The sequence below is a fragment of the Dermochelys coriacea genome, chromosome 6 (assembly GCF_009764565.3).
Source record: "Dermochelys coriacea isolate rDerCor1 chromosome 6, rDerCor1.pri.v4, whole genome shotgun sequence".
NCBI lineage: Eukaryota > Metazoa > Chordata > Testudines > Dermochelyidae > Dermochelys > Dermochelys coriacea.
The window spans coordinates 47722933-47827998 of NC_050073.1; the positions used below are offsets into that span (position 1 = coordinate 47722933).

The 105066-nt window shown below is 44.0% G+C and overlaps 1 protein-coding gene and 1 long non-coding RNA gene across 4 annotated transcripts; one reads left to right on the plus strand and one right to left on the minus strand.

Moving 5' to 3' along the window:
* The first annotated feature begins 24905 nt into the window (after window positions 1-24905).
* On the plus strand, window positions 24906-102535 carry PRR5L (proline rich 5 like). Of its 3 annotated transcripts, none has more exons than XM_038405194.2 (10): window positions 24906-24931; window positions 25206-25544; window positions 46966-47268; window positions 48388-48468; window positions 53760-53808; window positions 69603-69660; window positions 75989-76080; window positions 79826-79966; window positions 86356-86482; window positions 99685-102535. In XM_038405194.2, exons 3-10 carry the CDS (start codon window positions 47099-47101, stop codon window positions 100065-100067), a joined length of 1101 nt encoding a protein of 366 aa, XP_038261122.1. In that variant the 5' UTR covers window positions 24906-24931; window positions 25206-25544; window positions 46966-47098; the 3' UTR covers window positions 100068-102535. The 3 variants fall into 3 exon arrangements, 2 of the variants coding, with proteins under 2 accessions (XP_038261122.1, XP_038261123.1); XR_006282090.1 differs by lacking the exon at window positions 24906-24931 and adding an exon at window positions 89742-89881 and having other exon boundaries at window positions 24943-25544; window positions 99685-99820; XM_038405195.2 differs by lacking the exons at window positions 24906-24931; window positions 79826-79966 and having other exon boundaries at window positions 24945-25544.
* LOC122460647 lies at window positions 84684-85529 on the minus strand. The gene is made up of 2 exons (XR_006282091.1): window positions 85304-85529; window positions 84684-84730 (listed from the first exon to the last, which is right to left on the minus strand). It is a non-coding gene; the product is annotated as an uncharacterized LOC122460647 (long non-coding RNA).
* Window positions 102536-105066: the final 2531 nt, after the last annotated feature.

A 105066-nucleotide genomic window follows, 5' to 3' on the forward strand; every position in this document is an offset into this window, starting at 1 on the left:
GCGCAGTCGACGCAAGGCAGCTTACCTTGACTTAACCCTGTAGTGTACACCAGGTCTTTAGTAAACAAGGTCAGGTTAAACAGTGAGTGAGTGGCAAACCCAAGTTCTGACTCCCAGTTCCCTACTCTGATCAATTAAGATTACTGCCAGACTATAAGGAACTGGTTTATACTTAAAAATTAGATCTCTCTAGCTGCATAGTTCAGGGCTGTGAAAAATTTCACAATCTGAGCACTATAGTTAGGTCAACCTAACCTCTGGTGTAGATGCAGCTAGGTCAAAGGAAGAATTCCTCTGCCAACCCATCTATTAGATGGACTAACTATCGACAGAAAAACCCCTTCTGTCAAACTAGGACATCTACGCTATGGTGCAACAGCAATCCAGCTGCTGTATCACAGCTGTACCACTGTAGCGTAGACACGGCCTATGTTACAAATTAGAAAGTTCCATGGCTCAGAGACGTTGAACAAACTCAGCATTGGTCTGTCTCTCAGATGATGTTACTATATTTGGAGATTTTAAGGCCAGCAAAGATCATTGTGATCACTTAGTCAGATCTTGACATGCAGTAGTTTAGGTTATTGTACTAGGAAATGACTGAGTTGTTATGTTAACAATAACTGTCAGCCATAGGTCCTCTGTGACTGGTATTCAAAACAGTTTAACAGTAAGTCTCAATCATGCCTTCTGCAATGGTATTGGAAATGGTTCCTTTCCCCATCTATACTATCAGTTAATTTGTCATCAAGGCCAGTTCTGGAACCCATTGTTGGCAAGAGATCAGTTTTCCAGTGTAGATGGAGCCAAAGGGACATTCTACTCTCCCCAGAGCCATGGATTACAACCTTCAGTATAAGAACTGAGTGAAACAGCAAGAAGCTGTGAGAAGTATAGTGAATTCTATGACAACAAACTGGTTTTAGAGACATTGCACTAAGTACACCCAGCAATTAAATGTTCTGTTTTCATTACAAAGGCTTGCCATGCCACAGCCTTTTGCATTCACCTCCAGCCACTGGATATATGTGGCATTGCCTACAGGCATTTTGAAAGCCCACTATTAGTCTGCTGATTCTGTTGCCTACTTTCGTCTCTTCCAACACACCGACCGACCCCCATTATTTATTATCCTCTGCGCCTCCTTCTTTAACCACTAGGTGTCACTGGGCCTCACAACAAAAGTTCATTTACTTGCTGGTTCTTCCTAAGTAATGGGAAATGATCCATGCTGATAAACAGGAGCCAGAGAATGAATCTGCACGGTATTCCCTAAAGCAATCTTTGGAATAGTTGCATTTTAGTATCAATAGCTGGTAAATTCATCTGGAAGTGCAGAGCACATGTTGAATTGGGGGTGGTTCCTGGGCCAGTTTTCAATCACTTCACTTGTTTTTGTAATAAATGTAGCTCTGGTGAAAGGTGCTATCAAGGGCAATAGCAGTGCAAGCTTCCCCCACACTTAAACAAAGTGCTACAATCCTAACCTTTCAGGTTTCAGAGTAGCAGCCGTGTTAGTCTGTATTCGCAAAAAAGAAAAGGAGTACTTGTGGCACCTTAGAGACTAACAAATTTATTTGAGCATAAGCTTTCATGAGCTACAGCTCACTTCATTGGACCACTAGGGGAGAGTAGGTAATTCAGTGTCTGAGTTCATTTTATCCTTGACTTCCCCTCTCAGAGTGCCCCCAAGGCAGTAAGTTAACACAGGACATTGCAATGGTTTTGTGACTGGGGATCGGAACACAGGGTACAACCTGCTCACTTTGCATTGGTCCGCAAACAGCCAACATAAAATCTCTCCGTTGCCACTGACCTAACCTAGATTTAAACAGGTAATCTGAATTCTCAGGTGAAATGATCCATGTCCCATTAACAATCAACTCCTTGCGTCATCCAATCCCTTGTTGTTGCTGCTGTTTTTTAATGATTTAAAATGATTATTACTTAAGGCTTAATCTTGCACCTCTTTGAGGCAAGGACTGTCTTTTTGCTCTGAGTTTGTGTAGTGACTAGCACAATGAAGTTCTGAAGTTCTGTGACTGGGGCTCCTAGACTCTACAATAACACAAATAATAAACTAAATAGTAAAGCTTCCATTAATTTTTTAAAAAAAAACTTTTATTTTTATTGATTTTATATAAAATATAAACACATAAAACAAAATGTATGTAAATACACGCACAAGATGGAAACACCATATAAATTACAAAATTCATTGCTTATTATTTATAAAACCTGGAAAAACAAAAACAAAACATAACCAAACAAAAAATCCTGAACCCACAGAGGTGATGCAGGGCATTGATTATTTAAGTGACTAAATACCTAAATAAGTGAGAATATAACCTATGAGTATCGGGGAGTATTATATACTAAATTGCAAAAGTATGCAATAGTTTCGTGTGTGACCAAACATCCTCATTTTTTCCCCAAGCGTTTCTATTAGATGGAGTCATTTTTTCCACTAATGCAGTAGTAAGAGCTCACTATGCCAGTCTGTTTATGAGGGAGGAACGGCAGAGTTCCATTTTCTCAAAATAACTCTTCTGGGTACTAAAATAGTTACTGCAATCCATTTCTCAATGTTAACTGGTAATACCAGCTCATCCAGCACCCCTAAAATACACAAGTTTGGAGAAGGAAAGATAGCAACACTTAAAGTTTTTGAGAGAGCACTGAATATGGTGTTCCTGAACACATGCATTTTTAGGTATAGAGGATGTGTGACAGGTTGGCATGTGGCTGTTTGCATCTCCACCATTGTGTTGTCACTCTAGCCTTGAACAAATGTTGGGGAGTCCAGTAGTATCTGGAAGAACAAGTCTCTTTCACATTAAGCCAGGTATCCTCCCAGGTTTCTGTTGTAATAATAAGGCTAAGTTCTTTCCCCCATTTTTCTTTGAGACCTACACATAATTCCTACAAAGTGACTTTTGTTTCCATATTTCTTAACCTGTTCTTTTAGAGGAGAGAAAGTTGAAACAGACCAGTTGTCTCCATCCTTGCATGAATCCTTGAGCATAGCCTCTGAAAGAAGGAACTGTGAGACAGCGGTAGCTGATATTTCTTACACATGTAATTGAAGGAGACCAGTCTACCATCTTATAATGTGTCTTTAATTTTTGTTCATCCTTTTCCTATCCAAATTGTTTTAAGCATGGAGTTGGCCTTGACCCTGATGCATGGGTTACCCCACAGTGGTATGAGAAGAAAATTAGTAAGATTGGATGCTGTAACAGGCTTAACATGTTGCAGGGAGCCCCATGTAGATACAAAGATTAGATTGGATTTTCCCTTAAGAGTGTGAGTAACCTCTTAAGGTATATAAAAGAAGGGAGGGAACCAAATGGCATAGCTAAACTTTTTTCAATCTCATAACCAGGCTGGTGTATATACAGAGCAACTGGAGGAGCACCACCTTACAATGGATGCATTTGGAATTCTAGATAATATACATGCATATCTGGCAACCGCATACCTCTAGTTGCCAGGATTTTTTAAGGGTCTTGTGTGACAAGAGAGGATGTTTTTTATCCCATAAAAATTAAATGATAAACCTATTTATGTGAGCAAAGAGCAAGGGAGAGACTTTGGAAGGCAATAGGCTAATGATACAAGTCATTCTTGGGCAGATATTCATTTTGGCTATTTCTATTCTCCCCAATAAAGACAGAAGAAGGAGACACAACCGCTATACGTCTTTGGAAATTTCTTTTAATAGATAGTCCATATTTATAGAAACAATTTTGGAAAGATAGGCCAAATGTTGACACCTAAATAAGTTATTTCCTTGCCTATTTGAAATGGAAAATGCTGAAATTGAGAAGAATCCTGTCTTTGGGATATATTTATTGCTTGTGTTTTATTCCAGTTAATGTAAAAACTAGAGATCTTTCCAAAAATATCAACTGCATTCAGTAATGATGGATTCCATTAACTTCTGTGATGCTGGATTCTGGATTCTGCTGGATGCCAGGCATTTAATCACAGCAGAAACCAAACAAAAGTTATTTCTTTCCCCAATTGTTTTGGTTGAATTGAAACACACACAAAAAGATGTGAATAGATATGAAAAGCCAGGCACACCCTGTACACTTGGAAAGTTTCCACAACAGCTCCTTAAATCAGAAGGAGAACAGGGTTTTGAAAGGCTCAGAACCTAGAATATAAATGATCTCTGCTCTATCACGTTCTCCCGCTGAGCTTTACCCCATCACGACTACTGGCTTAAATTAGCATGCCATTGTAAAGGAAAATGTCAAGATAAAAACAAAGTATCTTAAAAATAAATTCCTTCCTTGTGTTACTAACAGTCTCATAGATTATTATCAGAGAGTTCTTTAAAATCTAATTAACTTTTCATTATTTATCTCATGTTTTCTCTTTGAACTTCATTGGTCATACATGATGAAACTCGATTGGCCATAGACCAACCCCTAAACAATGGGGATTAGAAAGAAATTTTCCTTGTGAGCAGGTTATTCCATAACTACCTTCTGTAGTTTCTTACACCTTCCTCTAAAGCAGTGGTTCTCAAAGCCGGTTCGCCGCTTGTTCAGGGAAAGCCCCTGGCGGGCTGGGCCAGTTTGTTTACCTGCCGGCTCTGCAGGTTCGGCCAATCATGGCTCCCACTGGCTGCGGTTTGCCGCCCAGGCCAATGGGGGCTGTGGGAAGCAGCATGGGCTGAGGGATATGCTGGCTGCCCTTCCCGCAGCCCCCATTGGCGTGGAGTGGCGAACCGCGGCCAGTGGGAGCCGCGATCGGCCGAACCTGTGGACGCAGCAGGTAAACAAACAGGCCCGGCCTGCCAGGGGCTTTCCCTGAAGAAGTGGCGGACCGGCTTTGAGAACCACTGCTCTAGCATTTGGTACTGACAGCATTTCACTGTCAGAGACAGAATGCTGAACTGCAGGGGCCACTAGTTTGATCCACTATGGTAATTCCTCTACTCAAGTTTTCCCGAGGCATCTTGGGAACTGCACCTCCCATGGCCAGGCCCACTATGTATATAATATATAACTAAGCAGGAGACAGGGGAGCTAAAGTGAAATCTTCTCCTCTAGCTGAGGCCTGGTTTACACTTAAAATTTAGATTGACCTAGCTATGTTGCTTAGGGTGTGAAAAATTCACATCCTAAACCACAGTAGTTAAGCCAACTTACCCCCACAATGTAGACATGACTAGGCTGATGGAGAATTCTTCCATTGACCTAGTTCCCATCACTCAGGAAGATGGATTACTTACATCAATGGAAAAAAACTTTCCATCAATAGAGGAAGACAGCTGTGCCCAAAGGGAGACATGACCTGAATCAACGTGAACCTAGCTGGTCTCAACTGGACTTCACTCTTGCATAGATCAGTGTATTCTGAACAGTTACAGCATGGAGATTCTACAGCTGGCACCAGCCCTGGATCAAGAGCCTGTTCTGTCCAGTGTGAAAGAGTAAAGAGATTTTTATTTGCACATTTCTCCTCACCTCAGAACATTGACAACTAATTAACTCTATTAAGACTTCAGTCCACGTTTCCTTGAAATATTAAGCAACAAACAGATTTAATCCATCTAAGTCTCTGCTGGCCATCTACCAACAGAACAAGTATGAAATATGATACTAGATGAAATAATTCTCTCTCTCTTAAAGGAATTGTTCAAGTGGACTACACAAGATGCATAGATGGACTCTTCATCCCCAACCTGCATAGTCCATTACATAGTAAAATGAATCCTATTTAACAAAAATTTTTTACCACACTGTTTTCTCCAGAAGGGGTACCCATAACCCCTGTGCATGAATTCATTATCCATCATGGTCCCCATTCCCTAAACAGTGATTTGGACGTAAATGTAATGAGTTTATTCTGAACACATTGTGGCCCCGATATTAGATTTTCTTTGGCAAAAGTTTTGCATGCATTAGCAGTACATTAAGCAGGCACATTAGATTAGGGTTTATAGTGAATGCTTCTCTGCAGGAAGTACTGGAACGGAATGTCCCATAAACAGCTAAAATAGCAGTGTTGGTGTCATGATGTGTCAGGCACTCAGTGCTCTTTGCTTTGGAAAGGTCAGAGTGCAGCATGACAAAATAAGGGCTTTAGAATGTGCATTAGCCCTCAGAAAACTCCCATGGTATGGGCATTATTAGACAGATGTGGAAACTGAGGCATAGTCTGAAATTATTTGACTCTCCCAAGGTCACACAGCAAGTTGGTGGCAGACCTGGGAATAATACTGAGGTCTTCTGTCGCTGAGGCCTTCACTTTAAACTCAAGACCATGCTTTCAGTAAACAGGTTTGTACCTGGCTTAGGCTGGGAATTAAATGTTTCATTACAGTAGTGTCTGGTAGCCTCAGTTGTCCATTCTACTACTCCCCCATGTTAAGCAGCACAACTAGAAATCTTGACTCAGGTGAAGAATAGAATGGGGATAGCCAGGGAGGCTGCAAGTCAAGACTGAGGTGCATTTTCTGAGTTGTGTGGAGTCCCAAACTGTAATAGCTGCACATATTGAGGCTCAAGAATGGGATGTGAAGGAATGGGCAGAGGGCTGGGGGGAAGAAGAACTCTAATAGAAGTGGATGCTCCTGCAGGTGAAGAGTGAAATACAGTGGTAGAGGAGCCTGGAGCCCAGGTCTGACATAACAGGGCACTGCCAGCAGCAGCGTTTGTGGCTCTGTTCAGTACCATCAGTATCTCACTTTCAAAGGCATAACACTCACCCTTAAATTATTAAGTAGCCATAGTTCTTAGATTAAATTAGCTGTGTCTTTGATCACATTGGGATTGGATGGGTTAAAATGATCACATGCCAGGTTGCCCTCAGAATAGCTTGTGGGCATTTGCTGTCAGGAGCACACTGAAAATTTCCTCATGGTACACACAACTGCACCACACTCACCCTGCAGTGGCAGTTTGGCTCTTGTCCTGAGGGGCTGGGCCTTGCTCCCTGCTCCGGAAATTGCACCCTGTTGCGTGGAGTCGCATGACAGAGGGGCCACCAGGCCAAATTTCAGTGAATGGCGTTGTGAACTGGTGAATTGGGTCACAATATCACTTGGTTTGGAGCCCTCTTGAACAGGGGACCCATGGCAAACTCCCTCTTTTGCCCCCCCATCTGGGTGGCCTGTCCCACAATTGGTGCCCCTGCCAATAATACACACCATACATCTGCAGGCACTATTGTTTACAGTCTTTTCCAGTCAGACTTGCTGTGCAGAAAGGAACACGTGACAAAAAATTCTTCTGGGAAATTCAATATTTAATGGAGGTGCCTCGGGAATGCATCCATATCTTGATCTTTAGTCTGATTCTTTGATATGCCAAGGAGAGCACCTAGGCACCGGTCTGTTTGTGTTTTTTTTCTCTGGCTGGCTGGTACATCAGTCAAATAAGTTGACATCATCCCTAGTTCTCACAATGGGAATATTGTACATTGACTGCAGGCACAAATCCTCATTCAGCAACAGGAATCAAGCCTCATGGTACCAGGGCTTGAATTGAAGGCATACTGAGGAGTGGCACAGCCTTAAAAATGGCATTGTTAGACCTAAAAATTGTCTCCACATCCCCAAAATTACAGTTGTTGTTTACCCTCCATACTCCCCCACATACATCTCCCATTCCCCTGATACATTTTATTACAACCATACTAGGATCTTCTAATTGAGTAGAGCCATCCCTCATCTTCATTCCAAAACATCCAAGACAATCCTTATTATCTTGTTTGTCTTAGAGGAGTCTCAAATTTATCCTGCATCTCTTGATGCAGTGCTGCGAAGCCTGCATCTTCATGTGGTGATGTTGAGTTAGTATGAGGTGATGTAATGCTGTGATGTAACTTCATCATACCATGATACAAACATCACAGTGTTGCAGCATGGGCTTTATTGTATTTCCCAAGTCCCAGCAACATAACATTCACCCTCCAATGAATAAGAACCTAGATTTGTTGTGTTAAATCAGTTCTGTGTCACTGACTACAGTGGGCAGAATTTATTCCGGTATCTTTGGACACAGCCTACATCAGATAGGTGTTTAAGTGCAAGTACTTTTGTCCTGCAGGAGAAATGCCTAACGACAGAAACCTTAAGGCTGAGTCGAAACTGCAGATCCAGGTTGTTGGGATCCCAGGTATACATGTTTTCGTCATGCCATCTACCTACACTTGATAGCTTTGTAGTTGTAATATATAGGGAAGTAGTATTGTCTAGCAGTGGATTGAGCCTGGAACTGACTGTCAGAAGCTCCAGAATTCTGATACTTGTATTGCCATAGTTTGATCTTGGACAAATCACTGAGTGCCTGATTTTAAGAGTAGTTGAGTACATCCAGCTCCTATCAAACTCTGAAAAGCAGGTCAGTACCCTTGTTGCTTCAGTTTTCCCCTCTATAAAATGGGGATAATACTTTACCTCAAAGGCAAGTTGTGATTTTTATTTAAATCATTTTAATACAGCACCCCAGATGTGTGACATATTACTGCTCTAAACACATGATTGATTTAAAGTGATATCAGTGAAGAAAACCTATTACTGAAATACATTTCATCATGTGGGATCCCCAAGCATTTAATAAAATATACTTATAGAGTAAACACTTCACCCATCACTGAAATGTAGCCACTTCTAAAGTGGAACATATCAGCTGATTAACAAGTGCACAGAGTTACTATATAATAGTTTAGGATAAGAAGCAAAGAAGAATCTCTTGTCTAAGGAGAATTTAGCATTTAATCCATACTTGTACCAAAGGTATCATAGGATCTTTAAGCAGTCAAGACCCTGTTTGTAACATTTCATTGAGAAACAGATGATTCAAAACCCCTACTTAAAATAATTTGAAAATAAAACAAAACCAAAAAACAGTCCCCTAGAGAGAAATAATGGCTGCAGTGAGAAAGATGCTGGTGAGATTGACCCAGATCTTCAAAGGTATTTAAGTGCCTACCTCCCATTGATTTAAATGGAACTTAGGAGCCTAAATATCTTTGAGAACCCTGACTTTAATATTTTCCCTGTATGGCACTTCAAAAGGAATAAATAAGCATTTGACATGCTGGTCAATGGAAGGTCTTTGTTTACATTAGCAGGTTACATTAACAGTGTATGGAGGAAGTGGTTTGTTAGTGAATCACAGAGAAATATGCTGCATTTTTACCAAGTGATGCAAGGACACTTTTCCCCCCCAAAGCAGACGTTCAGATAATTCTTTAAGGATCAGCAGAAATTCTGGTTTCATTCAACTTTGGAAGGCAAAGTCTGTAATTAAAAAAAATTCCTTCCTTCCTGGAACAAGAAATGTAAAAATAAGGATAGTGTATTTCCAACTTCTACTAAGGGAGGTGAGAATATAGCCACTTATTTTTGCCACAAGACTGTATGTACATCTTATTTCTTGAAAGAGACAGATTTCAAATGTGCATGTCCCCATATAATAATAAATATGGTGAACTAAACAGTTTCAAATATAAATATGCTTATATGTGTTTCTTTTTACAGCAGCATATGGGCAAGATATGAAGGCCTACAGAACTTCCATCCATCCTGATTTCCAAGGCAGCTGCAGCATGCACTACTGGACTAGACATGGGACTGAGAACAAGGGATTCCTGTGTTCTGACTAGGGTTGCCAACTGTCTAATCACACAAACCCAAACACCCTTGCCCTGCCCCTTCTCTGAGGCCTCACCCCCTGCTCACTCCATTCCCCCTCCCTCTGTTGCTTACTCTCCTCCACCCTCAATCACTTTCACCAGGCTAGGTCATGGGGTTGGGGTGCAGGAGGCAGGCCTGGATTAATGCAGGGGCTTTTGGAGCTGCAGCCCAGGGCTTCGGGCTAAGGGGGGGCCCAGAGGCCGAATATGGCCGGCTGCTTCTTTTCATCTGGCCCGCGGCAAGTCTCCACGCCGCAGGCCGGGCACTGTCCCTCGGGCCCCCGCACTGGTTGGAGCCTTGAGTGCCGACTTCACGATGTGCCCCTGCAGCCCCTAGGCCAGGGGCTTTCAGGGAATCTCTGTGCGCTGCCCTCGCCCCCAGTGCAGGCTCTGCAGCTCCTATTGGCTGGGTACTGCAGCCAATGGGAGCTGTGGGGGTGGCATCTGAGGGCACCACGCAGAGCGGCCTGGCCCCTCTGCCTAGGGGCCGGACATCTCAGCCACCTCGGGGAGCAGATCCTGCCTTAGCCCTGCTGCACCGCTGACCAGGAGCTGCCCGAGGTAAGCGTCTCTTGGCTGGAGCCTGCATCCCCTCCCGCACCCCAATACCCTATTCGAACACGGAGCCCCCTCCTGCACCCAACTCCCTCCCAGAACCTTCACCCCAAACCTCCTGCTGTACCCCAATCCCCTGTCCTATCCCTGGCCCCATCCCAGAGCACACTCCACCCAGCTGGAACTGCACCCCCTCCCACATCCCAATCCTCTGCCCCAGACCTGAGCCCACTCCCCCACTCCAAAACCCCGGGGCCCCAAAAAATCTAATTGTCCCAGGCCCACAGGAGAGTTAATCCAGCCCTAGTAAGAGGGGGTGTCGGGTGTGGGTTCTGGGAGGGAGTTTGGGTATGGGGTGCAGGCTCTGGGCTGAGGCAGTGGGTTGGGGTGCAGGTGGAGGGGTGCAAGTTCTGGCTGGGTGCCACTTACCTAGGGAGGCTCCCAAACTCGACTGGCACATCCCTTTGGCAGCAGCTCCTAGGTGGGAGGGACAAGGGGCCTTTTCATGCTGCTCCTGCCCACAGGCACCTCCCCCGCTGATCCCATTGGCCACAGTTCCTGGCCAATGGGAGCTGCGGAGTCAGCATTCAGGGTGGGGCAGCGTGCAGAGACCCTCTACCCCCACCCAGAGGCCATAGGGACATGCCAGCCGCTTCCGGGAGCGGCGTGGAGCCAGGGTAAGCAAGGGGCCTGCCTTAACCCCACTGTGCTGCCAGACATTTAACGCTTAAAATCTCCCCGTTTTGCTTCAGTAGCCTCTGGGAGATAGAGCCTGATTCTGGGAGACTCTCAGCAAAACTGAGAGTTCTGACCTTGGCTTGGACATTGACTTTCCCTGTCTTCTTGGTCAACGCACTTAAAGCTACACTTTTAAAAAGTGGGTGCCTCCGTTTTTGGGTGTCCATGTGCCTCATTTTCAGAAGCATTGCACACCCAGAAATCTAGTTTGCAGTCAGCAGGAGCTGCAAGCATTCTGACAATCAGAACTCAAGTATCTCAGATTGAGCATCCAAAATCTAAGGCCATTGAAAATCAGAGGACACCTTGTAAAACATAGACCTTAACCTTTCTGCCTTTGTTTGCCCACCAGAACAATAGTGACAATAATCCCTATCTCACAGAGAGGTTATGAAAGTTAATGGAAAGCATTATAAGTCCTAAATTTAGCAATATATGTATATAAACTCTCCTGCAGATGAGGCTGTAGAATTCCACCTATTTGGGCAACAGTCCCTTGCAAAAAACTTCTCAAATCTTGGCTAATAGGAATATACTCCAATACAAGCAGCCCCTGCTCTGCGTCTCCTTCCACAGGAGCCAGAGGAGCAAATTCTTCAGGCTGGACTTTGGGGGTAGTCAGAGGATAAAAAAAAAAAGGAGTCAGTTATGTTTGAGGGGAATGGAGGTGGAGAAAAATTGTTTCACAGGTTCTCCCAAAACTACTAAGGCCAGCTCCTGCCAGTGCTGGATAGTTCTCTCCTGAACATTTGCTAGGGCTTTCTTCGGCCTGTATTCAGCTACTTCTGGAAATATGATCTGTACGATAAGCTGGAACTGAGTCAGTGCCCCTAGACTAGGGACAGGATACAGAAGGACTTTATTACGATTTGGTTTCCTGGAGGGAAGTCCAGTCAAAGAGGTGGCTTAAATTCTCCCCGGAGCTATTGTTCATTCAAACTTGGACCCTGGCCTTTTCTGTTTATTTATCCAGACTGAGCATCTCCTTGCCTGCCAGTCCTTCTGTATACAGTAAACAATGGCGGCTCATTGTAATGGTAATAAATGCAGCAACAGCTATGACATTCCTCCTCTTCCTAGGATCATCTGATAATCTGAGTTCCCTCTTCCTGCTTGTTGCCAGGCTCGGGGAAGAACAAAATAATATGTATATTATAGAATTTCATTCCTTGTCTGAACAACTATATATAGGCACTTTCACCAGTAGAAAAAGCTGTGGTTAACTTGAAATTTTGTTTGTTTTTATTCAAAGTCCCATTTTCACTTGCTCCTGCCTTTCTCAAAGATTCTCCTTTTGGGTTGGAATTTGCCATGCTTGCCTCTGTGATTTGTGTTTGTGTTTCTGAAAGAAGAGTTTGAGGAAGATCTTTTCATTTGTTTTTGAGATACAAGTGTGAGTATGAGGTAACAGTAACTCCTTGCTTAACATTGTAGTTATGTTCCTGAAAAATGTGACTTTAAGTGAAACGGTGTTAAGCAAATCCAATTTCCCCATAAGAATTAATGTAAATAGGGAGGGTTAGGTTCCAGGGAAATTTTTTTTATCAGACAAAAGACTATAATATATATACACACAGTATAAGTTTTAAACAAACAATTTAATACTGTACTCAGCAATGATGATTGTGAAGCTTGGTTGAGGTGGTGAAGTCAGAGGGTGGGATATTTCCCAGGGAATGCCTTACTGCTAAATGATGTACTAGCACTCAGCTGAGCCCTCAAGGGTTAACATATTGTTGCTAATGTAGTCTCACACTCTATCAGGCAGCACGAATGGAGGGAGGGAAGACAGCATGGCAGACAGAGACATACACCGTGTATGAGAGAGATGGACGCACATTGCCCCTTTAAGTATGCTGTAGTACTTTGCCTTTTTTAAGTAGATCAGCAAGGGGAGACAGCAGCTGCTGCCAGCAAGCTCCCTCCATCCTGAGCCCTGTCGTGTCCCATCCCCCGGCTCTATGGAGATGGGGTAAGCAGGGGGCAGGAGCAGGGGGACACCCTGACATTAATCCCCTTCTTCCCCCCTCTCTTTGCACAGCAAGCAGGAGGCTCCCAGGAGCAGCTCCAAGGCAGAGAGCAGGAGCAGCACATGACAGTGGCGGGAGGGACAGCTGAACTGCCCTGCAATTGATAAGCCTGCAGGGTTGCAAAGGGAATTTAGGGGAGCTGATAGGGGTGCTGCCGGCCAATCCTGATTCCAAGCCCCCACCAGCTAGCTCCAACTGGCTGCTCTTCCTGCAAGCAGTGGATAAAGCAGGCGGCTGGCAATCAACGTTATAAGGGAACACTGAGCAACTTTAAACGAGCATGTTCTCTAATTGATCAGTAACGTAACAACGAAACACCATTAATCGGGATGACTTTAAGTGAGGAATTACTGTACAGAGAAGAGACACGGTGGGCCAGATCCTGAGCTGGTGTAAATCAGTGTAGCTCCATTGGCTTTTGTGCTCAGTGATGTAAATGGAGTTGCAATGATTTACACCAGCTTGGGACCAGGCCCTTTCCCTTTCTCTCCCACTTAAAAAAGGAAAAGAAAAAAAAATCTGACTCTCTTTTTGACACCATGCTGATAACTCCAAATTGGCTGAGCTTTGCAGTGCCAACCTGTGAATGACAGTTTCCCTCAGCAAGGTGTCTGCACTTTGCAAAGTTTTAAAGAACAAGGATAACACAGTAACACAGGGATAACAGGGACAGACATCTGAAAATATTTCACCTGGCCTGCACAGTAAGTAGAAAGTGCATATGTGGCCAGCCCTTGTACATACACAGCTCAGAAACCACATATAATTAAATAGCAATTAATCCCTCCTTAAGAGTCCATTTTGCCATGATGCCTACAGAACCCAACCTGCTGATAACAGGTAGGGAAGTGACAAGTGGTGCCTGTTCCTCTTTCCCTTTTTCCTACTATCCATCCTCCCTACCTCTTTCCCTTTATAAATAATCCAATACAGGTAGCTAACTAAAGCTGTATTAATTCCTCACCATATTCGTTTGTTTATATGTCGTAGCCTCATCTTCTACCCTTGGTCTGGTTGCATCTTTAGACTGAAAGCCCTTCAGGTTTTCTCTTTCCTATGTTTGCACTATGATCTCAGTCCCGCTGTGACCACTCCCCTACTATACATATTTAATGATAAGAAGCATAGTGGCTGAGATGGAAGTGCTGGGCATTCCCCTATTTTCAGTTGCTTGTAAAGATTTTTAAATAAAGGGGATATGGTGTGCAAGGGTGCCTCACACATATGTACATTAAAATGCTGCATGCCCTCCCAATCCCCATATATATGTACACACACTGTAACTCCTTCCCCAACCCACTTTAATCTTGTGGTTTCTTTGAGTATTATTTCCCTCCCTCCTTCTCCATTTTGCTCCAAACCAAAGAAATTCCATAAAACAAACATAAAATCCAATCCAAAATCCCCTATGCTAATGCAACAATTATCAGGAAACACTTAGCTGAGAATGAACTCTCACCTTACCTTAACTTTGTCCCCTTTGTGCTTATGTATCATTATATGGTCTTTAATTTGCAACATGTTGTGTATTATACTGAATGTCTTTGGCTTCAAGCTCCTAGGATCTGTTCCTTCAGAATGCGGTGGATTATTTTCTCAAAGTTTCTGCAAGAAAAGGATTTGTGTACATGGGGAAATTGCCCAGCAGAACTGTACCAGTGTAATTATACCACTATAGCGGTACAACGGTAACTCCCTGTGTGGACACACTATTCTGGAATAAAAGTTACTTTTTTGGTATAGTTTAAATTGTTTCCAGTGTGACATGAGCTATGCTGAAAAAAACCTCTCATGTGTGCACGTGGGGGGAGTTGTACTGGTGTAGCTATAGTGATATAATATTATTGCTATAGTTCCTCTGGTCAGTTTCCCCATTTAAACAAGCCTTAAGCTGCTGAGGTTTTCCTCTCTCTCATCCTAGTCACTCCCTGATGAGGAAGAGCTGAGAGTTCTGAAAACCACTGAAGAGCAGACTAGGGAAAGTACAACCATAATTCCTTTTTAGTTTCAAAAAGTACAGTGGCTATGGAAGTCTGTAGCAATCACAGAGCCCCTTTGGGCCTGATTTACAGATGTGAGTGCATGAGCCACAGTGCTCAGTTCTGTATGTGCATGTTAGGCTGTAAGTGACTACAGAAAGGAGTAATGGCACTGCTAGCTAATCTGCAGGAATTTCTATGATGCTAAATCTGGTGCAATTGACCTGGTGTTAGCAACCATAATTTAGGCAGGGCCTAAACTAAGGAGCAGGAGCTGTGCTTCTGATTTACCTAGTGGATGTTTTATCCCAGTGTTGGGGTGGTAATTTCAGATAGCTGGTTACATTTTATTGTGCTTCCTCCCGATAAAGAAGACCTAATTATTTCTGCGAGGCGAGGCAAATTTGTCAAGGTGGGATGCCAGCTGTGTTGCTTGTGCAAGGAGAAAACACAATGGGAAACTTGCTTAGAGTGGGAAATGAGCGTCTGCTAGTCATCCTGCTGGTGGTGTGAAGCCCAGATAGGCTCATGGCTGTCTCCCATTCCTCACTGAACAGAAATCCGTCAGAGGCACGGTGATCATTTCCAGTATGACACACGATTTGTTATTGTCTCAGACTAAACCAAAGTTTTCATGCTGCTCAGTTCGGGAGGCGACCATGCCTGTGCACTGCATCCTCACCACCTTGCCAGCCTCAACGGGCCCTGAAAATAGCATTAAACAAAGACCAGTGGTTTTTTCTTCTAATTTTAATGAATACGCCTTGGGTTCCAGATGATGGCAATCTACCCCCAATGGCAAAATAACCATGTTCAATATGCTTGCATTTCAGGAACATAGAGATCCAATTCACACACAAAAGTATAGCAGCCGTTGCATGGTCTGTGCAGACCTGTGAAGGGAAATGCAAATGACCACTGTGAGGCATGGAGTGAGTAAGGGAAGGTATCTTAGGGGCTGTTCCTAAATGATGGGGCTGCTCTAAAAAACTCTGTATAACACCCAGTGTGCTTTGACATTCATTCATTAATCAGAGTCATCCCGCTCCCAGTGAGTCACTTGTTCCGCTCCCCTGGAGACATGTCTCATACTGTATCCAAAACCACTTGATTGGTTCATATCATTTTAAAAGGAATGGACAAAACGTAGTGACCAAAGGTTGTTGCCATCTGAGAACTCATTTCATGGATCAGCTAACAGGCCTCAGTTCAGTTGCTAGTTGACTGGTGTCTACATCACAAAAAACCACCCCACTGCAGTATGCACTTGGCAGTTTCTGTGGAGCAGCATCGCCTTGGCTGGATCCTAAACAACCCTCTTGCTCATAGAGGTGATCCCTCTGTGTCTGGGTTGAGGCACATTGGCAGGCACACAGTGGGGAAGGCTGCACAGCTGTTGACTGTGCCTTTTCTTGAGCCTCCTTTAATCAGCCCTGAATTAATTAAAAAGATAAATTAAGAAAAAAAAAATTAAAAAGAAAAAGATCAAGTACAAAAGGCCAAGAACTCCACAGTACCATTTCCAAATATGCAAGATACAAGAAAAGAGGATGGGATGGCACTTTTTCAGTGGTTCTCAAACTTATTTGATCACACCCCTTTCTTTGTGTCTGTAGTTTATGCCCCCCTGCCATACAAGTTCATATTCCAGTTAAAAAAAATTCAAACTGCAACTCTCACTAAATATTAAAAACAGTAAGGCATTAGTTCAAACAGAGCCAATGATCCATTGTAATAAGAGCAAAAGCAAAACTGCGATTGTGGTCAATGCTTCCAAATTAAATGTGCACACTGCATCGTAGCAAACGGATTAATGTACAGATGGCAATGACTTTTGTGTAATGCTCTGCAAGCTTAACAGAAATCTGTCAAAATGCACAGCGCCATCTGAGGACTTGATATGTCTGGATGAATCAGTGTTGCTAGTTATTCATTGCTATGGGTAAAATGTGCACTGTACTTTTTTTTTTTCTCTCCTAAAGCTTCTCATGCCTTCCCAGAATACATTCTGTGTCTCTTCCCCCACCCCAGTTTGAGAACCTCTGCTTTACATCATTGTGTTAGGACCTGGCCTGGGTAAAAATGCTTTATGAGCCACTGTAAACAATTATCAGCCACGGATGAAGAGGCACTGGGAAGAGTTTGGATGCTACATGCCAGCTTTAAAGGACTGTGGGGGTAAGAGACAGTGTGTTATGGGGGTGGGCCACTCATAGAGTGAGGACAGAAGGCCTGTGTAGGTGCAGTCACACTTAGAACAAGGTACAGGTCTCTGTGTTCTTGCTCTACAGTCTGGTGTGGAGTGCAGCTATGGCAACCCATCCTTGAAAGAAGCATGTCTACATGAAGCAGCTCCTGTCCAAGGTTGGATTTAGGGACAGGTGACCCAGATGACCGCCTGGGGTGCTGGGCTTGGAGGGTGCTGGGATTGGGGTGCTCTTTTTATTGTTAGCAACAAAGGGGAACATAGAATATTTGAAGTAAAATGTTTCAGGTATTTTGTATGTGGTTCCATTATTCACTAATCTCCTAGAGTGTTCTGGGCCTTTGTAGATACTCATGAAAACTTCCAGACTTTCTGAGAACTACATTTTCCTTGTACCTCCTAGAATGTTTTCAGCCATGCCCTTGTGGGTATTTAAGTGGCAGTGCATCACCAGTCAGTCACAGGTTTCAGAGTAGCAGCCGTGTTAGTCTGTATTCGCAAAAAGAAAAGGAGTACTTGTGGCACCTTAGAGACTAACAAATTTATTAGAGCATAAGCTTTCGTGAGCTACAGCTCACTTCATCGGATGCATTTCGAAATGCATCCGATGAAGTGAGCTGTAGCTCACGAAAGCTTATGCTCTAATAAATTTGTTAGTCTCTAAGGTGCCACAAGTACTCCTTTTCTTTTTACCAGTCAGTCAGTGAGATATAAGGATGAACTGATATGAAGTGAGAGCCCAACTGTGATACTGTGACAACGGCACAAACATGAAAAGAAGAAACAGTGGGATCTTTGCACTGAATCCAAGAGCTTTCTTCGTGCCTAGTGGCTGCCATTCCTTCAATCGGATGTGTCAGATGCAGCATCGTCTTCTTTAGATTCAGCATCCTCTTCGGAGTACTGCAAAGGACATGCTTCCTGTTTTCACCATCAGATGCAAGATCCTTATAGGTTTCAGAGTAGCACCCGTGTTAGTCTGTATATGCAAAAAGAACAGAAGTACTTATGGCACCTTAGAGACTAACAAATTTATTTGAGCATAAGCTTTTGTGAGCTACATCGGAGCTACATCACTTCATCGGATCCTTATAGACAATGGTACAAATCTGCCTGTGAGACTGGTAAGTGATACTCACTATTTTATCACTTGAAAATGCCATTGGCCAGTCTTTGGATCTCTCTGATGCTGTGCTTCAGTTCGCAAGGGCAAAGGCAACATAAACAACCTTTTTAACTAAAGGACTAGGGTTAACATTCTAAGGCTGTCATCTACTCTAACACTATTTAATACTGATCCACCCAATGTTGGTGCACAGTTCAATTTCTTGATGTTAGTACATTTCAGTTATTCTTAAAATTAAAAAGTTTCTATAAGCTTAGAGGAAGCAAAAATTTTAATTTGCTTATATATGGCATGAATAATTACAGATTTACAGATCCTAGCATGCATTTCATGCATTGAAGTTGTGAAATGGGTTACAAATGCAATACAAATTAAGGTAATTAAAAGTTTTAACAAATGGTGTGTGTGTGTGTGAGAGACAGAGAGATCATTTGGTCTAGGGCCAGCCCTGCTCCTATCAATTTGGTATCAGAGTGCCATGAACTTGTCCTTAATTCACAAATGGCCCAATCATCTTTTCCACTTCTGAGAGAAAGGTGGACCCAGGTCAGGCTTCTCTTGCACTGGGGAAACAGAAGGGGAAATGCTCTCCTCTATGCAAAAAGAAAAGGAGTACTTGTGGCACCTTAGAGACTAACAAATTTATTTGAGCATAAGCTTTTGTGAGCTACAGCTCACTTCATCGGATGCATGAAGCTGTAGCTCACGAAAGCTTATGCTCAAATAAATTTGTTAGTCTCTAATGTGCCACAAGTAATCCTTTTCTTTTTGCGAATACAGACTAACACGGCTGCTACTCTGAAAGCTCTCCTTTATGTTGCCCCACAATCTAGATATCCCACTACAGGAACACCTTGGGAATAGAAACGGGAATAGCCAGACTGGACCAGACCCAAGTGTCTTCTCTTCTTTCGTGGTCAGCACCAGATGCCTCAGAGGAAGATGTAAGAACCCCACAGTAGATTGATGTGGCTTAATCTGCCTCCTACATTAGATCTCATCCTGATCTCTATTAGTTAAAGAAGCTCTGAAGCATGAGGTTTAATATCCCTTCCAAAATTGTTAGTATTAACTATTGTAACTGTGAATATTCTTCTTATACATATAGATGTCCAGTCCTTTTCTGAATCTTGTTAACTTCCCAACAACTTTCTGTGGCAATGAGTTTCATTTTATAGTCTAATTTAATATTGTAGGTCCCTTCCCCATGCTATCTCATGGGAATTCCCAGTTTACTGTGATTTGATATTACGTGGTGTCTTTTGCTGCTGAATGGAAAGAATGAACAATTTGTGGCTGTGAATGTTTGTCCATGTTCTTAGCTTTACAGGTTTCAGAGTAGCAGCCGTGTTAGTCTGCATTCGCAAAAAGAAAAGGAGTACTTGTGGCACCTTAATCCGATGAAGTGAGCTGTAGCTCATGAAAGCTTATGCTCAAATAAATGTTACACTCTAAGGTGCCACAAGTACTCCTTTTCTCTTAGCTTTACAGTATCATTTCCAGCAAAGGTCTGCATGAGGACAGTGCGTTGCATTGGCTTTTTTCTTTTTACTATGATTTCTGGTGTAACTGTAGAATATTGTACACAAACACTTCTTTAGTCCTTTTCTCGCTTTAGATTTTCCCTCCTGGAGGGCTAGTCTATTTGCCTTCTCTCTTACAGGTTTGCTTCAGACATAGCTCAGTGGTTTGAGCATTGGCCTGATAAACCCAGGGTTGTGAGTTCAATCCTTGAGGGGGCCATTTAGGGATCTGGGGCAAAAATTGGGGATTGGTCCTACTTTGAGCAGTGGGTTGGACTAGATGACCTCCTGAGGTCCCTTCCAACCATGGTATTCTATTCTATTCTATTCTATTCTATGTCAAACAGTGTCCTAAAGTGAAGAAAGACTTAGAACCACAGGAGTTAGAGATGGAAAATCCCTCAATGTAAGATCGGTTAGCCCACATACACCATCAACCAATGCAGAATTGTGCCTAGACACAGATACACTAGCATTATGCTCAATCTCATTTTAATTGTCCCAAGCAATAGGGCTTCCAGAGTGACTATTCAACAGTGTAACAGATTTCATAGCCAAAACACTTTTAATGGTACTCATCCTACATTTTAGTTTGCTTAATTTCAGTCCCTTATAACATTAGTCCTAATTATACCCCTTGTGCCTCCCTAAATAGTCTTCCTTTCTCCTTGGTGTTTTTGTGTCACAAAGTAAAATTATTTCCCCTTGTTTATTTCCCGTCCTGCTGTTCTTGTAAACTGCTGGAAATGGCCCACCTTGATTATCACTACAAAAGGTTCACCCCCACCCTGACCCCTGCTCTCCTGCTGGTAATAGCTCACCTTTCCTGATCACTCTTGTTACAGTCTGTATGGTTTCAGAGTAGCAGCCATGTTAGTCTGTATTCGCAAAAAAGAAAAGGAGTACTTGTGGCACCCTAGAGACTAACAAATTTATTAGAGCATAAGCTTTCGTGTTAGTCTCTAAGGTGCCACAAGTACTCCTAGTCTGTATGGTAACACCCATTGTTTCATGTTCTCTGGGTATATAAAATCTCCCCACTATATTTTCCACTGTATGCATCCGATGAAATGAGCTGTAGCTCACGAAAGCTTATACTCTAATAAATTTGTTAGTCTCTAAGGTGCCACAAGTACAATTATCTCTGTCTCTGTGACTTATGCAGCTCAAAATTGCATAGGTCTTTTTGCTGTCATCTCACATCAGAATCATGTCTATGCCCTGTCTACTCGCCAGCTACTTTAAGAGCTGTGTTTAGCATTACCACTTCTCAGAATCCTCCCTCCCGCTGAATATCTGTGTTTCAGAGAATCTCTCACCAGATGCAATACAGCCACACTTTTCCATGTGGAATCACATTTTGTTTCCTGAATCACATTTTGTACTAGAGTTTTGACTTGCCAAGCTAACAGGATAATGTTCTTTGCATGCACAAACACAGGGCTCTTTCAGAGGGCTCTTAGGAGTTGAACACCACTGCTCCCTTTTGCCAGAAATCACCTTTAAGCAGCAGTAAGTATTGTTACATATATCTAAGAGGTGAGTAACTGAGGCATAAAGTGGTGATATGATTGCACAAGGTCACACAGCAAATCAGCGTCTGAGCCAGGAACAATATTCAGAATTCCTGACTCCTTATTCATGCTCTCTAGCTATTAGCTCTGTAGGCAGAGCAACAGTGTGGTCTAACTTCTGGGAAGCGTGTGATACAAAAGACAGGTAGGATCAAATATCCATGATAAAGTAACACAATGTGCTGCATCCACATGGATTCACTCTTTCACCCAACTGAAAATATAAAATATATTATAAGCCAAACCAATAAAAGGTCATGTTTTTTAGTGACACCTCTTGTGGTTTTGCCCTCTTTAGAACAGCGTGTGTGAGAGCAGGACATCTGAGTGGGAGAGGGCTGCAATCCTATATCAATCTCACTGTGGGGAGGATGTGTGGTAAAAAAAACCCCAAGGTATTTCTGCAGCAATTTCACGCATAGCTGTTCAATATGTAAATGGCTGTGATAACATCTTTGGTGATGCTGATTTGTAGTGTTCTTCAATTCTTTTAATGATGCTTTAATCGGACCCTATAGGGAGTAAACTCCTCTGTCCCATAGTCTGTTTGTACTATGCTGTTTGATCAGGTGCAAAGTATTGTCATTTTTTAGATAGGTTTCAGAGTAGCTGCCCTGTTAGTCTGTATTCGCAAAAAGAAAAGGAGTATGTGTGGCACCTTAGAGACTAACAAATTAAATTTGTTAGTCTCTAAGGTGCCACACGTACTCCTTTTCCATTTTTTAGATGATTGCTTTTCTGAGTGGTGTAAGGAGTTTCCATCGGGATCAATCTTCCTGTACTTTTTCATGACTGAAAGGCAAAATGAAGCTGCTAAAATCCTCTTCCTTGCCCGTTAATCTGACCACAGCACCTGGCTCTTTGAATCCTTCCACTAGCTCTTCCTGACACCCTATTAAGTGTACATTTCCTGTCCTCCCCTTCAAGGTCCTTCACATCTCTAACCCTCCCTTGTTGTCTCATATCAAATGGCCATCTCACTGCCTGTACTCCACTAACAAAGTCAGGCCCCCAGGACTGGATTAAGTCAATTGTGGGTCCCAAGCACACCATGACAAAGGAGTCCCTTTTGGCCCCACCCCAACTTGGAATGGAAGTCATTGGGTACCCTCCTGGAGAGGCCTGGACAGCAGTAATGGGGCCCTTTTCCTCCCCAGGAGTGGCAGCAGGGACTCTCTTTGATCCCCTCTCTTCCAGAGAGGCAGAGCTGGCAGCAGAGGGTGTCCTCAGTCCTTAACACAGTGTATCTGCTTTGGTGGGTGGAGTAGGCTCACCTCACTTTTCTCCTCCTGACACACACAGTGTCCCCTGCTGGGATGGGGTTGGCAGGAACTCCCCTGAGAAGTGGATCTTGGAGTTAGCACCCCATTGAAATTTACTAAACTCCCCTCCTTCAAATCCCTCAGAACTCATTTCTGCCATGATAACTGATAGGAAATTCATTAATTTTGGCTTGGTTAAAGGGCAGATGAGGAATAAGTGACACTTTATCTACTTGGAATAATTAACAAATATACAGATATATAAAAACTGTATCTTTGTAGGTCACATATTTTCTTCGGGGCAGGAACACGGGAACATGTCCTTTGTTCAGCCTGATTGGAGCTTTTAGGCACTTATTCAGTAGTAGTACATCCTGTTTATATAGCCTATAGCAGCATTTCTCAAACTGGGGTCCAGGAAGGTACTCCAGGGAGTCCATAGGCCCCACTGATCAACTCCACCCCCTCCTTGGCATGCAGGAGGCACTGGGAGGGTGAGGGAGGAGGGGGCGGAAAAAGGTGGGGAAGAGGAGGGGCAGGAATGGAGCTGGGTCAGGAAGAGGTGGGTTAGGGCCTTGGAGGAAGGGGTGGAGCCAAGGTGGGGCCTGGGGCTGAGTGGGGAACTTGGGGGTCCACACATTTTTTACAAATCAAAATGGAGGTCCTTGGGTTGCTAAAGTTTGAGAACTGCTAGCCTATAGAATAACAGTGAGGCTCCTCAGAGGGAAAACTACAGCTACATGATTTTAGCTGTACACTCAGATTTGTCTCTAAGGTACAGAAATGTGGGTTACATTAATTTGTTACACATATTTAGCACCACTTATTTAAAGATCTCGATGGGCATTAAGTTAGACTCACAACACTCCTGTGAGAGAGGCATTAATTATACCTTTTTATAGGTAAACCGAGGCATAGAGCTATTATGACAAGTTTCAGAGTAGCAGCCCTGTTAGTCTGTATTTGCAAAAAGAAAAGGAGGACTTGTGGCACCTTCGAGACTAAGGCATCCGATGAAGTGAGCTGTAGCTCAGGAAAGCTTATGCTCAGATAAATTTGTTAGTCATTAAGGTGCCACAAATCCTCCTTTTCCTAGAGCTATTAGAAAACCATTCCTGGAGTCATTGAAGTCACTGGCCCCAAGGATGCAGGTGGCATGGACATTTGTGCACTGGGCCCCTGCTAGCTTAGCCCATTGCACGCTCAGAGCTCAGGTCAGCTGTCTAGTTGTGAACAGAAGGCACTAAAGGCAGTAGTCCCAACATCCAGCCCTGTGTGTTGGTCACCAGCATGCCGCTCAGGTACACAGGTTACTTAACAGAAGCAGAACTCTCCTAATGAGTTAGCAAGAAAGGAAGGCGTTGTGCATGTGGTGTACTTTGACAACCTTTGGGCTTGGTCCTGCAACCACGTCAGCACCCGAGCAACTTGAAGCACCTGGGTAGCTCCACCGAACCCAGGGGGACTGTTTCTGTGCCGAAAAGCGACTCGTGCATGTGTCTGCAGGGCCGAGGGTCTGGGGCTTTTCGGAGGCGCTGCAGGACGCTGGCTGCCGCCCGGGAGTAGCACGTGTCAGCGGCGTCCTGCCCAATGCCGGCCGCTAAACAGAACAAACGGCAGGGAAACCGGCCGCCACCAGCAGCCCAGCCCACCCATGGCGCGCTGGCTTTCCATTTCCAAGGCTGTCCAGCCGCCTAACGTCCTAGAGGCGCCTCAGTTGCTTCCTCTCTCACGCCCGTAATTAGTGCCCAGGGCAAATTCCTGCTCCCCTTTCCCCGGGGTGCGCGCGCCATTTGGGCTCAGACCCTGCCAGTCTCTCCGCTGCGGACGCCGCGGAAAGCGGGGAGGGCAGCTCTGTTTTTTCCACCAAATGCATCCGGTGAAGTGAGCTGTAGCTCCCGAAAGCTTCTGCTCTAATAAATGTGTTAGCCCCTAAGGTGCCACAAGCCCTCCTTTTCTTTTTGCGACTACAGACTAACACGGCGGCTCCTCTGAAACCTGTTTGTGGAGTGAAATTCGTTGTTCTGTTGAAAGCATCCAAGATCTGATCGTAGTAAGGAACCGCCTCCTGCCCCCCTCTTAAAGTCACAAAGCCATAATATTTTGCCTTTCAGTTTCCCCCTCGTGGCGGGCTCTGCTTAATCTAAACTCCCCCCGGAGGCTGGATGCGATTTCAGCACATTGCTGCCAAGTAAACGCAGCCTTTCAAAATTGCTTGTATTTAGCAACACGAAGTCAGTGCCCAGCTCCTTGGCAGTCCAGGCAGGCGCTGTTTAGGGTGAGCTTTAACTGTGCAGACTCGCACATCCCGTGCACGGTGCCCCTCATTCAAATCTTTGGTCCCCTCCCTCCCCTCCAAGTTTCCTCTGATCGGCTTTGTTACACTTGAATGTCTAGCATTAGCTGTGCCGGAGGCAGAGGTGCTCCACCAGGAAGAGGCATGTGAAACTGTGGCATCTTTTTCTCTCTCTTCTTTTTCTTTGAAGGCCAAAGAACTTAAACTTCCTGAAATAGTTGAATAGAAGCTGAGCGGACTTTTCTTCTTTCCCCAGAAGCTGGAAACTGACTAACCGTTCAAGCAAGGCTCCAAAGCAGAGAGAGAGCAGCAGTACACTTCCTGCAGGGGACTCCCTGGACTTTCCCCTCTCCCCCCATTTGTCTCTCCCGGGAGGAGCCAGCAAAAGGCACATTGTAAAAATAAAAACTGGACCGGAGCCAGCAAGTGTAAAATTCTAAGTGGTATTGACCAGATCGCGGCGGATAAAATAGAAACTTCTTCACTCCCTGATGGGAAAAGTCTCAGGAGAGAGCTGAAACATTTCCAGCAGCGGTCATCTCTTATTTCCTTCTCCAAAAGCCGCGATGCAGCCCTAACTTAAAATAAAAAGGGGGTGAGTGTGAAATACACTTTCATTTTTGTCTTTACACGGGCAATCTAAAGTGGTGGGGGAATGCACTGGCATTTAGCGTAATGCAAAGAGCGGAGGGGGCGATCTCTGAGGAGCTACAGCAGCAAATGGAATCATGTAGATTTCGGATCACAGTGTCAGCGTTTGTCTTGTTTGAACAGGAGATAATCGCAAGGTTGTTGCCGTTAAAACGGTCTCTGGTGGGTTAACAAGATGTTTATCTTGGGAGAGTTTGCAGAAAAGAAGTTTGGGTTGTGTCTGACCTTCTATAAGAGCCATGTGCTTTATATTTTAGGCTGACACTTTCAGCTCGTTGGGTTGTTTTTGTCCATTTGTTAATGATTATTGAGGCATGGGATGCACTGACAGCGAGAGCCTGCTTGATTCAAAACAAAACAAAAAATGAGCAAGGTTCCCATATGGTAACATAAACAAATAAAAATAGAATCTCTGGGCTTTTGATGTCTTTGAAGAGTGAGTCATCTTGAAAACAAAATGCCTCATTTTATCCCTTCCCCTTAGGAGATACAGTAATTCTGAAATTGGGGGTGGGAAAAATAAATTTTTCTCTGGCTTTTTCGGTTTGCTAAATGAATTTAATTATAATGTAGCCTGTTTCAAAGAGACTGAAGCCATGTAACTGCAGAAAGCCTGATTATCACCACAAAAATTGTTTGTTTTTTTTCTGCTGCTGCTAATGGCTCACCTTACCTGATTACTCTTGTTATAGTTGGTATGGCAACATCCATTTTATCATGTTCTCTCTCTGTCTGTGTGTGTATATAAAATCTTCCTACTGTATCTTCCATTGCAAGCATCCGATGAAGTGGGTTTTAGTCCACAAAAGCTTATGCTCAAATACGTTTGTTAGTCTCTAAAGTGCCACAAGTACTCTTCATTCTTTTTGTCCTAAAAGGCAGAGAAGAGAGATCCATCTTCTTTAACACCCCCTCCCTCCCATCTTTTCTCAGTACTTGTTGAAAGTTCATTTGTCTGGCTGTTTTGTGAATGAAAGAATGAAATTTCTTCTTCCCTAATAATTGCTCAGGGTCTCTGTGCACTGGGAGATTTTTGTAACTGGCTGTTTTTAATAGACAAAATGTTAATATTTTCACCAGAATTCCTATTAGTGGAAAGAATCCCAACACCCTTCTTTCCCCAGTTCTCTAAAATGTCCCAGCACTTGCAACTCTTGTCACTTGCCTGGGCTGGGCAGAAATGTAAATGTACATAATGCAGGTTTTGGGGTGATGCAGTTTATAACTGCCTATACTTTTTTTTTTTTTTTTTTTGCTGGCCTTCTAATCATATGAGCCCTGTCCCTCGATTTTGTGTATTTTTGTTTGTCAGCAACAAATTCTGAGCATATTTGTAGACAACACTATAATTCTGTGGTATGAAAGGTTTCAGTTATGCTGAACTCACCAGTGTCTGTGGTTCAACACATAATATCTGTTTACAGTGTGTGTATGTATGTTTAGAGTATATAGACAGTTATGACTTCAGCTAGGTTGCATAAATTCAGCACAGAAATTGATCCACAATCTCTTTCTTTTCCTATCATAGAAGCCACAGAGAAACTGTATCAAAGACCACAGTGGCATAAATTACTTCTTGGTTAGTTTCATGTCTTCATTGTTCTAATATTTATTCAAGATTTTTCCCTAAAAATCCCCAGACATTCTAATAGCTTTACAAATATAAGTCAAATTCTGCTCTCTTTACCCTGTGAGTAACTTCATTAGCCTTGTCGATGTACAAAAATGACCTGTGACTGACAATATGTGTGAGCAATCGGTGCAGTGCTGAACATAATCTGTCCTGGTCTGCAGGACCAGTTAAACCATTTCAACACCAATTCAGTCGTACCTGTCATCAGTAGTGGGAAACTTCTCATAATACAGACAGTGTTACTGACTTCTATGTGAGCAGAATTTGTTCCACAACATGTCAGTGCAGCCATCTCTGGGGTGGAACTCACCAATCATTTAAAGGAGTACACAAGAACAATAGGCCATTGATATTGTTTGGGACTGTCAAGAAGAAATACTTTTATCCAAGTGTTTTGACAGGGGGAATTTAGTTAAGCAGAATGCATTTACCTGTGCTGGAATTTCCCCAGGACAAGGTGGTTAAACCTTCCTTAAACCTTCGATGTCACCTGAAAAGTGACATGGGCTCAGTTTTGAAAACCTCATTAATTTATTTCTCTCTTCCCCAAACCATTTAGTTTTTCTAGTGCCTTGATTTTGTGTATTAAAGCCCTCTTTTGGGGTAGTGTTGGCTGCAGGTTTTAGGGGCTGGATCTCTTTCTCATCTCTTCTTCCACCCCAGACTTTACTTTTGTCCTACCTCTTTCGGATGAGCTATGTGCTTGTCTTTACATATTGCATCTGCCATTTAAAATCAGAAGGAATAGCTTGGCCTTATTAAAATTAGTGTGCTGGGGCTAGGGATATCTTACCTATCCTGACTACTGTAAATGAGGATTCCAGGTGAAGTGTTTATAGGCACCTTTGTATGAGACTATTAAAATGCTTGTGTGGTGAAACATATTTTTCAGATGTTAATATAGTTTTACTGATCCTTTTTATTAGGAGGGAACTATGTCAAATGTCAAATGTTTGGGTTTTCCCCATCACAAACAACGTATATATTTTTCCTGTTTTATTACTCTCACCACAATGTTATCCTGGATGTCTGGAGCAAAGTATATCTTCGACAATAACTGTAAGGATCCCGGTAATAAATATTTAACAAATCCCTGGTCACTTACAATTTCATGGTTGTCGCTATGTTGCTCCCCCTGGCTGCTTGGAACCTCAATAACAGCAGGGATAAAACTTTGATCTTCTGCTTTGTGAGCACAGGACCCTATCATGTGAACTAAAGGAGAATCTCCATTAGCTGTCGCGGTGTAGGGCAACAGGGCACACAGTTCACAATTTTAATTCATTTCCATTAGAGTCCAGTGGTAGATGCAGCCACACGTCAGCTCTTCCATTATACATCGTATGGTATGTACATTTGAGGATCTAAAATATGGCAGTAGATTTTGAGATGGAAACAGAGATTTAATTAGATCTTTATTTCTTTTAATCCAGTAAGGTAGAATATATAAAAGCACTTTTATTCATAGTGTTTGGGCTCAGTTTCCCTGATTAACACCATGCATAAATTCTAAGACCATTATTATCTAGTCTGACCTCTTGCATAATGCAAGCCATAGAACCTCACCCAATAATTCCTGCATCAAACCCATAGCTTCTGATTGAGCTGTAGCACGACTCTTAGAAAGGTATTCATAATTTCTTCTTTCAGTGAATGTGTCTAAGAACATAGGAATGTCCATACTGGGTCAGACCAAAGGTTCATCCAGCCCAGTATCCTGTCTGCCGACAGTGGCCAATGTCAAGTGCCCCAGAAGGAGTGAACCTAATAGCTAACGATCAAGTGATCTCTCTCTCCTGTCATCCATCTACACCCCCTGACAAACAGAGGCTAGGGACACCATTCCTTACCCATCCTGGCCAATAACCATTAATGGACTTAACCTCCATGAATTTATCTAGTTCTCTTTTAAACCCTGTTATAGTCCAAGCCTTCACAACCTCTTCAGGCAAGGAGTTCCACAGGTTGACTGTGCGCTGTGTGAAGAAGTCTAGGGTACTACATTTTATATGAAGAAGGTAAATCACGTTCTCCCATTTACTTTATCATAATACAAGAAAAAGGGGACTTCAGATGTAATGCTTTTTGGTTACACAACCCATAATTAACGCGTCACTCACTGCCACAGGATGTCATTGCAGCCAAGATTTTAGTAGGATTGAAAAAGGGACTAGATGTGTATATAGCTAGGCAATAATGCCTTACGGTATGTTCAGGTTACAAGCCAATCACTAATTGATGGAGTTAGGAAGAAACCTCCCCAGAGGCAGATTATTCCATAATCATACAGTGTGGGAGTTTCTGGCACCTTTGTTTGAAGTGGCTGGCCAGTTTTCTGGCCACTGTCAGAGACAGGACACTTGGCTGGATGGATTTGATCCAGTATGGCAATCCCTGTATTCCTAGTCTTCTGCCCATCAATTATGAAAACTTTCAGTTCAAAATGGTTTAACTTGGGATACAGAGGTGGAATTCTTAAACGAACTGTTGATATATCAATAGTAAACAAAGCCCATTAGAAAACCTTCTATCACTCTGTAAAAGCAAATTGAACTGAAATATGGATATTTACAGTGTAGTTGACAGCTAGCATGGATATCATAATTTCACCCACCCTTCAAGATAAAGGATCCTCTAAACAGTTTTGTGTAACCAATTCATGGATTATACAATGTCAGTTCAGATGAGTTCAAAGATTCACAAGGTTTATTTTCAAAACTGAAGGACCTAGTAATAAAAAGCTGTGTTGCCATCACTCACAATATTTGGTGTTTTTCTCAAAGTCCCAGCTCCCAGGGAACCTCAGCTGCCATTTAAAAAAAAAAAAAGTTTCTAGCTCCTATAGTTGTAAGGAACAACAATTTGAAAACAAGAACCAAGTCTATCTCAAAGGCTCAGAAACCAGACGGCAAGTAAAAGAACTCAAAATCTATTAATTTTTTAAAAACTTTTGGTTTTTAAGTCAGTCACATGATTCTTGGGGGGCTTGACTCATGATTTTTGAACATTTAGGGTTGACAGTACTGATAACCACAAAAATATGGTGGTGTTGTCTACACTAGATTTATTGTCTTAACATTTACCACTGGTGAGAATGCAAGTGTAGATTTTACACACTAAGAAGACATGTTCTGTGATCCTGTTCTAGTGTTTGTCTAATGGAGGATAACAGTCTACTATTGATGCAAGCTGAGAGGTTATCTTTAGTTCAGATGGTTGAAAGTCTTCACTTCAAACAACCCCTGCTGAAAAGCCATAGGGAGGGTTGTTCTGTAAACAGGGCTTGTACAGCCACTGGTGTTCTCAATGGCCACATTTTCTAACCCAGGGGTAAACAGATGGTGAAAACACCGATGTCTGGTCTGTTCGGGTTCTCCCACTGTCGTTACTATCGGTGGAGCTGCAAAGGTGGGAAATGTTAAGGAAGTGTCCAGTGCAGAAAAGGTTTAATTTTGCTAGATCACTTCTACTTATTGTATGGATGGACCTAAAAGATTTGTGGTTATTTAAATTGGACTAAGTCATGTCTAAAGAGATATTGCATCTTCTCTAATTAGCATCTCATAGGCAATAAAATGTCATTAAATTTAAACTGACATGGCTTGCTTGCTTTAACCTGTGATGTGGGATTTGTTTTAATTGAATTTAAGCAGTTGATATGTTGAGCAGCTACATTTTTCTTTTTCTTTTTTAAAAAAATCATTGCCAGATTTCTCTATATGCAGAGCAAATCTCTTCTAATCTTCACAAACTGTTCTGTGTGGCTAGGACAGTACACTTTGTCTGAATTAACACATTTACATGCTTCCTGGAGTTTTGCTGCAGATGTTACTAGTATCATTGAAGAGAGACTGAAAACAGGATACAGCAGTTGAAAGTTCATGTTGGTTTTTGAGTTTGAATACATAAATGTGCTAGTTATTCCTCAGGCCTGCCAAGACCCCAGTCATGCAAAACATGTAGGTCCTGTCTACACTAGAAAGTGTTGTTGCTTACTCATGGTGCATGAAAAATCCACACTCTGGAGAGACATAGCTATGCTGACCTAACCCCTGGTATAGACAGAGCTAGATTGATAGCAAAATTCTTCCGTTGATCTAGCTACCACCTCTCAGGGAGGAGGATTCCTACGCCGACAGGAGAACACCTCCCATCAGTGTGGAGAGTATCTACACTGATGTGCTACAGTGGCACAACTGCAGTGCTGCAGCTGTGCCAATCTGAAGTGTAGACAAGCCCTATGTCTTCACTGCCAAAAAAAAAGTGTGATTTTGCAGGGGAATAGCTGGAGTTAGCTATCTCACGGTAAAATTCAAGTGGAGACAAGGTATAAAACAGTTCCCTCTATGGGTTTTCAGCAAGGTTTGAAGTGAAGACCTTCAGCACAGCTCTACGTTTGAGTTAAAGTTCCATGTAAAGTTAAACCCCTTAGCGGTAGGCCATTATCCTTTACTGTACAAGCTCTAGAGAGGGACCATGGCACAGTTTTTGTCAGTGTGTTAAATCTACACTAGTACTCCTACCAGTGGTAAATTTTAAGAAAATAAACCTACTGTAGAGAAGGCCTTACTTGAATGGGTAGTAGTATTGCCAACCCCAAGCATTCAAAAATCATAAATCAGGCCCTCAAAAAGCATGAGATTAACTTGCTGAAATTAGTAACAGTCAACACCACCAGGGGTTTATCTTGACTAGCTACACTGTGATGGGAGAACCTCAGATGATTGGATGCTGCTAAGCTTGCTGCTTGGCAAAGCTATGAGCAGCGGAGGCACTAAAGCTCTCTGTCTGCAGACTCAGACAGCATCGGATTGGGTCATGTTTGAAAGGTTACATTAGCCAGAATAGCTAGAACAGGGGTTCTGAAACTGGAGGTCAGGACCTCACAGGGGGTCGCGAGCTGTAAGCCTCCACTCTAAACCCCGCTTTGCCTCCAGCATTTATAATGGTGTTAAATATATTTTAAAGTGTTTTAATTTATGAGGGAGGTCATAAAGAAACTCAGCCTTTTATTTTCTTAGACTTTTCATAATGAATTTTAGTGCTCATAGTACATGTGTGACATACATCTATTTAACACCATAGGTTCCAAAGAGGCCTCTGTGGTGTCAGAAATAGAGTGGGCCTTTTCAAACCATGGTGGGCTGCATGCAAAGGTTTTCTTATGCTTCAGTTCTCAGACTGTTTCCCCCACCCCCACCAAGTGTCTTGCTTGGAGTTTCAGGTATGATTCAGCCTCAACAGCTCAAAGCAAAAGTCACTGGAAACCACTGAGTTTTTTGGTAAACGTTGCATGGTTTTGCTGTCAAATCATAACTGGGCCCAGGTTTGAGAGAACTTTCACTGAACCTGTTTAGAGGCTATAATGAAATCTATCACCGTGGAAGTTTCCTGGCAAACACTGGAGAGATGGTTGTATCCAGTGGATAGGGCCCTGGGTTGGGAGACTTGGCTCCATTGCTACCTCTGCTGCTCACTCATCTGAGGGAGTCACTCTAGGGCTCTGTAATTGCATTCCCTCATCTGTAAAATGATATCATGATTCTTGCCCTCCTTTGTAAAACATTTTGGGATCCTTGTGGAGTGCTAAGGATGAACATGTCACAAAACTGTCTGGATCCCTCTTGAGAGATGATTTACCGAAATGAGAGGGGCTGCAAAGCACGACATAGAATCATAGAATATCAGGGTTGGAAGGGACCTCAGGAGGGTCATCTAGTCCAACCCCTGGCTCAAAGCAGGACCAAGCCCCTGTTTTGGCCCCAGATCCCTAAATGGCCCCCTCAAGGATTGACCTCACAACCCTGGGTTTAGCATGCTAATGCTCAAACCACGCTATCCCAGGACTCATGTGGGGGGTTCAAGTACATTCCAAGACTGTGTTTTGAACTTTGTTACAACTCCCATCCACAATCGCATCACTGCTTTTAGATCGGGGTGAGATGGTGGGGGAGATAAGCCGAGGTACATGTTTTCCTCTGTGTTATAATTTGGAGATGTCATCAGCCTTGAGTTAGTTGAGCTTCTGGGCTTTAGTCCAGCCAAACCTGGCCTTCTTTCACATTCTTTAATAATTAATTTTTGGTATTTAATTATAGTACATGTGTCTTGTCTGGGTCATGAAGCATGTGCTTTGTGTTTCTTGGCTGGCTATTTCTGCATTCTTCTCTGTCTTTTGCTCTGAAGTCCAGCCGGCCTAGTGTGGCACATAGTGTTTTAGTCTTCTGTATTCCCCTAGCTGGGAGCCTGAGATTTTTGGATCTGAGGAATGGTGAAGCAGCAAGTTCAGCCTTCTTGTTGGGGGCAGCAGAAGGGAGGAGCTGGAGGCAGGGAATCCTGGTTGTATCACCCCTCCTACTTGCAGCTGTGAAATTGCATGCAGCAGCAGTTGCTCTGGCACTTTGGAAAGGAGTTGCCTTTGTACATGATCTTGATCAAAGGTAGGGACCTACAACAACATGAATTAAAAGGGGATCTGATATTGTCATTTTGTAGGTCTTGAACTTGGATATTTTCTTATATAATTGTTTTACTACTGCTGTACCACTGGCAAGACACTAACTTCACAAGCACCTAAACCAGTTCTTGTATACAATCCAATTCTCTCTCCCCTCCCCCAGTAATTTTATTTTTCAGCATACAGATAATTTTATGAGCATGTTTGTTTTAAGCAAATGATGACTAGAAGCTTCAGTCCTTCCAATTTGCTTGTGTTACTTTTTTGGGGCTTTTATTGCTGTCAAATAACTTTCTAGGTGAAATCAGAACTAACCCGGAGGATGAGATGTCAGTTATGTGGGTGGGGTGGTGGTAGTATAGTACAAGTATTTTCAAAGAAAACATAGTGGCAAGTGTGGCTTGTGAATAGGGCTATCATCTGGCTATCCTTTTTTTTTTTTTTAATTTGAGAGGGAAATGACAGCATTTTTTTGAGGAGCAGGTTTTAAATTTTATTTTGTTTATATTCGAGTAAAAATGTTTGTTAGCTTAGGTTTGGTATCAAAGCCCACACTTAAAAAGCTGATTTTGACAAACTGAAAACAGTGAATCTCTTTCTAACAATAATGATTTGTTATAGCAGCAGTTGCCTGTTTTCAATATGTTGTTTCATTCAGAGTCTACACTAGCAAAATATCTTCTTGTAACTTGGGTTAGCTGAGGTGCAGTGGAGTGGTGGCATTAGCTCCAACACATCAATGGGGGAGGTGATGTTCCTACTCGTCCAGCTGAAGTTTTCTGCTTTGCAAATTGGCTTTCCACCAGCATTGCGAATGTGAGCCATTGACATATGACTTTGCAGTGGTTCAGCAACATCGACAAATAGTGCTGGTAAGATGGCAACTGGACATGAGAAATGTTTTCTTCTCCCTCATGTTTAATCCTATTCTGATTTTGTGGAATAGAAACAGGATGAACCCTAACATAGTCCTTTACTTACAGTGTAATGTCGCTAACTAAATTAATTAATTCCTTGAACTAGAGTTTCTGCTCACAGAATTTACACGCTTTACTGGTTTTACCAGCAAAGTTGGTGACTAAGGGTATGCCTACACTGCCAGAGTTACATTGCTGGCAGTTACATTGCCACTCAGAGAGCGCTGAAGGGAAACCACTGTTGTGTGTTCACACTGTCAGCTGTCTGTGCAATAGCGTATTCACCACTTGCAGCACTTGCATCAGGGTATTTGGAGCGGTGCATTCTGGGCAGCTATCCCACAGAGCATCTCTTCCTCTTCTGCTGCTAAGAGTTGTGGGAAGGCAGAAGGGGGTCATGGGGCATCCTGGGTCCTGTCCCAATGCCCCGTGATGCATTGCTTTGCATCCCCGCAATCTCTGTGCTTCCGTCTGCATCTGGCGCCATCTTTCAATGGTTTGTATACTGCGTGCTCTGCCTCTTCGGTCTGCAGGAATGAATCCCTCACTGTTGACCAATATGCTGCTCACTCTCACTAACACGTCACGTGTGGCAGCAAAGTTTTTCTTAAACTAGAAAAGCAAGAGGAGTTCCACATTGATCTCGCCATGCGTAGTAGCTACGACACGAGATTGCTTGTGGCATTCACAGAGGTGCTGACCACAGTGGAATGCTGCTTTAGGGCTTGGGAAACAAGCACCGAATGGTGGGATCACATCGTGATGCACGTCTGGGATGACGAGCAGTGGCTTCAGAACTAACGGATGAGGAAAGCCACATTCCTGGGAATGTGTGATGAGCTCGCCCTAGCCCTGCGGTGCAAGGACACGAGAATGAGAGCTGCCCTACCATTGGAGAAGTGCATGGCAATTGTACTGTGGAAGCTCGCTACTCCAGACTGGTATCAATTGGTCACTAACCAGATTGGAGTGGGAAAGTCGACCGTTGGACTCATGTTGACGGAAATGTTCAGGGCCATTAATCGTATCCTGCTCTGAAAGACAGTAACTCTGGGCAATGTACCTGACATTGTGGATGGCTTTGCACAAATGGGCTTCCCTAACTGAGGAGGGGCAATAGATGGCACGCTTATTCCAATTCTGGCACCAGACCACCTAGCACATTAATCAGAAGGGGTATTTCTCAATGGTTCTCCAGGTGCATGTGGATCACTGTGGGCATTTCATGGACATTAACGCTGGCTGGTCCAGAAAGGTGCATGGCACCTTGGAACAGTGGCCTGTTCAGGAAGCTGCAAGCAGGGACTTTCTTTCCAGACCAGAAGATCACTGTAGGGAAAGTCGAAATGCCCATTGTGTACCTGGGAGTCCCCGCCTACGATTTAATGCTGTGGCTTATGAAGCCATACACAGGGTACCTTGACAGCAGCAAGGAGCTGTTCAACAACAGGCTGAAGAAGTGCAGAATGACCGTTGAGTGTGCTTTTGGACATTTAAAGGTCCGCTGGCGCTGCCTCTATGGGAAGCTGGACCTGGCTGATGACAATATTCCTATGCTTATAGCTGCGTACTGTACACTCCATAATATTTGTGAAGGGAAGGGTGAAAGCTTCATTCAGGGCTGGACCGTTGAGGCTCAGCACTGGGGGGCTGAATTTGAGCCTCAGCAGTCCAGGCTTGAGTGAAGCTTTCACCCTTCCCTTCCCAAATATTATGGAGTGTACAGCTGAATTAACCAGAGACCAGGGCTATTAGAGGGGACCAGCATGGGGCCATAAGGATCAGGGATACCTTGAGGCAGCAATTTGAAGCTGAAAGCCACTAATATTTGTTGCTATGCTCAGGAGTGCAGTGCTTATAATGCTAGGAGGTGACTGTGATTGGTGCAAATGATGCACTGGGAAGGTTTAAGAAAATTGCCTGTTGCTTTGCAGGTCTCTGTTTGCTTTCAATTAATGGAATAAAGATTGCTTTCAAACCAAAACAATTATTTCATTAAAAACAACAACTGGAGAGGAGAGACACACAAAAAAATACATCAGCTCTGTAGGGGATGGGGGAAAGGAAGGTCCCAGGAGGAGGTGGGGTCCCAGGACGGTTAAAGATTTGTGTATGTTCAGGTATCATATGCAACCTTGTGCTTTTGGAGTATAGTGCCGTGGGTATTGTACTTCAGCAGGGCTAAACTGCAGAGGGACAGGTATTAAGTGCAGTGGGTACTGGGAGTCTGCAGGGCTGAACTGTGACTGGGCAGGCGTGGAAGGCAGCTGGTACAGACTGGAGCCAGAAGGTTGATAAGAGTGTGTTGGCGGATAGTAGGGGGCTTCAGTTCTTGTTTTTTGGCTGCGGAGTGCATCATGACATCATGCAGAAAATCCTCTTTAGTTCTTGGTGCCGCTTTCTAATTCTGCGCAGCCGTTCAGCCAGTGATAACAAAGAGGGAGGCTGGGCTCCCAAGGTTATATCTGTGAAGCCAAAATGCCACATTTTACAGAAGCAGTATTGTTTGCAACACACAGACCACTGAATCAAAACACAGCTACTATTCACATACCTGTCACTAACTGGCTGACCCCAGGCAAGCACACATGAGCCACAAGACCCCAAAATGGTGAGTAACCGCAGGGGAAGGGGAAATCAGTGTTCTAGGACCGTACTGTACGCAGAGCATGTTGCTCTTGGAGAGAGCCAGCACTGTGGGGGGGAGGGAGGGGCGGGCTTATAATCATTATTGTCCCCACATTTTCCACAGGCTGTGTTCTTTATGGAAGATATCTCGCTGCTGAGGGTGAGCAAGGAGTCAAGGGAGGGTCTTCTCCAATACTGCGGCTTCTGCCCTGGCCCTTATGCGGCTCACTTGTGTGCAGCAATGGTGTCCGTGTTTCTTCCCCCCAAGTGATGGTAGAATGGCACGGGAAAGTTATCCTTAATGGAACAAGAAACAAAGCAGCTCTGCCAAAGAATCTGCCCAGTATCTCCGTGAGAGTTTCCTGGAGATCTCTGAGGCAGATTCCTGTGAAGTGAGGGAGTCAATCAATACCCTGTTCCGCCGCTCAGACTAGGCATGTGGTGGTATGCACATCATACAGACACAAGCCTGCTTTCTGCAACCCTCCTGCCCCCAACAACTCGCTTCAGCAATTTCCAAAATCAAAGCCACTTATCGGGGCCTCCTCTCTTGTTCGTGCTTTGTCAAGCTCTGAACCCTGTGACTGGTTAGACTTCTCCAGGGTTGAGTAGAGCTCCTGGCTGCATGCATCTCTGACCTCTGAGTCGTCCTCTGTCTCTGGGTCACCCTCCCCCTCCACATTCCTTCTCCAGGCTCGGTCCACTCTGGACTGGCATGCGAGCCACCGAAGTGTCCACAGTGGCTTTCGCAGTGGAGGTGGGGTCGTCACAGAGTATTGTGTCCAGCTCTTTGTAGAACCAGCAGCTCGTGGGCGCAGCATCGGAGCTGCGGTTTGCCTCCCATGCCTTGTGGTAGGCGTTCCGCAGCTCCTTCACTTTGATCCTGCACTGCAGTGTGTCCCGGTCGTGGCCCCTTTCTGTCATGCATCATGAAATCTGTCCGTAGGTATCATAATTCCTGCGGCTGGAGCGCAGCTGGGACTGGACAGCCTCCTCTCTCCAAATGCTCTAGCAGCTCAGCATTTCTCCAAGTGGGGGATCACCTGGTGCATGAAGCAGGCTTGGTCACCTGGAAAGATGCACGGAGACAACTGCATGCATCACCGAGCAAACAGGAAGGGGACTTTTAAAATTCCCAAGGAATTTAAGGAGTGGGAATCACGGTTGGTCACCTGAGGGCAGGGCAGTAGAGTTCAAACCGATGACCAGAGAGGCAAGAAGAGGCATTGTGGGACACCTCCTGGAGGCCAATCAGAGCTCTGTAATCAACCAGGGTGTCTATAGTGGCCCTGCGGAGCTGTAGCCCTGGCACAGAAAGCTGTACACCTCTCGTCTAGGTGATTTTTTACAGTGCTGCAACTGTGCACTTTCTGCGCACTAAGTGGCTTGGCAGTGTGTACACCTCGGGAGTTACAATGCAGAAAGCTGCTTTGCTGCGCAGAAACTTGCCAGTGTAGACAAGGCCTAACTGGAACTTTAGGAATAAAGAGATAAAGTTCTAATATGTATGCATAAGCTGTTGTCTCTTAATGCTGAGAATTTGACAATCTTATCAGAGGAGTGTATTCAAACTTGTAGTGTGACCCTGCAAACCCTACTCTCGTCCTTGGACTGTGAGCTCTTAGGATCATGGGCTGTGTTTGTTCAGTGTTTGGAAATACCTAGTCTATACTGAGCACTAGAGTAAATAAATAATGAGTAATCCTTATTCCCAGGAGACGTCCTATTGAAGTCAATAGGACTGCTTACATGAATAAAGGTTTGCAGGATTAGATCCTTGCCTTTCTTTCTATGAGGCTGATCCAAAGCCCTTTGAAGTCAATGGTTAGATTCCCATTACTTTCAATGGGCTTTGGATCAGGTCTTGAAGTCGCTATGGACCAGATTTTAAAAGGTATTTGGGTGCCAAAAGAAAAAGATAGGCACATGGTGGGGTTTTCAAAAGCACCCAGGTGCCTAACTCCCATAGGCACTTATGTGCTGTTGAAAATCCCTGTCTGTGTCTTTAGGCACCTAAATACCTTGGCTCAATGGGCCTAATTCAAAGCCCATGGAAGTCAGTGGAAAGACTCCTATTGACTTTGATCAGGCCCTATGGGACATACAAAACAAGCTAGTTTTGAAGTTTCTAGTTTCACTTATCCTTGAATTAGCTAAAATAATTTCTGATCAGAACCTGTTGTTTCAGAATGGGTTTTGTTAACTGTGTGAATTTTTTGGGGAAGGGTGGGCCTGGGGATTAAAAGCTTAATTGACTTGGTTTAAATTCATTTTTTTCTTTCTCTCACTTTACCCCTCCAAAAATCAAACTCACATGACGTTTTCTTGAGGAAACTGAGCAACTGGAAAAACAAATGGAAATTGGATTGCAGCCTTAAGGGTAGCAGGCACTATCTGCGCTCACTTTAAAAAAAACCACAACTGAGCCCTGGTCAACACTGCAGACTAATGTCGGTATAACTACATTGCTCAGGGGCATGGAAAATCCTGCAATTATTCCAATCTAACTTCCTGTGTAGATAATGCTGTGTTGATGGGAGGGCTTCTCCTGTCGACATAGCTGCCGCCTCTCAGGGAGGTGAAGTACCTTATGGGAGCTAAGCTAAGCAACGCAGCTGCACCGAAGCAGCACTGTAAGTGTAGACAAGCCCTTATGTTCATGCGCATGCCAGCATAGTTTTGATAAACTGAAGTGCACTGAGATAGAATTTTGTGGAATATCTGCATTTGTCAGTGTGGCCCTGGAGTAAATAATTTAAAGAAATGTGTTTCAGAAAGAATTGTGATTGGATCGTATCAGCTGAACACACATCATTTCATTGATCACATGTTTTGTTAAATATTTACTGGGCTTGAAAAAGAAGCAGCTAACAAAATTTTAGCCTGGTTCTTTCTGCACCTTTTTGTATCTGTTTAGGTTGGCTGAGTGGGATGGAGCTGTGTTTTTACTAAGGGAAGCCATTCATGGAATTGTAAAACTGGCACAGTGGGAAATCCCTTTTGAAATTATTATTTTTTCCTAGATTTTTATGCAAGAGACCTAAAAGTTTCTGGTATATGGTGTTTTTTCCAGTTGCATTAATTTTAAATTCCATTTTAAGTGTGTTTTACAATAATATCTGGATTGCTTTGGTGCTAACTCTTGAGTCTAACTGTGAACCCCCCTTCACCCCCATTCTCTGCGGCTAGATTTGAGGAGGGCTGTGAAGGTTTTGTTGGGTGAAGAATGCTCATTTGATTTTCCTTCTGCATCTGGTTTAAAGTTGCTTTTTGGCTAGTGGCAGCTTGGTGCGAATTTACTTTTGGTCTTGACAAATACAAGTGGTGCCAGTTATCCTATTGCAAGCCTTTCAGTCCCTTGTGCTACTGCATTGCCTGCTTCCACTGTCAGCCATCTGACACCCACGCTGCCTTTCCAAAGGAACTTGTTTCCAGTGCATATTGACCCCTGCTGCCCTGGATCTGCAGGAAAAAATATCAGGGAAAAGTAAAAAATAATCCAAGACACAAATGGTCTGTTCTCTTGTTATTTAAATATTTGTTGCTGTGTTTTTTTTAAATCAACCCTGTATCATCTAGAAGATGCAAGTTCTTGAAGAAGCACTGCCAACTTTTTCCCTTTGTCACCCCTTCTTCGGTATTCCTGAAGTTGCAATAAGGAGCAAGTCTTTTTGCTAATCTTTCTTCTCTTCCAGGCAGCTAGATGTATTTTGCCTGTTGCAGGAACACCTTTGGCTAAAATCTTTTTATAATTAATTCTTTGGTGGTTTTCATAACAAACGGGAGATGAACAATTATAAACTAGCATTGGTCCCTTAATTTGACTGGGGATGAGGCTATTTCTTACCTAATTTCTGGAAATAGTTTCCAACAGATCTGTGTGTCTGTATATGTGTTTCCTCTTGCCCTGTTTGGAATCTCTAAAGAAAATGTTTTCTGAAATGTAACATAGGACAGATGGATAACATTGCTTCATTGTCAGGTTATGCATATTCCCCAGTTTAGAAGGCTGGTGCCCAACCATCATGCATTGTTTGTGCACTTAACTCAGAGTTTTGTGGTCCTTATCTTCAGTGTATCTTATCAACTACAGATGTGCTTTGTCTTGGTTTCAAAGGCTTTTTGTCAGACAGATATTAAGCTTATAATTAGGGACTAGTGAATCAGTTTGGGTGGTGGGCCTGTGGGATTGGGATGGGGAGAAGACAACAATCAAACATCTCCTTGAACTTTGATAAGCTTCATATCTGAAAAACATCCAACATAATTAAGTAGATTGGGTGGAGTATCGTGTTGCCAAAGAAGACAATAACTGAATTGGCGTGAAGAGGGAGCTACTCTGTTGCATCTAGAGGTGTTTCACAGCACTTAACCATGTGCTTGTACTGGGATAGTTTGCACTGCTGCTGCCTGGTGCTATATGTGGCCTACAGTTCCTGAACTTGTGTCTCCAGAGCTTGACACCTTTCATGAGCACTAATAAAAGGCAGTATTGCCTAGCAACTAGAGCACTAGACTGGAACTTGGGAGGCTCTATTTCCAGCTCTGCCATTGGCCTGCTGGATGACCTTGGGCAAGTTGCTTTACTTCTCTATGCCTCAGTTTCCCACCTGCAAAATGGGGAAATTATACTTTTGTATACCTCCTTTTGTAAACCACTTTGAGATCTACAGATGAAAAGTGCTATATACGAGCTCGGTGGCATTATTAAAGTCACATGAAACATTTTACAGGTATGGAGAGGAAAAAGCTTGGACAGGACTCGGTGAAGAGCAGTAGGAGGGGGGCATATGTTTTGCTGAAATATTTTTTATCTAATTGGTTCTTTAATCGTTTTTATAGCAAACAGAGGAAAAAGAGTTATAAACTTGTCATACTCAGCATTTTGTTATGCACTATGGCATTCCTGGTAGCCAAAATAGCTGGAATATCATGAAGACTCCTTACAAGACTATAACTATATTAATGCCTCTCTAACCACAAAGAGAGTCTCTCTCAGTACAAGCTGTAAATTGCACATTACGGAACTCTCAAAATGGACACGGCCAACAACTAACAAGATTTGCCTGTATAGAAGAGAAAGAGTTTATAAGGAAGCCTTGTTCTGTGGACCTTTTGTTGGGGAGTGGGGTGCAGGTCTCCTTACTGTAGAAGGAAAATTTGGTCTTCATCAAGTCTAGGAAATGCATCTGTTTGGCAGATACTGCAGAATAGTGATGGGAAGTTCAGGATCTGGTTTGGATGCTTAGCAAAATGTTGTTAAAATGAATTGGGTCTGCAAAATTTAAACTTGCTCTGTCAACAGAATTTTGTCTTGTGAGCATTCTCTTTTCTCCTGCTTTTTGGTGGTCTGAAAATAATAAGAGTAGGCTGTAGGATTGGGAAAATGGGCTTCCACACTTGAGTTTTTGACACTTCAATTTGGAGCCAGGCAACACACTGGTTAATTGTGTTTTGATGCCCTCTAGTGACTGGTGCACATATAGGATAATAGCCTACTATTCTTACTAGCTAACACTTGCTGCTTTAACTTAAATGGAAGAGGCTTGTGTCTTTGGTTTTTGAAGCAAAGGAAAGACTCCCAATGACTTCATTGGTTTTGGATCAGGCCCTTAGTGCTGACAGTCTCAGGTTCAGTTCCTGGTGATGACCTGTAGTTAGGATTGTTGCACAGGAATTGAATATGTGCATGAAAATATGATCGGGGATGTGTATTCATCTTTTATACACAGACCAGAACATGCAGTATCTGTCTGGGTGACTTACAGAAGCATAAGGAAAACAACATGTAAATTTCAATGAGCAAGAGTGAGTAAGAGCCATTCAACAAATCTGTTGCAGGGCTCTGCAAGGTTCTTCAGCTGTAGCTGTGGAATTTGCTGCAGAGCCCATTTCATCCTACAGATTTATGCTCCAGAATCTAAGCTTTCATTTTAAGAAAAGTTTTAGCCCTCTTAATTGCAATTAAGAATATGAACCTAATGCAATGCAGTCATCGTATTTAGGAAAGCCTGTATGCGTTTTTTTAAAGACTGGCACAGGTGTCTTAACTATGGTTATAAGAAAAGGAGTACCGGTGGCACCTTAGAGACTAACAAATTTATTAGAGCATAAGCTTTCGTGAGCTACAGCTCACTTCATCGGATGCATTTGGTGGAAAAAACAGAGGAGAGATTTATATACACACACACAGAGAACATGAAACAATGGGTTTATCATACACACTGTAAGGAGAGTGATCACTTAAGATAAGCCATCACCAACAGCAGGGGGGGGAAGGAGGAAAACCTTTCATGGTGACAAGCAGGTAGGCTAATTCCAGCAGTTAACAAGAATATCAGAGGAACAGTGGGGGGTGGGGTGGGAGGGAGAAATACCATGGGGAAATAGTTTTACTTTGTGTAATGACTCATCCATTCCCAGTCTCTATTCAAGCCTAAGTTAATTGTATCCAGTTTGCAAATTAATTCCAATTCAGCAGTCTCTCGTTGGAGTCTGTTTTTGAAGCTTTTTTGTTGAAGTATAGCCACTCTTAGGTCTGTGATCGAGTGACCAGAGAGATTGAAGTGTTCTCTAATTGGTTTTTGAATGTTATAATTCTTGACGTCTGATTTGTGTCCATTCATTCTTTTACGTAGAGACTGTCCAGTTTGGCCAATGTACATGGCAGAGGGGCATTGCTGGCACATGATGGCATATATCACATTGGTAGATGCGCAGGTGAACGAGCCTCTGATAGTGTGGCTGATGTGATTAGGCCCTATGATGGTATCCCCTGAATAGATATGTGGACAGAGTTGGCAACGGGCTTTGTTGCAATCATAGGTTCCTGGGTTAGTGGTTCTGTTGTGTGGTGTGTGGTTGCTGGTGAGTATTTGCTTCAGATTGGGGGGCTGTCTGTAAGCAAGGACTGGTCTGTCTCCCAAGATCTGAGAGAGCGATGGCTCGTCCTTCAGGATAGGTTGTAGATCCTTGATGATGCGTTGGAGAGGTTTTAGTTGGGGGCTGAAGGTGATGGCTAGTGGCGTTCTGTTGTTTTCTTTGTTGGGCCTGTCCTGTAGTAGGTGACTTCTGGGTGCTCTTCTGGCTCTGTCAATCTGTTTCTTCACTTCAGCAGGTGGGTATTGTAGTTGTAGGAATGCATGATAGAGTGACCAGAGAGATTCGATCACAGATCTTAGAGTGGCTATACTTCAACAAAAAAGCTTCAAAAACAGACTCCAACGAGAGACTGCTGAATTGGAATTAATTTGCAAACTGGATACAATTAACTTAGGCTTGAATAGAGACTGGGAATGGATGAGTCATTACACAAAGTAAAACTATTTCCCCATGTTTCAGAGTAGCAGCCGTGTTAGTCTGTATTCGCAAAAAGAAAAGGAGTACCGGTGGCACCAGAGTGTCTAAGGTGCCACCAGTACTCCTTTTCTATTTCCCCATGGTATTTCTCCCTCCCACTCCACCCCCCACTGTTCCTCTGATATTCTTGTTAACTGCTGGAATTAGCCTACCTTGCTTGTCACCATGAAAGGTTTTCCTCCTTTCCCCCCCCTGCTGCTGGTGATGGCTTAACTTAAGTGATCACTCTCCTTACAGTGTGTATGATAAACCCATTGTTTCATGTTCTCTGTGTGTGTGTATATAAATCTTTCCTCTGTTTTTTCCACCAAATGCATCCGATGAAGTGAGCTGTAGCTCACGAAAGCTTATGCTCTAATAAATTTGTTAGTCTCTAAGGTGCCACCGGTACTCCTTTTCTTTTTGCGAATACAGACTAACACGGCTGCTACTGCTAACATTTTCATACTTAACTTATAAAACCTCCATATTTTTAATTGAAATGAAGTGGATGCAGAATCTCCAGTCTACCACCCCAAAGGGCCATTGAGCATCTGTGTAGAATTTAGGCTCATTTTGCAACAGATTACCTGGGGTTTTGCATCATTTAAAGGTGCAGTGCCGAGAAAAAAATGAATTGGAACATCACTGCTGCATGTGCCACAGAGCTCTTATCCAAACTGTATTGAACCTGTACAAAGGATCTGGGTGAAGCTTTGGACAGAGGCATATAGACTTTAAGTTCTTTCGGGTGATGACTATTTATTAGGTTTCAGAGTAGCAGCTATGTTAGTCTGTATCTGTTTAAAAAAAAAAAGAGTACTTGTGGCACCTTAGAGACTAACAAATTTAATAGAAGTGCCACAAGTACTCCTTTTTTTTACGACTATTTATTAGTGTCTCGTATAGCGTTGAGAACATTCTTGGTGCTTAACAAGAATGAGGTTCAAGTCTTGTTATTTTCTTTAAGCTGATTCACCAATCTGTAGTCATAACACAGTGTCCTGATACCTTGTAATGAACTGCAAAATAAATAAATAAATAAATAAAAAATGTAATAGTGAGTGCAGCAGCCATGCCTAAGTTAGTCCAGTTCTTTGGCTGTCATAGAGTCTGGGGCTTCCTTGAAGTCTGAGACAAGCTCCTGAGGACAAACAAGTCTTAGAACAGTAAGTCAGAACCTGGCAGATGGATATGAAGGGTGGAGGTGGGAAGGTGAGGTCAGCCTAAAACAGAAGTAGTTTGGTAGGGAAAAATGTGCCTGTCATCTATGAAAGGGTTAATTTGAAAACTGCTAGAAATGGGTTCGGGGAATGATCAGTCAATGGGAATTTGTTGTGTTGGTGCAGTGTTTCTAAATTGGATTTTCGCTGGCTGATTCTATTGTCTTTTGCAATCCTGTTGGAGGCATAGTGGAAAAGAGAAGTTCCTGCCTTCCATCTGTGCAGCTTAGCTAAGCATAGCTGTTTGTTTCCCCTCTAAACTGCTTGAAAATTTCTAAAGTACCATCTCTCAAAATACTACAGAAGGAGACGGGGAGGAGGTGCAGTAGAGAGGCTTCAAAAGTTTTGGCTAAGTGTCCGAGTTTTGGAGAGTTTATCCAAATTCCACTAACCTCTGACCCTTCTGCAGTTTACCCAGGGCTACTTAATTATCTCTTGGAAGATGACAATTGGGAGGGAAGTGCTTCTACATTTTATACTTGGTCTAGCAGTTGCACCTGGCTGTGTGGAGTAAAAACTCCAAGGCTCCTTTTGATACATCATTGGTTCCCAAACCACTTTTGCAGGGATCCCCTTGTTTTGCCCCATGCAATGGATGGATGTTTGAGTAACCTTCACTTCCTCCCCACCATGTCCTCATGCCCCAGAAAAGTTACAGATGGCATTATATCTTCATCTTGATTCTTTCTTCTGTTCTCTGTGTGTCTTCCCCTCCATGCTGTCTGGGATGGGCATAGGGATGCACTAGTGGCTCCAGATTGAAGTGACTCTCACAGAAGTATTTAGGCACTTGTGCTCTCGCAGCAGAGCTAAATTAAATGGGAGGAGAGAAGAGATGCTTGGGCCATTGGGCTGCTACTAAATTCACATGGCTTGTTCCCATGGCTGGCTGCCGTTAGGTACTGCTGCAGGGGCAGGATGGGAAGGTGGGCTGCTTTTAAAGAGCTACCCGCCACTTGTCCTAAGTGTAAACTTGTGGGAGGGGTGGATTAGGGGTTATGTAGGTTTCCTTGTTCCCTTCCTGTGCCCTACACCCTTCCTTCACCAGTCTTCAGAACTATTTTGTTTCCTGAATGCTATCTTGGAAAACACCTATTTTAAGGCATTTCATACTGTGCATGTTTGTTTAGGCCCAGCAATTACGAATCAACTCTTTGCTTTTGTTACAGGCTGAACCCTTGGATTTGAAGGAAGGAGACCCAGTGTATGCCAGTGAGATCACAACATTGATACCCTCCTTAGTTTGACCTTCAAGAGGAGAAGACTTCTGACCCCTTGACACCTTTCAGTCCATCTGAATCTATGACTGGGGGTTCCACCCTAGCCCCACCCTTTGCTGTCCCATTGCAGAAAATGGGTTCATTTAGAAGGCCCAGGCCTCGCTTCATGAGCTCCCCAGTGCTCAGTGACTTGCCACGTTTTCAAGCAGCACGACAGGCTTTGCAGCTTAGCTCCAACTCTGCGTGGAACAGGTGAGGCCCTGCCAGTAACAGGCCTGAGGTAGCTCTGTTTGTAAGGATCTCTAGGTATTGACCTCCAGGGACTGATCCAAGGTATTTCAGATTTTTTTTTCAGCTTAATCAGCCTGCTAGTGAGGATAAATGAATTTTGGGTGCTCCTCAGATTTTGTCTGCATTGGGAAAATGACTCATTGTTGATACAGGTTGGTTCTAGCAATCTTCAATTGTCCTTTCTTTAATGGTGTTGAGAGACTGTTCATCACCACTAACAATTAAACCATTGTACACACTAGCTCAGGGGAACCCACTTATGACAGTGTCAGTAGAATGTCTATTTCCTCACACAGAAAGGACTTTTTTTTGCATATTATGATGTCTTTCCCTTAATGTTGCCTGATCAGGCTCCTGTGACCAGCTGATAAAGTTGCCTACTGATGGCATGAATCTGTGGTGACGTCTACTAGCATTCCTGATTTAACAATCAAGTCCTGCCCACAATGTATAGAAAGTCGATGTTGTCAAACCCTGAACAGTATAAAGACCTCTTTTTAAGATTTTTGTCTACACTAGTCAAGAAGTTGTTGGTTAGAACACCCGGCAGCATCTTTTGGGGACACAGCAGCTTTTTCTGAGTATTTTACAAGCATTGACTATGATGCATTGAACCAGGACTCTAGCTTGGTCTGGATGAACTGATACTGTCTACAGAACTCACTCCAATGTGGACAAGAACCCACAAATATTTCAGATGCACTGGTTTAGCTAGTCATCTACCCCAGGAGCAATGCTGGGTGCTGTGGGTTAGGTGCTGCAGGAATCCAGAAGCATTTGTACAGCCGTGATTGTAAGACGTATAGTATGTGGATGTGCCACAGCCCAGAACTTTTGTTCATTTTGTGTAATGGTTTTCCCTTTAATCACTGTAGATACATTTGTCTCCCCTGAAGTATACAGACAAACAAGAGCAGTGATTTTTAGGGGAGCAAAAGTGGAATTATGTAAGTGCAGTTAACCTCCCTGCCCCATTATGTCCACTCAGCTGTTGGCAGCTAGCTCACATTGCTCGGTGTGTTAAATCATCCTGACGTGTGTTATTTATGGATGGTGTACTGTCTTATTTTTCTTTGGCAGTGTTCAAACAGCAGTGATAAATGTGTTCAAAGGGGGAGGCTTGCAAAACAATGAACTTTACACCCTCAATGAAAACATCAGGTATGTTGCCAAGTTGTGTGCAAAGAGCCCTTTTGGTGTCAACCAGGTGGTGAGGTGGGGTGGAATTTTGTGGGGGAAGGGGAAAGGCTGTGTTCAACTTCCTCTTCTTTTGCCCCTGGGGGGTGGGAGATGTGTATCTAAAGTTTGGAATCGGCTATTCTGGCCTGCATGGATGCACGTAGCTTTGATCAGAGCAGGTTTTGCGTTGATTTGGGTAAAGGGAATTTTTTTCCCTTCTTCAGGAATTTATCTTTTTTGTTGGATGCTAATGCAGTGTTGCCAACTGTTTTTCCTAAAGCTCCAGATCCCTGAGTCATGTGATTATTGAAGACTCTCTGCTTTCATGAAATAACTAAATAAATAAGCTACTAGCCCTAATCGTGGTGAAGAAAAGCTGGAAAATATGAACCCGTTATGTTTCAAAATTAGAAGGTTCTTTTTATTTGCCTAACATTTGTTATTTTTAAAAGCTCATGATTTTTAGGCAAATCTCATGGATATTTGAATGCTTACGGTTGTCAGGGCTGATTCAACTAAGACCTCCCAGTCAAGGGTGACTTAAAAACCCACTCTACATTAGGCTACTCGAATCTTGGCTGAAAACGGATTTCAGCAACAAGTCTGCAAAATGGTTTACTTTCTTATGGAGACCAAACTATTTTCAATATTGTTGAGACAGTGAGATTGAATCTTGGTTCTGCTTTGATTCTGTGGTAGAATCCATTCACCCTTTTAGTTTCTGGCCTTTCTTGCATTGAGAAATTTTCTTATTTCAAAACTTGCTGAATGCAACTTCAAAACCAGTTCAGTGAAAAAGGCCCTGGCTGCTTGAATCCAGGCCTACAATACAACTCCCAACTGTATTTACTATCAGTTTCGCTAAACTGGTTTGGAAGTGGGTTCAGATTGTTAGGAAAACTTCCCCAGTGTAGCTAGGCTTGGAAAACTTCCCCAGTGTGTTTCAGTCTGGTCTACGTGAGAACTTTAAACTGACTTCAGTACTGGTTCAGAGGGATCTGCCCCTTGAAAACTGTTTTCAGCAACAGGTGAATTTCCTAGTGTAGATAGGACCGTAGGGTAGATGAGTCTCTGTCCCAGCCTCAGAAAGACTGATTTCCTGTTGGCTTTTTACCAAATGACACATGTTAAAGATATTTTTCTGGGGCTGACACCCCCAGATATTGCTAGTATGTGGTGTTTTTCCTTCCATCATCTATCTCATTACATACACATGAACTCAGTTTGAATGTTGTCACAGAAGGGGAAATTGACACCTTTTATATAAAAGATTAACCATGTGGCATTATTGCAGTACTCTTGTACACTAAGTTCAGACGGCTGTTCCAACTGAAGCCCTTATTTTCAGCAGCCTAACCCAACCCTTTCCCTACTTTCAAAATAAAACCTAAAGGCCATGACACTCTTCCCATTTTATCTCAGCCCAAAGGTCAAAGCTTCGTAAAATTCCATTCAGCCACTTTTAAGATCCTCTGAGTAGCAAACAGTACCTTCCATGCCTTTAATTACCTCTTTAGGTGCTGCCACTGGAGTCAGAAGTCCCCAGATTTAGTGCCCCATAAGGGGAGCTGCATTTGATCTACAAGAAGAACTATAGTTTAGAAATAAATGTCTTAATGATTTCAGAATAGTGTAGTCTGTGGTGCATTTGGTTTCTCTTGCTGAAATTAACACAGACTGTAAAGAGTTTGTTAAAGAACAGGATTTTTTTTGGTGAAATTTAGAAATATTCCCACTACCTTTAAATGCAGAGTGTGTTCCTCCAAATGAGAGACACTTCTAGAGCTGGGAGCACAATCATGAAATAAACACACGTTCCTTTATTTAATGTTCTGAGAGCTCCCAGTGTTGGTTACATTTCAAAGTGTCAGTTCTTAAAGAAATAGCCTCCCAAATTCATTAGGTAGTGTAGTAATTTCAACCTACGCAGCAAAGGATATGGATTTGCACACACACAGATCTGTACTCAGCATCTGTGATTCTAAATCTTTCTTCTGGCAAACTGTCAATAGATATGCACACTAGCCTGGCACCTGGCTAGTTCTTACGTGCCATGAAATTGAGTCAGTGTGTTTTCCTGGTTTGTATTACTTGGTTCATGTTACCCACTGAACTCACCCAATGCAAGATGTTTTTTAAAAGAAAAAACAAAAACACTAACAGCATCCCACTGATTCTCCACGGAGCTTATTTATGTGATATGGGGGGAGGAACGAGAGGGTGCTAAATTGGGTAGTAAAGATGGGACTGGGGACAAGAGAGTGGTAACATTCTGCTATGAATCGCTGCCACAGAGCTTCCCATCTCCCTGTCATTTGAGATTGCTTCACTAGCTCCTTTTTTGTTTTTCTGTACTGAAGAGGTGAGGAGCTCAGCAAGAGGAAAACTTGGTTTAAATTTAGGTTAACATAGTTACACCAAGCTTAGTCCCAGTACAGATGCAGCTATGTTGATGCTTCCCATGATTTAAGTATCTTTGTTTGGGGAGGCAATGTTCCTGTGCCAATGGAAAAAAACCTTCTATTGGTATAGACCGCATCTATGCTGCGTTGCTATGCTGGCATAGCTAGGCCAATATAGCCTCCATATCACAGGCACATCCAAGGTGTCAGAATGCTGCAGAGAGGTGGAATTTCAGGAAGCAGGAAATGAGCTGGCCATAGTTAGGCCATGTCTACACTACAGTCCTTATAGCAAAGGAGCTAAGGTCCCACAGGTGTGCAGCTATAGTGCCATAGTATAGATGGAAGGAGTTTTCCCATTGCTGTAAGTAATCTACTTCTCCGAGAGGTGGTAGTTAGGTCAACAGAAGAATTCTTGAGCCTCATCTACTCTGGGGGTGAGGTTAGCTTAACTATGGTGCTCAGGGTGTGAGTTTTTCACACTGCTGAGGTATGTAGCTAGGTCCATCTAAGTATAGCTCACGTGTTAGTGTGAGGCAGTTACAATTCTCCCAGCGCAGCAGGTGCCAAAATGTATTGGTTCATGTCTCACCTTCTTAAAATGTTGTGAAGTGAATGGCTGGAACACCAGCCTCACGTACCACCAGTGCTACATGTACCACAATTTGGAACCCCCTGCCTACAGCCTTCAGTTGCAAGGGAAAGGAATTTTCACCAGTTCTTCACTCTCTGAGTCCTCAGATTCACTCAGCGTCCACTGACTAAATATCCTGGTTTTTTTCACATTGGTGGAAGCCAGTTTCAGAGCACTTCTGAAAATCAGGCCCCAAAAGACTAACCTTCTTATAGTTGCTGTCCCCTAGAGAAGGAACTTAACAGTGAGTCTGAGTCTCCTATTCCAGCTCTGTCCACCCTCTAAGGAAAGTTTCTGCTGGTAAAAAGGGATGTTTAATTTTAGTGATGTGCGATGCAATTACTCCTGCAAAATGCCTGAACTTGCCAATTTAAACAGACTGACAAAATACAGTCCTGTTCCAGTTGCTCCTGATGCAGCATTATGGTGGTGGTTTCTCCCCGTCATTGAGCCCATATAGCATATCCCCCCGTACTCCCCACATCCCTTTTGCATTAGTGAGAAATAGGTACATATGCTGAAAACTGTATAGACTTTTGTTATAGTCCAAAAGGCTCCCGTGTGTGTACATATATGCAGAGATCTAAGGGGAAATATCTATGCATAATATGTGTGTTCCTATGTAGAGACCTTTATACGCCCTCAGAGGACCATAGCACCAAAAGATAATTTTATGTAAGAAATATTTTATCATGAAAATCAACTTTTTCTGAAGACTGCAAATATAGTGGTAATATTGTCTCATGCTTTCAACATGAACCTGGGAGTCAAACATCTCCCTAACTCAAATATTAGTTCCACTGGAGACTTTCTATATTACCTCTCATGAATGGAGAAAGTGAATCAGGAAGTGTTATTTATCCTTCCCATAACACACAAACCAAGAGGTCATCCAGTGAAATTAATAGTTAGCAGGTTTAAAACTAGCATAAGGAAGTATTTCTTCACACAATGCACAGTCAGCCTATGGAACTCATTACTAGGGGATGCTGTAAAGGCCAAAAGTATAACTGAGTTCAAAAAAGGATAAGTGTATGGACGATAAGTTCATCAATGGCTATTAGCTAAGATGGTCAGGGACACAGCCCATACTGTGGGTGTCTCTAAACCTCTGACTGCCAGACGCTGGGACTGGATGACATGGGCTGGATCACTCGGTAATTGTCCTGTTCTGTTCATTCCCTCGGAAGCACCTGGCATTGGCTACTATCAGAAGACAGGATACTGGGCTCAATGGGCCATTGGTCTAACCCAATAGGACCATTCTTATGTTCTTACATTGTGCACAGTCTTCTCTCGGTGCCTCAGTATCCCCATCTGTAAAATAGGCATTACAGTACTAATTTTCTGGGCATGCTGCAACCCCTCCCCCATGTTTGGTTTGAAAATCTATTTAGTCAAAAAATGTAGCACTTAAAAAAACCCCAACAACATTCTCTCAATTTTAATAACTTCCCCCCCAAACTGGAAATATTGTGGGGTTTTTTTTATTTAAAGGGAGGATAACAACTTTCCCTCACTTTACTTCCCCTGTACCCTCCATTCTCCAAATGAAGACTGTGGGCGGGGGAAATCCCCTAAATTTGAATTGAAACAAATTTTTGCGTAGAAATTTTGTCAAGTGGTTTAAAACAAAACACGTAAAATGTTGACTACAATGAAAACGGCTCATTGTTTAAAAAAAAAAATCTTTCGTGGGGTAGGGAGCCATGTTTTTTCAGCTACCTCTAGTTGTAAGGCCCTGGTGTATAGAACTTTAGGGATGAGGATGGATTCCTCCCTAGTCTGTACATAACCTCCATTGGCATTATAGGAGGCATGCAGAAACATGAAGGGAATCTAGCTTTGACCAGAATCACACTCTCCTTTCTTCATGGTGTTCCACTTACACATATCAGGATGTCTTTGGTATGACTATGGAGGTGATAACAGTGTAAATTTATGTACAAGCGGAGGAGTTATTTCAGAAAAATTCTGTGGGAGGCAAATTTGTGTGAGCATATAGAACATTATATATGATTATATTATATCCTGCAAGGTCTGGGGAAAGGGGGGAGGGGGAGGACAAATAGTGGAAGACATAATGGTGTGCCATAGACCTATGTAAAGTCTGGGGGTGGGATGGATGAATCCATATCGAGGGGGCAACTGCCTCCTTTGCCCCGTAGCGAATGACACCCCTTCTTGTGAGAAATGACCTGCAACCAGTTTATAATGCATGTTCCATTTCTTTTCAGACGTTTGCTGAAAAGTGAACTTGGATCCTTCATCACAGATTATTTCCAGGTAAGACGTGTTCCTGTTTGTTTCTTTGTTTTAGTTTGCTCTTGAAAACTTTTTCATATATAGAAAAATAAATAGAATCGCTTCTTACAAGTATGTAGCCTGCATTCAGTGTTTTCTGCCACACCGGTTCATGGAATCAAATACAGTATTTGGATTTTTTTTTACTAAGGGCTGCATTGTCTGATGTTCAATAATATTTGTCGTTATGCATGGTAAAATAAAGATGGCCAACTCCCATGCCTCAGTGTGTGATGTGATCATCTGCTTGGATCAAGAAGGAAATGCCTCTCCTGAGCAATCTAATAGAGAACTGGGTGCACTGATGTTTCTTTTTGCCTTGGGTTGGCAGGGGTCTTTAGTGGTTAGAGCACAGGACTGTGGGGCAGGGGTGGAGCTGGGTCCAGGAAAAAAAGTGATCTACTCCTGGTTCTGTCAATAACTTGATGTATGGCCTTGAGTAAATCACTTCCCCTCTGTAAACTAGGGCAGATACCCACCTTTTATAAAGTGCTTTGAGAACCCTTTGAGATAAGTGCAAAGCATGGACTGGATAAACTAATATGGTATGGTAATTCCTATGTTTCCAATACAAATCCTCAGTTTCTCAGAGCGTAACTTTAAAACCCCCCCAAATATTTAGAAATAGTGGATGAAGTTTCCCTCTCAGGGTAAGGTTCCCTCCCCAGCCCAATCAGCAAGAATTTAGTCTGATCACTATCTTGGGATCCCAGAAATGTAATTCCAGTTTGTGGAGGAGCAAAAATCTAAAGCCTGGAGAAGAGGTAATTAGTCACAAATCTGCATAAATGTAACAGCCTTTAACTAATAATGTCATCGTCTGTGGTCAGACATAACCACATGAAAGTGTGTTTGAGATGAGTGCAGGGGCATGCTGATGTTTTCAGTACTGCAATCATTCAGTGGTGCTATTTACAAAGAGCAGGACTGCTGAGAACAACAGGGATTTCAGTGTTGGTTTTATTCTCTACCAGTAAAAGAGAAGAAAAAATTGCACCACTTCCTGAGGTGGCTGAAGTTGCTTGTGTACTGTGTCAGTAGTAAAAAAAAAAAAAAAAACCTGACTGGTGGTGTTTCCTTTCAGTATTAGACTGTATGACTTAAAAAACGTGCTGTTGAGTGAAAAATAAACTCCTGTGTTGCAGGCAGCTATGTTTCACCTCTTCAGACCCTGTCTTCAAAACTCATTTATTGGAAGGAGAAAACTTTTGCTTCACTTAATGGTAGGACATTTCCTAGAATGTGATCCAAGAGTCTAGCAGCAGTGAGACAGTAATGTAGTGAGTCCCTATTACAAAGAGTTTGGTCTGAGTTGAAGTCCACCATTACTGTAACTGGCTTTGAGGTTGTTTTTTTTTGTTTTTTGTTTTTAAACATTTCAAACCATTATATTTGTTTAGATTTGTGAAGGACTCCAGAAGGGCCTACACCGGTGGTTAGATATTACAGACGGGGCTGATAAACAAAGTTCAACACAAGACAAAATGTATACTTAGGGTACGTCTACACTGCGATAAAAGACCTGTGTCATGGCCATGGCTGGCCCAGGTGAGCTGACTTGGGCTCAGAGGGCTATAAAATTGCACGGTTGGCGTTTGGGTTTGGGCTGAAGCCCAGGCTGTGAGAACCTGTGGTCCCACCCAAACCTGTACACTGCAATTTTATAGGCCCACAGCCTAAGCCCCCTGAATCAGCTAACCCGGGCTCTGAGACTCAGTGCTGCAGGTTTTTGATCACAGTGTGGACATACCCTATGGGGCATGAGACTGAACAAAGACAAGTGTGAAGCAATGCATGCTAGAAGGAGCAATATAAAGTGCGAGTATATAAGCACTAATTGGCTCTGAATGTTCCATGTTCTGGACTATACTGAAAGAGGCAAGTTTTGCTTTTTAACTCTGAATAAGATGTGCTTACATTAGAAAAGTCCTGGAGGACTTGATGGCTAGAATCATTGGTCATAGATTCAAATGCTGTCTAGGCCAAATGGATACCTGTGACACAAACTGATGCTTGCTCGACCTCTCTACAGTACAGCCAATGATAGAACAGGCCATATAGACTAAAATTCTCTCTCATCCATATTGGCTGGGCCTCCAGTTCAGGGTCAAGTCATATTAGTAAGTGAAACCTTGCCTTGTTTTGTGGATAATATGGGGATTCTTTCACCAAAGTTGTCAATCAGTAACACTGGGACTCGGTAGAATTGTAAAATATATCACTTTGATAGAATAGTAGAATAATGATATTATTATATTATTGGCTCCAAAGACCACAATCAGGATTGGGATCCATATATGCTCAGCATCGTACAAATACAGAAGACGTGATGGTCCATGCTCCAAAGAGCTGGCAGTGCAAGGGCGAGTCTACACTTGAGTTAATTTTAGCTTGTTGGGAGGTCGGTGGGGGTTGCACTGGTGTAACTACATTCATGCAGCGGCACCAGTCCAAACATGATGAATGTTTTGTCATTGAAGTTAACAGGACCAGAGTTTTACCTCTAGTATAGTCAAGTGCTAAAAATGTGATTTGCCCCAGTCTGGCTCTCGCTGATGCAAAAAAGCCTGAGTGCAGGCATTCCATAAGAGGACAAACAATATGAGATGTAGACTAAAGAAGGAAGCAATTTATCTTTCCCTGGTGTGTTTGTGAAATTAGACTTACAGTGCACATCATTGACTATAAAAAGTTGACCCACCTTTCCATTGATCTCTGTTCAGGATAGCAAGGCAGTGGAATGGGGCAGTCTGTGTGTGTTATCAACAAGATAGTTTGGTTAGTATTTCTCTATCAGAGAAGAACTCTTTTTTCTTATTAGGTTCTCTAAAGTTCTCTTTTTTTGTTTTCCACCTTGCTTTGCATGGGTCACTTACTGGTTTAAACAAGAGTAAATGGTGAATTCTCTGTAACTTAAAGCCTTTATATTAAGATTTGAGGACCTCAGTAACTCAGCCAGAGGTTATGGGCCTGTTATAGGTGTGGGTGGGAGATTCTGTGGCCTGTGATTTGCAGGCGGTCAGACTAGATGATCATGATGGTCCTTCTGCTCTTAACGTCTATGAGGTTAAAATGTACAATCTGCCCTCCTCTATCCCAAGGGTAGATCTGTTTTCCCCTCAAGATGATGTGCGCAATTTTAAATACTCTAGTGGCAAGCAGGACAATTACAATAACTCCTCGCTTAACGTTGTAGTTATATTCCTGAAAAATGTGACTTTAAGCTAAATGATTTTAAGCAAATCCAATTTCCCCATAAGAATTAATGTAAATGGGGGAGGGAGGGTAGGTTCCAGGGAAAATTTTTTCACCAGACTAAAAACTATATTATTTATACACACACACACACACACACACACACACAGTACAAGTTTTAAACAATTTAATACTGTACACAGCAATGATGATTGTGAAGCTTGGTTGAGGTGGTGAAGTTAGAGGGTGGAAGAGGGTGGGATATTTTCCAGGGAATGCCTTACTGATAAATGATGAACTAGCATTCGGCTGAGCACTCAGGGATTAACAAATTGTTGTTAATGTAGCCCTACACTCTATAAGACAGCACAAATGGAGAGAGGGGAGACAGCTTGGCAGACAGAGACACACATCCTGTGTATGTGAGAGAGAGAGATGTGCATTGCCCCTTTAAGTATGCAGACCGTACTCTAAGTACATTGCCTTTTTAAGTAGATCAGGAAGTTGAGACCGCACCTGTGGCCAGCAAGCTCCCACAGTCCTGAGCCCTGTTGTGTCCTGTTCCTCCCGCTCTATGGAGAAATGGTAAGTGGGGGGCAGGAGCAGGAGGGAGGGGACACCCTGACATTAACTCCCCTCTTCTCCCCCGCCCCACCCGCATAGCAAGCAGGAGGCTCTGGGGAGCAGCTCCAAGGCAGAGGGCAGGAGCAGCACATGGCAGTGGGGGGGAGGGACAGCTGAACTGCTGGCAATTGACAGCCTGCTGGGTGGCTGCCGCACAGGGAACTTAGGGGAGCGGGGAGCTGATAGGGGTGCTGCCGGTGCAACCTGGTTCCAAGCCCCCATGAGCTAGCTCCAACGGGCTGCTCTTTTTGCAAGCAGTGGACAAAGCAGGCGGCTGCCAAACGACGTTATAAGGGAGCATTGCGCAACTTTAAATGAGCATGTTCCCTAATTGGTCAGCAACGTAGCAACGAAACAACGTTAACCGGGACGACATTAGGTGAGGAGTTACTGTACTTGAATCTTCCAAAGTTTGAAAATTATAAAGTTCCTTTAATATTTTTGTCCTGTTACATTACAGAGTACACTATACTATTAGTAAGTGCTAAGAATTTTCAAATCACATTTTCCATAGATTGAGTGCTGGCTCTTACATTATTTTTTAAAGAATTGTTTCAACCACTGAAGGTTAAGAATTTTTCCATGGAACATAGTTCAGATGCTAAGACAAAGCTAACTTTGTGAGTCACTTGAATTGGTTGCTCAGAAGTAATTTTCACCAGCACTCATGGAAGTTTCCAGTTCTTACACTGCATGGAATCATCAAGAATGGAATGAGCTAGAAGGTATCTTCATATTTCTTAGATTGTCCTAATGAAGTCTAGGGAGATTTTATCTTCAAAATCCCCATGGCCCCAGTGTTATCAAGTCTATCTTGTAGTTAAACAAAACCATAGTATAACAGACTAATGCACCCACTCATATAAAGATCTCCATGGAAATTCAAATGTTTGATTCTGTTGGTGTTACTAATCTGCTACTAATCTTAGAAACTTTAGAGGAAATATAAGCCATGTTACTAAAAGTGACTTTTGAGCTTTTAAAGACCAAATAACCAGCACTCAGTATATTATACTGCTTCTGATTTTCTGCAGGATCTACCCTGTGCTGAATGTTTCTGAATCCACATTTTCAGTTATAATCTAGCCCTCATGGACATGATGAAAGCCTTTAAAAATGTAAACCTATTGCAGATTGACATATTGATACGTTATGTACCTGAGTCTGCAGGCAGCCTGAAATGATAGCTTTGGCTGGGGTGAACTGCTCCTTCTCACATTCCAGTGGGTTGTTAACACTCAAATCCAGAGATGGAAAATGTAAATGTTAAGTATTTATCTGCTGACTGCTTTTGCCAAAATACCCAGCTAATGTGCTTACCCCAAACTGACTCCTGAGGTGTGGAAACCCAAGCTGTTCCTTGCCCAGCTGCCAAAACCTCCAGCTTCCTCCAACATCTACATGCAGTACAAAATTGTGGTATACTGAAAACATAGAGACAACATAAAATATATTGACTTTGATATCAAAATCAGTAATAGGGTTCTGTACTGATTGTATTCTCATATTTAATTTAATCAAAACCTCAATTTCTTAAAATTGAAATGAAGCTGCTGCTGAATTTTCAAGTCTGTGGCACCAGAGAGTTGCAGAATCCAGAGACCTTGACCCAGAGTTTAGGTCCAGTTTGCTGAGACATATACAGAGCTTTGCAAATAATAAATATATGGGATAGCTAAATCCCACTAGGGTGTCCAGATTTTCAAAGAAAATAAACAAATTCATGCTAGAGTTGTGCTTAAAAAAAACATATTTCCTCTTCTATCCCCACCCAGTTCTTGAAAGAAGAAGAAGAAGAAGACTTTAGCCCAAATGTTCTGTAGCTCAAATCTGCCTTTTCACCTGCTGATGGCCACGGCCACTCTACCCCATGTCCAGCCTATTGGGTTAAAACTGAATAAGGCTAAAGCCTTGAGGAGCTGAGCCAGAGGACTAATAAAATTTCCCCTGTTCCTGGCACTTTCCCTGCTGGACTCTTAGGGGGACAGCTCCACCAGAGACTCCTTAGGATTGGTCCAGTCCTCTGAACTTGGAGGGGCTTAATAGGCAGAGCAGCCCCAATGGGCTGTGTGTAGGATATGATTCTACTATAGGGCCCAGTTCTGCATGGTACAGGTGACTATGGAAGGTGTTCACTACCTTGCAGGGCTGGCCCAAAGCTCCTTTGTGGAGCTGAGTGATTCACCAGCAGGGACTCTGAATTTTAATTGTTACCATTACAATTTACATGAAACTGTGGGCCCTGCTTAGTCACTTTACTCTGAATTGCAACCGCATGTGGGCAGGAGTGTTGTCTGTTTTCCCTGTAGTTGCTGTAACACTGAAACATTGTGGGCTGGATGCTTACAGTAACACCCTCTTTGTGAATGGCTGTAACTCTGCCTGGCACGCACTCTGTCCTATTCACTCACACTCAGGCCTGGTTCACATGTCAAAATGTTAGGTCAACATAGCTACAGCACTCAGGGATCTGAAAAATTCACACCTCTGAGCACCATAGCTATGCCAATCTAATCCCTGATGTAGATGCAGCTATGCTGACCAAAAAATGCTTCTGTTAACTTAGCTACTGTCACTTGGGGAAGTGGAGTTCCTACAGCGACGGAACAACCCACTGTAGGAAACGTCCATACTAGGGTGCTGCAATGGCATGGTTATGGCGCCGTAGCTGTGCTTGTAGTGCAGACATGGCCTCAGTCACTTTCTCGCTTTGTGTGCCCGTAAAGCTTTCCTCTGATTTCTTTGCGTTAAAAGTAGTTTAAGGCTTGACCAAACCCTCGAGATCGGAACTGCTTTGTATTTTTGAGGCATTGTGACATACAAAGGTGAAAAGTGTGACAGAATACATCGCTGTATTCACATCCTACACACTATTGTAATAATCTTTGTACAAGATTTGCCTTGTAAGGTATCATTTGAAAACTCATAATTTGCTGGTCGGTATTGTCCTGGTAAAATATGTGTGGCGACATTGTATGTGAAGTTACAAGATTTCCCTGTATGGTGTTGTTAACACATGTTCCAAACCCCACTGCCCTACCCAAGCAGAAGTCAGATCTGTCCTAAACAAAGGAAGGAATGTGAGCTTGCCTTAATTTGCATTTAAGCAGTAAACAGAGTCATGAGGCAGGAAGTGAAAACAAAGGAAGTTCAAATGGGTGAGAAAACCTGCAGGGAACATCCTTCCACATAGAGTCTTTGTCTCCTGGATCTCAGCTGGAAATGTTTTTTTAAGAGGGGGACTGAAACAGTAAAAAGAAGGGACAAACACCCCAAGGCACCCCACTCCCTCTCCCTGCCCAAATCATTCTGTGCATCTAAGACCAAAGGAAACAGCTGTTGGACTTTGGTCCCCTAAAGAGTTTGATCAGTAACCTTGCTGGAAGCAAGTGGTGAGAAAATTTACTTTGCAGCTAAGATAGTTTTTTACGTAGATACTAGTAAGCATTATACCTTTATTTTTCTTGCACCCATTTCTGACTTTTATACCTCATTATTTGCACTCACTTAAAATCTCTCTCTTTGTATTAATAAACTTGTTTAACTTTTTATCTAATCCAGTGTGTTGAAGCTGAAGGTCTGGGTACACAGTTTAAAATAATAAGATGGTGTATTATTTCCTTATAGGAATAACAGACTTAATATATTTGTACTGTTCAGGAGAGAGCTGGGCAGTACAGGATATACATTTCTGGGGGAAGGTCTAGGACTAGGGGTGTGTTAGGGTCACCCTGCAGTATAACCCAGGCTGGTGAGAGCCAAGGTGCAGCTGCTGGTGAGAGCCAGGGTGTAGCTACACACAGACACTCTGGTGTGGCTTACATGCTGGAAGGTTATTTGTGAGTGGCCCAGGTGGGAGTATCTACTACTGCAAGGCACCCAGGGTTGCATGGCAGGGGTGATATAGCTCCCAAATAGTCTGGATTGTGCCCTGCTATGTCACAGGTCTCTCTTCTGCTTCTGAATATTGTGGCTTATTCTGTCTGTTGGGCCAAAATAAACTCCCATATCCATCCACTAGCTAAATTTTGGGTAGTTTCAGGGATGAACTCTGCAGCTAAGGCCCAATTGTGGTTTTAAAGCAACTCCTGCAAGTTGGAAGATGTGCATCTATAATCTGGAGCTGTACTGAACTGGCAATGTCTTTCTGAAAAATTCTGGGCACATAATTTTAGGTGACATTTGTGTCCCTCAAATGTCAGTTTCATTACAAAATTTGATGCAAGAGCTATGCGTTCAAAGCAAGACCTGTGCAAGTTGATCAGAGATGGAGCTTGTATTGAGCTAAAGAAATTATGAAATACGATGTAAAAAAATTCAGTGAAACACGCCCAATTTTTTGAGTTTGATATGGAAATGAGACTTTCATTTTGAACAGTTGTTTGCCCTTGGTAAGTGTATTTTTTAGAAATATAAGATATCTCTAGTGCTGAAATGTGAAGGGAAAAGAATCCTGAAGTTGTTTCTGATTTTGTGTTTGTGTGTGTGTGTGTATGTATGTATGTATGCATGTATTTTCTTTTGTAAAGAAGAAGAAGAGAGGCATGTTGAAGAATGTTAATTGCTTTCTTCCATTAGTTAGAGAATTTCTCCACCTCCTTTTGAACTTCAGGAACGTGGCCAGAGGCATATCCATCTTCCAGACCCTCCAGATACAATTGGAGAAGTTTGCTTCATTTTCCCCTAGAAGAAAAAATTTCCATGCTTTGTCACTAGGTCAAAGAAGGTATCACCCACCAAGTGACTGCATTTTACTGATGGGCATCTGACTCCCTTTGGGAGCTTTCTAGTCCAACAACGTCCATACAGAGCAGACAGAACTCAGTGTTTGAGGCTTTTTCCAAAAGAGCCCCCCTGCCACATGCCTGCCCCCTCCACACACATGCGCGCGCGTTCTCTCGCGCTCTCTCTCTCTCTCTCTCTCTCTCTCTCAGCCAGTGGAAAATATATTGTGCTCATCTTCCTCAAGGAGAAAGACCTGAGTTGACTCGGCTGGGATTCTTGGCCCTCTCCGATGTTCCTTCCAGCCATAGACCTGTAACAAAGATACTGTGATTTTATATGAATTATAAAAACATAGGAATTCTCATCCTATCAGACTTCATAAACCCATTTGTTTGTATCTGCTATCAAACACACATCTTCCCTAACTTACTTGGGCCATGTTTGCTAACTGTTTGGGGGTTAATCCAGGGCCTTGTTCCTTTCCAGTGCATCTCCTCTTCCCACAGTGAAGTAGTAATACAATGTTTGTGGCACCCATCACTAGACCTACAGCAACTTGTGATGCCCTGACTGTAAGGTTAAGATTTCACTATGGGATCCAGGAGAAAGTTGACTCAGAAGGGGAATAATCTCTTACACAAGCATACAATTCTCCTGTAATAGCAAAGGGAAGAAGGTGGGCAACCTAACTCCCTTTCATATAGATGTGTGTACTTCAAGCTTGCTTGGTGTGTGAGGCTTTATCTGTTCCTGCTTGTAACTGTATCAGTTTATTTTCCCCTAGGCTATATCCCTCTATGTTGCCTATAGCAACCAGGGATAAAGCAGTAATGAGACATGTAATCTAGATAAGGTCTGGTGCAAATCTGCTTCATTCTGTGTTTGTTAGAGTGTATTCATTCCTCAGCAAACTATACTGTTGGATTTTTTTAAAATGCAAATGTATCTGGCTGAGTGCTTGATCTTGCAAGGAGGAAGCTTAAATTTAATCTGTTTCCAATCTTGGTGTCTTTTGGCAGTAAAGCAAAGCAGCTTCTGGACTAATGAACAGAAAAACCTGTTCTGCTAAATGAATCCAAAATCTGTAGATAGATGAGGTGGATGAGGTAATATCTTTATTGGACCAACTTCTGTGTCACTTCATCTTGAGTTGTCCCTTAGAATATGTGCTAACTACCTATGCTTAACTATTTGTTCAATCTTGTATTTAGCTGTGATACTCTCAGTACCTTTCCCAGACATATAGAATAGCTCTGTGCAGGGGCAATGGAAGCTCCCTTCCCCCTGAAGCCCTGCTGCGGTGCCCCCCACCCTCCAGTGCCCAAACTGTGGCCCTGTCTCACCCTTGACACCCCTTCCCCTGGAAGCTCCGCCTTCATGCCTCCACTTCCCCCCAAAACCTTGCCTCCACTCGCTCCTCACTGCCCCTCCCCCCCCGTTGCTCGCCCTTATGGTTGGTAAAAAAGTGATGGGTCCATGGCCCTGTGCTTCCCCTGCCCATTCCAGCGCCCCGGCTCTGTGTGACTCGAAAGCTTGTGTCTTTGTCACCAACAGAAGTTGGTACAATAAAAGATATTACCTCACCCACCTTGTCTCTCTCAGATCCTGGGCCCAACATGGCTACAACTGCATCCAAAATCTGTAGTGATGTACCCAAACAAGTGAATGTGTCTCTCAAAGGACCTGTCTTCACCCTCGGGAAACTTTGAGACAATTAAAGCTTCACCAGCATTTGCAATATAGGAAGCCTGAAGCTTTGTAGACACAAGGTTCGTCTCCACTATAGAGCAGGTTGGAAAATAGGGGGTGAGATTTTCTGCAGAAATGTTTGACTTTTGTCAAAAAAACAAAATCAGAAAGTTGAAATTTTTCACAGAAAGCAGACCCTGTTTGCAAAAACCTTAGTTTAGTAGGGCCAGATCTACAGTACAAATGTACATTGACGTAACTACATTTCTCAGGGATTTGAAAAATCCACACCTCTGAGCAACGCACTTATACTGACCTAGCCCTCGGTGTAGATATTGCTATGTCGACAGGCGGGCTTCTCTCATCGACATAGCTGCTGCCTCTCATGGAGGTGAATTACCTATGCTGATGGGAGAGGCTTTCCTGTTGGTGTAATAATATCTTCACTGAAGTGGTTTAAGTGTAGACCTGTCCTCACAAACCCAAAGTTTTCCACTGGAAAAAGGTTTTAGTGGAAAATGCTTGACTAACTCTAGTTAGCAACCTTTAGAGCTGCAGCATAGATGGGGTGACATCTGCAGCTGGCATTCGAAGCACTGTGTTATCTGACCCCGCTAAAAAGATTTCAGAGTAGCAGCCGTGTTAGTCTGTATTCGCAAAAAGAAAAGGAGTACTTGTGGCACCTTAGAGACTAACAAATTTATTAGAGCATAAGCTTTCGTGAGCTATAGCTCACTTCATCGGATGCATTCGGTGGAAAATACAGTGGAGAGATTTATATACACACACAGAGAACATGAAACAATGGGTTTTATCATACACACTGTAAGGAGAGTGATCACTTAAGATGAGCTATTACCAGCAGGAAGGAGAGGGGGAAGGAGGAAAACCTTTTGTGGTGATAATCAAGGTGGGCCATTTCCTGCAGTTAACAAGAACATCTGAGGAACAGTGGGGGGTGGGATGGGGGGAGAAATAACATGGGGAAATAGTTTTACTTTCTGTAATGACCCATCCACTCCTAGTCTCTATTCAAGCCTAAGTTAATTGTATCCAGTTTGCAAATGAATTCCAATTCAGCAGTCTCTCTTTGGAGTCTGTTTTTGAAGTTTTTTTGTTGAAGGATAGTCACTCTCACGTCTGTAATCCTGTGACCGGAGAGATTGAAGTGTTCTCCGACTGGTTTTTGAATGTTATAATTCTTGACATCTGATTTGTGTCCATTTATTATTTATGTAGAGACTGTCCAGTTTGACCAATGTACATGGCAGAGGGGCATTGCTGGCACATAATGGCATATATCACATTGGTAGATACGCAGGTGAACGAGTGTGGCTGATGTGATTAGGCCCTATGATGGTGTCCCCTGAATAAATATGTGGACAGAGTTGGCAACGGGCTTTGTTGCAAGGATAGGTTCCTGGCTTAGTGGTTCTGTTGTGTGGTGTGTGGTTGCTGGTGAGTATTTGCTTCAGGTTGGGGGGCTGTCTGTAAGCAAGGACTGGCCTGTCTCCCAAGATCTGTGAGAGTGATGGGTCGTCCTTCAGGATAGGTTGTAGATCCTTAATGATGCGTTGGAGAGGTTTTAGTTGGGGGCTGAAGGTGATGGCTAGTGGCGTTCTGTTATTTTCTTAGTTGGGCCTGTCCTGTAGTAGGTGACTTCTGGGTACTCTTCTGGCTCTGTCAATCTGTTTCTTCACTTCAGCAGGTGGGTATTATAGTTGTAAGAATGCATGATAGATTGTACATTGGTCAAACTGGACAGTCTCTACGTAAAAGAATAAATGGAACTAATCAGACGTCAAGAATTATAACATTCAAAAACCAGTCGGAGAACACTTCAATCTCTCCGGTCACTTGATTACAGACGTGAAAGTGGCTATCCTTCAACAAAAAAACTTCAGAAACAGACTCCAAAGAGAGACTGCTGAATTGGAATTAATTTGCAAACTGGATACAATTAACTTAGGCTTGAATAGAGACTGGGAGTGGATGGGTCATTACAGAAAGTAAAAGTATTTCCCCATGTTATTTCTCACCCCCATCCCACCCCCCACTGTTCCTCAGATGTTCTTGGTAACTGCTGGAAATGGCCCACCTTGATTATCACCATAAAAGATTTTCCTCTTCCTCCCCCCCTCCTGCTGGTAATGGCTCATCTTAAGTGATCACTCTCCTTACAGTGTGTATGATAAAACCCATTGTTTCATGTTCTCTCTGTGTGTATATAAATCTCCCCACTGTATTTTCCACTGAATGCATCCGATGAAGTGAGCTGTAGCTCACAAAAGCTTATGCTCAAATAAATTTGTTAGTCTCTAAGGTGCCACAAGTACTCCCTTTCTTCCTGCTAAAAAGCATATTGTAACTGCAGTTCCAAATCATGCAAAAACCTTTGACCTTTGCAGGGCTATAGTGTGATGCAGAAACACAGTGCCATCTATGATGTATGCCCAAACCATAAATTGTTTCTGTGGACTAAAGTGCTGTTATTTAGTCCCCTAACACCATAGGATCCACACTGATCTGAGTAGCTCTGCTTGTTTGTTCCAGGGATGTGAAATTTCCTATGTGCAGGGGCTAGTGTGTGGGGAATGGAGCCCTAAGGGCCTATGCATTTGAGTTCCTTAATTTGCTTGCAAATGAGGCACAAATGAGTTAATCTTAAAAAGTTTGTGGATGCCAACAGGAAAAAGCTATGTGCTGGCAAATCTATGATTGCAGAATAGCTGCTCTTGGAATTGTGAGAATGGTTTCCAGTTTAACAGCTTGAATTTCTGAGCTCTGATGGCATTGTTGGCCCTTTCTGTGCCACCTATTCCCCCAGTGTTGGAAACTTTGGTAAAGTACTGGAATAATTAAACCTGTTTTGAACAGGGTCAGATAACATATGGTTATATATATCTAAAATAACAGGTTTTAGAAAGCAAGCAATAGCCAGCACTCCATTCACATTACAGCTCCCATATATGCTATTCAGTCCAAATGTCTTAACCATCTCTGGCTCCATCATATGTATATTCCTTGAGACAAATTCTGTCTTGACTTGCCTTCCATGCAACATCATTGACTTGAAGGCAGATTTTGGCCCTTTATGTATATTTGGGGAACCCTTCTAGTAGGTGAATTGTGTATTGGACGGCCCCAAATCAAATTACAAGAGCTGTTCTCTTTCTTAAAGGCTCTTTGCCAAGATTTCAGACTAAAGTAAAGATGCCAAGGGAAGAAGGTCACTTTTTAATCTCGGGTATTTCTAGGGCACCTATCAGTGTAGCATGTAAGTGCTAAGCTTTAATTGCTAAAGATTCCAGGGCAGAAGGAGCCTCTTGCTGTTTTGAATTCAATGACTGATTTGCCTAACTGAGAACTTGGTGGTCTTGCTGACCTTGGCAACATTGAGGGGTCAGATTTTACTGACACACACACTCACCTACATGGATAAATTCTTAAGTCTAGTGCGTGCAGATAGGTTTCAGAGTAGCAGCCGTGTTAGTCTGCATTCGCAAAAAGAAAAGGAGTACTTGTGGCACCTTAGAGACTAACAAATTTATTTGAGCATAAACTTATGAAGTGAGCTGTAGCTCACGAAAGCTTATGCTCAAATAAATTTGTTAGTCTCTAAGGTGCCACAAGTACTCCTTTTCTTTTTGCGTGCAGACAGAATGGCTCTTACACCAACAATCACACTAATATTCAGGTTACTCCCAGTCCCAAAGGACCTGTCACCTACCCCAGGTCAATCGCACTTTAGATCGTCTACCAAAGACAACACTTGTAGCCAATCCTATAATAAACTAACTAACGATTTGTTAGCTAAGAAAAATAAATTAGTTATTTACAAGGTTAAAGAAGATAAACATATATACACACACATGCAAGTTATAGTCTTGGATTTCAAAAGATGGTAGAAGCTTCTATAATGGGCAAGCTCTGTATGTCCTTTAGGGCTACCCAGGCCAAGAACTGGGGATCCTTTGCTTATGTTTAGTAATCCTTGCTCCTCAGAGTCCAAGCAGCAGAGTTCAAGCTAATGGGATGAGTCGTCATGCACTTTTCCTCTTCATGGGTGTATGTGTGTGGGGACAATCAACAAAGCCTTTTGTCCTCCCATTTCCAGGATGCTTTGTCTGCTGACTGTGGGCCTTCCTTTGTTGGGCAGGAGATAACACCTAGTGTTTCACACTTGGTAATGCTTCTTTTCTGAAAGTTCATTTACAGTGCAAACACTTACATATTATCTTATAACATGGGATACAGATATTATAGTGAGATAAATGCATAACGCAAGCTACATGCATTTCATGAAGTCTAAATGCTAAACACAGTTTTATAAATCTAATACCAGTTTTAACAATACTAGCACACAGGTGAGTCAGACTGGCTTCCAGCTATGTATTGTTCAGTGTTCAGTTGAGGCCTTGGGACCTTGGCATGAGCTGGCAACTGGTCTGCCAGTATCATGGATGCAACAGTTTTTCAGGCATTCAAAGTGGCAGCATAGGCATGGCTATGTGCTATGGAGGCCTGTGACTCCTGCTGGTCTAAAGGCTGCTTCTGTGTTACAGAATATTGTGTGGACAGTGTACATTGGGCATTAAGACTGGCACTGCTTCCCCATTGGTTAAAGGAAAAATAGGGGACGAAGATTGTGACTCCTACACAATTACCTGTTCAGAGTAGCCAAGTCTCGGGGATATGGCAATGAAAAGAAACAACAACCTGGTAGATACCACACTTTGCACTGTGGGAGAGAGAGTTACCCCCTGAATATCCATTTTGCTCTGATGGTACAGCATTTCCCATGAGGAGGCACATTCCCTATTGATGCAATGCCTATGGTGGGGTCCAACCTTTCTGAGATGGGAATATGTACATTACCCGTCTCTAGCTCTTCCATCCAAAAATCTCAAATCATTTCACAATAACTGATTTTCTTCCCACAACAGTGGTAGCAGGTCGGTAAGTGTTATTAAGCCTTTTTACAGATGGGGAAACTGAGCCACAGACAGTCTAAGGGTGGATTTAGAAAGGCATTTAGGCACTTAAAGATGCAACTAGGTGCTTACTGGGATTTACAGAAGTGCCTGAGCAGATTAGGCGCCTTTGTGAATTCTATCAGGTGCCTAACTGCATCTTTACGTGTCTAAATACTTGGATAAATCTGCCCTAAATGGCTTTTTCGAAGGGCACATGGGAAGGCTGTGGCAGTCTCAGGAAGAGACCTACCTGATTCTCCTGACTCCCCGTCTTGTGGCCTACAACAAGCTCATCCTTTAGTTCACCTGGAAGTCTAGTTGTTTTGTGAAATGGTCCATGTATCTGCTGCACCCTGTTGTGCTGGAAAAAATAGTTGTAGGCTAGGTAGGGGTTAATACCCTGTGTGAGATTCTTAACATGACAAAGTCCAGTGTTAGGGCTGAGAGTGCTCTGACTGAACTTTAGACACCTGCATGTCAAGCAAATAACAGCAATAAAACTCTGTCTTCAGTTCATTTTAATTCTTGGGAAAAGCAAATGCATGTCTCTCTCTTCTCTCTTGGCAGAACCAGCTCCTTGCGAAGGGCTTGCTGTTTATAGAGGAGAAGGTTAAGCTGTGCGAAGGCAAGTATAGAGAGACCATTTTGGAATGGGGTCCTGGAGGGCCCTTGTGAGTCAGCTTTTGATGTTTGGACAGCTGAGATGCATCTGTCATAAGCCCATCATCTCCGAATGATTCATATGACGGGAAATTCTAAGGCCCCTTATATGCAACTGAGATCACATGCACTGACTAAGCCCAGTTCAGGCTAGCATACAGCTGTACGGGTTTAACACATCCATGCTACTCCTCTGGGAACTACATTGTACTCTAGCCTGTATATTACTTGAGGGATGTTGGATCTTGTTGAGTCAGAAGCATGACTGAGGCTTTTCCATCAGCCTCTCTCTTCACCATGAAGACTCACACATGGTTCTGCAGTGTAATTTAAATCCAGTTTCCAAATGGTGCCAATCCTTGACATGAATCCTGCTTCCTTGTTTTAAAACAGTGTTAAGCCCCTACAGGCTTTTGCCTTATTTCTTAAGATGCTTTGAAACTGTGCAGAAAGGCCTGGACTCATGATCTTGTGACCATAACCTTGGTACCACTAGTATCATAGCTTTGTTCTGTTGAAAGCCCTCAACAAATGTACTAGAATGAGTGTGTGTTTCACTGGGATGGGGATGAAACCCCATCAGGACTCAAACTCTCCATATGTGAAGAGTTAGTGGTCATTCAGACTATGGCCCCACAGTGTCATGCTCCAGTTGCACCTGAAGGTCTGGTCGGGGAGAACAGTGGGACAGCGGCTGTTATAGTTGATCTTTGATGATAAGTCATTTTTATTAGGTTTGCCTAATTGACTTGTGCAGCTCTGTCTCATGAAAACTAGATTGCCATTTGACCCAGTTTTGTAGTCTCTGATCATCAGCAAGCCAGCTTCCCCATTGTCTCGCTTTTTCTGGGTCATTAAATGCCAATTAAGGCACATACTCTTGCACCGCTGGATTCCATAGCACTGCTTTCTTTGAAGCTGATATCTCAACCCATGTGTTGCCAGTAAGCAGCTCGGTAATCCCAGTGTGCAGGAGCCACAAGATTTGCTAACCTCCTCCTTACAGGGGCCACCTTCCATTTGACTTACTGACCACTTGTTTGGTGCAGTCCTGTACAGGAGAATATGGGAGAAATGGCATCTGCACACTATATCTAAGGGCTTGTACACACGACCACTTATATTAGTATAACTCACGCCGCTAAGGGATGTGAATAAACCACTTCCCGAATGATTTAAGTTACACCAACCTAGACGCTGGTCTAGACAGCACTATGTTGGCGGGAGAGCTTCTCCTGATGACATTGCTGCTCGCGGAGGTGGTTTTATTATATCGAGGGGAGAATTCTCTCCCATTGGCATAGGGTGTCTTTAACAGACAAGCTTCAGCTGCATTGGTGCAGCTGCGCGGCTGTAGCACTGCTAGCGTAGACTAGCCCTAAGGGTGCACTCCACTCAGTATCCTAAATAGGGGTCTCTATCTTGCTGTTATCAACCCCTCAGCTTTCTAAAGAACAAACACTGACCAGTTAACAAAACTCTAAACAAACAAACAAACAGATAAAAAAAACCCTTGTAAAACTGTCCCAATTTGTGATTCAGATTAAAACATACAGGTCTTGTTGGCAGCGGGTTTGTGAGTCATCCATCATCATGTTAAAAATGAAACAAAGGTGTCAGCATGTGGCTGCTCATAGCTTGGGAAAGATGTTCCAGCTAGACAGACAAGGGCCTTCTTCCTGCCCTTTCATTTGTCTGAAGTGGCATTGTAAACACGGTGCTTATAGGATCACAGTGATGCAGTTAGGAGCCAGATGATTCATGGAATTTCCAAGTATTGATTTTTTTTTTCTTCCTCATTCTTTCATGAACTTATTGCTTTGTTCCAGAGAATCTGGCTTGCGGTCACTTTAACAAGAGCCACGTGTGCCCACTTCCCAATTAGCTTTGACTTCCAAAAAGGGAGCTCCTTTCCCAGCTCTGGGTCGAAGTAATGCCCGTGCTGCAGAGAGCAGCAATGTTTTTAGCGCATGTTTTTCTTAATCAAAACTTTTGCTCTTAATGCAGCACTTCAAATTTCTGTAGGATTTATGACCTCTTGCACAAATACACCACTTCCCCATCCTAAAGATTACCTTTCCTTTTATATCCATCCCCACACACTGCAACAGCTCAGACCTGAGACAGGTAGGAGCAGGATCCTAAAACCTATCCACACACTAAGGCCAGAAAGGACCATTATGATCATCAAGTCTGATCTCCTGCACATCGCAGGCTACAGACCCTCACCCACCCACTCCTATATTAGGCCCAAAACTTTTGGCTGAGTTACTGAAGTCCCCAAATCCTAATTTAAAGACTTCAAGTTATAGAGAATCTACTGTTTACTCTAGTTCAAACCTGCAAGTGACCTGTGCCCCATGCTGACAGGGAGGCAAACATCCCCTCACCCCTACCTCCGGTATCTGCCAATCTGACCTGGGAGGAAATTCCTTCCTGACCCCAAACATGGCTGTTAGACCCTGAGCATGTGGGCAAGACCCACCAGAGAGACACCTGGGACAGAATTCTCTGTAATAACTTAGAGCCCTCACCGTCTAGCATCCCATCTCTGGCCGTTGCAGATATTTGCAAATAGCAGGTTTCAGAGTAGCAGCCGTGTTAGTCCGTATTTGCAAAAAGAAAAGGAGTACTTGTGGCACCTTAGAGACTAACAAATTTGTTAGGCTCTAAGGTGCCACAAGTACTCCTTTTCTTTTTGCTAATAGCAGTCACATATGGCCCGCATGCCATTGTAGGCAATTCATCATACTATCCCTTTTATCAAACTTGAAAAAAGTTAGGTTTTTTGCCCTCACTACTCCTCTTGGAAAGCTAATTCAAAACTTCACTCTTCTGATAGTTAGAACCCTTTGGTCATGTCTACACTGCCACTTATGTCAACAAAACTTATGTTGCCCTGAGCGACATAAATTTTGCCGCATAAGAGCTTATGTGCACAGTGCTATGCTGGCAGGAGAGCTTCTCCCGCTGACACAGCTACCGCTGCTCGTTTAGGTGGTTTAATTATGTCGACAGGAGAGCTCTCTCCCATTGGCATAGGGCGGCTACATGAGCGATCTTACAGTAGTGCAGCTGCATCGGTACAGCTGTGCCGCTGTAAGTTTGGTAGTGTAGACATGGCCTATGTCTAGTTTCAAGCTAAAACTTATTGATGGCCAGTTTATATACCTTTGTTCTTATGCCAACATTGGCCCTTAACTTAAGTAACTGCTCTCCCTCCCTGGTGTTTTCCTCTGATCTATTTATAGAGAGCAATCATATCTTCCCTCAGCCTCCTTTTTGTTAGGCTAAACAAGCCTAACTCCTTAAGTCTCCTCTCATTAAGCAAGTTCTCCATTCCTCAGATCATCCTAGTAGCCCTTCTCTACATCTGTTCCAGTTTGAATTAATCTTTCTTAAACATGGGAGATCAGAACTGCATACAGTATTCCAGGTGAGGTCTCACCACTACCTTATATAATGGTAATAACACTTCTCTATCTCTACTGGAAATATCTTACCTAATGCATCCTAGGATTACATTGGTCTTTTTCATGGTTGCATCACATTGGTGGCTTATACACCCAGGTCTTTCTCCTCCTCTTTCGCTTTCAACTGATACATCCTCATCTTATAGCAAAAATTCTTGTGGTAGTCCCTAAATTCACTATTGCAGTATTAAATTTCATCCCATTCCTATTAGTTCAGTTTTCAAGGTTGTCCACATCTTCTTGTATGATAGTCCTGTCCTCCTCTGTACTGGCAATACCTCTCAACTTTGTGTCATCCACAGATTTTATGAGCACATTTCTACTTTTTGTGCCAAAGTCATTTAATGTGAATGTTAAGTAAGATTGGTCCCAAGACTGATCATTGAGTAACTCTACTAGTAACCTCCCTCCAGCCTGATAGTTCACCTTTCATCAGGACCTTGTAGTCTCTGCTTAAACCAGTTTCCTCCTACTTTTTGATTGTTATTTTAATCCCCATTTTCTTCAGTTTAACTAACAATTCCCCATGTGGAACTGTACTGAAATCTTTACTGCATTTCCTATATCTAGAAAATCCATTATCTTCTCAAAGAAGGAGATCAAGGTGGTATGGCATGATTTATTTTTTGTAAAAACATTTAGTATTTTATCCCAATTACTGTTTACCTCATGTCCTTAACTACTCTGTCTTTCAAAATTTGTTCTAAGACCTTGCAAACAATTGAGGTAAAAATAACGGGCCTGTAGTTTGCCAGCTCACTTTTTTTTTCCCCATTCTTAAATAAAGATACTATGTTTGTAATTCTCCAGGCATAGGGTTCGACCCGCATGTTTACAGATTCATTAAAAATTCTTGCTATTGGGTTTGCAGTTTCATGTGCCAGTTCTTTTAATATTCTTGGGTGGAGATTATCTGGGTCCCCCGATTTGGTCCTATTAAACTGTTTGAGAATGGCTTCCACCTTGGTATGGTAATTTCTACTTTCATATCCTTGTTCACATTAGCCACCCTGACATAGCCCCCACGCTCCTCATACCCGTATTGAAAACTAAAGCAAAGTATTCGGTTAGGTTGGGCCATACCTAGATTATCTTTAATCTCCATCCATTTCAGTGCTTAGCGGGGTCCCACTTCTCTCTCCCCTGTCATTACAGACAGTGTGAATAAAGCATGGCTCTGTCAGTGGATGATGGATGACTTTTTTGGTGTATTCTTGCAGTTGGGGTTAAAAAGCAGACATAGGACCTGATCCTGTAACCCGTTGAAGTCAATGGGGCCTTTACTCTGGGGAGGTAAAGCTTGCAGAATCAGGCCCTACGGTTGCACATTCTCTTTCTGATGGTTTATATCACAAGTAAGGTGTGCTACAGTCATGCTAGGGGAAACAGTTAGTAGTAAACATGAAAACTCAAAGTCTTTGGAATTTTCCTGCATTTTGAAAACATTTCAGTACAGATAAATAATGTTCTTGTGAGTCGCAACTTAAATACAAGTCCCTCTGTGAGGAACTGATACAGCTGCTACACACAAGTTTAATGCTGAGATTTCAAAGCTGCCTAGCGCAGGGATTTTCAACTTTTTTCTTTCTGAGGCCTCCCCAACATGCTAGAAAAACTTCACGGCCCACCTGAGCCACAACAACTGTTTTTCTGCATATAAAAGCCAGGGCCAGCATTAGGGGGTAGCAAACAAGGCAATTGCCCGGTGCTCCATGGCACAGGGGGCCCTGCAAAGCTAAGTTGCTCAGGTGGTGGGGCTTTGGCTTTCTGCCCTTGGCCCCAGCAGGTCTAATGCCAGCCCTGCTTGGCGGACCCCCTGAAACCTGCTCGTTGCCCCCCCAGTGGGCCTGGACCCCTGGTTGAGAACCACTGGCGTCGGGGATGGGAAACTGGGTGTCCAAATCCACTAGGCAACTTGGAAATCTCAGCCTAACTTTTTTTTTAGAAACACAAGAAGCTTTGTGAATTGAGTTTATTCATGAATTAGAAAAAAATATTCCATCTAAATGATCAAATGTACCCATTGCATGACCATTTATACATCAGCTTGTGATGAAAGCTACGTGCGTGCCATGTGAGTTATGGGTTCCATGACTTTCAGTCTACATTTATTTTAAATTTCCAAACTTGTGACAGTTGGGGCTTTTGTTGGGGCTGGCTGGATACAATGGGAACAGTTGAACCTTGTGAGCTGCCAAGTTTAAAACTTCTCTCAGTAGAAGAGGCACTCTCATTATTATGGCTTTGTGGCTTGTCACACGGGTGGGTGGGTGGCTGAGTTCTGTGCCTTCTAGATCTATGTTTGGGGAGGGAGAATCTCAGAGGTAATGTAGCTGGTTAAAGAGGTATCTGTACAACATTGACTCCCTGACTTCAGCCTCTGGGCTCTCTCCTGTCTGCTTCATTCACAGCTGCTCAGTGGGACCATACTGGAATATCAGCTTAATGTTTATTAGGTGCTTTTTAATTGCAACATACATGGCCAGTGGAAATAGACCCTATTGCCTAAGGAGCAGCATCAGCCCAATTAAAGTAAAAGGGTGTTTTACATTTCATGGGGAACTGTGTTCTTAGAGTTGGGAGGGACTCAGCAGTTTCTGATCATAGATTTATGCCCCCTCACTTTTTTGCTGTGAACAAATACAAAGCAAAATTCAGCTAAAGCTGCCAAGACTTTTCTGCTTTGGGGTAGGAGACCCTAAATGAGGCAGGTTTGTGATGCTCACCTAGAAATGTACAGAACACTGGGACATTTGAAAACTGACTGTAGTGTCCTAATTGCTAATGGGTTTTTCTCCCTCCAAATTCCTGTGCTTTTAGGTGAGGATCGCATTGATATCCTGTCTGAAATCTGGGATCACTTCTTCACAGACACCCTTCCCACGCTCCAGGCAATATTCTACCCTGTCCAGGTAAACCTGATTAAAATATAGTCTAGGAGATGGGGAGGGAATGCAACTACAGTACCTGCTTAATGGACCCTTGTGCTTCCCTTCTCTTTCTGCAGCAATTAAGTCTCCATCTCTGCTGGCTAAAAAACTTCAAACCATGGTTTGGGCCAAATGGGCTCTTCGTGAAGTTTGTCCTAGTGAACTATGTAAATCGAACTAGTATGATAAACTAGCTAACCTAAGGGAGAGCAAAATGTTTTGAATCCTGTTTAGTCCTGTCCTCTCTAGCTGTTAGGAGCCTGTCTATGGTGGAGTTTAAACAGTGCTTAAGCACTGATACAAAAGGACTGTACTTGTTTAGACTGAGGATTTGTCCCAATCATTGTCATTAGTTCTTTAGTCATTGCAGTAGCTTTAGCTCCATCACTGCAAGTAGTGGCTTTGCCTGTCTGCATCGGGGATAGCACTGGCCCAGCTATTCCAATGACTGGCTGTCACCAGGGCAAATCCTGAGTCTAGACCAGGGGAGAAATTTGTAAAGGCGCAAATATGAAAGATTTCTAATTCCCACTGATTTTAATCGGAAGATTTTAACTGTCATTTGTGCATTTGAAACTGTCTCCCTGGGTCTCAGATGCTTATGTGATGAGTGGCCATATATGTACAGTACCTGCGTAGATAAGTGACATCACTCTGGTTTCTCTCCAAGTCCCGTTTACAAGGCTAAGCAGCCAAGTGTAACATTCCTGAAGGAGGTTTGATTTTAAATCTGTATTATACATCTTTAATTTGCTTCGACTGTAAATCTTTTGGGGGCAGGGACTGTCTTTTTGTTCTCTTTGTACAGTGCCTAGTGCTATAGGGTCCTGGCTCATGACTTAGGGCTCCTAGGTGCTACGATAATACAAATAATAATAGTTTTGGTCAGGATTTCCAGCACCAGCAGTCTTAATTGTTGATGAGCTATTGATAAATGAGAATGTTTATAATGTCTCGCCAGTCATGAGGAAGGCGGGGGAAGGAGGGGTCTGAAAAGGCACCAAAAACACATCTTTTCTATAGAATGAAATTCTTAGAAATGTTAGGTCTTCCCTTTTGGCCTGTCTCTGCTCCTGAAGAACCAGACTCTAGATACATTTGGTTTTTCCTTTTATCGCTTGAAAGTCAGCAGGTGAAATTTGAAAGTTGCCCTTTCCTAATTATTAAAGTTGGCATTTCCTAAAAGCGGCCAAGAGAACTTATCTAAAGATGATTGCTAACTGTTCCAATATATTTGTTTTTACTCTCTCCTGGCTGTACTTGCTGCAGATGCTAGAAGGTATGTGTGTTTGGGGGGTGGGGTACAGATTAAATTGTGCAACTGAGAAGTCTTTTTACTCTTTGTTCTGTGTGTATGCGCGCTTGTTTATGTGTGCGCATACTCTGGAGACATGGAGTGACGTAATCTAGCAGGGTGAGATGCTGAAACCTGGTTTTTAATGTACTAAACTCCTCGAGGAGAATAATCTTTCTGTCTATTTTATTGGGAGTTGTTTCTGCTCTCCTTGTATTTTAATAGCTGTCCTGGCTATAGAAAAAGTGATACCGTGTTATTTAGTGGTGACACCCTTTTCCACTAATGGCTCCAGAGAAAATCTCTTTGCTGCTATATGGTGTCTCAATAATGAGAAACTGAACAAAAGTTACTGCAGAACTTTGTGACTTTTTAAAGTAAAAATTATGAAGGAAATCGAGATTCTTTGTATTTTATTTATGTTTACACTTTCCTAAGGCATACATTCAGTAGTATCACAGTACCTCATAAAGATATCTTTGCAACTTCCTTTTGAGTTAGGGAAGTACTATTCTCATTTTACAGATGAAGAGCTGAGGCACAGAGTGTCTAAGTGACTTGCCACAATCACACAGGGAATTGGTGGTAGATCTGCGGACTGAATCCAGATCACTGGACTCTGAGTCCAGTGCCTTAATAACAAGAACAGCTTCCTCTCCCTGCAGTTTTCTTGCAAAGACCAGCTAAGCCTTTCTCCTTTTAGTGATGGCATAAATTCCTCACTCTGGCAATTGCCCCTCCACACTCCCAACCTATATAAATTGTATTTATCTACACATGTGGCACTGCAAATTTCCCTCACCAAAGATAATTCTGTTCTGGAGGAATCATGTCTTTGGGTGAGAGGGTTCTGTCAGTCTTCGGACCCATTCAGCCTGTGACTTTTTTACTGCAAATGCCATTAAGGGTGTCATTGTGGCTTTTGTGATGGGCACAAGTGTCCACTTGGAATGTAACTGAGCCCTTCAACCATAAGCTACTGAACCTCCATCAAATGGAAGTGACTTCTGGTTACTAACAACTTCAGCTACGTTTGAACTGTGACCTAGGTATGACTCTAAGACATCCAGTCCCCTAAATTGCCAACTACATGCAAACAGTTTATACAAGTCACACTGCTCTCACTGAGTTATTGAGTGACTGCTCTGCTGGGCTTGGGAAGAAAAATTAGATCAAATCTTTCTGTTTTCTATGGGATGTTGTTTTTAACTGAGATAGTAAATTAGTTGGATTAAATTGGACGATAGGAGTAAATGGAAAAAAAGTGTCATGTTATTGCTGAGATACATTTCACAGCTTTGTGCAGCTCCTTTTTACACCTGGCATTCTCAAACAAACATTGTGATGTCTTAAGAGAGCAAAACACTCATATAATGGCCAGGCCAATAGGTCTTAAGTTATTTGCATATTGATTTAGCAGTTAATTGCAACATTAACCCCATTCTAAATTTATGGTTAACTGGTGTTCATTCCCTCCAATCAGAGATTTGCTTGTGTGTGTGTCTGTGTGTGTGTTATGGATCCTGAAGCAGAATATAGGGCAGAGTTTAATTCCCTCAAGAGAGAGGGGGAGAGACTCCACACTGGAAAGCATTGGAGAGGGATGGGAAGATAGTTAGAGCAGTGAAATCTTAGCTGCAGTTAGTTTAATGGTATAGTAGACTGTGTTGAGTGTGTTAGGCATAGCACTAGGTTACTGTGATGCTGGAATGTTGGACTGAGTTCAGTTGTGTTTAAATATGCTGTGAAATATTTCAACATTTTCATCCGTTAAACCTTTACAGGTGCCTTATCATTAATGTTGAAAATGAAAACAAAATCCTCCTTTAACCCGGTCACATTGGAAAGCCAAAGCTGTTGCTTTCCTCACTGTCAGTGGAAAGAATTGGACAGGGCCTGGCTCTGGCCCAAAGTGAATAGTAAATTAATAATAATAATTAATTAAATTGTATTTTCGTTTGCAATTTCCAACGCTAAATGTTGGTGTTCAATGTCGGGTCTGACACAGACTAGAAGCAGGTATAGTTTAGGTGCATGCTATACAAATTCATTGCCTCCCAGCATAGCCAATGTGCCTCAAGTCTGACCAGCAACACAACAGGGGCTGTACCAGTTCTGGGCTTCAGACTGCTAATCCTAATGACAACCAAGATAGTGGTTTGGGTTTTGTCATTTTCTGCTGAGATCATGGCTCATTCTTTGCATGACTGTCGCCAGTCATGGGCTTCAGGAGGTCTGTCACTCATAGATTAGAAATGAGGCAGGAAAGGTGCTTTCTAGATAGGCCACTCAACAGTACAAGGAATCATGAGGCTGAGCAGCTGATGGGTGCTCTACCATAACAGCACACAACAATAATTTGCAAGAGTGGCTTTGTGTGCGTGTGCGCGCACGCGATATGCACACACACATTTCCAAACTGTATTTTTTCAGGGTCAGGAATTGACTATCCGCCAGATTGCCCTGCTCGGCTTCAGAGACTTGGTCTTATTAAAGGTGAAGTTGGAAGAGATTCTTCCTCTCGTCCAAACAAAGCTCCCAGCTTCCATTGTTCAGATGCTGCTGGTTCTACAGGTAGGGAGTTTCCTTTCTTTTTTCTCCTTCTATCTGTCTCTCACACACGCATGCACATCTCCCAGCTACCAATTCATATTGCCCCTGGAAAGAGGAAAACCAGTCGGGATGATGAGGCTGGGGAAGGAGTTGTGTGTGTTATTTTGGGGAAGCTGGACATGAAAATGAACTAAACTGAACATTAAGCATTGTGGCTTGAGTTTCCTGAACAAATGGATGGGAGGGGGTCAAGCTGTCCCAATGGGAAGGAAATGAACCAAACTCTGGAGTCATGGGGCTTTTCCCTTAATGACTGAGATGTCCCAGTGCTCCTACTTCACTTACCCATGTATCTTAGAGCATCTCCAAATGCCTCTCACTTCTGTTTACAATTCTCATACTTGTGATCCACATATTCGAGTTCTTCTAGTTCAACAGCTTTACACTGACAGGGGAGTGCTCTCTCTCACTCACAAGAGACAATGGAATCTGATGAGCACTGGCTATTAACTCCTAATACAGGCTTTCTAAGCTAGGGAGGGAGTTGAGCTGGGGTTCAGCTTCGCCTGTGAGGGGAAGAGCATTGATGGGAGGAGTACCCTTGGCAGCAGGCAATGGGCTATAGATTTTCCAAGGGTCCCTCTCAAGCAACACAAATGTTCTAAGGGAACCAGCCTATCTAGCCAAACCTCAAAGGAACAGGAACAGAATCTTCCATGTATTGATCTGCGAATCCAAGTGTACCAGCTGTGTCATCCCATTCAGCCTGATGTGGAAACGATGGAAAATATCCAGATTCCAGATCTTTATGTAGGCTCCTCTGGATTTTATTTCCTTACAGTTTCCATGAATTTTTTTTTCCTTTAAAAGGAGAGAGACAGAAAAACCAAGAGCAATTAAAACTTGTGAGGCACAATCAGTGTGGAAAGTGGCTAAGCTTGTGTTTATCTAAGAACTTTTAGTTTTCCAACCATAATTATTGTAACCCAAGTGGTGCTAACAGGAGCTATCTGAGTGAAGGTTGAATTTCCCTTTTAAAGATTTTAGGAAAAGAAGGTTGGGAGTGTGGAGGGGCAATTGCCAGAGTGAGGAATTTATGCCATCACTAAAAGGAGAAAGGCTTAGCTAGTCTTTGCAAGAAAACTGTAGGAATCTGTAATGAGTTTCTATCATCAAACACTTGGGTTAGATAGGTTAGTTTTACAGGGAAAGGAAGGAGAAGAGGGGGTGGTGACTCACAGTTCCAGTTCAGGGAAGGGCAGTGATTTTCCCAAATCAATGTAAGGACTTATCTTTATAGGGAAATTTACTGGCAGAACTTTACCAGTATAATTATACTACTATAGTTATACTGATATAGTGGAACCTTTATTCTGGAAGACTAGGGTCTATATGATGCTTTGCAACATAAGCTAAATCAGAAAAAGGCATTTTTCTTGCAGAATAAGTGTGTCCATACATGAAGAGTACCCTTTTCCAGTTTCGATTATGTTGCTAAGTGTCATAAAGACACTCTTGTTCCAGAATAAGATGTTTACACGTGGACTTATACTGGTATAACTTCAGTGGTATAATTCTGCTATAAATATCCCCATGTATGGGTATGTCTACACTACGAAATTAGGTCGAATTTATAGAAGTCGGTTTTTTAGAAATCGTTTTTATATAGTCGATTGTGTGTGTGTGTCCCCACACAAAATGCTCTAAGTGCATTAACTCAGTGGAGTGCTTCCACAGTACCGAGGCTAGTGTCTACTTCCGGAGTGTTGCACTGTGGGTAGCTATCCCACAGTTCCCGCAATCTCCGCTGCCCATTGGAATTCTGGGTTGAGATCCTAATGCCTGATTGGGCAAAAAACATTGTCGCAGGTGGTTCTGGGTACATGTCATCAGGCCCTCCCTCCCTCTGTGAAAGCAACAGCAGACAATTGTTTCGCGCCTTTTTTCCTGAGTTAACTATGCAGACGCCATACCACGGCAAGCATGGAGCCCGCTCAACTCACTGTCAACATATGTCTCCTGGGTGCTGGCAGATGCGGTACTGAATTGCTACACAGCAGCAGCAATCCATTGCCTTGTGGCAGCAGACGGTGCAATAGGCCTGAAAATCATCCTCATCATGTCCGAGATGCTCCTGGCCGCCTCGGTAAGGTCGGTCAGGAGCGCCTGGGCAAACATGGGCGCAGGGACTAAATTAGGAGTGACTCGACCAGGTCATTCTCTTTAGTCCTGCAGGCAGTCCTATTGTACCATCTTCTGCCAAGCAGCGAGGAGATGTGGATGACTTGCAGTCCTACTGCACTGTCTGCTGCCAGCCAAAGATGTAAAAGATAGATGGAGTGGATCAAAACAAGAAATAGACCAGATTTGTTTTGTATTCATTTGCTTCCCCCTCCTTCCCTCCCTCCCTCCATGAAATCAACGGCCGACAATCGTTTTGGTGAGGTCTGTCAGGGGCACCTTGAAAACTTTAATGGAGATTCAGTCCTGCCTGAAATACCAGAGGGAGGGATAGCTTAGTGGGTTGAGCATTGGCCTGCTAAACCCAAGCTTTTGATTTCAATCCTTGAGGGGGCCATTCTCTATGACATTTGTTTTTGTTTCTCCTTGATGTAAAGCCACCCCCTTTGTTGATTTTAATTCCCTGTAAGCCAACCCTGTAAGCCATGTCGTCAGTCGCCCCTCCTTCCATCAGAGCAACGGCAGACAATCGTTCTGCGCCTTTTTTCTGTTCAGACGCCATACCACGGCAAGCATGGAGCCCGCTCAGATCACTTTGGCAATTAGGAGCACATTAAACACCACGCGCATTATCCATATCCAGTATATGCAGCACCAGAACCTGGCAAAGTGAAACCAGGTGAGTAGGCAATGTCAGCGCGGTGACGAGAGTGATGAGGATATGGACACAGACTTCTCTCAAAGCACAGGCCCTGGCAATGCGGGCATCATGGTGCTAAGGGGGCAGGTTCATGTGGTGGAACGCCAATTCTGGGCCCAGGAAACGAGCACAGACTGGTAGGACTGCATAGTGTTGTAGGTCTGGGACAATTTTCAGTGGCTGCGAAACTTTCACATGCATAAGGGAACTTTCATGGAACTTTATGACTTGCTTTCAACTGCCCTGAAGCACATGAATACCAAGATGAGAGGAGCCCTCACAGTTGAGAAGCGAGTGGCAATAGCCCTGTGGAAGCTTGCAGTGCCAGACAGCTACCGGTCAGTCAGGAATCAATTTGGAGTGGGCAAATCTACTGTGGGGGCTGCTGTGACGCAAGTAGCCAACGCAATCAAAGATCTGCTGATATCAAGGGTAGTGACCCTGGGAAATGTGCAGGTCATAGTGGATGGCTTTGCTGCAATGGGATTCCCTAACTGTGCTGGGGCCATAGATGGAACCCATATCCCTATCTTGGCATTGGAGCACCAAGCCGGCGAGTACATAAACCGCAAGGGGTACTTTTCAATAGTGCTGCAAGCACTCGTGGATCACAAGGGACGTTTCACCAACATCAGCGTGGGATGGCCGAGAAAGGGACATGATGCTCACATCTTCAGGAACTCTGGTCTGTTTCAAAAGCAGCAGGAAGGGACTTTCTTCCCAGACCAGAAAATAACCATTGGGGATGTTGAAATGCCTATAGTTATCCTTGGGGACCCAGCCTACCCCTTAATGCCATGGCTCATGAAGCCATACATAGGCAGCCTGGAGAGTAGTCAGGAGCTGTTCAACTACAGGCTGAGCAAGTGCAGAATGGTGGTAGAATGTGCATTTGGACATTTAAAAGCGTGCTGGTGCAGTTTACTGACTCGGTTAGACCTCAGTGAAACCAATATTCCCACTGTTATTACTGCTTGCTGTGCGCTCCACAATATCTGTGAGAGTAAGGGGAGATGTTTTTGGTGGGGTGGGAGGTTGAGGCAAATCGCCTGGCCGCTGGTTACGTGCAGCCAGACGCCAGGGCAGTTAGAAGAGCACAGGAGGGCGCGGTGTACATCAGAGAAACTTTGAAAACCAGTTTCATGACTGGCCAGGCTATGGTGTGGAAGTTCTGTTTGTTTCTCCTTGATGAAATCCCCCGCCCCTTGGTTCACTCTACTTCCCTGTAAGCTAACCACCCACCCCTCCTCCCTTCGATGACCACTTGCAGAGGCAATAAAGTCATTGTTGCTTCACATTCATGCATTCTTTATTAATTCATCACACAGATAGGGGGAAGTTGCCAAGGTAACCTGGGAGGGGTGGTGGAGGAGGGAAGGACAAGGCCACATGGCACTTTAAAACGTATTGAATGCCAGCCTTCTGTTGCTTGGGCAATCCTCTGGGGTGGAGTGGCTGGGTGGCCGGAGGGGCCCCCCCACATTCTTGGGCGTCTGGGTGAGGAGGCTATGGAACTTGGGGAGGAGGGCGGTTGGTTACACAGGGGCTGTAGCGGTGGTCTGTGCTCCAGCTGCCTTTCCTGCAGCTCAACCATATGCTGGAGCGAATTAGTTTGATCCTCCAGCAGCCTCAGCATTGAATCCTGCCTCCTCTCATCACGCTGCCAACCACCTTTCAGCTTCAGCCCTCTCTTCAGCCCGCCACTTTCTCTCCTAAGCCCACCACCTCTCCTCCCAGTCATTTTGTGCTTTCCTGCACTCTGACATTGTCTGCCTCCATGCATTCATCTGTGCTGTGTCAGTGTGGGAGGACAGCATGAGCTCAGAGAACATTTCATCATGAGTGCGTTTTTTTTTCGCCTTCTAATCTTCACTAGCCTCTGGGAAGGAGCAGATCCTGTGATCCTTGAAACACATGCAGCTGGTGGAGGAAAAAAAAAAGGGACAGTGGTATTTAAAAAGATACATTTTATAGAACAATGAATACACTCTTTCACGGTAAACTTTGCTGTCAACATTACATACATAGCACATGTGCTTTCGTTCCAAGGTCGCATTTTGTCTCCCTCCATTGTGTGGCTAACAGTGGGGAAGATTTCTGTACAGCCACAGGCAAACAGCCCAGCAGGAACGGGCACCTCTGAATGTCCCTTTAAGAAAAGCATCCTATTTCAACCAGGTGAACATGAATGATATCACTTTCCTGAAGATAACGCAGAGAGATAAAGAATGGATGTTGTTTGAATGCCAGCAAACATACACTGCAATGCTTTGTTCTACAATGATTCCCGAGTACATGCTGCTGGCCTGGAGTGGTAAAGTGTCCTACCATGGTGGACGGAATAAGGCTGCCCTCCCCAGAAACCTTTTGCAAAGGCTTTGGGAGTACAGCCAGGAGAGCCATAAATGCCTGGGCAAATTAATCCTTAAACATGCTTGCTTTTAAACCATGTGTAGTATTTTAAAAGGTACACTCACCAGAGGTCCCTTCTCTGTCTGGCGGGTCCGGGAGGCAGCCGTGGGTGTTTTCGGGGGGTATTAGCTCTAGGTCCAGGGTGAAAAAGAATTCCTGGCTGTTGGGAAAACTGGTTTCTCTGCTTGCTTGCTGTGAGCTATCTACAACTTCATCATCATGATCTTCCTCGTCCTCAAAACCTGCTTCCGTGTTGCCTCCATCTCCATTGAAGGAGTCAAACAACACGGCAGGGGTTGAACCCCCTAAAATGGCATGCAGCTCATCATAGAAGCGGCATGTTTGGGGCTCTGACCCAGAGCGGCTGTTTGCCTCTCTGGTTTTTTTGATAGGCTTGCCTCAGCTCCTTAAGTTTCATGCGGCACTGCTTCGGGTCCCTTTTATGGCCTCTGTCCTTCATGCCCTAGGAGATTTTGACAAATGTTTTGGCATTTTGAAAACTGGAACGGAGTTCTGATGGCACAGATTCCTCTCCCCATACAGCAATCAGATCCCATACCTCCCATTTGGTCCATGCTGGAGCTCTTGGGTGATTCTTGGACTCCATTATGGTCACCTCTGCTGATGAGCTCTGCACTCACCTGCAACTTGCTACGCTGGCCAAACAGGAAATTGAAATTCAAAAGTTCGCGGGCCTTTTCCTGTCTACCTGGCCAATGCATCTGAGTTGAGAGTGCTGTCCAGAGCAGTCACAATGGAGCACTCTGGAATAGCTCCTGGAGGCCAATACAGTCTAATTGTGTCAACAGTACCCCAAATTCGACCCGGCAAGGCCGATTTCAGCACTAATCCCCTTGTCGGAGATGGAGTAAGGAAATCGATTTTAAGAGCCCTTTAAGTCGAAAAAAAGGGCTTCGTCGTGTGGGCGGGTGCAGGGTTAAATCGATTTAACGCTGCTAAATTTGACCTCAACTCCTAGTGTAGACCAGGGCTATGTATCTACTCCGTTAGAACTGGAAGTAGATCCCAGGCATTCTGGGAAAGTAGACCGCAGAATATGTGATTGGAAGCTGTGTAGTTGTGTGATGACACATTTGCTTTGATGCTTGAATTGCAGGGTGTCCATGAACCTACAGGCCCCAGCAAGGGCTACATACTGCTGGAAGAGCTGGTCAAACAGGTGGTCTCTCCATACTTGGGCTTGTGTGAGGATCACAGCTTCCCTGGCGGCACCTGCGCACTCGGTAAGACATGCCACACTGAAGCTGATGTAAGTCCTCTTATTCAGGCACCTCCACTGGTTAATGTAAGGAAATGTGCAGCTGTGCCAGACAGAGATGGGAACTGACAGATGTACAGCTCCATGAGAGAGAGCGAGAGCGAGAATCAAAGGTTAAAATGTCCCCAGGTGGATTCCGATCAATACAACCCTGGATGTAATTTATGCACATGTGAAAGGCTTTAATCTTTTCCCATGCCACAGTGAGCTGTAATGAAACTCCACAACACTCCCCACTCTCAGGTTGCTCCTGTGGGTGGAATGATTAAAAGCTCTCACTGCATTCATTTATTTCCAGCATCTTGAGATTGCTCACCCCCTTGCCCAGCAGGAGATCTGATCCCTCCTCCTTCAACACTCCTCCTCCTCCCTCTTCTACCTGATCCCCTCATTCCACAACCACTTCCAGTTGCCAGGGTTCTTCTCTCCCCCCTCAGTTCCTGGAATAGCTGATAGATCTGCCAGATTCCTAAGGCAATGAGTTTCCAGGTATTGGTTCTCAATGGTTAAGTTTCTCTTACAGAGGTTTTCTACTGTCTTTTTGTGTTCACCGCCTGGGGTTTCTGGGCAAGCAAAGCTACCCCAAAGATTGTGAATAAAAAGGGGTGGTTTAGGTCTTAGGTCTTTAGCCACTTAGGTGGCTATCTAGAGCACCACACTCTGAGTGAGGGTATGCTGTGACTCCAGGAGACGTTCCTCTACAAAAGGAATCTCTCCAATGGGTTATCATGCTCTAGAAGCCCAGCTCTGGATCCTGGCTTTCAGGAGAAGGCAGAACTGCCAGGAGTGAAAGATCACAATCTGACTTTGTAACCAAAGGGATGGTATAAAAAAGCTCCCCCCCTTTCAGTTTGTAGCATTTCATAGACGATAGGCCTCATTTTAGAAAGGGGTCACAGTTTCAGGGTAACTACACCTATATTCCCCTTCTGTGGTTCCTCAACACACTCAATTTAGGCTTCCAGCTCCCAGCCATCATCTCTTTTGGTGGAGACCTGTGTCTGACTCTCTCTTGGAATTTTAAGGCTGCGCATTCTGCTCCTTATATTAGACTGCGATATCCGCAGTAAGCCATATTGTCTGAAAAGGCCAGCATCTGTGTTTTGTTTCTCCCTGAGGGCTAAGATTGGTGTGTTGCCCTCAGTTATAAGTTACCACACAGCTCCTCTAAGCAAACACATTTATTCTTTAGGTAAAAGCACTACAGAGAAAACATATAAAAAAAAAACAAATTCCTAAATGCATGCTAGCTAACCAGAGGTCATCCCCAACTCCAACCTCAGGGTTGGGTAGGTTCAAACCCACAACTGGGGTTTCCCTATGGTTACAAGTCCATATACCTCTTAGATCCAGAACCAGAACAAAGTCTGGGCACATCAGCTATTTCTTTATACAGCTTGGGCCTTTGATCTTGGCCTTCTGTAACAAATAATCCGGAAACAATGAACCTTTCCTCATGGCATAGCTTCAAAAGGCTGGGTTTTTGCATAAATGGAGTTTGGGAGTTTGCATTAACTTCTCTGTAGGACTTCCCCAGGAAATCTACTTAACATTTATTGTCCCCAAAGTCCATGCTTGTCTGACCCATTTTCAGTGTAGTACTTTGAACTCCCAGGTCTTGTATCTGTCACGTATTCCCCTAGAGAAGTTACATACAATCCTGGCTCGTGATAATACATAAATTTAATAGAGTAAGGCCATTTAAGGATATTGCAGGAAATTTCCATATCTGTCACAGGAACCTCAATAGGATCTGGAGACACAAAGCCCCTCATCCTCAGTCTCTAGATCAGGGGAGAAAAGAGAGCCTTGTGGTAATGGCACCTGACTGGGACTTGGCCCCCATCCTGGCTCTATCACAGACTCACTGTGTGACCTTTAGGTGAGTTATTTCTATAGGCCTTTTGTTCCTCCCTTCCTCAATAAAATGGGGATGTTGGACAAATTAGCAAATATTCACTATATTGTTCAATCCTTGTTAAATCCATTCATGAAGTTAGAAGTGGTTAATCCACCTGCACTTCCAAATGCAAACCTGATCATTGTACAGACTGCTTGTGTTAGATGATTAACCCTTACCCCACGTAAGGCAACTGAGTGTGTGTCCGGTCACTTATGGGGATTTGCATACTGCTGGAATAGTTTGAAGTGTAGCCACCTGTAAAAGTTTCTAGCCATCTTGTTTCCTGCCAAATAAAGAAGGAGCTAGTGTCATAAAAACCAGTTAAACCCAATCTGGCCTTGTAAAGTTTGTGCACTTAAAATCATTGTGTTTACTTTGATTTAGTTGCTGTTTAATTTGTTTGATTCTCCCTTTTGCTCCAGCCCCTTCCTTTTCTGAACAGGCAGGGAAAAAGAAGAAGGGAAAACTTATGATTTCATTACACAATGTTGGCAGCAGAGCAGAACTCTTCCCCAGATTATATTGGCATTTCAAAAGCACACACACATTTGGCAAAACCCTCTCCCTAGTCTGCAAGCTCCTCTCTCTCTGGTTCTGAAAGAGCCAAGAGGTAGCAATATGGGCTCTCAATGTGCAGCATAACAGCTGTGAAATCCAGAGGGGTCCATCTCATTGGATAGCACTGTAGTAGCCTCTGCGAAATGATTAGTTGGACTCTGGGTATACTTGCATTCTCAACAGAAGCCAAGGACTGAATAAAAGGGCTGTTGAGCCTGAATTAACCTCTTCTCCCTAGAGCTGGATCCTCCAGGTTAGGATTAGGGAATAAAACTGGGTTGGTTCCTTTGGTTTTTTTGAGATAAGGAAGTTTGCATGGGCCAGGCCCCTGCTATAGGTAAAGAAAGGACTTCAGCCTCCAGGGTTGTCAATCTGCCTACCGTCAATTCACATTAAACATGATTTTAAAATGGGTAGGGAATACAGTCGGAACCGAAATGAAAGGGGATGATGGAGACTGGGGATACTAATAGGAGTAGTACCAAAAGCAGCAATTTTATGAAGATAAACTGTGGCACTGGCAGGGAAGGCAGGATCTGAGAGCCTGAGCATAGGGAGGCTGGATTCGGCCCTTGAGAACCCATTTTACTTCTGTCCTGTCATACAACAACCTGTCACTGTGAATGCGGCTGGATCTTGGCAACAACGCTCTGTTAGAGATTAGCCTCCCTTAGTCTTTCAAGTTCTCTTTCACTGCTCTTGCCTTACCCACTCCCCACCCCCCTTCCTGTTTGTAGTTCTGTCCCTTATAACTTAACCACAGCTTGACCCCGGATCCAGCTGCCCCAGAAAACAAGTGTTTGCGTTATAAATGGGAAGAAGATAAGCCCTCCCACCAGGTGGAACTGCATGACTGACCCAATATGGAGAGGTTGTTTGGCAGGAATGTCAGTGTTCATCTGGGTATGTATCTAAAGATTCCCTCCAAAAACCTCCCATTCAAGTTCCTATTTCACTCCTAACAAATCAAATGTGAACTAAAATCCCAGCTCAGCTATTTGTTAGAATTTCCTCAGAGCAGAATCTTGTGTGGCTTCTGAGAGGATGTGAGATACAGCCTTGTTTCTGGTTTGAATCACCACCTATAAGCCCATGAGTAATGCTGTCCATACTCGCAGCCAGCGCTCCCTTCACCTTCTGCACAGCGCGTTGGCTGCACTGGGATTGAGCCCAAACTCATCCTGGCTTTCAGCCCTTGGCTCTAAGCTAGGGTGACTGAGTTTTAGAAATGGAAAACCAGAACACCTTTTACTCTAGAGTCCTGCCCCGCAGGAAAGTTTTGAAGATCAGAAAGGAGTAAGGTGAGGGCTCTGGCATTGCATGTGTCCGAACTCTGCTTCGCACTCCAGAGAACCTTCTAGTACTCTCTTCGAGGGTCCAGGGAGGAATTTTCTTCTCTTCTGCTCCTCTGAATGACAGCCATACAGAACTGTCTAGGTATATTGCAACTAGCATTGGCTGGTTGTTATGGATTTGAAGTGATGGCATGCTGCATAATGAGCAATGCGTGGGGCTGAGGAGAGAACAAAGCAAAATGGGCTGAAGTACGTTTGCCACCATTGGTGGCAATATGAGACTTGCTGGACCCTTGGTCTAATCAGGTTTAACAAATTCTGGTGGTAGCCATACTAATTCCTCAGTCTGGCCAAGTGGAGATCAGCCTTGTTTCAACTGAGGGCCACCAAACTCCCTGCCCTCTGTCTATTTTTAGCACCTCTCCACACATCGTCTGCCCAGGTGAATCCATTGCTCTCTCTTCCTCTCATAGCTGTAATTTGAGGCTACCCATTTCCAGGTATAGACATGGGCAACGAATTATTCTAGCTTCTTTCAGAGTAGGGCAGAGTTAGTTCCTTTCCAGCACTTGTTACGGTGTGATCCATTCTGGAGTACATATCTGGTCCTGATTATATTAGTATCCGAGCCCACCTCAATCTCTAATATATTTATTTATCTCACAACACCCCTGTGTGGTAGAGAAGAGCTGTTATCCCCCATTTCACAGACAGGGAACTGAGGCCTAGATCCTCCTTTAGGTGCCACTGACATTTTCAAAACTTCCATTTTAACCCTGCCGCCTGACCCTGTATGTGCCTACGTTTCTGCCAATTGGCACTCCCAAAGCTGCTTATGCCCTAGTTCCACGCCACAGCTAACAAGCTGTTCAGAGCCCTGCGTGCCCCAAAGCAGGATTCTCAAACTAGGCAGGAGAATGCCTGTCTCACCAGAGAAGCCTGATCTGAGCACAGACCTGATACCTGTCTGATGGCCTGCAGCATGATACTGACAGGAAAACTAGCTAGGGGAACAGGGAGATGTAGGGTAAGTGTGAGAGAACTGTGATGGGATCCCTCGTGTGCAGCCTGGGACTGTGGTGTCGCTATGCCCCCTTAATTCTCCAGCCTGGGCGGTCTCTCACAATTCCTTGCTAGTGACCAGCAGCAAGCCCCTCCAGGTGCTGTGATCACTCCGCACAACTGCATAGGGAGCCCCCCATCCAACTAGACTGCATGAATACTCCCAGAGCTGCTCATGTATCACACAGAGAAAGGCACCAGCCAAATCCCCCCAGCCTTGTAGCTCAGGAATATACCATCTTGCACTTCTCAAGATGAGCAATGCAAGTTTATTAATTGGTTCACCACTTCATCAATGGAAAGTGGATATACACCAGACTTTGTAAACCTGAGCAGATTTACCACACACTTCAGGCAAGCTCACTGGTAAAGTATTATTAATTTACTGCAGTAAAAAGATTAATAGTAAAACAAGTTTTGACTACAAAAGATAGATTATAAGTGATAGGCAAAAAGTCACAATTAGTTACCAAAGAAAACAAAATAAGCACACAATTTAAATCTTAAACTTGTAAGACATTATACAGTATTTAGATCAAGCAGTTTTCTCACCCCACTGGATATTACAGTTCATAATACACAGGTTTCACCCTTGAAACCTGAGCCAGTCTCCTTTGTTGGAGTCTTCAGTCTTCTGAGCGTCCTTGTTGCTTGCAGCATAGGTAGGGGGAGGAGGAAAGGCAAAGCACGCGGCCATAGTGTTCTGTTTTATACTCTTAGTCCATATGCTTGGAGAACATAAGTCTGGGCATATCTGGTGGGCATTGCTGAATCACTAGGCAAGGATAATTCCCCTGGTGTGGCCTTGGTGCAAGTGAGTCATTGTAGCTCTTTTGGTGGACAACGGCTGTTGATAGTTGTTTGACACCCGCTTGGGCATTGGTTATCCCCCTGGTTATTGTCTTTGGGGTGCTAGTATCTGGGTGCTTCCCAAATCCACAGCATATTTTAGTGACAACCATACAACACAATCTCATAACTTCATATGCACTAATGATATACATATTTAGATGGAACAATGCGTTTTAGCAGATCAGAACCTTTCCCATGATACCTTACAAGGCATACTTTTTATGCAATATCACAATTACATACGAATGATGAATACGGGGGTTACAGTGCACGCCCCTGCAGTATAGAATGTCACAAGAGGTGTCAAGAATGAGCAGGAGAGAGAGGGTTTCAGTTGCTCAGGTTCTAAGCTGCCTTAGGTGCCTACTTCCAGGAGAGAGTTCACAGCTGAGGATCCTGCACAGAGAGAGGCTCTTCTCTCTCAACTTGGTGCATCAGGACAGACACTTAGTCATCTAAACCCTGCCCTCTCCCCAATATTTCCATCCTGTATTAGTTTATGTGGCCCCCCTGCTCAGTTTGCTGGCTTTTGAGGAGCCCTTTCTCTAGCAGGACTTAGCCCCACTCTCCCCCTGTATTTTGTGCACCTAAGTGTCTGCTGAGTATTCCACAAGGCAGCAGACCAGGTAGCTATTAGGGGTTGCAGTGCCAAAGTAACCTTTCAGGATCTGTCCTGAGAGAGACAGGCCCAGATCCAAAATGGTATTTAGGCTCCTAACTTCCAGTGAAATCAATGATCATCTTTCAGTGAAAGTTAGGAGCCTAAATGCCTTTGTAGATCTGGCTCAAGTGACTGAGTCCAAGATCACATAGCAAGTCTGTGGCAAAGTCAGGAACTGAACCCTGGTCTCCCAAGTCCTAGGCTAGGGCCCTAATCACTGGACCATCTTTCCTCCCTTAAGTTCATTTAAGATATTCATGTGCCTCTGTACTACTTCTGAATGGGCTCTTGTCCCTTCACCAGGCTCCAGTTGGTGTAACTAGCTGCTCTGTTGCATTTGGGTTGGAGAGATCTCCTCAGGCCTTACTTGCCAGCTTCACAGACGTTTTCTAGCTGCCTTTGTTGCTGTCCTTCCAAGCTGGCAGCCGGGAGGGATAATTGAAGGTATGGAATCCAGAGTACTAAACAAATGAGAGACATATGAAACCACTGCAAAATCTAATTTAGAAAAGTGGGGTCATATGCTGGCCCAGTAGAATGCTGCCATTCAGCTCTCTCCTTATCCCAGCTAACTGAAATAAGTAACCTATAGTTTAAACAGCCTCAGTCCTAGAAAATTCCAGCGGCACGGGAGATCTTATCCCTGTAATTTTTGAAGCTGTCCCTTTCTATTAAAATGCACGTTGCTTGGTTATCAAGTCTGTTGTCATATGCTTCCCATTATGTACTATTGCACTGCAGCTGGCTCATAATACCAACTTGAGCACCACTTTTGATCCCAAAGCATTTTAGACTGCAGGAAGAAATCAGTGAAATGCAGCAATCTGTGGGGTGGAATGCAGCAGTCTGTCTGCATCAGCAGCTGTACAGAACAATTTTTTGTAAGGAAAGTTAGGATTTAACTTCTCCAACTGAAAACACAGGAGAAGGGGTTCAGTCACTGGTGATAGGTAGCCAGATTTCAGTAACTTATGTTCTTGCAAAAGATGCCTTGGGAAGGCTGACCAGCACCTCACCTTTAATCCTCATATAAAGGACAGCAGCAAAGCACCCTATAGCCATGCTGGGGCACTGATTTAGCGATAACTAAGAGCACCACCCGTTGAATCACTATCACCACTTGTTGCAACTTTTTTTTTTTTTTAAACCTCCCAATCCAAATTCTGACTAGCTTGACCCTATTTAGCATGTGAGAGCGGATGTGGGTGGGGACTGGCTGGCTGCCCACATCACAGAAATCGCCAGCAGAGAAGCCGAGGAGTGAAAGGCGAATGTGCTCTCTTTTGAGGCCTGGGGTTGGTCTCGGGCACAGGGGCAGCATGGTTCGTGGGGAGGCTTGCATTGATGGACTTGCTCCGGAAGGACTTTAATCCGCAGAGTTGTCAGGCTGGCCTCTTTAAACAGAAAGAACACTTACACATACTGAAATCCCAAAGTAGCTTTATTCCTAGAGAAGTAATTTTTAAAGTGAACACAAGAGGCCTATTTGCTTGTGATTTTTCTCCCTGTGCTAAGAGTCCCCTGTTTGTTCTGGCTGTGAGTTTGCCAGGTGAACTGTCTTGTGCTTGGATAGTCCTCAAATCTGCCCTGCTATGATGAAGAAAATAAGTTATAAAAAATGGAGTGTTTAGAAACAGAGAAAAGAACCAAAATTCCATCTTCTGAGGCAGAACCTGCAACAAAACAATCAGGGAAGTGGGCAGCATTTTCCATAGCTTCAGTTTGATCTCCTGGAGACCAAGTACTAATGCAGTAAACCTTGGGGGTTGAGATGAACCCCCCCCCTTAAAAAGCAATTGAGCGACCTTGCCTCCTCGCCCTTGGGGTTTGTCAAGCCTGAGAGGGTTAAAGTCGAGCGGGATTGAAGTCACTGAGCTAAGTAACAGTTGCACTGGCTTCTGTCTCCCACTGTGTCAACCTTTGGGGTTTGTTTACTTCAGACAGAAAAGCAGAAGCTATCATATGATTGCTCTCTATAAATACACTGGGGTGTAAACACCAGGAAGGGAGAAAAGCTATTTAAGGTAAAGGACAATGTTGGCATAAGAATGAATGGCCATGAGCAAACTTAGGCTGGAAATTAGAAGGTTTCTAACCATCGGAGGAGTGAGGTCCTGGAACAGCCTTTCGGTAGGAGTATTGGGGGCAAACAACCTAACTAGTTTTATGATGGCACTAGATACATTTATGAGCAGGCTGATATGCCATGGTTACTTGTGATAGCAGGGGACTGGACTCTATGACCAGGGAGGTCCCTTCCAGACCTAAGTGTTATGTTTCATCAGGAAAGATGGAAAGGCAGCGACTGCCAATTACCACTGTGTAACTTGGGTCTTGTCTACGCTAGACTAATTTTCCTATGAAAAAAAATATCCATCAGTGACCACTCCTCCCTTGGGGAGCACAAGGGTAAACCAGGCACTCGCAGCCAGCAGCACATTAGCACGCTTAGATGACCCAGGGCATAGGCACGGAGTTTTCTTTTCCCCACCTCCCCCAGAGGCTTCACCCTTGCTCTGCCTCTTCCCTCCTGTGAGGCCCCGGCCTCTTCCCACCCTGCTCCAAGCTCTCCCCCGAGGCTCAGTCCACTCCCTGCTCTCTGCCCTCCCCCAAGCTCCTCTCCCAGCCACCAAGCTCAGTGGTTTGAGCATAGGCCTGCTAAACCCAGGGTTGTGAGTTCAATCCTTGAGGGGGCCTTTTAGGGATCTGGGGCAAAAATTGGGGATTGGCCCTGCTTTGAGCAGGGGGTTGGACTAGATGACCTCCTGAGGTCCCTTCCAACCCTGATAGTCTAAGGGACATCCCCTGTAATATGTAACCAAACAGCTGATTGGCGGCAGCTTGCCCGATCAGCTTCAGCAACTGCTGCTGAACAGCTGTGGCTAGTGGGTGCTGCGCACCCACTATTTTTTTTCCCATAGGTGCTCCAGCCTTGGAGCACCCACGGACTTGGTACCTGTGACCCAGTGGTTAAAATGCTCTGGCCGGTCTGCAATAGTGTTGCTCATTGTTACTACCATTGGAGCTGCACATGTGGTGGCAATGGTGAGACATTTTAGGAGAAAAGGGCTAATGTGGACACCCCCTATGACTCTCCCATATACCCAATCCAGCTTGCAGTGGGGCTAGCTGGAGCTGGGTCTGAAATAATGCATTTACTGTGCCTGTAACATGCCTAAAACTGATTCTACCATTCTCTGAAGCCTGAAATGAACCTTTTTGAATGAGTGCATTATTGGCCGCATCGGGGTGAAGTTTTGTCATAGCCTGGCTGCTGCCAATGGTGGAGTTTTGGCTGCTCCCCCATCCCTCCCTGTCACAATATCAAGTTTGTTTTGTGCCTTTCTTACTGATGCAAGCTTCCAAAAATGTTTCATAACCTTCAATGACTAGTGCTTTGCAATTTGTTATTCTGTGTCTCATGCTTTGCACTTTTTGTCTGGACAGATTTTATAGGATCTCAAAACTGCTGCTTAAGAATTAATTGTTCCTTGACTTTCTCTTAGGTCATAGGCAGGAGAGATACAGGGATCCACTTTATCTGTTATTGGAATACAGCCACTTCTGGGGTAGTTCACACCAGCTATTTAACAATATATAGCAACTCTGCACAATGGTTTAGGGCAGGAGATAAGAAAGAATGCTGTGTTCAGTTAGAACTGCTGGGGGAATTTAGTTATGCAGATTGGAATTACCTGAATGGCAATTAGTAGGGACACAGGAGTTAAAACTCTGGTTCCTCCTAAAAATACCAAAGTCCGTAGTGAATCAGTGCCTCAGAACATTGGTGGGATGCACTGTGGTGCAGGAGGTGACATCTTAGATGTTGAGTTTAAAATTAAGGATCTCTTTTCAGCCTTCTTGGATGTTTTGCAGAGAATGTGGTAGCCTCAAGTCCTGGCTGTTCTGGTCATTCCATTCTGCATACTAAAATTCCCCCAGCAGTTTTAACTGAACACTGAGTTCTTCACTTCCTGTCCTAAACTGTTGGCCACGGCTGGAGATGGGACACTGGGCAGGGTGGGCCAGGACTCTGAGGTGGCGCCAAACATTCTCTGCCTCAGTTGCTTGGCTCGCATGCTTAGAGTTTTACTGATCACCATATGCGGGGTCAGGGAGGAATTTCCCCCCAGGTCAGATTGGCATTGACCAGGGAGTGGGGGGCAGGTTATCTTCCATTCCAGTGTGTGGGTCACTTGCTAGGATTATCTGGGTATCTCTCATTTAACCATTTCCCTGCAATTGTGGGGGCCTTGGGCACTGCTCTACCTCGGCCCCTCCTATTCTTTGCCTGTGGTACATAATAGTCTAGTTTCCTTGGATGTCACATGCTTTGGCTAGGGTGAACATACATCCTTTTTTAAGCCCTGTCCTGGTCGGCCTGACTTTTTTGGCAAAAGTGGACAAGAGCAAATGGGACAAATGCCCACTTTTGTCAAAAAAAGTGGGGTGCGGAGCAGTGTTCCTTCTAATTTTTCCCACCCATGTGCAGAATGAATTTTGTTAGGTGCACCAATATGGAGGTGATGTGGGGCCGAGGGTTTCGGAGTGTGGGAGGGGGCTCAGGGCTGAGCCAGAAGGTTGGAGGGTGGGGTGAGGGCTCTGCCTGGGGGTGTGGGCTCTGGGGTGGGGCCAGGGATGAGGGGCTCAGGGCTGGGACAGAGGGTTGGGGTGCAGGGGGTGAGGGCTCCAGCTGTGGATGCAGGCTCTGGAGTGGGGCTGGGGATGAGTGGTTTGGGGTGCAGTTTGGCTATGGTGGGGAGAGAGGACTCCCCTTCCCATCTCTCTCTTCCTGCAGCAGCACCTGGGTTGGGGCGGGGGGGAGAGGTACCTCTCCCCGCTGCGGCAGGTACAGGCCATGTTGGGTCGAGGCCGGGGGAGGGGGTGCCTGTCCCTCAGCCACAGCAGCTCCGGCTCAAGGCCAGGGGAGGGGCGTGTGCCCACTGGCCAGGGCAAGTTCTGTGCTGGGCTGGTTTGGGGCCAAAGGAGGGGCACTGCGGCAGGTCCAGGGCTTGGGGAGAAGCATCTGTCCCTGGCGCAGCCCTGAGTGCCTGCATGGCACTTTATAATCAACTGCATGGCTGTGCAGTTTAGGGGAAACTTAGGTGTGGCGATGCCTTGTGGGGGGCAGGCAGGGCTCAAGCGAGTAGCAATGCCAGCCGCAGCCTTTGGGAAATATGCCAACCCGATCCAGTATGTGCATCGCTGCTCCCTGAGCCTTGCCTGCCCCCTGCATGGGGAGGGGGGCTCTGGCCAGCCCGCATGTGGGTGGGGGGAGGCTTGGGAGGGGTGGAGGGACTCGGGCGACCAGCTCAGGCCAGCCCCGCATCGTGTCCTATTTTCCCTTTGGGAAACATGGTCACCCTAACTTTGGCCTCATTTCAGTTGTTGGGTTTAGTGAAGAGGTGGGCAAACTATGGCCCACGGGCCACACCCGGCCTGTAGGACCCTCCTGCCTGGCCCCTGAGCTCCCGGCCCCTGGCCTGGGAGGCTAGCCCCGGCCCCTCCCCTGCTGTTCCCTCTCCCCTGCAGCCTCAGCTTACTGCGCTGCCGGCGCAATGCTCGAGGCAGTGGGGCTCCAAGCTCCTGGGGCAGTCAGGAAGGAGAGGGGAAGTTGGATGGGACGGCGGGGGGCAGGCAGGGGACAAGGAGAAGGGGTGTTTGGATGGGGCAGGGGTCCCGGGGGGGGCAGTCAGGAATGAAAGGAGGGGTTGGATGGGGCAGCAGGGTGCAGTCAGGGACAGGGAGAAGGGGTGGTTGGATGGGGCAGGGGTTCCAGGGGGGCAGTCAGGAATTAAAGGAGGGGTTGGATGGGGCGGCAGGGGACAGTCGGGGACAGGGAGAAGGGGTGGTTGGATGGGGCAGGGTTTCTGGGGGGAGCAGTCAGGAATGAGAGGAGGGGTTGGATGGAGTGGCAGGGGCATGCAGGGGCAGGGGTTCTGGGGGCAGTCAGGGGACAGTGAGCAGGGGGTGTGGATGGGGCAGGAGTCCCGGGCGGGGGTTGTCAGGGGGCAAAAAGCAGGGGCGGGGGATAGGGGGCAGGAGCTGGGCCAATTTCTAAAACCCAGTGCAGCCCTCAGGCCAAAAAGTTTGCCCGCCCCTGGTTTAGTGTATGGGTGCTGGTGGTGGCCTGTGAAACACAGGAGGTCAGACTAGATGATCTAGTGGTCCCTTCTTGCCTCAAATTCTGACACTTTGTGTCCCACCCCAGAAGTGGCCACATTGCAGCAGTGAGTGACATGCTTGTTGCACATGTAATCTGTAAAGTGCACAAGGATAGTGCTGGCACCACAGGTGTGTGCAGCTGTGACAAAACAACCTGTGCCCTGCCCCAAAGAGTGGACTGTACAAGTGTAATATGTTTCATATTGACTTTAGCTGATGGCAGAGCATTTTCTTGCAATACATTTGTTGGGCCAAAAGAAAGGCTCTCCAAATCCTCTCTGGGGATTTCTTTGAAGACAGTTAAGGAGGGAAGTTAGGCATCCAACTCCCATTGACTTTCAGTGGACGTTGGGCCCGCAGATGCCATTTGCACCTTGACAGTCTCCCTCAGAGAGCCTGTTTACCACTCGTGTTTATCCCAAGTTAACTCATTGGCTTCAGTGCAGCTACACCTGATTCCCACTGTCGTAAGTAAGAGGAGAGTCAGATCCAGACACTGAAGAAGTGTCTGAGTTGCAAAATCCCTGTCAGTTTTTGTCCCACTTCCCCAGCAGGTGGCATTGCCTCTGCTGCATGCACTTTCACCTTAAGGCAAGCTCTTCAATTCAGCGGGACGCTATTGGATTTATCTATGCCCTGCTGATCTGTCCTGCTTCATTTTTATTTTCCAGAGAGACGGTATTCCAGATCTCGTCCCAAGGCAAACCTGCTGAGCTACTCTTCCCATAGCGTGACGGCTCGGCAGCCCAGCGAGACGGCCCTGACGCCACTGACGGAGCAGGAGGGCGAGGCTTACTTGGAGAAATGTGGCAGCATCCGTCGCCACACTGTCGCCAATGCTCACTCAGATATCCAGCTCCTGGCCATGGCCTCCATGATGCACACAGGGATTGTGATAGAAGAGCCAGACAACAGTGACAAATGCCTCCTCCTGCAGCCCAGCTTCAGCCACAGGCAATGCTCCAGTGAGCCCAGTATTGCTGATGGGCCGGAGGGACTGGTAGCAACGGGCAGGCAGGAACCTACGAAACTGAACTGCACCTCTGTCAGCTAGAAGGGATGTCCCTTCCAGGAGAGAGGACCACGTGCACTAAACCAGATGATGGGCGGTTGTATTCCTGCTGGGACTGATGGAGAACATGAGCCTTGGGGATTTGTTCATGTTGTGGGAACGGTCTATGTTCTCATGTCTCTTGGGAAAGGCGCCCTAGATTTTTATCTGACTTTCTAGGATCATTGTCAGTGGAGGTACCAGGCTGCTCCCAGCAGAGCATTCAGGACTGCAAGGGTTTCAGTGTTAAATGCCACTGTCTCTGTGTTCTGTAGAGCTCCTTCCTGAGCTGCTCAACATCCAAGTTCCACGGCTGTAGCCTCGGTTCCCTCCCTTTTCCTTTTAGTGAAAGAAATTAATCTGAACGTTTTTCAATCTCATGCTGAACTCCTTGGTCTCATTAAATGGAGCCCTCCTCCAACTCCCAGCAGCAATTGGAAAGGACTGTGCTAAAAGCTCACTTGGTCCTTGCCCTCTGTTGCTGTGAAACTTTGAGTCTTGTGGAGAACTCCGCCCCAGATGCTTTGTGGTTTCTGAGGGTGGGGGAGGGATTTCCTTTCTTCTTTGCTCCCATTGTATACATGGGAGAGACTTCATCTGATATAGCAAGAAGCCCAAATCAGAGTGAGCTAAAGCTCTGACTGGTTTTTTCTCTTGACAGTATTGCCTGTCCATGTTCAGCCCCAGTGTGCAGCCCCTTTGAAGTCAGTGGAGTCTTATGGGGAGTAAATGGGGGCAGGATTTGGTCCCATGTGTCCTACTTGGACTTCGGCATCAGGCATACTGTCAGAAATGCTAGCATTGTCAGGATTCCATCATAAGGAGAAACCTAAACAGGTGGCTTCCAAGAGAAAAGGGGCAATACGGTAACTGAGGGTATGCTCCTACATTGGAAAGGTGACTTGAAAGTGGCTTTTTGAGCCTAGCATCCATGGGTTCAACCCTGGAGCTGACATGGGAGAAATCAGTTTTGGAATGGTGCTTGAACTTCTAGCTCTTACAGAATTTATGAAACCAAAGATAACCATCTGGGTGTAGAGACAGGAACTCTAGCTCTGTTGCAAATCCATGCAGTGACCTCTGAAGATATCTGGCTCATCTAAATGTTTTTTATCCCTTGCATGTCCTGCAGCTAGATTTTAGTGGCTTTTGTTTTATTTGGAAAGCTACAACTGGTCCAGTTCTTAAGCAATGCTAGTGTCTGTCTGACAGTGGCATACAGTGCATTCCACTCTGACTGCTACCGAGGGACCGGTAGGTACTCCAGAAGCTGCTCCCATAAGAGTAGAGTCAACCTGCTCCACAAATCCTCCTAGATATTCTGCTGATGTCTTGCTAAACAGAATTGTAAGTGTAATTACAAGCTGCTTTAAATTTCAGACTCCATTTAAAAAGGAGACACCTCTCCATCATCTCTGAGTGTTGCCTGCCCATGTCCCCGATGTGCACCCCTTTTGATGTCCCCATGGTCATCAACATGCACATGTAGATAACAGATAAATCCATGAGTGGAAAGGTTTTCTCTGCCTGCCAGGACCTGAATTCAGGGCTTTGTATTTCTCTTGCTATGGGTAATGACTTTGTGTAAGGTGGTGAGCACAGCTCCATTCCCATTCAATGAAAGTGGAGATTGCTGGGCATCTCTCAGGATTGGGTCTCAATCGCCTGGACAGTGTCGGAAGTAGAGATTCTTACGAGGCTGCTGTTAGCATCAGAAATACCAGGGAGGAGCCCTGAGCTCTGGAGCTCGTTGCAGCTCCTGTGGTTGGTAACTGTAGGTCTACGAATGCATTTGACAAGGGCCTGCTCCTGCCCCTGGTCAAGCTGACTGGAGTTTCACTGTTGGCTTTAGCAGAAGTGCACTGATTTGGGAGTGCAACCAGCTGTTTGGACTTGGTAGACCAGGGTTTTACTTATGTTCAAGCCTCCCAAGGAGGAGCAGCACAGAATGTGCAGCCCAGCAGGAGGAGGGGCAAAAGCGGTTTTAAACCATTCTTGCTCTACCTGGATTGTGGGCCTGGGCTGTGCCACCCAGTGTAAATGAGAGCAGCCTTGGTGGCTATTCTAATTTACGGCAGCTTACCCAGGATGCCTAAGGACTGTGACAAAACCCAGAATATTGCCAATGGCATATATTACAAAGACTTCCCCTCAGGGTGGATTTGATTTAAATCAAATTGATTTAAATCATGATTTAAATCACTAGTCAGGAAGACTTGATTTAATCATGGATTTCTACATAAAAGTGCGTTCTTGTTGGGTGTTATAACTTTAATACATATTCTTCACAACTCAGAGACAGATGTAGGTTTCGTTTTTAGAAGGTACACACTCTACATTTTTCAAGTGATGTGTTCTGAAAATGTTTCAGGTTAGTTTTACAGCTATCTCAGAAAATGAATGATTGTTTGGTTATTTCATTTACCAAAGGTAATTGAAGCAGATATTTATGAAGTCACTGGGAGGTGAACTATCTCCAATTCAACAGGTTAACCATTAACATTTGGAGGATTTTCTTGCCATGCTGTATTAGGAGGAGAAATCACCAGATAGACATTTAAATTGTTTTATTTAACTAAAACAACAATATACTGTATTCTGGATTTTTTTCTTCAACAGCAAACATATAATATTTTAACAAAACAAACATATGAATTTTTGAATTTAGTTTAACTTTCAAGTTTTTTAAAAATCAGGTTTGTTTTTGTTAAAATTGTTTTTAACTAAAATAGTTAAATGAAATATTTTTTTTTTTTAAAAAACAAAAGTTAAATAGACTATGTCAGCCAGGTCAACATGAGAAACTTAAAATACTGGCTTCTGCAGCTAACAGTCGTCTTCACCTTCATTTTCTGTTTGTTCATAATCTGGAAAAGAAAAACAAGCTTTCCTGCTTTTTCAGGTCCCAAACGATTTTTCAATTTGGAATGAATTAGTCCAAAGGAAGAAAATATTCTTTCTACATCGGCAGAAGAAGCTACTGCTGTTAAACGTGAGATGATCACTTCAACAGTCTCTGAATCCAAGTGCTTAAGTCACTTCCACCAGTTCACTGGTGTGACTTTCTTTAAACCATCGTCAGCAAACATATATTTCTTGAATGGTTCTTATTCCCAAACTGGGTCTCTTTTACAGTCCGCTGCCATTATAGGTTTTCCCTTCTAGTGAGAGAATGGTCTGGTAGATCTCAAATCAATGGAGGCTACACTCAGAAAGACTTCTGGAATATGCTGTTCAGACAGTTTCACTTTTGTTTCTACTCTGTGTCCCTCACTTCTCACATTTATCTCCAAACTCCTTCTCCAGATGTATTCCGCACCCAACAATCTTCTATTCATTGAACTTTTTGAAACTTTGCACTTTTAGAGAGAGGTAAGGGATTGACTCTGTACACAAATTTGCAGAGGGCCAATAAGGTTGAGATCTGTTATTTCTCATCTCTATATACTATTTAATTATTTAAAACTATTTTTGCTATTAACAAGCATGTTATCTCTGGAGACACAAGTTCACAGTTTGAGAACTGCAAAACTAAGCTTCTCCGTTGGTATCTTCTAGACCAGGGGTCTCAAACACGCGGAGTTATTTACTGCGGCCCACCAAGCTCCCCGCCCCCCCGGAGTTATTTCCTGCAGCTGCGAGCTCCTTTCACCTGCTATCCTGTCCTCCCTGCCCCCCCCCCACAGTGCACCGTGTCCCCGCTCCTCTGCCTACCTCCTGGCGCTTCCTGCTTAGCGCTTTCCAGGAGGGAGGGGGGAAGAACAGGGAGATGTGCGCTCAGGGAAGGAGGCAGAGAAGGAGTTGGAATAGGGGCAGGGAGGGGGTGCAGATGGGGTGGGGACTTTGGGGAAGGGGTTGGAATGGGGGCTGGGAAGGGGCAGAGCGGCTTTTGTATCTATTTGATACAGGCCAATGTACTGGCCCTCATGGTGATTTGAGTGCTAGGACATGGTTGCATCATATTTGCCCTGTGGATGGTTATACTGGCAATAGGCTAGGAACTCTAGGAATAAAAGGAGCCAATGACAACAGTGATCCTGCTGCTCAATAGAAGATATGACCTGTGGAACGTTTCCAGCATGCAGTGATGTATCTTGATTCAAACAGCCAGACAGGGCTGTGTTGCTATTGGTCCAAGGCAGTTTCCTAGACCTCCTATCTACGTGCCTTCTTGCATTGCTATGGACAATAGGGAAGGGGGGTGGGAGGGGTTCAACTCCCCTGTATCCTGCCATTTGATGCAAACCTCTATAAGCTGCTAACAAGTGATGAAATGATTCCGCTCCTGCCCCCCCCCATGGTTGTACATTATCTCCTTAGTGGATTAACAGAGAGAGTAAGTCGCTTCCCACCTCAGTTGCTCTCTTACTCCTACCAGATTCAAGACAACTTGGAGAAGTGGCTTATCACCTCCAGGTGTCCATACAGTTTTGCTGTAGTTTGTAATGCAAGTTTACTTAAGGGTTCAGATTGAAACCTAGATTTTAGCAAAATTTCTCATTTTTCTACCACCTTTATGGTTCAAATATTATGGTTTTATCACAAGCAAGTTTAGTCTCCTCCAGTCCACTACTGGGATGGGCAGCAACCTGCTTTTATATTTTAATTCTCAGTCCAAGCACATGCAGTAAATCCTGTTGCTATTAAAGCTCAGTTGTCCCTGACCGCACATGAATTGAAGCTGGGTTTGGAAGGACCTTCATGTAGTACTTTTTCTTTAGGTTCCCACCCTTCCCCATCTTAGTGCTGGGGTTAGCTTGTGAGTAAAATTGTTGAAATCCCGCAATGCTATACTGAACGTACAGAACAGTGGTTTTTGTCCGCGTACTATGTCTAAGATTTTCAAAGGGGTCTGGACGCACCTCCATTTGAAATTTTTTTAGGGGCCTGCCCCTGAAAAAAGCTTGAAAACCACTGCTGTAGTCTGAAAACTCTCATTTTATGGATTGCTTGTGCATTGACAACCTTCTGACTCACTACACATTGTTTTACACTAGCCCCA

Coding starts and splice junctions, on each gene's coding strand:
- PRR5L (XM_038405194.2), top strand. CDS start 47,099: ATGACTGGGGGTTCCACCCTAGCCCCACCCTTTGCTGTCCCATTGCAG. Junction 69,661..75,988: donor GAAGGTTAAGCTGTGCGAAG/GCAAGTATAGAG, acceptor CTGTGCTTTTAG/GTGAGGATCGCATTGATATC. Junction 79,967..86,355: donor AGATGCTGCTGGTTCTACAG/GTAGGGAGTTTC, acceptor CTTGAATTGCAG/GGTGTCCATGAACCTACAGG.